The sequence below is a fragment of the Scleropages formosus genome, chromosome 14 (genome assembly GCF_900964775.1).
Source record: "Scleropages formosus chromosome 14, fSclFor1.1, whole genome shotgun sequence".
In the NCBI taxonomy this organism is placed as follows: domain Eukaryota; kingdom Metazoa; phylum Chordata; class Actinopteri; order Osteoglossiformes; family Osteoglossidae; genus Scleropages; species Scleropages formosus.
The window spans coordinates 11,657,114-11,778,354 of record NC_041819.1 but is presented as its reverse complement, the minus strand read 5'-3'; the positions used below and the strand labels follow the sequence as shown (position 1 = coordinate 11,778,354).

At 44.1% G+C, this 121,241-nt stretch overlaps 4 protein-coding genes across 7 annotated transcripts; 1 reads left to right on the top strand and 3 right to left on the bottom strand.

Moving 5' to 3' along the window:
- Window positions 1–17,187: 17,187 nt before the first annotated feature.
- LOC108920482 (augurin-A-like) lies at window positions 17,188–20,245 on the bottom strand. Its single transcript, XM_018729242.1, has 4 exons — window positions 20,176–20,245; window positions 19,173–19,220; window positions 18,602–18,762; window positions 17,188–17,337 (listed from the first exon to the last, which is right to left on the bottom strand). Exons 1-4 carry the CDS (start codon window positions 20,243–20,245, stop codon window positions 17,188–17,190), a joined length of 429 nt encoding a protein of 142 aa, XP_018584758.1.
- Window positions 20,246–27,461: 7,216 nt separating this feature from the next.
- On the bottom strand, window positions 27,462–82,250 carry LOC108920600 (cytoplasmic protein NCK2). 2 transcript variants are annotated; one of them, XM_018729485.2, is made up of 4 exons: window positions 82,082–82,250; window positions 43,125–43,366; window positions 29,611–30,347; window positions 27,462–29,030 (listed from the first exon to the last, which is right to left on the bottom strand). In XM_018729485.2, exons 2-4 carry the CDS (start codon window positions 43,348–43,350, stop codon window positions 28,836–28,838), a joined length of 1,158 nt encoding a protein of 385 aa, XP_018585001.1. In that variant the 5' UTR covers window positions 43,351–43,366; window positions 82,082–82,250; the 3' UTR covers window positions 27,462–28,835. The 2 variants fall into 2 exon arrangements, with proteins under 2 accessions (XP_018585001.1, XP_018585000.1); XM_018729484.2 differs by lacking the exon at window positions 82,082–82,250 and adding an exon at window positions 81,880–82,046.
- Window positions 82,251–89,553: 7,303 nt separating this feature from the next.
- dph3 (diphthamide biosynthesis 3) lies at window positions 89,554–91,647 on the bottom strand. Its single transcript, XM_018729299.1, has 3 exons — window positions 91,513–91,647; window positions 91,029–91,103; window positions 89,554–90,201 (listed from the first exon to the last, which is right to left on the bottom strand). The coding sequence occupies exons 1-3, from the start codon at window positions 91,618–91,620 to the stop codon at window positions 90,130–90,132; spliced, it is 255 nt and encodes an 84-aa protein (XP_018584815.1). The 5' UTR covers window positions 91,621–91,647; the 3' UTR covers window positions 89,554–90,129.
- A 17,359-nt stretch (window positions 91,648–109,006) lies between these two features.
- Window positions 109,007–119,628, top strand: LOC108920487 (four and a half LIM domains protein 2). 3 transcript variants are annotated; one of them, XM_018729258.1, is made up of 6 exons: window positions 109,007–109,159; window positions 115,229–115,415; window positions 117,185–117,359; window positions 117,947–118,116; window positions 118,513–118,699; window positions 119,247–119,628. In XM_018729258.1, the coding sequence occupies exons 2-6, from the start codon at window positions 115,260–115,262 to the stop codon at window positions 119,396–119,398; spliced, it is 840 nt and encodes a 279-aa protein (XP_018584774.1). In that variant the 5' UTR covers window positions 109,007–109,159; window positions 115,229–115,259; the 3' UTR covers window positions 119,399–119,628. The 3 variants fall into 3 exon arrangements, with proteins under 3 accessions (XP_018584774.1, XP_018584773.1, XP_018584775.1); XM_018729257.1 differs by lacking the exon at window positions 109,007–109,159 and adding an exon at window positions 112,254–112,498; XM_018729259.1 differs by lacking the exon at window positions 109,007–109,159 and adding an exon at window positions 112,723–112,917.
- Window positions 119,629–121,241: the final 1,613 nt, after the last annotated feature.

Below are 121,241 nucleotides of genomic sequence, written 5' to 3'. Positions count from 1 at the left end.
AGTAGTTCACTTGTATGAGCTTGGAGGCAAAAACCATTGGAAATACAATGCATTTTTGTTTGATGTCACATTCATCTAAATGCAGAAGATGCATGAATATAGTATTCATCCAGCCTTTTAGGCACAGGGTCACACTTTCAGTGTAAATGACAATGAGAGATTGCAGCAATTTCCTCATGAGTTGTATTCATGAGATATGTTTATTTTTTAGGTATATGTAAATTCAGATGTTGTCACAGTGGAGAATGATTGAAAGTTCGACCTGATGTAAGCTGATTTACTGATGTTTCTCTAATGTGTTCTTGACATTTTGAGTTTTCGCAGTCAGTTTCCGCAATACAGACAAGAAGCATGCATGGTAAGCTTGCATGACAAGAGAGGACTGGAGAGGTCATATTATTATTATACTATACTGTCCAGTTGGGCAATACTTTTTTGTAGGACAACCCAGTTTGGCCATTTCTGTGACCTCCAAGTGCTACAGCATTTGAAGGTCTGATTGGAGCAGAGGTCTTCCTGACATTGACCCTTTCTACTTACCCAAGTTTGGGACTGGCACTGACTAACCAGCGAGTGGTTCAGTTTAGTATCACCGATTCTCCAAAACTGCATCTCTTTGAACTGTGAGAGAAAACCTATGCAGACACAAGGAAAACATGCAAACTCTATAGAGACTGAGCAATCAAACGTACATTCTCTTGCACCATCCAGGCACCGTGCAACAACAGTACTACTCACTGTGCCACTATGCTGCCTGTGCACAAACTACTGTACTGCTGAAGAAAAGAAGTGTGATCATGAGGAGCTAGAGGAGCTTATTTCAAAATCAACATTTAATACCATTGTGATTTTCAAAAGCATTTTAAGAGATTACACATGATTAGACTCAAGGCGGATGCAAGTCAAAATAAAGAAGAGAACAGTTATTAGGAATGGGTCCTATAAGATAATGGTATGGCTAGGAAATGTGATTGCTTAACCTAAATGTAGCGTTCACTCTTGCAATTTTTGTAGTATAAATGTTGTGTGGTCACCATGGTTAGGATAGCAGGATAACAGGACTGCAAACGAAGCACAAAGTGTGATGGTCTCACTAAAGTAGAAAAAACAAAAAACAAAAGTCTGAAAGAAACTGCCAAACTAAATGCTGCCAAAGTAAATTCCATTAGAGAATTGCAAGCATGAGATGTAGAGCTCTCCTCCTGGCCAATACTTCCAGTGCTCTCTCTTCCCTTTTCAGGTCAGCTGTGTTATGCTCAACTGTTAGCTGTCCACTCAAGTAGAAGCAGTCAGCCTGTATTATTTAAGAGAATCAACAGTAGATGACTACTGGGGAGATTTCTATCAAATTCAGTAAAGTTCATTTTTTTGCCTCACAAGCTTACTCTACCATTTACATAATTCTAGTACATTCCAACAGTACGCAGTCTTATGAATAAAAAAAAAAAAATGCCTATCGCTGAATTTGGCCTTGAGTATTACCAAATACGTGAAGTAAATGAATATGCACAAATGTGTAAACACATAATTTTTTCTTGTTTACTTACCTGAAACTGTATTTTGGTAAATATATCTGTAAAACTCTCTACTGAAATCTGAAATTCAGAATCTCCCTGGATTTCTAAAGGGCTATGATTGTGCCTGTACATGTACACACAAGACAACCTTCTTGGTGTAACATTCTTCTACCTGGGTTAATCAATAAAAAGAGCAGCTAGAGAGAGCCCATGAACTCAGAGGAATACAGAGGATAGCACTGCCTCTCTCAGAAAATCTAGCTAAGCTCAAATACCCTGGTGACGTAAATTACTGATGATACTTATGTGTCATTATTTAAAATGCCACCCATTTTGAGTTTACTGTGTCCACATTAGCAAATTTTCATCTTGTTGTTTATTTGGGGACAGTATGGAAAATCTTTAGCAAGAAATTGATGCCTTTTTCCTGCATTGTTGTGAGAAGAGAGGCTGCAGAGTTTTCCTTAAAGCAAATTTCTTCCTGACAACCCTTGAGATGCAAAGGCTCATGACCACACCTTGTTAGGACAGTGGATGGGGGTGTAAGGCACATCAATAATCCTTCAAGTGTCTCATTCACCGCCTACTGCAGGGGAGCCCTGTCATATCTCCTTACCTTCACTTCATCATTTCTCTTTAGAGACAGTCTGCCTGGTCATACCATAGTGAGCCAACTGTTATTTTTACCAACAGCATTAAAGGGTTTCCTTCAATGGCAAGAGCTTTGCTCAGTCAAATGTCCAACTTTGACTTTGCTGGAGAGAACAAGGGACAGACAGACAATATCCAGCCAATATCCAGACAATGCCACTGTTCCATTGGTCCTGAAATCTTATATAACTCAATGTGTGCAATTTCAAGACCAAACCATATGTTAACTAGGCAGTTTGTGACAACATCAGCAGTGTTAGGACCTGCAGGTGGACATGAGGAGGGTCTTAATGACACAGGATGTCAAAAAGTGCTGCCATTGTTTGAGCTGCACAGGGATGCCCAAACAAAGAACACACCCTTGAGCTGTCAACCCCTAGGAACAGCACTGGATATGTCGTCATCTGATTTGCAATGATCTCTAGTTTGACAAGTTCTTATGTCATTATTTTGACAACACCGGCAGTGGCCCAGCTGGTGAGTTAACCAAGGTGGAAGGACTGGTCAGGAGGTGTCGGGTGGTGGTGAGTGTGCACTGGTGAGCTCATTGTGCTTGGCAGTGGGCATTTCATCTTAGAGTACAAGTTTCAACATCAGCCCTGTGCATTTCATTTCATGTCTGAAATCAATAGCTTCATGCTGCCTTACTATTTTTTTAATTTAGTTAAGAACACTAGTAGGCAGAAGAGCAAGTAAACTTCTGTGGCATGGATAGTTTCAATTATGTTTTTCACAAGTTGTGAAAATTAACAAAAATTATAAGAATGTAAAACAAGTCATCAGCATTTCAGGAAATAAATGGTAACAAAACTGAAATCATACGCACTCAAAAATCAAAATCAGCAATTAAAATATGAAAGTACAGCACTCTTGGTGCATGTTTATATAGATGCAATATGTTTATATACAGAAGTATTTCAGCATGAATAATGTATAGACATCAAATTTAAGATACATAATAAAGAATGCTTGTGTTTTTGATCTTCAAGGGTCTTTAGTAAGAAAATGTTTTTTACTGACACACAAAGCAATTTTGAATCCCCTTGGAGCTGGTGCTCTACAAATGTATTAATTGAATTTCTCTTCTTTTCCACAAAAATAAATGCTCAGATCGGAGAATACGGTATGCCAACAGTGCTGGAGCCTTTAACGTTTTGTTGTGAGGGCCACTGTGTCTCTTCAGTGGGACTGAAGTAATTAAAGCCAGGAGGCAAGAGGAGAAAGCTCAGCTTATCCTTTTTCTGGTCTTCAATATCCAAGTTAAATCCTATTACGATTAAACACTGGCTGCACATACTGCTCCAGCTCAAGGTCATTACTGTCAATTGGATGTTAATTAATTAGATAGTATTTGTGCTGTTGTAGTAAATCTCAGAAAAAAAAGACTGTGAAGGCTATGGTCTTCATTCGGAAAGTTTTTTTTTTTTTGCTTAACAAAAAGAAAAAAAGCTCTTTAATCAGTATATACGGAAAAAATTGAAGAGGCAGTAAGGAAAATGGAGCTTAAAACTGGGCATGCCTTGGCATCTCATGGCAACACAGCTGACGCTTTGCACTTTCAAAATTTGTTGAATTACATCAAGGTTGCACTTGTAGACACCCTGAAATGAAGCTTCAGTCTGCCCTCTTTCAAATGCTGAGGACACTGTAAACAGTTTATATTATATGCCCTATAATATCAGACTTCATGCATCTGCCTGACTGCTTGGGTGCTTGGCAGATTTAAGCTATTTTATGTGAATGAGTTTTTAGACATGACTTTGGTTAATTTGATTTTCCATGTTCTTATTTTTTATTTTTGATCAACAAATCTTGTTTTTGAAACCAGCAAACAAGTCTAGTGTCAACACCAAAAGCTTGAAATAGGCTGTGTTCTTCAAAATGTTGGACTGTTCTGTTTCTCAGTAATTATTCTTTAAAATCAAGATGTCAAATAGTGAAATCAAACCGTGTCTCTTTCTAAAATATTTGCTGTTCATAAGAGACAAAGAACCTTTTACATTACCCTTTGTACCTTCTTGAAGAATTTAGTATTGAATAATACTAAAGGTCATTCATGCAGTAAATCTATGAAATACAACAGGTACAAAATATAAGCAACTGCATTTCAGTTATAAAGCATGCATATCAGTAATGGAAATAAACTTGTAAATTTCCACTGAATTTTGAACAAAATTGTGGTGTCCTCAGGAAAAATACTTTTGATACAGGAAGATGCTAATTGGGCTTCAGTATGACAAGATGTTATATTTTATGAAATGTGATGACAGCATATTTCAGTCCTTGAGAATACTTTACAAATATCTATTATGACAGTTATAGAAGCAAATTAGCTTCACAAATTTAGTTCAGGGGAAAAAAAAAAATCTGACAAACTAATTACATTTCACAGCCTCCTGATTAGCTAATTATGTTTTTAAGTGGTGACTATGATCAACACCAAATGTCATACACATATCCGTTCTGTATATAGAATATTGCCTACTATTTTATAGGAAACTGATTTCTATAACAAAATGAGGATAGTAAAATGTAGACACCTGTGTTGTTCATGTCTCTCTGCACTGTTCATTTATCCAATTTCAACAACTTCTTGTCCTGAGTTCAGCGTTGTTATTCAGCTCAATGGTGTTTTGAACATTGTTAGATGAAACTGTTAGAAATTGATGATTTACTCGTAGACATGCCGCAAAGAAAGGAGTCTGAACACTTGGAGCAAGGGGATAATGTAGCTTGGTATCAGCAGACTACTGCTTGGGTTGGCTGGTAGTGTACTGATTAGTACTGCTACCTCTGTACCTAGAGGTCCCAGGTTCAAATCCCACTTCCAGCTGTAGTATTCCTGAGCAAGGTGCTTTATGTGAAACTGGGGTTGGCCCTGGGCAGGAGAATGACTTATGTCACTTTTATACTCATTACAGCAAAGATTGTGTCCTTTCCCACCACTTCTCTTCTCTGCCCTCCCACAAACAAAAAAAGTAGAACAGGATCACCTCAGTTATCCTGCCACATCTGCATGAAAGTATGTTATTACCTACCCAGATTTCAATATTTGAAAATCTTCTGATTATTGAAATGTAAAATTACCCTGACCATCATAGTGCTCACAGCAGTAAAAGTTATGTCATTCCCTTCACTTTTAATATAAACAAATCATGCCCGAGTTTGGATTTGTGAGTCTGACTTTTGCATGAATAAATTCTATTAAATGAATGATTTTCTTTTTTTATTTATTTCTTACCTTTTATGCAATCTTTAACTTCAGTTGTGCATGGAATTGTTTTATTTGGTTTACTGAATTCAGAATACACACACACACACACACACACACATTTTCAGAACCGCTTGTCCCTTACGGGGTCACGGGGAACCGGAGCCTACCCGGCAACACAGGGCGTAAGGCCGGAGGGGGAAGGGGACACACCCAGGACGGGACGCCAGTCCGCCGCAAGGCACCCCAAGCGGGACTTGAACCCCAGACCCACCAGAGAGGAGGACTGTGGTCCAACCCACTGCGCCACCGCACCCCCCATTATCTGAATTCAGAATAGACCTTTGATATTACTAATACACTAAAATGGGGAATTACAGGCTCTACAATTAAGCCTTTATTGCAAAATTACCACCCAAATTATTATCACTTCTGCAGTGTTTCATATTCAAATCTATTTGCAGAAACTTTGTAAACTCAAATTACTGGGATATGTTCCAAGTAGGAGGTAATCAGAAGAGTATTCACTATATTTGTGAGATAGGTGGCATTTTCTTTAGAAGACTGAACACTGATCAAAGCTCGTGTTTTGGAGTCCAGCCTCAAGGGTAAGGATAGCTCTTATCCTTTCAGTTGGATCTATTTATTTCACTTCACACTGGTAAAGTAATATACAGAGACTTGTTCTTCAAGCCTTTCAGTGTATGTATCTATGCAGCTGAATACAGAAACGGTGCTCAAATAGAAACTGGTTAAAGGTAAAGCCCTTGGCACTCAGTATCGGGGAACCCAACAAGCGGTGTTTGGAATCACCTGGTGACTGGCAAACATGCATTTTTTTTATTTTCTGAAGCCTATGGAGTATATTTGGAAATATTTCCAAAGTACATCCGATATTTTACAATGTTCATGAGGTGTTTCCAAACAGCAGCAGAACTCAGTATGAGGATTTCAAGTGGACTTTTACAGCCTGGAGTGGTGAAAGAAATTACACAATTAATGAATTACACGGTGTATATAGATGTGTTACAGAGACAAGCTTGCCTGTCTTGTCATTCTGAAGCGCTGACTGTTTAGAAATGCTCTGTGGCCCTAGAATTGGTGTCTTTCAACCCTGGTCATGTCCATATTCTGTGACACAATAAGGAGCATGCATGATATGAGAAGAAGCATGACTGGATGGAGCACCTCACAAGACTGGGATTTGCTGAGTCATGATACCTCTAATAAAGTGATGGTTACACCAGATTCGTGTCTTGCATCATTGTGTCCAGTCCCTTTTTTGAAAAACACAAAGAAAATATCTCAGACAGACTAAAATAGAAGGTGGCTGAAGAAATAAAGCCAAAGACCTAAGCGTAACACTGTCAAAAGCAGTATGCATGATGGTTTTCACTGAACTGAATTGTAATGAAATTAGGTGTTGATGAAGTAATGTGCACATGGGCTCAGTAGGGTACATACTGGATGGGACACCAGGATGCCAATCATTGAAATACTGAGTACAACTTCTCAATGGGCAAAAAAGTAAAAAAAAAAACCTTTTTTTTAAATTTTATTTGATATTCTACAGTATAATTTTTGACAAAGATCTTCAGTTTCACAGAATTGTGATCATGCAATTTGTCCACTCTGTAGGCCATTTAAGTGCTGTTAAAACCTTTGGAGAATCAAGAATTAGACCGCACAGGGTGGCCCCTGGACCAGGGTCCGCTAACCACCAGACAGGACTTGAAACTAAATTGTTCCTGTTCATAACACAGGAATTATGAATCCTTCTTGGTTCTCCACAGCTGCAGACACTCTTCTTGTTGCCCACAAATCATTTCTCCTCTTTCTTCTTAACCCCCCCATACCGTTTTATGAGCTGATCTGGGAATCAGTTTCTGTTCTTATTACTCTCCAACTTATTATGCTTTTCCAGTTTCTCTGTCCTGCCATGCCATCTGGACTTGCTAAACAGTCTGTTTCTTTTGAAGGAGAAGGACTCTACTTGAATACGGCCTTATCACTGTGCTCATGTTGTGTCACAGTGATTTATGTGCCCATCCTATCCGTGCAGACAAACAACTTGTACCGACATGAAAATTCCTGTAAAAGAAGCACTTCGAGGCCAGTGCAAGGTAGGAAAATTCTGAGAAGTTTCTGTAACACCAAACTAAATTCCACGCAGTGCTTTCCGCACATTGAAAAGATGTATTTATCCTAGTCTGTATCAAAGCTGCCTTAAGAGATACATGAAAGAATGTAAGAAACTGAATGCAGCACAACATATATATACACAGACTATGCAAATTTTTGAAAGAGACACTTATCACAGTTTATTTCCTTAGAACACACACACACACACACACACACACACTGTCTGAACCGCTTGTCCCATACAGGGTTGCGGGGAGCCGGAGTCTAACCAGGCAACACAGGGCGTAAGGCTGGTGGGGGAAGGGACGCACCCAGGACGGGACGCCAGTCCGTCGCAAGACACCCCAAGCGGGACTCGCACTGGCTCTGCAGGTAGCACTGCTGTCTCACAGTGTCTCCACTTTGGGTTTGGACATTGATTTGAATCCAGCTACGCTATGTCTGTAAGAACTTTGGATGTTAACACTGCCTTTGTGTCGGTTGTCTCCAAGCGCTCTGGTTTCTTCCCACAGTCAAGAAACAGGTTTCAGGTAAACTGGTGGCTTTAAGTAGCCTTTAATTTGTGACTGAATGACTGTCCTATGATGGACTGCTGTTCCATCCGGGGTGTGCACTGCTGTGCAATTTTGTTTCCAGGCTAGGCTCCAGACCACTGCAACCCTGCATTGTTCATGCAGTCACTGGTAATGGAAGGAGAAAAAAATGCTCTCTGTTACATTCACAGCACTATAATCTTGAGTTTTACCTCTCATGTATCTGGATTGCATTTTCATTGCTTTTTTGCCTTTTTTATTGTTATTTTTCCATACTACATGGAGGCATTGAGACCAGGAGGGAACTCAACAATAGAAAACATCAAGGACAGCTCCAGTGGCACCAGGGAGGGACACCAGAAGCAGGAGCCATCCCTGTTGTTCACAGTTGCAGGTACTCACCTTTTGAGAGACAGCATGATCACTAAAAAGGAGAAAGTAAGCAGTGTGAGTGTCATTGCCCCTGCTTTTCACCTCCTTCAGACAGCAGCAACACCAGCAGCTTTGGTAGCACAGAAGAAGCATCACCTTCTGGTGATTTCAGACCAATGTAGGACTCAAAGCAAAACCCTTCAGAATTGAAATTAATTTTGACTGGCTTTAAAGTTAGTGTTCCGTGCAGAGTTAAATGTAAAAAAAAAATGTATTTTTTGCGTTCGTAATGAAATTATGACTAAATTTTTTACCTTCACTGGAAATTGAAAATCTTCACCTTAACAGCTGGGGTACCAGGTGTAAAAGTAATCCTGCTGTTGATTGGATTATAGTTCTGCTCACTAGTAATTGGGTTCAAGACATTTCAGAGCCTTAAATCACTGGTTTGATAAAAAGGATTGGCGCAGGAATGCATAATGCCCCGAAAAACAGGCAGATAAGTGTCTTTCAATATCGTAAAATAATAAATCTATTTTTAACAGGATACTGGTGTCCCACAGGTCCTGGGTTGTGGGTTCAGATGTGGGTCTGAATCCAGTCCCGTGTGTGTGGTGTTTGCATGTTCTCTGCATGTCTTTGTTCCTTTTTCCAAGTTCTCTGGTTTCCTCCTACCGTGCTAATATGTGTGTTTTAGCTGAACTGCTGACTCTGAATTGCCCTATGTGTGTGTGTGTGTGTGTGTGAGTGAGTGAATGAGTGTATGTCATTTCCCTGCAATGTACAGTCGGCTGTATCTTGCCTAGGCCCTCCCTATGATTCTGGGACAAGCTTCAGACCAGGGCAACCCTGCAGAGGACAGGAGGTTATTGGTGACGGATGGATGGATATATAAATATTTATTTATTAAATATTTTGGATGACTTTGGATGTCTGGATGCTAATACAGTGAAGTCTACAGTCTTCTAAAAAGTTTTTTTTTTTCTTTTTACTGTAAGAGTGACTTTCTTGCAGTTCACCTTCAGTGAAAAGATGACCATAGGATATGTGAAAGAGCACTGAGGCATAATTTAATCTTTTCTATTTAATCCTTTTGCTTTGCATTCCACTGAGCATTTTAAATAGTTTGACTTGGGCTTGTGGATCAAAGCATTGATGGGGTATTTGAAGCTTAGTATCTTGGAACACAAATATGTATCTCACCAGGGATGTGAAATTAACTAATAAACGTCTGCAAGCCAAGCACCCAGCGATAAGCTTTCTGAGAAGCTCTCTGAATTCACTGAGAATCTTTTTTTTCCTTCAAATAGAACCAGACATTTCTGATGTCATCAATTGGATTAGACATAGGTGATGAGCTCTAAACTTTCTGTCTTGGGGGTTTCTCAAGATCCTTTTCAACGTTAGTTGCTTGACTTCTCGTAGAACGCAACTGAATCATTACCAGTAGACTCTGTGAAGGTGACTCCAGTGATGAACCTTTCAAGGTGACAATCTTAGGATGATTTGGCAAACAATTTTTAAGAGAATATGAATATTACTGACTTTTTTCTCTGTCACTGTCCAAGTATTATTTTGGAAGGCCAGCTGTTGAATGCTGAAAGGGATTCAGCAGTTCTGAATGAGGGAGGGCACTCATTCTAACACGCTGGCAAGCTGTGTGGTTTATGACCCGTGAGTGACTGAACATGACTGGTTTCACACTATTTGAGTTATCTTACCAGCAGCTACATCTAAATACAATGAATAAATTATTTCATCATTATATACTCTTTTTTTAATTTAATTATATTTTCATAAGTTTTTTAATTAAAAGGTTTGTTTGTAAGAATTAGCCTCCCTGCCTTTGCCCACCTGCATTCTATCTACTTAGGCCTCAGTTTCTTGGGTGTACTCTACATCACCACATCATCCATGCTACTCAATCCTTAAACTTTTTCTTTAACAGTTCGACTCTTTTAGATGTTTGTGTTTTGCTGTTTTGGCCATGCTCCAAGCTCTCAGGTGATGGAGAGATTAATTTCCATCAAGGCCATGGTTTCTTGTGCAACAGTGAAAGGCTGTAATTTGGAGTATTTCAGCTTTTTGAGAGTCAAGGGCTAACTGGCTATCTGAACTGCAGGCCTCTACTGTAAAAGCAGGACTGCTCCTGCACTTTAGGATGTGTCCGTTGGCCATGTACATCAAAGCACTAATGCAGGAACATTTTGGGATTCATTTGTGCTACAAACTGTGCCATAATTTCAGGCAATGAGACCTGAGGGAAAAGGGTTTGGCAGTCAACAGAAAGCCAGTGGTTTGTCGAATCACAGGGTTCTCGCAGCAGGGTGTGAGCGGCGCTCATACACACTGATCCACGCTGCCATACTTTAATCAGTTTTAAATTGTGCAATTGCCTTGTTACTGACTTTTTCTACCTTACTGCTGGTAAAACAGTTTCAAATCTGTCTGTTTAATTCTTCATTCACACACAGTTTGTGGGTTTCACTTTCATCTCATAATATCAGTAATGTCATGTGTACTTTTTACCCTCTTGTCCCAGGCATAACATTAATATGGAGCTCAGAATCTGCTTTACTCCCTCTTCTTTTTTTCCTTCCTATTTACTGATTTTCTCTAAGTTTTTATTATCATTTTTCTCATTATTTATTTTGTTGATACCTTTTGAAACAATTTACATAAAATGTCTTTTATAATGACTTACAACGAAATTAGAGATGTAATGTCTGACCAGGAAAAGTTTCTTCCTCTTTTTGCGGAATGACTCTTTGAAAACCACAGAAAATTTGAATACTCACTATTACACATGCACACACTGACTGAAACCAGTTGTTCCAAGTGGGGTCACAGCCCACAGCCTAACTTGGCAACGCAGAGCGCTAGGCTGGAGGGGGAGAGGACACACCCACGACGGGACACCAGTCCATCACATTGCACACCAAGAAGGACTCGAACCCTAGACCCACCAGAGAGCAGGCACAGGCCAAACCCACTGTGCCACGGCATCCCCCCCTACTCACTGTTAATAACTGCAAAATGAATACCGTTGCCGGGTTAGGTTCCGGTTCACTGCAACCCCACTCAGGACAAGCGGTTTCGGACAGTGTGAGTGTGTGTGAATTCTGAAGGACATTTTATAGTAAAGCAAATGTAGAAATCCAAAACAGTAACAAAAAAGAATAATTTGTAGCAGAAGTGTGATAAATTGGATTTTTAAATCAGGCAATATTTCAGGGCTAGATTTTTTTTTTGTGCAACAAAATAACATACATACATGTATACATACTTTCTGAACCGCTTGTCCTATAGAGGGTCGCGGGGAACCGGAGCCAACCCAGCAACACAGGGTGTAAGGCCGGAGGGGGAGGGGACACACCCGGGACGGGACGCCAGTCCGCCACAAGCGGGACTCGAACCCCAGACCCACCAGAGAGCAGGACCTGGTCCAACCCACTGCGCCACCGCGCTCCCCGCAAAATAATACACATAATAATAATACATTCTTAAGAGGGAAAAACATGAAATTCACTTTGGCACTGCCTCTCTTTAATTTTTTTTCTTTCATAAAGTTAAAATACACCTCATTTTCCAGACATAAAGTTAGATGAAGACCTGAAGTGAGGGCTGAGATCAGATATTCTAGGAAATTCTTATCTGTTGATGAGGCTGAAAATCTATTGGATTTAATACAGATTTTTTTCATAACATCACTGAAAATCCATATTCCGTTGTGTTGAACTTAACAGCCTGAGCAGTGAATGAAGAAAAAGTGTGAATCTTGGGCTTTTTTTACTTTGGTCAAGTAAGGAGAGTTTCTAACCAAATCTGGCAAATGTCATATTTCATTACTCACACCTGTGGCAAGGCACAAAATATTAACCTTTTACTGACCTGGGACATGTCTACTGGAAAATTACAGTCTCATCTCTTCTTCAAAAAGAGAACTTCATCAAATAGGACAGCGGTGTGGCAGCATCTGTCCCCAGGAACACTTTCATGAAAGGGATTATCCAGCCAGGGAGGTGTGGTGGCGCAGTGGGTTGGACCACAGTCCCGCTCTCCAGTAGGTCTGGGGTTCGAATCCCGCTTGGGGTGCCTTGTGGCGGACTGGCATCCCGTCCTGGGTATGTTCCCTTCCCTCTCCGGCCTTATGCCCTGTATTACCGGGTAGGCTCCGGTTCCCCGTGACCCCGTCTGGGATAAGTGGTTCTGAAAGTGGCTGGCTGGCTGGATTGTCCAGCCATGGAGTCTTGTTTGGACTGTTGGACAACAAGGTTAACGGGCACCAACATGTTCAAGTCCCTCTGGTCCCTGCTAGACTACTGCTGGCAGCATCAGGAGTACAGAATTTCTGATTTTGCTTGGTTGTCATAGAAAAAACTCTTAAGATATGTTTAATTCTAAATATCGCATAATTTTAATGTAAAAATATAACAGTGAGTGCGTCAAATTTATCTCTTCTGAGCGGTGTTAGATTTTTGCATGGGAAAAACGAAAATGCACTGAATATCTTCTTACTTGATCAAAGTAGAATTAGACTGCAGAGTCAGCTCTTGATAATATCCAGTGGGGGTAACTGAAAAATGTTCTTTTGTTACAGTTATAACAAATACATTCTAACTGCATAGTAATGGTACGCTCAATTTTTGTCCTTCTATCACGATGTTGAATTCTTTTAAATGTGTACTTTCACAAATCTCACCATAATTTGCTTATTATTGATTCTGGTAGCTTAACTCTTACCACTATAGTGCAGTGCTGTACTTAAAGTGCTTGAACAGTGTATGCATTGAACATACACTATATTTACCTGATGCTTTTCTCTAAAGCAGCTTACAGCGTAAATCTATCTACTAGTGTTTATGCATTTATGTAGCTTGGAAATTTTTACTGGGGTAACTTAGGGTAGGTACCTCGTTTAAGGGTACTATAGCTGGCATTCAGACCTGCAACCTCCAGGTCCAAAGGCTGCAGCTCTAACTACTGCACTACTAGCTACACTTGAAATAGCAAAACCTTGCATTGGATGGGTAGTGTACAGGTTTTACTGTAGTGTATATTTTACTGACAAATAAGTGATATCTACTGGATTTAGAAATGAAAAATTTTTTGCTTAATATCTATTTTAAGAAAATAATGTAGGTACACTAATAGAAATGTTATGATACTAGTCTTAAAGCACTGTAATTTTTAGGATGATTCAATACCCCTCGCCCCACTTTCCTTATATTTACTGGTTGTGAATGGATTATTTACTGTGGTAAGAGTAGCAGAAATTATACAGTACTCTGAAGCAAAAGATGTCACCGGGGCTTTTGGAAGATACTTATGTGCACTGTTTAAGTCAGACTGTTGACAGCAACTTTGCTTATCATGACACTAAATATGTTGAACGCTCCATCCTGGGAGGATGAGAGGACCATAAGCACCTCTCCCGGGACCCTGGAGCTGTTTGAAACTGCTTGTAATGAAGACCAGGTAGGACACAGCTGGACCAAATGCCTGGGAGAACTTCCTGAAGTGAAGATGGAAAAACAGCGGCTTTGATCACTGCGGTGGTCTGCAGAGAAACTTTGAGTCACGTATTTTGAATTTACCCTCCCGCTTTCTCTTCTCAAGAAAGTTGTTGAAGGATAGCCCATCTCCTCCTGCCTCCCTTGTTGTTGAGTCACCACAGCTTGCTCCTCTATGATGGCCTGATGTCAAAAGATGTGGCTGTGAGCATCTGTTTCTCCATGACCCAGCAGCTCATATTTGTGAGATGTGTTCTTTGTCATTCATAGTTTGCAGCCCTTCAGCTTGCACTGCTTCAGGGTCTTTGAACATAATTTCATTCCCAGCCCGTGTAATTCCTTGAGCACATATGTACCGTATGTGGAACATTTTAAAAGCATGCTTGTTTAAAATGTATGATTTTTTTTTCGCTACATGATCATACCTGTCACATAATGTCACCTTTTGACCTTGAGCCCTCACTGTATGTATGTGAACATATTGTTCAGAGTGCTGTCTATACCTGTATGTTGCTGTCACCCTGTACTGTTCATAAAAGCTTTTCTTAAAAAGTATAATTTTTACTTTCAAAACACTCAGTTTTGCCTTTATGGCCTCACATTGCTCTCAAGTCTCACACTGAGAGTAAGTCTCACACAACAAGATCATGTCTCATGCTCATGTTTCTGTGCTCAACTCAAATGCAACGGTTGTACGCTGAAGAAAAGCCAACGGTCAGAAAACAGTAATTTAATTCCCACTCGAGACAGACATTTAATGCACTTTCCAAATTAACCAGTATCAAGAAATTCTGAGAATGACGGGAACAATAGTGCAAGAGCATATTAAAAGTTATTAAATGTTATTCTTCATTCTCTCCTGTGGTACCCTTTCTGGAAAGGGATGAAAGCAAAAACAAATTGAATTAGAGACCTGAATATTACATTAATTAATTTTACAATAATTATTTTTGGGATCTAATAAAATTGGGTTATTTTTGAGTTTGTTCACATTAATGTTCTAAAGGGCATACAAAACAACTGCAACAACAAAAGCATTTTTGTTTATCCAGCAGATATGTGATGAACAAAAAGTGCATTTTTACAACATTTAACAACGGTTTCTTTAACAAAGGAAGGCTAACATGGACACGGTGACTGTGACATTGTGCCATTATTACTGGAAGCGTGCTGTTCTTCTCTGGGGAGGGACATGACTGTATAACTTGTGCAGATCTGTGACACACTAGTGCTAGATCGCAACCTTATAACATCTGCGAAAACCAGGAAGGTCAGCATGTCCACATGTCTTTCTGTGACTCTTTCACTTAGATGTCCTTATTTATTTCTGTTCAAGCTTACATTCACAGTTCCCTGCTGAAATATGATGTTATGATAATGCAAAGACGCCCATTTTAAGTCGCTCTCTCAGTTGACCCGTCGAGCTCTAATGTGCATAAAAATCTTTCTCTTTTTATAGAATCAGAGTGAGCAATAATTGTTTAAGAACAAAAAAGGAGGTACATTAAAAGACATTAACACATGGCGCAAATTACAGAGCAAGAAAAATTTCACACAGTTGTACCTAAAAATCATTATTTGATTTAGGAATCAGCTCTCTTACCCACTGTCTTTTCATGCAAATAAACATCGAAAAATAAGTGACTCCAGCACTTATATTACAAAGGGACCCACTAAACACCTGAGAGACGGTTTATTTCACATATCCTTCTCTCTGAATTTTTTTTCTGTCTGTCTGGGTACTGGTACTGGTACTGTTACTGGTACTGGCAGAACGCTGCATTTTTTTCAGTCAGACTGATTTCATTCTCTTACTCACTCCTGTTTCAACTGGATGGTGCCGTGGCTTGTTGACCAGCAGGCCGATAAAATCACATTTCTCAACGGAGTTTCATCCTTTTATTGCCTGCGATCCAGCGTGTTCATAGCCCTGGAACAATATTAGCAGCTCACGCTGAAATAAGTGCCACACTTGGCAAAATGTCAGTGGGAACAGCAGTTCCTGTGAGGGAGGTGGCAAGAGGCTTCCGTCAGTGGCTGCGTGAGCTGCATTCAGGGCATTTCAAACCCAGCCGCTGGGGCGATGTCCTTGAAGAAGGCATTGAAACATAATGCAGGGGGAGGGGTGATCCAACACAGACCATTTCTCACACACACACACACACACACACACCCACACGAGTGGTGACTCTGAAGGGGGGAAGGAGGAAAATGGTAGTGGTACACCCCCAGAGAGCTCAAACAGTAGGCCAGCAGGGCTTCCAACTCACTGTGGCCCTCACAGTGGCAGCAAGTCCATAAGATATTAAAGAAGTGAGTCAAGGAGGAAGAGAACCAGTCCAAAACAGGATGCTAGGGCTGTAATACCTTCACAGGATTATGTCATGTCTGATGGAAACAAAGTTGAACGGGGGGGGGGGGTTGTTTAAGGGATGACTTGTAGCATAGTGGTTAGGGCTGCTGCATTTAGACCCAAAGATCGCAGGTTTGATTGCCACCTGAAGCTATAGGACCTGTGACTAAGGTAATTACTGTGCTGTATATTTAACTAATTGTAGGAAGAAAAACATAGTAAATTGGTTTGGAGCAAAGTGTTGGGTAAATTAATGTAAATTCATTCATGTCACTTGAGTGGATCTTTTTACATTCAATCCATACTTTAAAAAGTTTTTTTTTTTTTTCCCTAATGCTTTTCATATTAAAAGCAGTTACAAAATAAGCTCCTTTTCCTTAAAAGAGTAAGTCTGAGTTTTCCCGAGTTTACTATTTGTTAATATTTTTCACAACTCTGGACCGCTTTGTTATGCAAATGCAAAACATATATTATTCTGATCCATCCATCCACCTAAGCCATCTGCTAAACTCCGAAAAGGAGCTTAATTACTGCTATACAAATATTGACAAAATATTCTTAAATTGCAGAGTCTTGTAGAACATTGCTACACCATTTGTTGCCACTAATTATTTCTACAGTTTGACAGGATCTGACTGTTAGGATCATTTGGCAAAAACACAAAGAAACACCGAAATCCCTCAAACTTTATTCAGATATGACAGGTATGGCGCACACAACGCAGTTTCTTATAATATAATTTGTGTAGCCCTGCACCACAAATAGAAAGGAAGACAAGGCACATGATGGACAGGCAGTTAAAAACTCCATCAAGCTGGAGTACATTATCATTGCTCTTATCAAAGGTTTTGGAGTTGAAATTTATTGCCAGTTAGTGCCACGCACCGCTATGGTGTTAGTAGTCGTCATAGTTCACATTAGCTCCATGCCTGTAAGAACTTGTGTCTCTCGGTCCAATGGGAGCATTCTCGTCATAGTGGTGCTGGCGATCTTGGTTTCTGGCATGGGACTGGTCCATCCAGTAGGACAGGTCTGTCTCCAGTTTCTGTGGGTGCAGTGAGAAATCACAGCACTAGGTGTCACAGACATTGTTAGCTTATAATCACAGAACATTTTACTGCTTTTACTTAAAAAGATGGACTGCTCTGTATACCTGGACATGACCAAAAACACTCCAATAATAATGTTTTCTGCATGCTTACATCTTACTTTAAAACTACCCACAAGAAATCTTATCATGCCTTATCGTGCTTATCAGACCTAACATCAGTAAGTACTCAAAAATAATAAAAGTATTAATGATAAAAATATTGTACAATAGTAAAAGTATTTTGGTTACTCTTGAGAATTGTCAAAATAACACATTTATGGAAAATCAGGATAACATAATGTCCTGAATCTGCTGCAAAATGTACCTTTTTAAATATTGGGCTTGATCTCATTAAAATACCTAACACTAACAGGAAATAAGTGATATGATGAGTTGTCGGCAAGTGATTCAAAGAAATATGATATAGATATAGTATCATTTTGTATATAATTTTTAAATTTTATGTTTCAATAAACACAACATATACGTTATATATGAAATTTTATTGATAATTTGTAGTTATATAATATGTCCATATTTTATATAAATAAATATCAGGGAAACGAGAAAACACGGAGCACCAACATATTTTGATTAACAACAACTTGATTGGCAAAGAAATACTGAAAGAGGTCTTGTTGGCCCACAGCCCATTTACTGCCACAGATGTGCCAAAAATGTTGCACTGCATTGAGCAGCTGGACCAAGTGTGTGTGTGTGTGTGTGTGTGTGTGTGTGTGTGTGTGTGTGCGGAGAGTGTTCATAAATTCATCCCCCTGTTGCTTAGCTGTTCTGCAGGCTACAAAAAGAACAACCTTCTCTACAACCCCAAAAGTTCTTCTATTACTAGTATTGCTTCTCTCCTACATACAATATATCAGCAGTTTGTATTAAGTGATACAAGAAGCGACACAACAGCCAAGGATCTTATTGGTGTTGGTCCTTTGCTTGACTTGACTTCTAAAAATGCTGCTTCCAAGACTGCATCAACAGGTCTAGAGTCTACAATATACAAAGAAGTGTTATTCTGGGTTATTCTTTCAATGAAGCATGGGAGTCCAGTTCCTCTGGTAGCAAAAAAAAAAGTCAACTTTGAAACAATGTCATTGCTTGGTGTGGCAGAAAGCTTCCTTCACTGTAATCCCCTTACAGTGTGTCATTGTGAAGACTGGACTGAGAGCTAAGAGTAAGTTTTCCTGATGACGTTCCTCAGCCTCACCGCCTCATCGTAGCCCATATACATGAACTGCATGATCCACTGTTGCACATCAGGTCTACTGCGGTCCCAGATGTTCCTCCTGGGTCTTCGTGCGAGGGTCAGGAACTCCTGGGCCTCAGATGGCGTGATGGCCACTCCAGCAGGCTCAGACTTGCTAGGCACTGGTAAAGAGGAAACCATGTGGATGGATAGGGGGGTCCAAGCCAAGAATAGACCCCAATGCCAGCCTGTGCGTCTGTCTATGACCTTAAAGCTACAGGAGGTGTCACCTTCTCCCTTCTTGGCATCACAATAATGATGAATTTAAGCAACACTGACTGGCTGTCCCTTCACAACCCCAAGCCACATCAATGACGTTCCATCAGTATCAGCAGTTTCCATTTAATGGTACCACTGGAGTTGTCACTGTTGATGAACCAGCAGCAACCAGGTTCACTATTGACACCTGAGACTGTGGCATCAAACTGATACCACACGAGGAGTATAATTATAGATCACTCCATCATTTGTACTCATGAAATGCCTAAAGTCAGTGTTAAAAGACCCATGAGCCAGTTTGAATGTGTCTTACCTTCTCTTTTCATGAGGATTTTATGCAGCTTAGTCTCAGCAGAAAGAGCTGAAACGGATGTAAGAAACACAAACAAAATAATCTGTTTTTCAAAAAAAAAAAAAAAAAAATCCAAATATTCCACTGTTGCTCATGTTAAAATATGGAAATTTAAAAAATTTTGATGCCTACTGCACATATATTTTGTTTTAAATTTGCAGCAATAATATGTCATATTCTTTTGTTATTTAAATTCACCTTAACCAAACTATCAAAACAGAACTTTAGAATATTCAAAGTATTCAAACATCAGATTAGTAAAGACCGAACCATGATCAAGACTGAAAAATGTAGATTTTGATCAACTATCTAAATAAACTAAATACCCAAAGGTCTTACATAATATGACAGGGAGAAAACTGGCAACTTTTTAATTAAATTTTTATCGCTGACATTACATCACGCCTGAAATATGAATGGCTTTTGTCATTTTCGGTGCAATTAAAACTCATCTGAAAACTCATTCACGAGAAGTCCAAATTTTGAAGAAGACATTCCTCACACATACATTCACAAGGAAATGGGACCCTGACCCTGCAGTCACAGAGCTGGTGGAAACACGCACCACAGACGAACAGTGGAATCCCTCAGCGCAGGCAGACAGGGTCGCTCAGCCATCACCTCTATTACCCTCTTTTATTTAAAAATGTAAACCTTTTGTTCCTTTCCATTGCTGCCATTCTCCCCAGCCTTCCTTGCATAAAGATGTCAGGGGCTTAGCTGCCCACATGCCAATGCCCGCTAGCAGTGTGTAAGGGAGACAAGAACGGATCCGGGTCCTTGCCCTACACTCATTGTCTCAAAATACCAAGCACCTCCCTTTGTCTCTCTTAGCCAGTTCATTTAGCTTTTACCTTTTTCAGTTTCTTCTCATTAAGAACCAACATGGTTAATTCACCCTCCTCTTTATCATCCCATGTGCTTTTAAGCTCAGCAAAGCATGTCATTAGTGCAGCACGATTACCTGCAAATGCCAGGAAAGAGAGGAGGATGATGAAGATGAGCAGATGCATGCAGCGCTGTGGAGAAGTCATGGTGTCCCTTTGGCCCGACTCGACGGCAGCGGCTCAGGAAAGAGGAATGGAGGATGCCCTGGGGAGAACCCGACAAGCGCAGTCCTGTGTGGAACGTGCCGGAGCCGACAGGAGTCTGTAAATTCAGAGCAAACCAATAGAGACTCCCATTTGTGTCTGTGTGCTGCTTGATGAATTTTATTTTTATATCTGATGAAATACAATTCATTCCTTTCTTCAGATTATAACTTTCTTTTATATTGCATATTGAATTGTATAATTACTACTGTATGGCAACACATCACATAAAAAAAAGGGGAGGTCAGGAGGCTAAGGAGAAATACATAATTTTGTTGCCAAAACTAATTTCCTCTACTGTTCCCAGTCCTACATAATAATAATAGTAATAATAATAATAGAGTTTAGTTTATACATTATATTCTAAAACACCTCCAATTATCTTGTGCAGATAATCCAGTTTGACTAATTAACTTTACAAAAGAAATTCTTATAATTTCATATAATTAGCTTTGTATCTAATTTGTCAAGGAAATTAATTTCCTTCCTTCTGCACATTACACTTGTGGAACTGTCCGGAAATCAAATTAAAGGCACCGCAAAATTGAGAAGAAATCGTCCTTTCTGCGAACAGAACATGCCTCTAGTTATTTGTTGACAGCACACATCAAGCAAGCTAACAAGACGTGCGTTCCTATGACGACAGAACGTAACGATGTGCGGAGAGACCACGTGTTCTAAGTGAATATTTTGAAACTCTTGAACTCATCTGGACTTATTCAAAGATTTTTTTGCAACAAAAGTCAAAGAACGCTTTTACTTCGTGTTATTACTGTAATTATTTCTTTGCTTACTTCATACGCCTTTCCAAATCGATGTCTACCTCTTCATGCAATAGGGCATTTGAGAACCAGTTCGCAGTGTCTTTCTCAGATTTTCAACAGCAGAGCCTTTCCTGGGACCTTCAGATTATTGATTTGGGATACTCCTGTACTAACCCGTGTCATACTTCAGTCTGCAGAAATTTTTAATGGGCAATTATTGAATTTATTTATTTTTGTTTTATTGTGCTTTCATTAAGTTAGAAATAGGGGCACATTTGCAAAGAGCCTTGAAAGGAACTGCTCACCCCTTTGGGCCCTAGGGAGATTCCATGATGACAGATGATACCTGTCATCTCCAGCTAACTCTTCTACAGGCTTGCCTGGCTCATTCGGTGCCTGTCCACACAATTTGGTAAAAGTAAGGAGCTCAGCACTGTGTTCAGTGGATGCTCCACAGAGCCAGCGCTCCCACAGCAGGTGAGCGCTCATCGAAAGCGACACTATTCAATTTCATCTGCAGCACGCACTTACCTCGGAGGGACCACAGGAATTTCTAAATGATTTGTAGCTCTACTAAACAAGAAGTTTCCGGATGGACATGATTCAGTTTTTTTGTGTGAATACTGAGGCTTATTACTGACACCCCTTCCAGAAGCCCTTCGACTCCTATGGCCATCCTCCTTGCTGTTAGGCTGCATTCCTCTCGCTCACAATAACAGCTGCAGCCACACCTGGATCTAGCGTGGGAGGAAGAATGAGAGAATTATGCCTCACCACTTCGCATAAGGAGGAACAAGGACACTGGTTACTGTCAGTGGCTTGGGCTATGATTAATGCCTCACAAAGGTAACGTTCCATCCAAACAGGTTGACTGTAAATATTCTGGTTAGTCTGCCCTTCCCATGTGCATCACAATATATTACAAGCAATAAGCTTCAACGGTTCAGTCCAACCCGCTTGCATTTTTCACATAGAATTCTGTAAAGTGAGACACAAAGTAACCGAATAGTGAATTGCAAAAACAAGAAAGCTTTTTGTGTATTTTTCACAAGGTCAATGTTGCTTCTTATCAGAAACTATAAATTGCATGACAGCTGAAAGTCTTGCACTGCCAGAGAAAATAGGAAGTTGTTGTGTTGTCACATCCAGCCGGAAAGGTCAATTTAGTCCGTAAAATACTGTGTTTTTTTGCAGGTAGGTACGTTTACTGACTCACCAGATACAAATTTTTATTCTTTATTTAAGACAACGCTCATTCTTGAGATGTCTGGTAAGAACTAGAAGAAGCAAGTAAATCATAGAGCTTAGGGTTAGGCTTCGATGACCAAGGACTGAATCCCACCTCTATAATTTATAATAATTGTGTATCATTTTAAGCCAGTGTAGAGCACCATGTACGGTAAAGTGATAAATAATAAAAACATGCATATCAAGCCTGGATTTCCCTTTAGTGAGTTTCTTTTTTTTTTTAGTTACGTGATTAGAGTGAACAGTTTGGAAGGCAAGTATAGAACAGACATCTGAGGATGAGCTCATTTGCTAGTCTTTAACATCAATACACCCTTGCAGATGTTCTCTTCTAAAAGACACTTCATAAAGTTGCCCACCTGAAACCTAAACTAATGAAACTGTGCACAGGTGAACACATGTATATGAATCGCCATCTGTGCACTCTCCTTTTTTAAATGTCATTTTTAAAAGTGGCAGCTGGTACTGTAGTGGTTAGAGATACTGCCTTTAGACCCAGTAGTCCCAGGTTCAAGCTTCCCCTCCAGCTGTAGGACCCTGGAGCAAGGTACTTACCTTAAACTACTCCAGTAAAATCAGTCTGACTGTATAAACAGGTAAATAACTGTAGGTACCTTACCAGAGTAAGTTGCTTTGGAGAGAAGCATTGGCTAAATATAAATGTGGAAACTCTCTGAAGCAGGACTCCTGCTATGAGAAGACCTTCTCTGGGTTTGTGAGATGTGTTACAAAGGTTGTTTAAAGCTTTTTTGAGTACACAGCCCACAGCCTTCTCACTTCTCAGAGGAGGCTCCGCTGAGACAGTGCAGTTACACCTTTCCTTACTTCTCACCAGCGTGGCAGTACCTGACCAGAGGGACATCCACAATCGCTGCAGCACAGTCTCTTCAGGCCACAGAAGCTGACCGTACCTTTATAGCCCTTCTTGCAGCAATAATATCTGATATTTCATTGCACAAATTCGCACACACACAGTGTCTGAAACCACTTATCCCAAGCGGGGTGACGGCAAACCGGAGCTCAACCCAGCAACACAGGGCGCAAGGTTGGAGGGGACACACCCTGGATGGACACCAGTCTGTCACAAGGTACCCCAGGCAGGACTCGAACCCCAAACCCGCTGCGCCATCGCACCCCCTTTCTTTGAACAAATTCCCTTTGTAAAATTAATTACTCGACCCAGGCTGCTCAATCACATCTTCGTGCCAGCAGCAGTGTGAATCACAGGGCAGCTGGCTGTTAGGGTTCCGCTCTCACACCCCTCCCATACTGGACCCCAACATCCCTGAATAGTGCAGTGCAAACCAGAGCAGGCATTCGTGTGGGTTTCCTCCTCCAGACTAAAGGCACGTGCTCCCGGTGAATTCAGAAATCTGAACTGCCCTTAGTGTGCATGGGTGAGTGAGTGAGTGAGTGAGTGTGTGCGTGTTTGTTACACTGCTGTGCTGTATAAATGTGTGAATGGCTGTAGGGAGCCGTGTCATGAGTTATATTGCACAAAGGTATCAGCTAAATACTAGTTAAAAATCACTATATGTCACGTTGGAGAAACACACACACATCATCTGAAACTGCTTTTCCCATACGGAGTTGAGGGGAGCTGGAGCCTAACCCAGCAACACAGGGTGAAAGGCTGGAGGAGGAGGGGACACACCCAGGACAGGACACCAGTCCATCACAAGGCACCCCAAGCAGGACTCGAACCCCAGACCGGAGAGCAGGACCCAGTCCAATCCACTGTGCCACCGCACCCCCCCACATTGGAAAAACACATCCTCAAAATGGATAAATATAAGCATACATGTGTTTTGTCAGTATGCTCTGCTTGCATTTGTGTTAAAAGAATAAACAGGCTATAACAGACACCAGTCCTTCTGAGAGCACTGAATCAGTGCACCTCACAATCTCTGTATCCGGTAACTGTACAGTAGGGCTGTGTTTGTGTTGCGTGCATCAGTGAGATTGATGATGTTCCCACTCTCTAGGGGATATTAGGTGTTTTACAACATTGTAGCAGCATCCAGTACATTGCTAGCGCAGCCGCACTGGCTCTAAATCAGTCATTAACCACTGAGATCAATGGCGCAGCTACGCTTGTTCCATCTCTCTTCATTGCTTGGATTGAAATTTATAGCCATTAAAATTCTAAAGAATGATGACATCAGTGTGCCTGTGTGAAACAAAGGAATATTTTTTAAACTTGCAGTGTCAAACTTTCATCAGACAAAGGGGATAACTTTCCCAAAGCCAGTAAAATTAAATTGCTTTCAGATTCTTAGAAACATTTTTCCGTGTTCTGTTTCTTCTCTGTTTATTTTTCTGCAACAGTTTGCCCTTCAATCGTTTGTTCAGTTTCACGCACCTTCATTCTGCAGGAGAAAAGAATTAACAGAACATATTTGATTGAGTTTGGCTGGAATTGCAGTATTCTGTTTTCAGGGGTACTTTTATTACATTATTGTATGCCTCCGTTCTTGATGAAATGACTCGTCGTTTATGAACCCCCCGCCCCCGTGCACGCAGTTCATACACTTTACTGACCAGCACATTTTTCCCAGAATTAGACGTGATTCGACCAGTTAGCAATTCGGCAGACTGCTGGTCGAACAAAATAATTGCACCATTTGTCCTTGTTGTCAACAAGCGTCTCTCTGAGATGCATCCGAGTGCTGTGTTTTGCGGAGGTCACGGGGGTCACAGCTGAACATACTGTACAAACAAGCTGCGCTCAGCTGGGCCCCAACAAAAGCCCGTCATTTTCCATCAGCGAGGGATAGGCAACGGAGCTGAGTGTGAGGGCAGGACAGCAGGAGACGTGAAGGATGTCAGCAGAGTGACCGAACACCAAACAAGAAGAAGATGACCCTTTGTTTAGCACAGTTCTCAGAGTTTTGATTGGGGGGGGCAGTAGGTGGTGTAGTACTTAATGCCATTGCCTTATGCCAATGCCAAGGACCCAGGTTTGAATGCCACCTCTTGCTGCAGTATGATCAATCAGGGTATTTAGCTGAATCGCACCAGTAAAAATTACCATGCTGGAAAATGGGTAAGTCATTGTAGGTACCTTGGTATACAAACTTAAGACTCTAAGTTACTTTGGAGAAAAGTGTTCGGTAAACCACTTGAAAAAACTATGTGTTCTGCTGTTCATGGCGAAGGACTATGAGCAATTTTTTTTTTATTGTCGAAACTATGTGTGCTATATAAATGTTCTCATGCAGCATTCAGTGTGTTGTCTGATACGTTGCAGAATAAAGAACATCTAGCTGATGCTTCTCTCCAAAATAATTTAGAACATTAAGCTATTTACAGTTATTTACCCATTTATACAGCTTGGTAATTTTACTGGAGCAATCTGGGGTAAGTACCCTGCTCAAGGATAGTAGAGCTGGAGAACGGATTTAAACCTGCAACCTTTGGGTCCAAAGGTACCACTACGCTATCAGTTGGCCCAAAACCAGCCCACAGCAGACACTGGGACAGTTTATCAGTTTTTTCTTACACTTCTCAATGAGCTATTTACGGAAATGCATTTTAATTTTGCAATGCCTGAAGAATATGCATCCTGCATAACAGTTTAATTAATGAACAGGACCATTCTGTTGGAGGACTTGGGTAACGGAGAAGAAGGATTTCAAACAAGTAAGAGTTCCATGATGTAATGCACATTAAGTGGGGTGGCACCATAGTACCTGGGCTGTCGGTGTACGGTAGGTCCAAATCTGTCTGCCTGCGTGGAGTTTGCATGTTCTCCCCATGTTTGCATGTCTTCCCACAGCTGTTTCAGGTGAATTGGGGAATCTAAATTGCTCATAGTGTGAGACTAATATGTATTTATTCAGCAAATGTTTTTGTCCAAAGCAATTTACTGTTTTAGGCTTGTATACTAAACTATTTATAATTATTTACTTAGGATTACTTTACTTATAACTATTATTTACATAGAGTTGGGTCATTTTTACTGTGTCAGTTCAGGGTAAATACCATTAATAAAGGTATTATAGCAAGAGCTGGGATGCAAACCAGGGTCTTTTGACTGCAAGGTAGTTTCTCCTGCTGGTCGACTGCAAAGCATGCAAAATAAGAAGGGTGACCAGGGTGGAGAGACGCAAGGGTAATAAAAGACAGGCACTCTGGAGCACCTGCCCAGCCCAGTTGGCAGAGAGGAGGACACACCACTGGCCATCCCCAGTTCAGCACCCCCATAATTGAAGGTGACAGTTTCTGACAGCGGTTACAGAGCCTCCAGCCACATTAAAAACTTTAAAAAACTTTGCAAACAACTCATATTTTGCCACGATGTGCCAAGGTCACGACCCCAGAACCCATATGTCCTGAAAAAGATTTTCCACAGACCTTCAACATTATCCCACCCCCCCCCCGAACCTCTTTGAAAGACCACTGTTGTGCACTTGTGACATTTATTTCAGGTTTATTTCTTTTCGGAAAAAGATGCATGTGTTCACCGTAAAAGCAACGACACCAATTCCAGAATACATTAGAGCAACATATGAAATTTGGACTGGTAGACAGACGTTACTTCGAGAACTGTTCTACATGACATATTGAATGGTTTGTTTGCTCAGAAACAGCACTGTAGTCACCAATGAGACCTTATCGTGTTTCACACATATCAGCTACTTTATTGCCACAAATACAAAACATTTCAAGAAAAATCATTGCCATCTGTTTACCCGTCTGTTGTCATGGTAACTTGGAAAGAGCTCACTGTTAAGAGTCTCAGGATAGGACACACAAAAAAAAGTTGCTGCTATCATGCGTTTGTGGAAGTGTAGCCAGTTAGTGTTTGCAGTGATTGCTTCACGGATTAGACACATATGACAACGCTGCACTCAGAACCTGCACGTATTATTGAACAGTGAAACTGTCACATGGAACCCAAGGAGGAACTCGGATGGAGACACAACAGAAGAACCATTGTGATTGTCAGAGCTGCAGCAGGAGCGCCACCTTCAGGGGTATCCATGGTAAGGCATGGGATTCACTTATTGCACATGAGAGCCCCCGTGCGTATTAGTCCCTGTGCTAGCAGCCTCAAACTTTGCTTCTGTTTTCTTGAAAAATGAGCATAATCGTTGAAACTCTTCGTGTGTGTGTCACCCTGGCAAGAAGCAGTAAGTCACAAATATTTTGCAAAATTTTTAATTGAACAAAAGTATTCCAATTCTCACACGGTCAAAGGTACAGTACCTTACACTGCTGGATCTAAATGATTTATATTTGCACCTTATGATTTAAATATACATACAGTGCAAACAAAAATTAAATAATGATGCTCAATAACATAACACTTTAAAAAGTCTGGGAAATCAAATTATCGGCAGACTTCTCATTGGTAAACAGACATTGCAAATGTAAATAACAGTAATAATAATAATAATAATAAAAATAAAAAAAAAACTCTCTATTATATTGAATTAGTGTAGATAAGTCAGCTATATGTTGACATAACCGAAACAGAAAAAGAACAACGGTGGAACGTAAATGAGCAGCAGGGCACGAAAAACAAACAGATTTACGTGTGGCACATTTGGTTGTACATCAACAGACATTCAGCTCACCGTACCCCGATAATCCTCTGCTGTACTTAACCCTGAAGTAACACCGCTGCCCTCCCCTCCCCCGAGCCATACAATCTTTCAAGCGCTGTGCCTCACAGCCGCTTCACAATGCGTCCGGACTCAAACGCCTGTGTGTTGTAGCGCCAGGCCACGCCGCAGCCTAAGTTCTGTGAAACCCTGAAGAGATGAAACTGCAACAAGTAGTATGTGGCACTTAAAACTGCCTGCAGTGTTAGGCACCTTCAGCGGCGGCATGTTTGCTGAGATCTACAGGACTCCCCCATTTCCACGATTCCATGCGTGGCGTGTGTAACAATCATAAGACAGGAGTGAACTGCTGCGCGGTCGTGATGCCGGCAAACGCAGCAGCAGCACCATTGGTTTTGGCTTCAGTGCAGTTGGCGCCAAAGGACTGTGAGTAAAGGTAAGCTGCTTCGGGTGGGAGACGCGCTGTGTATTAACACCGCCGGACTAAATCTGACTCCATCCCTACCGGCCCTCTCATCATTTCCTCACAGGGCAAACAAAGAGAAAAAGAACGGGGTGCGGGGGCAACTACGTAAATGAGGTGGCATTGCCAGCCAAGGCAACGAGCATCTGCTTACAACGGTCACTTAGTGAGGATGCTGCTCTTAATTGGGTTTCGCTGTACGCAACCTTTAGGGAAGGTTATACGGGTACAGACAGACCCAGAAGGACAAACAGCCATATAAACACAAAAAACGAAGCTAACAGAAGAGAGCCACCGACAGGGTTACGTGGGCCACGACGACCCTGCGATTGTTCCACCGCTTGTTCAGTTGACTCGTGTCGCCGTCACGGTCCATTCGCTCAAACCACAGTCAAGGACAGGAAGGAAGGCGCCTCAGAGACACTCTGCTCCGTCAAAGTGTGCGGTCTGCATCTAAGGCTGGGCGTCGGGCTTGGCCCGGCCCTCCGTCACTGCAGAGGCTTCACCAGGTACAGCTTGTCACCGTGCTCGCTGGTGAAGATGGGCGCCTTCTTGTAGTGCTCCACCAGCTCATCCATGGTGGCAAACCGTCGCTGGCCGATGCAGTAGACCTCCTCCAGCAGCTGCACCTTGAAGTGCTTGTTCTTCCCCGGGGCCCTCAAGGACACGGAGAAGTCACTGGGCTGCAGGAGAACAGCGGACCGGGATGGCGGGGAGAGAGAAGGGGGGCACTCGGTCAGAGGGGAAACGTACCACAAGTTCAGTATTCGTAAGGAAAGTACTCATCCTTTCTGACATTTCATGATGGGGGGGGCAGTGAGAAACACTTGAACAGCTCACTTACCCTGTGAAAGTGTATAGTATGCGCTGCCTTACCGTGTTCATGTTTAAACTGGTGACCACAGCAACCAAATCACATGCAATAAAACGTTGTGTGCACCAGGAGAGGTAGGAAAAGGTGCCCAAAACACACACATCAACTATGATAGTCATGTATGGCCAGAAGGGGGCACCATATACCCATAGAACTGAACACTCAGCGGTTTACTGAACAAAGTTATATGGCATAATGTCATTTCACATCTAGCAAGTTTTATACAGTTTAAACAGCAGCAAAATTCCTTTTAAAACAGTATATTGTTTGAAGAATATAGTATGACATTAAGACTTAATCCTTGTTTTCCTCCACTCCACGGAGAAACTCGAACGTCTTGAAGAGGCGGCCAGAACGCTCATACACCCAAGCACAGTGAGCGTACTTACCGAAGACTCGCTGTCCCGCACCAGGAAATCTCCCTCGACCCCTCGCTCGTTGAGGATGCACTCCGCCTGGTGTCGCGTCACACTGCCGTAGTACCAATCCTTTCCTGCAAACCTGCCTGTGTGCGAAGGCCCCGTGCGTCTCATCTGTGGGGAGTGCGGCCCGGTACCTGGACCCCGGCCGTCACTCACGATGGCCACGTAGTTCTTGGGCACCAGGCCCACCTGGCCGCGGGAGTTCCTACACCTCCACCACTCGGGGTCGTTTTGCGGCTTCTCCACAACCTCCATGACCTCACCCTTCTCGAAGTTGAGCTCCTCCTCCGTCACCGAGTTGAAGGGGTACAGAGTCTGGACCACATGCAGCACCCGGAGGCCCTGGCCATTGCTGACAGCGGCGCTGGGGCGAGGGGACGGGTGGCCGAGAGGGTCTGCCGACGCCTCCTCGCATTCCTCCTGCACGTAGTTGGAGGGAAACCAGCCGACTTGACCTCCGCAGTGGCCGCGCCACCAGCCGTCGCTGCACTTCTCCATGACGGTGACGCGCGCCCCCTTCACCAGCGTCAGCTCGTCTTCCCGCTCCGCCGTGTACGAGAACTTCACGATCGCCGACACGTTGAGGTCGTAGATTCGCTCGGCGCCGCTGCTCCCACCGCTCCCATTGGCGGGGAACTCTGCCTCGGTGCTGGGTGTGGGCGAGGCATCGCGGCCACTCGTCTTCCTCTTGGTCCTGCCCAGACCTGGCACACAACACACAGCGGGGGTTGGGGGTGGGATTAGAATCCCGCGCCAAAACACAAGACACGGCACCGGGGTTTGACACACGCAAATCCTTTATGGTTCTTTGCCATTCCAAGGGGCTGGCTCAAGTCTTTCTGGACGCCACGCAGAAAGAAACGTATGTGAGAACGAATGAATGACCAACAGCCGAAACACTCTGGAAGGCAGGCTAAAAGGCTGCAACCAACACAGAAAAGCGAGCATAACCGAAAAGGAGCCGAAGTAAACAGTTTGTTTTGGCAGAATCAGACCAGGCACCAGTTAGAGAAGACGCAGGGTTACGGTAAGACACTTCTGTAGAAGTTTTCTGTCCAAGATGCCAATCAGCAGGAGTGGCGGCGTCCAGCCCTGTAACGTGGGCAGGGCAAGAAGGCCAAGGAGAGACTGCGAACGCTCCGCATCGATCGGGAACACGGCGCACCTTCCTCCCGGCGCCCACAGAACCGGACAGAGCGATTACGGTGCTTGGGCCCTCGACTCCGCTGCGTGTCCCTCTGCAAGTCAGATCCGTGTGTCCTCCCCATGTCCACTGTTCTGTTTCAGCGGTCACCTAATGAACCGAGCCTGTCGAATAATGTGCTATAGTATCCCGCCACGGCCCCTAATAAATGGTGACAGGTGACAGGAGCGAGGCCGTGCCCATCGCCACATTATCGGTCGCAGTATCTGAACGGACCGCCGGAGGACAGGAGGCCTTGCGCTGCCGAGCTCCCGTTTTACATTTTGCGCGTGTGTTTGCTGCACTCAAGTCCCACCCCGTACCGCTTTACACCTCGCCGCTCCAACTGGGCACACTCACCGTTCCACATTAACCTTTTCATACCCAACATCTGCATCATCTGCACATTAATGCAACGGCACAACAGAAAAGGGTTAAAAACATGCTGCTTTAATTGAGTAAGTGCTGAAGAAGGTCGCTCAGAAGACAGAGGCGCTGTTCTCCGGACCCACCCGAATATGTAGGAGGAGCCGCGTGCTGCGTCCAGCACGGCGCCACGTTCAGGCAGCGCCAGTAAAGGTCACGCAGACCGTCCCAGGCAACTCGGCCTTCGTTTCAAAGCCAGCGGGAACGAACACACACGCATGCAGACATGGGGTTGCACACATGCACGCGAGAGATAATCACACCAGACTACATTCAAAGAGCACAAAAGAATATGCAAATCTAAGGAGTGTTTCAATGCCACTTATGCATTTACCCACAATCCTCAGCAGCAGGAATAAGAGAAGAGTGCCTGGGTGATGGAAGCAGAGATGCACACTGCTCATATGATGGTACAGATGCTACCTCCATACATAACACACATTCATTTTTCATACATTGGCTTGAGGCAAGTCCCTTCACAGAGGGGAAAAATTAAATAAATCACAATGCAAAATGCTGATGGAATTTACTAGGAAGGTGGGTGTCGAAAAGAAGGTAAAGGGTGTACAGGCAGTCAATCCCAGGCTGTGGCAAAGACTCATTTCCACAATTTGGTCTAGACTAATAATAAGCACACGTTTTCTTCGGTGTGCTCCGTCGTCTTTTGAATTATGGGAAAAGGGCTCCGGCGGCACAACACCAATGTGAGAGAGGCGGCGTGACTGGACGCCACCAAGGGGAGAGGCTGTACCGTGTGACCAAAGAGCACAGATCCATTCGGAAGGCGCTGACCCGGAGAACGACAGAGCGTGGCGGAATGGAGCGCGGAGCCAACGTCAGCATCAAGATCCTTCATCCACAGAAAAAATGGGGGGGGGACCACAAGCATCTGCAGATGGCTCCCCTCCCCCAACATGCAGAGAACTCAAACCCAGTGTGACAGCTTGATGGGGGTTTTCACACCATCTGAGGACCAAAGGGAATGACATGCTGCCGTCAGCAGAGGGATTGCGGCGCGGTCCGTCTCCGGCGGGCGCCATGACAGCTAATTCATGTCCTGCATAGATAATGCAGACAAACACCTTTGATGTGTGTTTACCTGCAGCTGGCTCCTCCAACCCCATGCCGTCGGTGACAGTACCTTTCAGGGGCTCCCGAAATAGAACACAGTGCAGCTCACGAAAAGGCACCTGTGCGGGAAAACGAGTGCAGCTAAACCAAGTACCCGCCGCGTCACGGCAGGTTCACATTGGGCCCCTCCTGCGTGGAGCGCAAACATTCACTGGGAGTGGCTCAACTGGGCCAGAGAATATTTCCCATTCTTTCTCTTTCTACCTCTCTCTCTCTCTCACACACACACACACACCATGTAATACACTCAGCCACCTGATACACCACCTTCCAATCAAAGGACCCAGGTTCAACCCCCTGCTACCGCTTCAGTACCCTTACGTGTACATTTACTTATTTAGCCAGTGTTTTTCCTCCAAAGTGCCTTATAATGTTCAGCCACTTACAGTTATTTACCCATTTATACAGCAGGGTCATTTTTATTCCATCACTAAGTACCTTTCTCAAGGGTACTACAGCAGGAAGTGTGACTTGAACCTTGCTCTTTTCAATAAGGGGACTGCCCATTAACACTAGACTACCCTTCACGAAGGTACGTACCCTGACTCGATGCAGTAAGGATCACCTTGCTGTACAAATGGGTACATCAGTGTAAGTTTGTTCAGTATACAAACCTAATACTGTGAGCCACTCTGGAAATGACCATGAGCACAGTGGTAGTCGATAACACTACATACAGGGCAGCTGGAAGGAATGAGAATGCCCAAATGGTCATAGTAGAAATTGAGAGTGACAGAGGATGGTGTGCAAGAACAGGAACGCCATCCATTCTTGGACTAACAGCGCGGAAATTACGTGGAAAACAAAGCGACCCTCCAACCTGTCACTCAAACATCCGGACCAATGGAAGCACGAGCTGAGAGACAGCAGGCTTCTTGCATCGAACCCAGGCCTACTCTCGGTGCTCTTTGCCAAGGAGACACCAGCGATCCGAGACGCCGCCGCTTCTCATTCCCGGCAAAGAACCAATTTGCCCCCTGGCCGACCTCCATCTTTCCACCCGCGAGACAGAAGCGCGAGAGCTCTGCTGGGCCGATAATGCAAAAGTGGCAGCAGGCAGCAAAGATCCCCTTCCCACAGGTCACTGCTCGCTGGGCCAGCAAAGGAAGCTGTTAACAAGTCACTTAAAGGCCTCCCAAGGGGGTGCTGGCCAAGCGACGCTGGCCATATGGAGTCTCCGTAAAACCGTACTGACGTGAGTTGTGTGGAAGCCCGAGGCACGCAGAACTATCCCATGTTACCATGGGTGGGCAAGATGGATGGAGTCTCAGCCCCCGTGTTCGTCACAGCAACACCGACTCAGTCAAACGCTTCTACGGGGAGAACCGAGCGACGGTGCCCACGGCGCAAAGAGAAAAGGCTGCTGCTCGGTGCACACGCTCGACGTAGGGTCCGCGCGGTCGTCTCCCTGGAATCGATGGCACGGCACAGGAACTGGACATTTTCCTCCAACCTGAGCTGGGAGGCATAACTACAAGCGGCAAAAAGCCTAAAAACCTTAATACGAGTCGTATTATAATTTCGCATACTTGACAATCTTTCTTTCGCAGGGTTAATAAAACCAGGCAGCCTGGAGGCACAACGGGTAGCGGCCGGTGCCTTACAGTCCCTGAGCTGTGGGTTCAAATCCGGCTAAACCTGTACGGAGTCACTCATCACTCTAAAGTTCCCGTAGAGTGCGTGTGTGTGTGTGAAGGAGTGTGTGCGACTGGCCAGCGAAGCGCTTCGCGCACCGTTTCCGAGACAGGCCCAAACCACCAGGAGCCCACACCGAACAGCTAGTCACCGATAACGGACAGACGACTAATAAAACCTGTAGGCTGACTTTGAAAAATCCAACACTCTGTGCAATAGAGGATGACATATGATGACCAGATCTAGATGACTAGGACTGTCAGTCCCATCTGCAGTTGACAGTCATCCTGCCAGAGTTTCCTGGGAGGACTGACACACACACTTGTACTTAGGCAGTGAGGACAGAGAGGCCAAGTGTGTTTAATTCTCACAGGGGGCCCTAATCAGAGGATCTATACATCCCTCTCTCTGTACTCTTTACAAGTTCTAAATGATCTCGATCCAGGGCCAATTACTCAGCCCATTTCCCCCCTCGCGGGAGCCGAGTACATGTTCCCACCAACGCGAGACTCCGACCTCCAGCGCTCGTCGGCAAGCTGATGGGAAAACGAGCCACGAGGCCGCCCGCATTATTTTGCATGAGCAGAAAGGATCTTGAGATTACCACACTAATTGCGCCGCACTCGTTTTCCATCCTACTATCCCCTCTTCATCTTATCGGGACCTCTGTCGGCAATCATTACGGAACGGCTGAAAGCATTTCCACGTTTCCAAAGGATCCAGACACAATCATGCAAACACACTGTCTACAACGGCGTTAAATATCAGGGGATTCTGCCATTCACATATTAGAAACTAATTAAGTGCCTTAAAGGCACAATTTAATGGACAGATGAACCGGCAAGGGATAATATTAACTAAAAATGAAAAGAACACACAATATGGAATTAATGTTTATTCCCTCCCTTTAAAGGGAAACATGACAGAAAAGTCATTATTGAACAAAGGCCTACAGTAAACAAGGCTAATAAGGTGATATTCAGGACTTACCATTATTATACACATTTTAGCCATTAAATACACACACACACACACACACACACACACACACACACACACACATTTTCAGAACCGCTTGTCCCGTACGGGGTCACGGGGAACCGGAGCCTACCCGGCAACACAGGGCGTAAGGCCTGAGGGGGAAGGGGACACACCCAGGACGGGACGCCAGTCCGTCGCAAGGTACCCCAAGCGGGACTCGAACCCCAGACCCACCGGACAGCAGGACTGCGGTCCAACCCACTGCGCCACCGCACCCCCACCATTATTATAATTAACAATAATTTTGCATTTCTCCAACATGGTTTACAACGCAAGCTCAGTACTCTAAGCTTATAGTGATCTACTCATTGATACAGCTAGGTGATGCTTTTACAGTAGCAATTCAGGGTATAAACTGTGCTCAAGGATATTACAGCAGGAGTAGGTATTCGAACCCGAGTCCTTCAAGTGGAAGGTGACTGCTCTAGCCACGACACTGCCAGCTGGAATAGCCCTACTATACAATGATTTACCACATGTAAATGAATAAGTGTACTAGTTTACACAGGTGGGAAAGTCTCATATTATCAATTCAGGGCAAGTACCTTACTCAGGGGTACGAGAGCAGCAGCAGGATTTGAAACTTAGTCCTTGGAGTCCAACAGCAGATGACGCCGCCTTCGTCGAGACAAACCTGACCGCAGGCACAATGTTTGAGGAAACCGCTGAACACACCTATGAAAGCAGCGCAGCAGAGCGGTGTGGAGCGTGTGAGGTGTGACCCGGTGTGATCGGAGGTTGCAGAAGTACAAAGGCAGGGCGGGAGGTGGGTTGGCTGCCAATCTTCCAAAGTTCTCCACAGAGCTCCGATGAATAAATTCATACACGAGCACACAAAGCTTTGCAGAAGGGTGCCTTGATCCCGCTCTCTGATTTGCACTTCAGAGGGTGCGGCATTTGGAGAGGGCAGCGTTGGCGAGCCGACACTCCACCCGCTCGCTGACAGAGTTGAATGGGTCAGGTGGACGCGCCCCACCCCCCTCCTCTCTCGCACCTCCGGGTCAGCAGGATGCCACGTCGCTGCAAACCCACAGGGAAAGCTGCCGAAGTTTGAAGCTGGACAAACACCTGCGTTGCTTCAAATGTTATTTAACAAACTCATCCCATTCAAACACCAAACCTATACCTGTTTTTTTTCTTTTATTTTTAAAAAAATTTAAATTTGAAAATACTGGTAGCAGACTGGTTGCTGCCTTTGGACCCAAAGATCCCAGGTTTGAACCGCACCTCCAGCTGTAGTACCCTTGAGCAAAGTACTTACCCTAAATTGGGCGGCACGGTGGCACAGTGCGCAGCGCTGCTGTTTCACAGCGCCTGGGTGGTGCGAGAGAACGTGGGTTTGTTCCCCGCTCCCACCCTGTGTGGAGTTTGCATGTTCTGCCTGTGTCTGTCTGGGTTTCCTCCGGGTGCTCCGGTTTCCTCCCACAGTCCAAAGAAATGCTGTTCAGGTTTACCCATAATGTGTGAGTGAGACAGAGAGATTGTGTTCCACTGACGTATGGATAAGTGACCAATTGTAAGTAGTGTATCTAGCAGTGTAAGTCACCGCGGTGAATAAGGCATGTGGGCTGGTGACACTACATAGCGTTTGTTGTAAGTCGCTTTGGAGAAAAGCGTTCGCTGTGCGAATAAATGTAAGTTGCTCCAGTGAAAATACCCAGCTGTATAAATAATTGTAGGTAGATTAACAATGTAAGTCGCTTTGGAGAAAAGGGTCAGCCGCTCCTATGTCCACAGGGTAGTTAAGCGCTGTCCCCATACAAAGTGGGAGGGACATGGTCTTTAATAAAAGCCCCTGCAAATCTTTACTAACAGACACAGGGTGCCAAGGAGCAGAGCAAATGAACTTGGGAAGTCTTATCTCCCCAGCATCCCTCCAAGGGATTTCCATCAGCATCGCTAATTACACAGACACTGAGCTCCTTAAAAAAAGTGCCGTTTACACACGGCGATCCGTCGCTGCTGCTGATTGGAGTGTTACGGAACCGAGCAAAGACTTCCATGTCCACAAGCCAGGCTCATTAGCGGCAGGATGGAAAGACGGAGGAAGCGTCTTGACTGGAATCACTTCGGGCAGAATCTTCGACCCATTTAATTCGCTTGGTTGTCTCCCATCTGCTCATAGCTTTCCTGTGCATTTTAAAGTACGATTTTGTTTTTTTGTTTCCTAATGCAGCAAATATCACTATGTATCCATTCATTAGCAGTAACAGCTTGCCCAGCGCAGGGTCACACTGGTCTGGAGCTTATCCTGGAATCATACTACACCGTGAGGAAGGGTACTCATGCATTCATGCAATACAGGTCCTCCCACAGTCCAAAGAAATGCTGTTCAGGTGGATTAGTCACTCTAAGCCACCCATAGTGTGTGAGTGACAGAGAGAGTGTGTTCCACTGATGTACGGATGAGTGACCCAATGCGAGTAGTGTGTCTAGCAGTGTAAGTCACCATGGTGAATAAAGTAATGATAATGCTACATAGAGTCCGTTGGAAGTTGCTCTGGAGAAAAGTGTCTGCTAGATAAAGAAATGCTATAATTATTCAAGAGCCCAAGTCAGACGCATATTCCACTGTAACGGAGTCCCGCCCATGGTGGCGGGGCAACAGGGAGAGTCTTGTGCACCGTCAGCCGCAAGTCAAAACGCAGAACGTGCTTATTTCTCCCATTACTATCAGAGTACACAATTTCTCACGATGGCCGACACCCACACCTCTCTACAAGGGGAGCACATCCCTGACTTTTTTTGTTGTGTGTGTGTTTTAAATGTAAGAAATTAGCATGTAACAGTATTTATGCGACAGTTTATCAGCAAACGATGCACAGGCCTGCAAAGAAAGACCACTGTGTTACCGGCTTAGTTCTACGTTACTTTCAAACTGACAGTGAATTTAACGACTGTCAGACAAACGGCTATCGTCCGAGAAGCAGGCTAGCGGGCCGGGCAACCCTGACAGCCAAGTACCAGGTAGCGGTCTCGAAGGGACAGCTGAGACAGAGAACAGACGAGGGCAGCCTTTCGAGAAGGAAGGGCCCGCTATGTAGCGGCGGTATCCTTGACGACGGCCAGTCGGAGGCTGCGAACGAGACAACGGCTAGCGCTCGGGCGCCCCGGTCGCATTGACCCTTCTTCAATTGCTCGGTGGACGCTGCAGCCGGGAGTTAACGAGAGACCTCCGAAGCACAGCTCTTGCACCGCTGCGCTTGCGGCCGCGGCCATTCTTCCCCACGTGAAAACCGCCTCTGGGGGACAGGTTGCAGCCAGTTCCCTCAACATAGGTAATAGTAGCACAGTTCACCAAAGCAACAAGAGAAAGAAGCAGGGAAAACACAGCGCGAAACACGACGCCGCAGTGGAAACGGAAGGTAGCACCGTGACTTGCCGCAGCCGTTAATCTCGAACCCGATCTTCAGCACGGTGCCTGGCAGGAAACGTGTCGGAACTAGGGCCCCCGATGCCACGGCGACACAAAGGCAGCGTGCTGCAGGACGCCTCTCTGTCGAGGAACTTGACCCGGCGGAACCCATAGACCGGACACCGAGCACCATCTGGCCGCGGCGGTCACTTGAGAGCAATACCTCCGTCGGTAGGGAAAAGAGCGCCCGTATGGAGCACCGAGCCCCAGGTCACTAATTATTTAGTGCTACGCGGGCGAGCCGCAGAAGATAATCCCGGACGAGCGAGGGAACAGATCGCGGCGTTATTGGCGTTAAGCGCGTTTTCCAAGGCAGGATTTGTTTTGTTCTGAACGTCTGCCAAGCAGAAGTAGGTTATCGTGCCTATAAAATAAATGGATTACCCCTGGAAATAAGCAGTGCCCCGCAGCTCCACTGCCCTCGGCCAACTTCGGGCTCTCGGCGCCAGGGTTGCTGCGGGAAAGGGCTGCCGCTGCGCGCAAATAATCCCAACGCAGCCCCTCCTTGCTTCGATACAGGACATCATTTCCTTGTTTCTCTCTATATTTGCGTGTTTTCAGTTCCTGCACCACGGGGGGAAAGAGATGAAAACACAGAAACCGGAGAAGGAGCGCGAGCTGGCATTCCAGCGAGTGCCTCCTGCATGGAGATCTGTTTTCTTCTGCTTATGCTGTGCACTTTTTCCACTATGCACTCCTCCGCCGCGTTTAAAATCAGACTTGCGAGATGTACGAACGTGCACGTCGCTGCAGCGTCCTTACTCATTGCGGCGAAAACGCGAGCGCTTAACACACCAGCCGTTCACACGGAGGGCCCTCGCTGCGGGGACACTAATGGACATCGAGAGAAATGGAGCAGATGATCACAGGCGTAAGCGAGGTTCGCTTTACTCACCAGTCACACGCTGCTGTTGCGAGCTCTTGCGCTTCTTAAGAATTCATGCCCTCTTCTTTACGAGGAGTTCTGGCTGATACCTCTACTTCATCTTGTGAGGCATTTCGTGGCATTCGCGAAGACTGAATTTGGATTTTGCGAGCCTTTCAACGGCTGAGTATTTATGTTACTTACAACAATTACTAACTACAGTAGTATTTAACTGACACCTTTATCTGCGGTAACTTACAGTGCTGGATACTGAAATTGATAAAAACTTAGTGTAAGTCCAAGGCTACTGTAGCAAATTCAATATTTATTTGGGACATCTGGTAGCGTAGCGGTTAGCGCTACTGCCCTTAGATCCAAAGGTTGCAGGTTCAAACCCCACCTCGTGTGTAGTACCCTTGAGCAAAGTACTTACCCTGAATTGCTCCAGTAAAATTACCCAGCTGTATAAATGGGTAAAATAATTGTTACCTTAATACTGTCAGTGGCTTTGGAGAGAAGCGTCAGCTAAACGAATAAATGTATTCCGCGACAGGGTCAGGCACAGTTTTTGGCTTTCTTGCCGTGTCAGCAATAGAGCAACGTAACGCACACAAAGATATTCACGCACTACGCACAACGGAGTTACCAGTTCACCTTAAACGCATCTTTGGATTGTGGGAGTAAAGTGGGGCAGCCGGGGGGGGAAAAAAAAAAAAAAAAAAAACAGCTTTGTTAAGCGCTCAGTACGTAATAGTGACAGAAAGAGCTGGATGGGCACAGACAGTGTGTCATACAGTATTTTAGAGTAGTTAATGATGGCAAAGCGCCTTCTTATAACTAATCATAAGGGTGTCCATTTTAACTGGTTTTTGGCGATATTTGGTGTCACTTTTCAGAGTCAGCAGCACAACATTTTTTTATAATTAAAAGTAATTATTTCTTCAAATTATGAGCATTCAGCTTACAAAAGGTTTTCAGGACATTACTTTCATAAGGTGAGAGAACACTACACCATTATAAAAAAAAAAAAAAAGCAAGTCACAGCACCAATTTACGGATTTAAAACATCGATTTCTAGAATATACTGTTCACAATTTTTAAAAAAAAAAAAAAAAAAAAAGTTTAGCAATTAGTTTACCACAGGTGACCAAATCATATCAGCTCATTGTCGCAAAAAAAGGAATCCAAACGTTTGCTCGGCACGAATGATGCAAGGCCGAGTCATATAATACGCAACAGCCGCAATAAACCGCAACAACTGGTCATACTGGAACAACCAGCACTGGCCTTCCAAGTGATCTAGAGATCAATTCTAGGCAAAGCAATGAGCCTCCTCAGGTCAGCATATCAGCAAACTGGAACCCAGCAGAGCGCGACACGGGTGTTTTGTCATAGGAAGCACACCGTCTTGCCACGTGAACAAGGCCCGGTGGTTCCTAAGGCTTTGGGTTCGCTTCCAGACCATCAGGTTCTGCAGAGTTTCAAAGGCCCAACAACCCCAGCTGTACCTTTGTGACCGAAAAAGGGCAGGACTCCACACACACCGCGGAAGACTTGACGCTCATTTCAACCGATGTCGGGAAACGCGCAGTAAGAATCCGTCTGATATAAATTCATGCTGCGACCAACGTCTGGATTCCAGCGCTTGCATTTTTCTTAAACAAAGACATCACCACCTGGTCCCCTCATGGTAAATGTCTGCCTCGATGTGTTTTTGTAAAAGATTTTATATTTTACTGTATTGTGTGGTGTTATTGTCTGAAGACAATGGCAAGTAGCTGTGTGATTAGAGTATTTGTATAGCAAAAGGTGCCTCTGCCAGTGAGTACAAAACGAATCTGGATCCGGTGGTTCCAGACAAAAAGAAAGAAAAATCAATTTGAATTTAGGGCCCTGCTGTTCAGCAGTCAGCGGCATTGCCCCTTGCATTAACACAAAGACAGTGGCAAGCCCAGTCTGCTCAGACTGTAACAGTTGTCCAACAAATAGCAGCAGCGCATACAGAAAGACAGATGCACCCACACGTAATGTGTAATTTCTGGATCATGCTGGATGTGCATCGCTGCTCAGCTCTACTTTGCATATGTTTCTGAAAAGAAAAAATGAAAAAAGGCAAAATACACAACACTTTGAAAGGTTTAACAAGGCCAGTAGAGTATACTGTCATAAACCTGCTTGCTGCGCAAGTAAAGTGCAGCCAATGAATATTCAAAGAGGCCTGCGTTGTCTTTCACCGAGAATCAGCCAGTGCGCCTGGACAGGGATGAATTGGGGGTTCCATGGAGAACTCCTGTCATGGCATCCCCTCATACGGAGAAGACTGACGGACACTCTGCCTGGTCATATCAGGAGAGAATGTCTACAGTACGGCTGGCCCTCAAAAAGCGGGACATGGTCACTGGGAGAAGGGCGGATTGTCTTTTGAACCGGGAAGGTGAAGGAGGCCCAACTGGAAGTGATGGAAACCCAGAGGAGAAACGGCAGCTGGGAGCAACTGCTGCAATAACCTGATAACCACCTAATCCATCACAGCAATCTCAGCGCTTCTCCAGCAGCAGCTTTCCTGATCCGGCTGGAGAGGCAAATCAAAAGGTTTACAATAAGTAACGGCTGCGCAGGGACAAGGCGGTGGTGTTCCGATGTGGTCGCACCCACCATACAAGGTCACCTGAACAGCACTTCTGCAGGCACAAAGACGCACACGAAAAGTGGACAAAATGTGTGTACGCTACTGCTGTCCTTCGCTCAGATTGAACCGTGTGTGAAGGAATGCGCTTCGCAGCACAAAGGTTCCCTCAGCTTCAACCTGGTTTTAGTGCATCGAAACACTTGGGCTCCCCTCCGATTTTCAAGGACACCTTGCGCCCTTTTCGGCAGCTGAAATCACCTTTAGGACAAATTTCCATAAGATTGTTACATTCACTCCGGGGGACGCGGTGTTGCAGTGGGTTGGACCCGGTCCTGCTCTCCAGGGGGTCTAGGGTTCGAGTCCTACTTGGGGTGCCTTGCGGCGGACTGGCATCCCGTCCTGGGTGTGTCCCCTCCCCCCTCGGCCTTACGCCCTGTGTTGCCGGGTAGGCTCCGGTTCCCCGTGACCCTGTATGGGACAAGCGGTTCTGGAAATGTGTGTGTGTGTGTGTGTGTGTGTTACATTCACACATGTAGCAGATGCTTTTCTCTAAAGCAACATACAAGTAACAGAAAACAAACTGAATTTCATGGCAAACAGTCATAGATACACACCGGCAATTCTGAAAGCACAGTCACTTTGATAGTACCGTTTTACCGGCGCACATTACATAAGTAGCTGCATACAGAATTGTTTCAGAGAGGAAATGTAAAGCCGATTGTGACACACCGCGTGATGCAAATTTAGGGAGCAGCTGGGAGATAAGTGGGTCAAACAGAGATGGGTTCTGAGATCCTTCTTGAATTCTGAAAGGTACTCGGTAGTTCCGAGAGAGAGAGGGAGCTCATTCCACCACACCGGAGGCAAAAGCGACTTCCGAAGCCTTCAGCATCGAACTGTCTTACTCAAATCCTGCACTCTAGAATTTCAGCTGCAGCAGAGATAAGGTTCAGCCAACCTTCATATGTATGATGAAAGGGCTGGAAGGACGCGTATTTTTTTGAAGCTAGTCTTGCAAATGACAACCCCATACTTTGCGTATATTCTTTTTCTGCTTTTTTTAGTTTACAATCCCATGGATAAACAACACACACACACGCGCGCACATGCAAAACTTCAACAACAAGCGAAAGACATCAATACGAGCAGCGCTTACCCAGCGTGTCCTTGATGTTCTTCACCAACGAGCCCTTTTTAAGACTGTTCTTGCGCTCCACATAGTTGGAAGGCACGTATCCCGTCTTGTTGGCGGCGTTCCGCACCCTCCACCACGTCTTCGAGTCGTCCAGGAGCCACAGGCGCTCATTCTTCCGGATGTCAAGTTCCTGGTCCTGCTGCGCTGTGTAGTCCCACTTGGCTATAACTATGACCTCTTCCGTCATCTTTCATGGAGTCTTTCTGCAACAGAAAGAAAACAGGTGAGATGACAATGACGGCACAAGCAACGCAAAGGAAAGCAGGACGTTCAGCCATAAAGCTATGCAGGGTTTATATCAGCTAACGTTTTCCTAAGTCTAACTGAGTTCCAAGGGCAACGGCAGGTAGTGCAGGTGCCTCACAGTGCCAGGGCTGTGGGGTCGAGCGCGGTATGGAGGTTGCGTGGATTTCACCCAGGTGCTCTGGTTTCCTACCACAGCTCAAAAACATATGAGGGGAATCTAAACTGGCCAGTGTGTCTGTGTGAGTGAGTGTAGCTGCCTTTCGATGGACTGGCACCCCATCCAGCATGTACCCTGCCTGGCCAGTACTGGATAAGTGGATATGCAAAATGGGACAGCTGGTAGCGTAGTGGTTAGAGCCGCTGCCTTTGACACAAAGGTTGCAGGTTTGAGCTTCACCTCCTGCTGTTTCATATCCATATCGTTTCATATCCTTGAGCAAAGTACAGTAAAATGACCCAGCTCTACAACTGGGAAAACAATTGTAACCTTCACACTGAGCTGTTTTGAAGAAAAGCATCAACTAAGTGAATAAATGTAAAAATAATCAATGTACTGTATGTCCCATTCACTTGACATTGTGCTACATTTTCAAGGCAGCAAAGCAATCAGATCAAAATGTTAATTGGGGGGAGGGGAGGAAAAAATAAAAAGTTTATCATCATCTTCTTACTCAGTACTCTTCCAAACTCTCCAGAAGCAGTCTGCCATCTTTGGCAGACATCCCTGCAGAACAAAATGTTGGCAGAAACGAAGACCAGAAAGAAGCATGGAGGGGGATACAGACCATTTTCTCTCATTAAAATTCTCAAATATATAGCCTATTTAAATATTTATAGGAAGCCCATACACAGATAAAAACCCATTAAAAACTGAACTGGGAAAAAACTATCCATGTATTTGGAGAAGCAACAAATGGGCTCTTTATATCATGCTATTTAGTAACACAATGAAAAGAAGAGGAGCATATATTGCGACTAATCTCCCTGTACGGACAGCCTAACCACCAAACGGTCTGCGTGTCAAATTTTATATGCTTAGCAGCTGCACAGAATTACCCAGCCGGCCTAATAATACAAGGGTATCAGCCAGTGAAGACACAGAAGAAAAGGCATACAGTATAATGTATTCTTCAGCTGAACAGAGAGAGAGAAGAGACAGGAGTCGGCGACAAGTAGAATCCTGGAATCAGAAAACGATGTCCGATACATGTAGCATCTGAAACTGCGCAAGTTTATCTTCGATATAAATAACAGTTGCATCATAATAGCAAATGTAAATGTGTACAATTGAAGCCTTAGATACAGTAAAAAAGGCATTGAATAAAATACAGAGGTCGTGGTCTTTTCAGAAAGAGGACCATTACACACACACACACACACACACACACACACACACACACACACACACACACACACACACACACACACACACACACACACACACACACACAGTGGCTGAAACCGCTTGTCCCAAGCAGGGTCGCAGAGAACCAGAGCCTAACCCCTAACACAGGGTGCCAGGCTGGAGGGGAAGGGGACACACCCAGGACGGAATGCCAGTCCATCGCAAGGCACCTCAAGCAGGACTCGAACCCCAGACCCACCGGAGAGCAGGCCCTGGCCAAACCCGCTGCGACTCCACGCCCCCCTCCATTAAAAACAGCAATATAAATGTCTTAAAGCTCACAAAAGCCTTCATAATAATAATTATAATAGCCAAGTATGAGAGTTTTGTTTACATTGTTCAGTGTAACACCACATGAAAACACAAATTTCGTTTGTTCCAATGAACATTTTGTATTCACCACCCTACTTATTCCAGGAGTAACCGAGTTGTGTTCTGCGACCATCTTTCATTAATCAACCGCCGTATAAGGAAATTACAAAAGTGACTCGTTTTGCTGAGATTGTCACTGGCAACAGGAGGCACTTCTTCCGAGGGAACTATTGTGCGTGCGGTGGAATCCCAGTTGTCTGGGGGTTCATGTGAGCCCACAACATACTGTACTTACAACAACCTATTCACACAATTATCCCATCGTGATTAAGTTATGATTTTTTTCAGTTCATATTTCATGTTTCAGAATGATTTCTAGTTAACCCCCTCTCCCCTCAATACTTGATTATAAAGTTGACAAAAATGCAAATCAAACTCACTTCCGGGGGGGAGGGGGGGGGGGTCTCATGTCTCCACCCCCCCGTACCTTCCCCCCACTTTCCCCAACCAGAAAGAGATGCACATCAGCCCTCTGCACCAGTCAGCATCGCAGTGTTTCATCTCCTTCCAGTAAGAGGAACATTGAAACAGTTGATTACGTTTAATTTATTTGTTTCGGCTCCCGGGGCTGATGGAGGGAGTGTCACAGGAGGGCCCTCGCTCTCTGTAAATAATCCAGTCTGCAGCACTGAGCGCGATCCGCTCCGCAACTGTGACGTAAGGGGATGCCATTGGGGAGACGGACCACAGGGCTCAATGGATCGAGCATCCCCCACCCCAACAGCACGACAGAAGGCGCGTAACGGAACAGCCGAGGGACGCTGGTACGGCACACACTTCCACGTAATTGCACAGGACACGCCGCATAACGTTTTGTGCAAAGTACATCTTGGACACGGGCAATTCGCTTACCAATTCCCATGTGGGTGCGCAAAACGAAAATAATCTTAGGTTTTATTTCACAACCGAGTTTCAATATTTTCGGAGCACAGCAGCAGAGTGGGAGAACCATTACCGCGCTTATCATTTATTACTGCAATCCTCTGAATAAACAGACCTCAACGTTTCATCGCATCCTTTACGCAGAATATCAAACACACACAGACACACACCCCTACTGAGCTTCATTGGCATGAAAAAGCAAACAAGCTAAACGATACACTGTAGATGAGTTCCTCAGACCTCTATGTTCATAAATCTAACCACTATATATACACACACGTATTCATGTTATTTAACGAACAACATTATAAAAATGCTTGCGATGAGCTTTAAGGCTGAAATATAAGCTTTTAACAAGCTAATGGATCAATACTCTGAGCCAGTGCTGCAACAATGCATACGCTTTTTTGTTCCGTCAGATTTACTATGCGTTTTCAGACTGGAGCATTGCTAGAAGCAACTTATGAATGGGCCCCATTAATATTTCAGTAAGCATGTTGCAGTGCGCAGGGGAGGAAGCGCAGTCAGGGTAGTCCCCTTCGGAGGGAGCGGCTCACGCAAGGGGTCCTTTTAGGCCGGGGGCCTGTGGTTCAGACGCCCGCAGCATCCCTGCAAACCCGTAGCGGCGTGTTGTGCTCATCGCTGCGGGTTCTTCACTGTGCCATCTCCCCTGGCACCTTAATGGAGATTTGGCAAACCAGGGCCGACGGTGCGGACGAACGGCAGGAGCTCTGCTCGGAGGAAGGAAGGGGCTGCAACGGGCAACTGAAACTCACAGATCGTGGTATCACTGTGAGGAATATAAAGGACAAGTCACTGTTCACCGACCTTATGAGATCTAGGCGCGTGCAAATGCACACGAACCCACACGCAGAGGTCCGGGGCACTTAGGGAGTTCCTGTCTGGGACCTGAGGGTTCTGACCCAGTAAATGATGTTGGGATTTGAGTTTTTGAACCTCCAGCTGTCTCCCACCACAAAAGCTCTGGGGGAAATAAGAACTTGGCTCAAAGCTCTTTTTTGGTCATTGGGAAATAAGAGATTACACCGAATTATGGTTCAGCATCAGACCTCCAGGGAAATCAAGTGCCACTGCCATTGCTCTTATGCATGTAGTATTAAAATCCTCATGTGCTCTCATCAGAAGAAGAGCAGTCACACAGAGGAGGACTAATACACCATCCATCAGAAACTAAAAGAGCAACTGCCGAGTGCCAGCGAAAGCCTGACGCGACCCAGGGTTTCCCAGCTGCAGGACAAATCTCCATTATGGATTGAGTGATAACGGCAAGACGCATTAAAAAAAATGTATGGGTGCCCTGCCCTGTGCTGCCTAGAAACATGTCATGTGTTGCGGCACTTCTGATGCGCGTGTGCATCCACGTAGCTGACGCGAGATCATCTTTAGATTGCTTGCTATGGAGCATTACAAACTGAAGCAAAAGCATTACATAACCTCAGTAAGAACATAATAATCCATGTAAGTGACAGCGCAGCACTGTATTTCAAAGACGTTTCGGCAGAGCAGAATGAAGTTGAGCAGCAGTATCATGCATTAACTTTGCTCGGGAGATGTATTACTTCGCCTGTCTGCTCCTCTAACCTTCTCCTTCAAGCTGCTGTCATGGATCGGGGGGGAGGGGGGGCTTTCGCACCGTACTCCCGTCTTCAAAAGCCACATGGGATCCGACACCGATTTGGAGGCGTCGCAGTGACAGCTCCACGCTCGACAGAGCTCCGCAAACACAGCCGCTTTCCGCTGACGGTAAACACTCGCGCTGATCTGAAACACGCGAGAGTTCGGTGCACGAAGGAGTGATTTCGTGACCTTAAACACAAAGCGGAGTCCTTTCGCTGTCGCGCTTGCGCTGCCGTCTCCTGCATGTTTTGTCCACCTCGTTCGCAGACGGGTGGCACGAAGCAGATCAAAAGTGGGACTCGTCTTAAAGTCAAACATGGAGCTTGAGCCTGCGCGCGTGCTGTGTCAGTGTGCGCTGAGCTAGAAAGAGTGTGTGAGGCCACAGCTGGTGACAGCTGTGCACCCAGACGCTCGCAGTTTCAATTTCAGACAGCAGCATGTGAGAGACCCCCCTGCCCCCCCCCCCACCTTGGGACATACTGGTGTAATTTTAAGAGCGACGCTGGGGCACAATCTGCGTTTACGAGCATGTGGCGTCGGTCTGCGGTGCGCCCCGGGCCGCGGCTGGCCTCACGACCCCCAGCCGCCGCAACCCAGATGGCGGAACACCTCGGGTGGGCAGACGGAGGGAACCCGAGACACGATTCCGCACAGGGATCAGGAATGCGCGAAGCCATCTGAGCGCCAATATCAGATAGGTGAGTAGGGACTCGTCACGCCGAAACTACCAAGGCGAAGCAAACAAGCTTTGGGGAACCTGTACGGCAGCTGAAAGTCAGCGAATGCAAGTGCTGCGCAGCAGCAGTGAGTCAAAAGTGCTACGGGCACACCGATGGAAAGTCAGGATTAGTCTCTGCTATTACCCTCTGAAAACAAGTAGAGAGAAAAATTAATACGAAATGGCAGAAACTCGAGGAAGTAGGAGGAAATACATAATCTTAATGAAAAGGGAGTCTTTTGATGTTTTTTGATCTCATTTAATGAGTCAGAAAATGAACAATGCAGCGCCTATGGAGAGTACCTCAAATGTCGTCATCGAACCACACAGAGCGATACCTAAAAGGATTTAATTATGGCTGCTGTGGTTTACATCTCACAGAGAAAATGTTTAGACTTGCAAATCTGTAAGCTCCAAGGCGTCTTTAAAAAAGCCGAGCACTGAGCGCTGGTACGAAAGGAAAAGGCAGCTTTAGCTGCAGCCTGTCCGTTGCGTTGGGCTGTAAAGTCACCAAACCGGACGGGGCACCGTATGCGCTCTCCACACATAGGTGAGGGGCGCTGAGGCTGGGACAGGCCCAGCCATGCACACGGACCATTGCGCAGGCTTGCGGGAATGCAGAATTTCAAGAGTGGGACACGCCTCTTTGGCTGGTTACAGCACATGGGAGAAGCTCATCTGAGCTGCCCGTCTCCAGAGGTGGCACGAGGAGGCACAGCAGACGAGATGCAACCCAGAAGAGGGCGAAAACGTTCGCCGTCCTCTTCGACAAGCAGGCCAGGGAAAGACAGGTTGGTGGGCTGCTGCTATCATACATCCCTGCTGTATCACTTCCTGCCATTATATGCCTGCCTTCAGCCCAGCCCAGCCATCAGTAACGTCAAAATGCCCGAGATCCAAACCCAGACGGGGTTCTCGACAGGTTAAGAGCAGAGACCTGGGTTTTCCACGGGTTCGCGATGTGCAGCCTCTCCCTTGAGACACAAACATTTGCAACGCCGCAACCCATTGTGGCAGCTTCAGACCCCTCCGGTTTGGAGAAACTCTGCAAAGAGAAACTGAAAGTGGAAGGAGGAGAGGGGAGGAAAAAAGAAGGGCACATCATTGCCGTTAGTCATTCAGGCTAAATCCTGCAGCGTCGCCCTTTTTCTTTTCTTCTTAAAGTGTCTCCACCAGCTCCTTGGTTTCGTGGTTATTTATAGGAGAGAGCAGCAATTATGTATGTCCAGCACAGAGCTCCATAGGCTCCCCACGCCCCTGCTCCGCTCAAGCCGCTGCTTTTCCTACAGTTCCTGTGAGTTACTAATCCAGGGCTGTATCGTGCACTTTAATGTTTCCCTCTCTCCTGCTCATGAATCTTAATGACCCTTTTAAACTGTTCTCGCTATTACACGAAACTGCAAAATGTGTGCTTTGGAAGTAAACACTTCTTGTTCTGTACCCATTAGTTTACTTCACACTGAAATACACAAAAACGCTTCTGAAAGATCGAAGTCGCCACAGTGAAGTGGGATTTTTTTTGGACAGTACATTAATGCATTCTATCAATGGAAAAGAAAAAGAGGGGGAGCCAGTCCATTTGGCACCCCTGAGGACATGCGGGACTGCAGGGCAGGCTGCTGACTCAACCCGGCCTGTCATAAACAGTATTATGAAGAAACAGGGATCAAGGTTCCTCTGTTGCCTGAAGTACATTTTCCATGAGTGAGTATGGGGTTGAGTCCATGACAACCACTGCAGAGTGTTGTTCTGTTTTTATGAACAGCGCTGGGTCACGGCGGCATAGAGACCGATGTGGTACGCTGGGAAACTGTGAATATGTTCCCATACATAAAACAAGGGCAGAAGGACAAAGGTTGCAGTGATTCACGGGTGTGATCAAGTGGCTCCATCTAATACGATCCAGAAGGGTGTCCTCACGTTGCAGAAGTCCTTTGAAATGTCACGCAGACCAAATGCTCCTCCTTCAAGTGGAACAAAATGTAATACTGCGGTCATTCACGTATTGGAAACTTCAGGTGTACGCCGTAATATTAAACACATATCCTTTCTATGTATAAAACAGTAATGAGTCTACATTCAGCGACTTTCTTCAAAAAAAAAAAAGAAAAAAAAAGAATTTAGGCTGTGGTTTAATAAGAAATTAGATGGTGACAAATGAAAATGTCTTTTTTTTTTTTTTAATGGTTCAGCAAAGCCTACTGCAGTAAGTTTGTATCCCATCACATTCCCAGAAGAAATGTATGAACGTGCCAGGAACGGCCTTACATTAAACACACAGCTGGGACATCTCTGGGAACATTGTTTGAAGGTGCACAAGACTGAGGCAAGTTCTCTGAATGAGCTTCCAGTTTCATTCCTGGGTGTTGATGGAGGTGCAGGCAGTGAAGACTTCAGAGCATAGAGAAGACCAAACGACAGCACCCCATAAGCAATTTGAAGAGGACAGAGAGGCCATGAGCAAGCGCTCCGTGTCCATTTTCCAAAGTCTATGCCATCAACAGAGTGTGCCAGCCAGATGTCTCCAAGAAGGTGAAAGCTCAGAGAAGCAATCGGATGGTTGCGGCCAGCTCTGCTCAAGGGCAGGAGTATAAAGCGCAGGACGTTCGTTGTAGAGCGTGCCCCGGGACCCCGCGGCCTCAAATCAGCCGCTGCACTCACATCACACACACAGGTGGAGCTACACAAAATGACAATTGCACCTCTTTTCAGCAGGACGAGCCCTGAACCTCTAGCCCTCTTGAAGGCTCGAGGTCCATCATCACTTTGAAGCACCGAAAGAAGCCTGTGAAACGCTAAAACTGGCTTTCTTACCTGTGAAAGGCAGCAAACGCAATGAGCTCACCTTTAACCAACTACCTTGCTTCTTTCTCGCGACTGGACAAAAAGTGTCTGAACCCTGAAGAGTAGAGCTTTCCCTCAGAGGGGAACGGACAGCGGACTTTGGATCTACAGCGGACAGGTGTGGTGCACCAATCTGTTTCCACAACTTCAGCAGGAAAGTGCAGCAGATCAAAACCAGGTGACTGCAGTGGGCCCCCCCAGCGAAGACAGAATGCAGGCATGGCCCGGGACTTCCGGCTCCCAGGTCAGGGCTGGCCGATGTCGCCAACTGTTTGGCCCACTTTTGGCACTCGAAAGCAGAGCACGAGACAATCCCATCCTTGTTCTCAGACACATCTCTTCCTATTGTACCACAAGCTAAGAATCTCAGTGACCTCTGTCCCACCGTGCCATGAATCACCTTAAAATTCTAAGTATTTTACCTAGCCAGGTCTTCAGGGAAAGGTTTTTCTTTTAACAAAAAATATATACATAAATATATCCTCTAAAATTTCCAGTAGAATTAGATTGTTGGATTTGGCAGGAGTATTGCTTCATTCATTTAGGTTCACTCCCTCCTCTCCATACGCTCGGCTTAACCGGTGCCAGCGTTAGTCTGCATCACTGATTTCTAATGAGAAATGCAGCCTTTGAAAACCAATTTTAGCCTCGCGCTCCAGACAAAGGGCCCACAAGGTGCCCTTTAATCAGGAACTGTCTGGTACATCACTTCCGCTTTACTTCCATGCTTGTAGTGTCATGTGGGGTTTCCATGGAAACACCAAGTGGCCCAGGGGATATGTCGTCAAGGGACAGGAAGTTGACCAAACCCATGTGGGTCCAAACGTCAGACACCGTTCACATAAAAAAAAAAAAAAAAAAAAGAAAAAAAGGCTCTGGGGGGGTGAACATCCATGGGGGTGTCATGTGCCTGCTGAGCACATTATCCAGGGCAAACTGCAGGGGACAGAGCTTAGAAATCCCTGCTGTCTGTACCTGTACAACAATATGACCAGCAGGTGGCATAGTGGTTAGAGCTGCCACCTTTGGAGTCAAAGGTCTCAGGTTCAATTCCCACCTTCTGCCGTGGTACCCTTGAGCAAGGTACTTACCGCGGATTCCTCCAAAAAAAATAAAATACTGAAAGTAGCATCACACTGTAAATCACTTTGGAGAAAAGCATTGCCTAAATGAACGAATGTAAATGTGAACTGCTACATATTCAGCTGCGCAGCTGTGTACCTCTCCTGGACCTTGAACCACAGCTGTTCTTCCCAGTGCAGGAACCATGTTTACATAAAACTGCTGTCACCGATCGCAGCGTGTTCGGAAGCGTGTGCGGTAGAATCGTCAGACGCTTTTAACTCCCTCAAGAGACTAAGCCACCAGTCGACGGAAAAAAGATGCTCCTGCAGCCCCGAGGGACATATGTCATCCCTTTGCAGAGCCCCCTTCCCCGCTACCCCCTGCTCATTTATTTCAGTGCTCATCCTCATATCCACTGAAGTTAAAATCAACTGAGGCTAAAATCAAAGTGATTTTATTTCTAAATTAAAACAGAAATGGCCCAAAGCGCAAGGGAAGAAAGCAAAGGCATAGAGTAACAACAGAAGGGAGGTGAAGGGGAAAGAAAGAGCAGCTTAAAATGTCGCTCTGCTCAGCCGGCCTGTTTACTCTGAGCAATGAGGTGCGAAGCAGGATGACCACGGTGTAAAGAGGTAGGGATGATCTCTCTCTATATATCTCTCTCTCACACACACACACACACACACACACACGTTACAGACGTGATGTTTCAGCCATCGCCACAACCTTACGAAACATTTGTATATTCAGGAGATGTGATACCCGATACTGCGCTGCAACTTTCCCTACATGCAAGACCTCCAAACCGATCTGTTCATACCAAACATAATGCTGGCAGCTCTTACAGCTGAGGGAATCACAGCGGTCCACTGGAGTATACACTAGACCTTCAGTACAGTCCAGTACCACGCTGTTCCCCGCTGCCTGCTCCTATGAAAACCCTTTCATTCTCGCTCACACACGGCCGTTTCCCCAGACCCCAGCAGACTTCCTGCAGACTCCATTCTGACCGAGATGGTCGCAGGGCCTCAGGAGCTCGCTCCGTGCAACACGGCTTACCCACAATGCTCTCCTGACTACCCTCAATGCCACCGAGTCATGGCATACTGAGAAAGCATTAACACAAACTAGACACCGTTTCAGACTTTGTATCATTAATGAGGTTTCTCTTCCAGTGCTCCTTTACCACACTGTACACCATTCAATCTGACAACTGAAGGTAATGAACGGCAATAAACAAACCAGCACTGGCAGGTGAGCCAATCATAATGAAATTGATTACGGGCAATCCATAAAAGTACAAAGTTCTACAATTCTCGCTTCCGGTAAACTAAGATTTTTTTCAGATACTATTATCAATTCAGATCAACTCTAGACTTCCTCTGGGTTAACTCTACATTAATATGCATAAATTAATTATCCCACTGCCATTTTGCGGTGATTAAAAAGGCAGGCTGACTCATAGCAAGCCCTGCTATGCCTTTATAATTCAACCCCTGCCTGAATGGAAGGCACACAAAAAAAAAAAAAAAAAAAAAAGAAAACAGAAACCGGAGCAAATTGACAATCTCTTTCCATTTCCCTCACAGCAATTGGGAACGCAGCGTCTCCCCGCTCACGAGCACAATACACAAAAACAAAAGGACAGACTGTAGAGAGGAGAAAGTTTCCACCAAACCAGGTCAGAATTAAACTGCAATCTTTTAGACAGTCCACGCACAGAACAGATTCCATATAAACACACGCACAGAAAACCACACTGCTCATAGCAGAACAAATAATAAGAAAAGTCACAATTACACAGCCCACTGGGAGGTGGTGGGGAGGGGGTCAGCTTAAAATTAAATTTTCCCTTCCCAGTTTGGCCTAATTAAAAAAAAGAAAATCAGGCATTTGCACTGTCCAGGTTTCCCGGAGATACGAATAGCCTCTTACGGTCCAGAGCTACGGCTCCAAAGTGCTGTGCTCCACACCCAGTAAAGGGTCGCTGCCCACATGCACATATAAATAAAATGCGAAACACAGGCACCGATCCAATGATTTCAGCTGGTACTGTAGTGTATAGCGCTGCTGCCTTTGGACTCAAAGGTCACAGGTTTGGACACCACCTCCAGCTGTAGTACCCTTGAGCAAGGGACTTACCTTAAATCGCTCAAGTAAAACTGCTCAGCTGTATAAAATGGGTAAATGATTTTTGGAGAAAAGCATCAGCTAAACAAATAAATGTAAGCAATGACAACGTAACCAATGTCCAATAAACAAATGGCGCTCCATCTCACCCATCTGCCACGTGATTTCTTTTTAAAAAAAAAAAAAAAAAAAAAAAAAAAAAAAAAAAAAAGTACTCGCGTCACTGCTGATGTATCCCGTCTCAGGGGAAATGGCATTTCTCAAAAGCCTCAGAACGATTCTTCTACAGTGTTCCCACGACACCTGGCGTATTGTGCAAAACCAAAATCGGAAAGGCTTATCCTACTGGATTACAAAGGGGGGAAAATGCAAAATCCCTGAGCCAGTCCTGAATTTCTTCATCATCATCATCTACATATCTCCACTTTGAAGCGATCAGGTTGCATGGGCCGACAGGGGACGAGGGACGCAGACACACCACAAAGCAGAAGCACCGTGTACCAAAAACTGCTGGCAGCTCATGGTAGCACCATAGTTGGTAGTAGTGCAGCTCAAGGTCCGTGTGGTTTTATGGTATGAACCCTACAGAACCAGTGAAAAGATCACTTGCTGGAAACAAGTACTTTTTCCAAGAGGCATTTCGTTAACAAATATGAGCTGGAAATGAGCCACCACATTTCCCCAGCTCTTCCGTAAGCAATTCCACAACTGTAGCCGACCTGGTTGGCGGGGGGGGGGGACTGGCTGCTTTGCCTTGACTCTCCCGTCCTGTTCCTCCCACACAAGTATTGCCCAGGTCTTGTGATGAACTCAAACTTTAACCGAGAAATTTCCATAAACACTCTAAGACGCGCAGACGTTCCAACATGAAGATGATGGATATCTTTCTAAATATGCATCTGCCTCAGTTCTCCGAGGACTTTCACGCGGCCCAATTTTGGCCCAAATTTAGGCCCGCGTTTGGCCTCGGAGGCCCAGTATGCAGACACTGTGGCACGGCAAGGCGCGGCACAGCAATACCACCCTGAACCACCACCTTAGGCACTACTACACAGATTAACACCTTGAGTAATTGGTCTTTAAGTATGCCGACTGTGACCCTAAAGTAGCAAGTACAGCTATGCCGTCTATCCATCACAGCACTTAAAAAGCTCACAAGGTCACGAGCATGCAGTAAAAGCGCAGTGTGGAGCAGGGCAGGAAAAAGCCAAGAGCCCACACTGCATCTTCAGGCCTCCTGTGACACACGTGCTAATTACAAACTACTCATTGATTTCTCCAGGCAAACGAGCTATTTACAGAGCTCATACACATGACGGGGTGCACGGGCTACATCGACGCCAATTAACGTACATCTCAATGAGGAATAACTGGTTACTCAACCAACCCGAATTAAGGAGAAACTCCAAAGAAAATGATATTTTGCAGGTAATTGTAGCCGTTTCCAGTCATTTAACTAAAAACATATCAAACATAATTTCAGGTCAGCCATGCTCGTAGGTGCTTCAGTCAAGGTCTTCAATGGTGTGGGGGAGATAGAGCAGTAATTGCTACCATAACTGCTAACTACATCAGCCTGAATTCACTCTTCCACATGAAACTGCTCATCCTCAAGGCAAAGCAATAGGCTGCTTTCCTGAAAATACCCTACCTCCTTTCCTCTCCTGTGTTTCTTCAGGGTGTGCTCACCAACATTTACATTTATTTAGCAGACGCTTTTCTCCAAAGCGACTTCTGATGGATCCGATGGATACTACGTAATGTTACCAGCCCACACACCTTATTCAACACGGTGACTTACCCTGCTAGATACACTATTTACAATGGGTCATTCATCCATACATACATCAGTGGAACACCCTCCCTGCCACCCACCACTCACACACCATGGGGGAACCTGAACAGCATGTCTTTGGACTGCGGAAGGAAACCCACACAGACATGGGCAGAACATGCAAACTCCACACAGACCGAGCTGGGATCGAACCCACGTCCTCTCACGCTACCCAGGTGCTGTGAGACAGCAGCGCTACCCACGCGAACGCAACAGAGATGCTGGAGAGAGAGAGCCGGGACTGCTGGAACGCTGGCAGCGAACGCTCTCTTCAAACTCCACCGTACTCTCTCGGGCGACGCAATCTGGCTGAGGGATAAGCTGCAATACACACAGCTCCACGCCCACCACTGGATGCTCAGGAACAGCACAACCATTGCGCTTGCAGGAGAAGAGAGACGCCATATCTCAGAGCATCTGCCACGTGAGGCCGAAGCGCTAAACTCAACGCCGTGGTACCCAGAGGACCGGCTAGGGTTCCTCCACCACCCCCTGGCCAGTAATCCACTCGAACATCTGCTCTCCACAGTGTATTATTTACATGAATAAATAAGAGGCCTTCACAGAGCACAAGAGACTATGCAGTTTTAAGGGCAAAATGACTGGGGGGCGTGTGTCCGCTGTTCTGAGACATATGCCTCTGTGTTTCAGCACCAGATTGCGAGAGTCCACGCAACAGGATGTATACAAATGAGCTTCGCCGTGTTCTTATTCTGCAACATTACACTTCTGATCACCATTCATGCAGACTAACATGAGCGAAAGGAGCCATGGTACACACGCTTGGCAACATGGACCTGTGCGGAACGCCAGCAGCGGACCAGCAACACCGGCGGACCTTCTCATGAAGTCGGAAAGTGATCCTTGAGCAAAGGAAGGATGGGCGGCCACCACGTCGCGCTGGGTTTCGGTTGGGACATTAAAACACGGACGTGAGCCTCAGGACGGCAGGTTGAGGGCAGATCTGCCGCCTAACTCCATTCGCAGTTCAATAAAGAACCATTTTTTCCATTTCCTCCCTTCCGGCACTGTGAGCAGACGGGCAACCTGGCACCAAGCAGCACGGAAACGGCTCTCTGTTTTTACCCATCCGACTGACAACCCTCAGCAGGGAGCTGCAGGTTCCAGGACAACCAACAACTGCTTGTGTCTGAGAATGAAGAAAGGGTTCAGCAAGACTTGCAACATCCTCTCACCGTCAATACTTAAAAATACATTAAACAAAAAAAATCAAGTTATGCTCTTCATAGGCTACTAGCAGATGCTACAACACTTCAATTGTTCAAAAAGTCAACACAGTGGATCTGAAAAATTATTTTATTTCGCCATAAAAATGGCAAAACCGGTAGACTTGTGCTTGCTGATGCAAGCCCAAAGCATGTTGTAACACACAGTTAAAACACACTGAGGAAGATGCACAAAGGCAATTTAGAAGATAAAACTCAGAAGGCTCTTTCCTACGAAAGCCCTCACTTCTCCCAATGCGACGTGATCTCCGACATGCTGCCAGCAACAAAGCTGAGACCTCTGTCTCCGTGTGCCCGCACGCAGGCAGGGTTGGCAAACACAGCCAAAACATTGCGGAAGCGTGCACCGTGCCATCGAGTCTTACAACCCCACACACACGCGCGCACACACATTAAGGAATATAATCATCACTTGTCTCGGATATATGCAAAAACCAAAAACAATGCCAAGGTAACAAAACTAGAGCAGGATACAAAAATCTACCAGTCTCATTAAATCGCTGGAACCCTTCGGGGATCTTCTCAAGAAGGCCTGGCCTCCAGTTCAATTTTAGCAGGGCCCTCCTTCTCCTCTCTTCAATTACTTCACTTATTTCCCAGGAGGAGTTTATCCTGAAAATGCCTGGCAATCGAAAGACATGCCTCTAATTTCTTTAATAGGCAGGTTTGGGCAAGGCGGCCTTGAACTCTACTCAGCCGTACTGCAGAAACGGCAGGCCCGCAGACTGGCCGTACCCCTGGGTAATTCTACTCCCGAGGAGGCGCTCGGCGTGGGTGGGGTGGGGGTAAGCTCCTTTTATTTAGGCCCTTTACTCTGTCAGGCTCCACGGCGTCTCAGCTAGCTGGACCTGGCATCTGGGTCATGTCTACATACAGTGCTGCGAGTTTCAGGGAGTCATTACGAACGATGGACAGCTATTTCCAGAAGGGAGGGGGAGGGGGTATTGCACAGATGAATGACGTACCGCCGCTGACAGAGGACGCAGTGTGGATCTCTGAAGCGTGTTCCTGGTGATGGACTGGAGAGCTTGTGTATATAAAAGCTACCACTGTAAACTCCACCATTAGCATGGGAAACACCGCAGTGTAATCCTCAACAGCACCCAGAAACCTTAAACTTATCCAACGCATAGCTTCGGTCATGGGACCCTGCAGGTTTCTCCATTTGGAGGACCTGCCCCTACCTAAGCACACTGTCCAGCCAAGAGCTGATCCAGGTTACACAAATCACCCACTTGGACTGCCGCACCCCTACAGCACGTACCATCTAACAAGTAGTTCATCCACACCGTCTCAGCAAAATTTTCTTTTTAGCTGCCAAGAAAATACCATGTTTCTCCTCTCCTGGTATCCTTTAATTGAGCAGCAGTCAAAGGGCAGATTAAGTTTAAAACCCTCACACTGGCTTGTCTGCTGCCATGGACACGGTGCCACCCAAACGTATGCATTCCTATGAAACCACACGCAGAAACTGACTGAGTGGACAGTGCCGCAATCTTGCCATTGCTACATCCTGAGATCAGCCCTCCAATCCTGCTGTACAACCATTAATTCAGTAAAATTTATCCAGCTCTAAACATGGGTAAACCATTGTTAGTAGCTTATAATTCAAGCATGACACTGTATGTCAATTTGGAGAAGGTGTCAGCTAATTATATGAAAATGAATAAATAGATAATTACTCCATGATTCTATTTTTGGTTCGACTGTTCCGCGACTGAAGATTCATAAAATCCCAATCACATACAGCATACGCATTTCCGATGCTCCCTCAAGAGGGTCTGTATCCTTGACACTCAGGAAAGTGCAGTTTTAAGGGTGAATATGGAACTGTTGACTTACTTCCCACATCTAAACAGGAAAAACATTAATATTGGGACTGCTGCAATATTTATTGCCTGAGCCTCTCTAAACCTGGCAGAGCTGTCTGAAGCTACCTTAGGCAGTTAATTAGGGAGAAGTCACTTTGGAGAAACACGGGTTCAAACAGTTCAGCTTGCGAAATAACTCGTCACAATAGTTGGTTTAAAAAAAAAAAAAAAAAAAAAAAAAAATTTTGTAAATTACATTGGAAGCAGTTTTCTACGCTTGCATGAATATCAAGCCGTCTAAATACATTTAACAGAGCAAATTATTGGAGAGAGAAATAAAAGCATCGCTGTCATTTCTGGCCAGGTATTTGGGCTGATGACCCAGAATTTCCAGAAGAGTAGGTTGCAGGGGATGTAATGTCAGTGCTCTTGCCATCAGTGAGATCACTGGCAGACAAGGCACAGCCTCAGATTTCTTCTGAGGAAACTACAGCTCTATATAGATCATATGCTATGATGAACTGAATGATGCAACTGGTTGAAAGCCAAAAGCTGTGGTGACAGCTGACTTTTGCGTCTTTACCGTCATGATTTAGAGGTGTATGCTTAAAGTGAAAGATACATTGCAGCACAGGTATCAGAACCCAGGAAGACGTGAGCACGTCTGCCCTTCCCTGAGCTGGAGCCTTACTTTCGAGAAAGAGAGTACAGAATGAGAACGGCTCCGAAACCAACACTGTTTTGCTCGTGATGTCAGTACGGGCACAGTGCGGGGACTGTAATAAAGAGAGACACAAGCTGTTCCTCTCTCTGTAGGTCACACTCTGCTGCACAAGTACCCGAGACAAGCTGGCTGGAGTCCAACCTGCTCTGCCGGCACGTTAAGGGACAAGGCGAGGGGACTCGGCTCAGCCGGAGACTTGTTTCCGCAACGGCGCGCGTCACCGGTGTCGTGCAGACTTTCCTGAAAAAAGGGGGAAGGTTACCATTTGCCCATGGAAGCTTCTTCAATCTGTTTTTTTGTTAGCCAGACAGAAAAGCAGCGCTTCGGTTTTCATTACCACATCTTGGCAAGTTATTTTTAGACAAGGACAGTTTGACCACCCAAAACACAATGGAGAGCATGACTAATTCCGCACATGGCACCGTTTCAGCATCGTCTTCACAGCTCCCCGTGCTCTCAGGAGCTCAAGCTGTTGGCCTAACTCCACCGACCGCCGCCACATTTTCAAAGCGAGCAAGTAATGAAGGAACTAGGGGCTGTCAGAGCGGTGGTGAGATTTTAAGTTCTTCTTATCACATAAACCTAAATCTCGATCCAATTATCTGGACCCCATCATCCTCTTCTCCCGCTGCTGATCCAAAGAGCAGCGTCGAGACTCAGAGGTTGGCTAATCAGCTCCATGTGTTCTGGCAGACTGCAGGCGGCTCCGCTCCAGGGCCAACTTCTTACGCCGTCTTCGGGAAGAAGGCCTCCGCAGTGTTGTGAAAACACACCGGTTTTACACACTTAATTACAGCGCAAACAAATGGGGAAGTGACTGTGGCTTGTCCCCTCTATCTACCCCTTCCCCACTGAGCATCCATGTGTAAGCATTCCAGAAGACAGACAGAAAAAAGGAAAGAAAAAAAATAATAAATTATGCAGCTGCATCAGAAAGATGATCAACCTAATGAGGTGAGCAATGAGCGCAGTTACCATGTTATAATGCCTGGCGCTAATTAAAGCACTGCCCCACACATCAAAAACATGGCCAAAAATGTGTACAGTTTGATGTCCAAAGACTGAGAGAACTGCCTTCAGCGAGAGGCTCAAAGAAGCAAGGCTCTTCATACTTCACTCCTAACTTTCTCATCCTCGGGTCCGCCTACAAGGACAACTTAGCCAGTTATAAATAAGAACAGCTTACGTATTCCGATAAAGGCCATTCGGACCTAAGGGATTTAAAAAATACATATTACACATTTGCAGCAAGTGTTCTGATATAGTGCACGTCCCTTAGTCCAAAGTAGATTTAAGAATACATCCCCTGTATTTTTTATTTTTTTTTTTTAAAATACTCATTCCTTGGGCTTATAAATGTCCAATCACACAGAGTGGTGTCAGTAGAGCCCATTTGTGCTGAGAGAGAGATGACAGAGGAGACGTGAAGAGCGCGGTGCACGGGGACCTGCTGGTACAACGACCCTCAGCACACACAGCCAGTTGAAGGCAGTGTAAAACCCTCAGATTGTCTGAAAAAGGGAAGCCACAACAATCAATGGATGTGCACTCCTAAAGAGGTTGCACAGTGGCCCAACAGAGAGTTAAAAACACCGCAGCGAGGTTTCATTATCAAGTATAGAGGAAGGCATCTGAATTCTTTACCATTTTAAAATCCTGCATATAAACATGAGGAACAAGGCATCTGCGTGTTCGTTGCATGAAAAGGCAAACATCCTTGACATTTTTAACAAAATGTGGGGGCATATGTTGTTCGTAACCTAACAATGACTTTAGATACAAAGTCCCGCCACTGACCCATTGCTGTGAAATGCCTCAAGCACAGAACTTGGTGTTGGTAAGAAAACCAAGAAATGTGTTAATCATCATTAATCTGTACAAACTCTACCCTAATGGCCTAGTCAAAATACATACAATGAAAAGCAGTAAAATAGCAGGCCAAATGAGAGAAAAGGATTCTTTTGTGTTCCCCAACCCCCCTAACAAAGCCTTTGGTCTTCAAGACAGAAGAAACAGGGACACCATATACAGTATATTCTACTGATAACACAACGCAACAATTTTTCAGAGCTCTTAGTTATGTTGACTTTTGCATCGATTACGATTATTTAGAGTTTACTGGTTACAAAAATACCACTAGTTCTTCTGGAATGTCAGTTTTAGTTTGGTACTTTACAGCCATTGAAAGATTCTACAAGGCTCCACAACATTCTAGGAAGTACCAAAACATAGGAGAAAACTCCTGATCCTAAACGGTACTGCAGTATTCGGTGCTTGGAACCTGGGGGCAAAATTCAACTAAATTTGCTCATTTGAAGAATGCAGAATATTTTTCTAAAAACTTACATATAGCACAAACTAATGCCAAAAGTATGTTTAATCTTCAATTAAACAAAACCAAATGGAAAATGCAAAAGACATCATAAATTTTGTCACACTGTGTAATTCATATAGCAAGTAGCAAAAAACTAAGCAAAATTTGTACAGACCACATCAACGGATTCAAAATACAAAAAGCAGCCCTGGTACTTTGAAGGAATTGAGAGGTCCTATTAAATATTTACAGCTCAACATCAAGCATTCATTGCTATCAACAGTGTCCTGAAACAGGACTAACCAAAACTACAGTGACCTAGCATGCGCTGGGTCAGCAGGTTGGGCAGGTCACAGAAATTACTTGCAAGGTTTCTGTAGCCTGAACAGCTGTACATTTATTTATTTAGCAGACATTTTTCTCCAAAGCAACTTCCAATGAACTCTATGTAGTGTTATGAGCCCACATACCTTATTCACCGCGGTGACTTACACTGCTAGATACACTACTTACACTGGGTCACTCATCCATACATCAGTGGAACACACTCTTTCCGTCACACACGCACCATGCGGAACCTGAAGAGCATGTCTTTGAAGTGTGGGAGGAAACCAGAGCACCCAGAGGAAACCCACGCAGACACGGGGAGAACATGCAAACTCCACAGACAGAGCGAGAATAAAACCCATGTCCTCTCGCACCACCCAGGTGCTGTGCTCCCCACATTTCTGCCCACAGTTGCAAGAAAGCAATGTATTCTGAAGAACCTCTCACTAACCACATTTTTCAATATCAGAGTATTTGTGTTAAAAATTTAAAATTACATACTCGTACATTCTTATTTTTTACCCTAATAATAAACTGGCTACATCAAACAAGGGCAAATTTGCCTCGTTGCTTAACGGTGGTTATCCCAACTTAAGACACGTACCTTACTGTAAGTATGAGGGAAGGATTACAAGCTGTCTGTCTGTATTGACCTTCTTCACAGGAATAGTGTGGTGCACCAAAAAGAAGGTAGATGCAAGGTGGGCAGGTGAGAAAGAATTAACCTGAGGTTTGTTACACAGCAAAATAAACAGAAAAAAAATGTCTCCCAAAGAGTAGAAACAATCACAGAAAATAAACAAAAGCAGGACTAGAATTATCACTGTCTGGGGCTCATCCTCTCTCCGTCTCACACTGTGAGAAAAATATATATTGATTAAAAAACTGCGGTGAAAACAATGGAACAGTTTGGCTGATTATTACCTGGTGTTTTCATGGGCATGGTCTCCCCCCCCCCATTCTGCCCTGGGCAGCATTTGTCATATATGATTTGCAAGAAATCAATGACAATAACTAGAAATTTTAATTACAGGCATAATATGCTATTCAATGTTTTTTTAAAAAAAAAAAAAAAACGAATAAAATCACACCATGTGGGAATTTGAGGTCGTGCGGCAGCTCTGACGTGGCCCACGTTCTATGTGAATTTCATCATGAAGGGATGACTAGAACAGCTCTGTAAATCTGATTTAAATCTACTTTTTTCAGTTGTGAGATATGCCTCACAGGGAAAAAATTTCAAGACAAGTTCATATTTCATTTGCTGGTAAAAGTGGGTGTATATACTGTGGACAAAGCTAGACATGATTCATAAGAAAAAATTTAAATCTTAAATGCACATACACATACGTGTCTTGGGCATAATTTTTTTTTGCAAGTAGCTGTAGATTGTGTTACTTAATCTACAGTTATCACATCATGCCCAGGTCTTTCAATCGCAGATGGCCCTTGGGGGCTACTTTTAGATAACTGACCAGCATGCCGTACATCACCTTTTACATAACTGTTTACTCGACATCACCACAGCACTGTGTGCAAAAGACGGAGACGGTGAGATCCGTTTGTCAGTTACCGCAAGAGGGGAGCTGAGTCGGAGAGCAGCACCAGAAGAGCGCACGTGATTATATTTTGTAAACTATTTCTGTACATGAGCAGAAAAGAAAAGCAAGCTTAACGGGGAAAGAGAAGACTGCCAAGATAAAGCCAGTAGCTTTCAGAGTCATTTGCGCACATGGATTAAGTATTCCTGCTTAAGTAGGAAAGTTTACGGACTTTATTTAATGAATTTCCAAAAGTAGTAAATGTAATTCCCAGTGTGCACTTGTTTTTCGGTGCAAAACTGCACAACACAATAGTATTCACGCTGGAAGAAAACGCGACTTACAGCTGTACGTTTACACACCCCACTTTGTACATTTATATACCCCGTACCTGGTTATTTTAATAGTACTGACAAACTGAGCAAATTAAGAACACATGCACATAAAAATGAGCAGAAATATGCCGTGTACCCTACGAAAGACATGACTGCTTTTCACAAACGTGCCTGGGAGAGTCCAAACTACATACAGTAGAGTCGGTCTCATCAGGGTCCACTTATGCCACAGAGCCAGCAGTGCTGTGAACTTTGATACCAGTCCCAGTCAAGGGTGTGGCCGAAACAGCAACCAAGCCTCACTGTACACACATCCATTAAGGATGATTCTGGCTCCGCCCATCACGGGCTGTGCGAACGTATGTTCGAGAGATTGAGTCACTCTTACGTAATAGCGCCTCGATGCTTTCCCATGCCACCAAGGATACAGTACACTCCCAACCAAGACAGAGAGGTAGTTAACGCTGAACATCCACCAGCAGCTGGCCCTGGGCAGGAAATGCAGCACCATCCGCCAGTTCTTTGACCGTCACCTGTTCGTAGCGAGAAGGAGGCTCATGACAATGTTGGTCAGGTGACCGTGAGAATCTTGCTCGGGTTTTTACTAAGCACCACAACAAGACAATACCCTAAGCAACTCACAAAATACTTACTCACACACAGATTACACGCAGCAGAACACAATAGGATGTCGACAGGCTTTACCACAGAGCCCTAAGCAAGTCCAGAAACGTCAGCCGTACAAGTACGCACCTCATTAAATGTCCATGGCTTTCTCACCACACACACACACACACACAGATCAGGTAGGATGCGACTACTTCTACGGTACAGTGAGAAAGCCTCCGAGTTCAGAGCAGGCAGTGTGCAGAATCATGTTATCCAGACTGACGGACGGGAATTCAGGAGCCCGCAGGCCAAGGAGCTTCTACAACTGCTTTGGTGAGACAGATACAAAGCAGTTGAAATGAACCAAGAGAGGCCTGTCATCAGCATCACTGTGTTACAGTCTCCAGCAGACCAGCATCATCAGGACAGAAACTTCCTTCGCTACACACTACGACTGACGGTAAAACACAATGAATCAGTGGTAAAAGAAAAGGGTACAAAGCAATTGATCCAGAGAGGTGCCATTACCATTTATGAAGTAAGGGATAAAAGTACTTAAAAATAAAAAACACACATACACAGACCTAATTCATTTATGTTGTGCTCTAGCGGCAGTGGTGTCACCCCCCCCACATGGACCACTTCCTACGATTGAATAAATGTAAAATTTTAACTTCCAGCAGACTTTTCTCCAAAGGAACATACAACTCAGAGTAAATAAAAGTGCATTTCACCAACGGAGAGACAGATGCAGATGTGCGATTCATGAAGTACAGTCAATTAGTCCAATTGCATGGCATTACAAACACCTGTATTTAGAATCGACAGAAAGAATCTGACACCGAAAATCAAACTGAAAGGAGCAGACAGGAGATCGGCTTTTAGAGAAAAGCATCTATTAAATGAATAAATGAAAAATGTACGAGTGATGTCAAAAGGTTTCAGACCACTAAATAACGAGTGCCGCACTCAGAACAATACAGGGGTAAATGCGAAGGAAGACGGTGGAGCCCTGAAACAACAGTGAAATAAAACCCTGGGGAGAGAGACCAAGGAGAGCCGGGGAGGAGAGGAGCTACTGACCACAGAGGAGGGTAAAGCACCGCCGTGGATTTGCACTGGGGGTCGGCCGGACTATTACTCCGCGGGCTGGAGTGACCCAGGTCTCTCGCCATGAATCAGCAAGTGGGACTGGTATGAAAAGGTATTTGTTCTGCCACTATGTGCTTTGGCTGAGAGTGAACAAACAGTGCAGCCGGCACATTTAGCGACGTCCTCTACAGCAGAGCACAAGCTGCTCTATTTTTGGCTCTCTCCTGCTTTATTTTATAACAAACATAATGAAAAGCTGTTAACGCTCCATCGTCGGTGCGCCCTACACGTTGAAGGGGCGCTGCTATGCGAAATGCAGCAAAGTCCGTTCGATCGAAGTCCAACGATGAAACACGGACAATGGTAACCGAGAGCTTCATCAAAACAGCCCTCCAAGCCCCCCGTGGAACGGTGCTACGGGAAGCGACAGGAAGGCCAGATGAAAAGGTTACCCAAACAGCCAGGGAGCAGCTTGCAGGGGGGTCAAGAGCTGTCCTGAGTTTCACATAACCGTGACGCAGGGGCCTGCCAGGGCCACGACTCTGGGGCATCACGCCACGGACCGGAGGTCCAGCCGGAGGGGGGCACGCCCCGCCCCGTGACAGGCCTGCGTCAAAGGAGAGGTAACTTCTGCCAGGGGCCATGGCGACTACGGTAGCTGCTGAACAAACCCTTTGTCCACAGACCTCGACAAAGAGGCAGAGATAAGCGAAGCATCAAAGCCGCTCGTCCAGTTCTGCAAATGTCTCTGTTCCTCTGCATGGACACACTGTTCCACTAAACTGCCTTCCCTTGTTGTCTGTGTTGGGTAACAGTATGGCCATTCATAGCACAATGAATGTGACATTGCTGCAGCAGCGGGGACAGGCACTAAGGCATCAGCGTTGCCTCACTGCACCAGACTCCTACTCCTAACCCCTGGATTCAACTTTATATCACGGCGAATCTGCTAGAAGCTCATACTTCCTTGATGTGCAACCAACCAGACACACTATAAATGTGACAGAATGCGCACCGCAAACAGAATGACCGAGGTCTTTTCAAGACACCAGGTCTACTTTTGCTCTGCCTCTTTTCCCCACTATCACCTTTGCATCCTCGGCCTAAGTTTATTCAGTTTGAGAGTGTCTGAAGACTGTGTTTGCCGGACCGTGCGCTACAGCCTTCCATCCCCCAAGAGAAGCAGCCCAGGAAGTTGTCCCTGCCATTAGACGCAGCAGGCAATGACACGGAGGACAACGGGACAAGCTCTGTGGACCATCTGCCCCAGGAAGCTCTAAGGCAGTGGTCAGCAGCAGACTCTCAGGCTCCTCTCATAGCAGGATAAACAAACGTTGCTCCTGGCATAACCCAGAAAACCCCTTTCCCACCAAACACATCCAGTCTGCTGTAATTTTCTACACTGCCTCCAACAGGAGAACAGCCACGCAATGCCTCTCTACGTCTTCTCAAATGTGGGACACGGCTCCTAAGTTACTGGCACGGAAAAGAGGGGAAAACTGTATGAAAACATGAAACAAAGAGCAGGACACAGAAAGAGCTGAAAAGAAAAAAAAAAGGCCAATTTAGACTTCAGCAGCGCATGAGTTAATGAGATAAATTTATTAATAAACAAAACCAATACATTCTAACTATAGCTCTTGGGGACCAGATCTGGGACCCTGGCAGGTATATAACAATATTCTAACAGACACACGTATATCTGGCAAAACAGAGACAGGGAAATAAATCCGAATCAGTCTGCAACCACGCAATCCCCTGCTGTTTTGTATTTAATGAGAAAAAAAAAGCAGCATCCACGCTACCACTGGGAAGGGGGGGGACTAAAATGCTAAAGGACTGTCATCTGAAATAATCGCTCACAGTCTAAAGCAAACATTATTTTTACTGTTTATTAGAAGAGCCTCCACTTGGGTTTCTAAGAAATATATTTAGAAAAGCGTTTATTTGCTTAATGGATTAGTGTAATTTTCAGATGAGCGGCTCCAGCTAGCGAAGCACATGGCGCCTGCTTGCTCATTTCATTCGGCGCATCCCGAGTTCTCAGCAGCAAAAGTAGGCCAGGAAGCCGACAAGGACAGCAGGGCTCCCTTCATCATTTACCGAGCAGCTTTCTGCTTGACAAACTGAAGCATATTCTGTTTCATTGAACCCCCGTGCATCCTCTCCCGGGCCCAGCATGGACTGCAGACCTCCACACTGCAGACCACATCCCGTGGCTCTGCGTGACCTCCCTGGATGTGTGGGAACGGGGTACGCGAGTCAACTGTGCACAGGCGGAGATCTCCCAATAAATCGCCTCCCACACAAAGCAGTATGGAAGCAACCCAATTCTGGGGGTGCGCTTGTGCAAAAACAGGCAAAATCTGAGAGAGAGACGTAAATCAAGATCCAAAATGGGATCACAGACTTCTTCCAGAAGCTCAGGCAGCATCAGCAGCACAGCCATCGTGACCTCTTAGCCCAGCGCCGCACGGAAAACCACCTCGTTTCGGGTCACCGCTCCATTCAAGTGTTACAGAGCGGTCATTAGGGTACCACCAGCTGCCCTTCACTTCAAACTCAACTAGAACACGAGCAAATTGGACCGGTCCGAACAGGACTCCTTGGGGTGTCGCAGGTCAAACGTCACAACCGCTTGTGCCGTTCCACACGAGGGGACAGAAAAGCAGTCCAAGGTGTGGGAGCAACATCACCATCGAGCGTGCCCTCAGCTGAAACAGTAGCCAAACTGCAAACACACACACACACACACACACACACACACACACACACACACACACACACACACACAGAAGTAGCTGTATTAAAAGAAACACCTCGGTGCCACCTCAGAGCCTGCAGACGGGCGCCGTCGTCGGTAGCACATCCCGAAACGGCTGCTGTAGGCAGTAAGGTGGAGTCAGCAGCCCGGAAGGTCCGTCACAGAAGCGCGAGTAAGAGCCGTCTCCAGGCGACGCCGCATGACGCGCTGTCAAATTAGACAAGGGGTGAGCTTAGAATGGACGTTCGGTGAAACGCTCGAGTCGTTTTCTCGCCATTTCTCGGCACGCGTCCCGTCCGTCTTTCGCGGAAACATCTTTTGCAAAACGGTATATATTCAGAGGTTTCAATTACAAGTCGACAAGATACTATACATCAAAAGCACCAACTTGAGAAGTCAATGTCTCCGCGGCAATAACCACCTACTTGTTTCCATTTCTAGGCGTATTTTGTACAGTTTTGATTACTAACAAACAAAACATATTTCAAGCACTTCAAACACGTCAGTTACACTTCCGCCCATGTCACCATATGGATTCAGCCATTTCATCTGCTGACCCTGGTAAGGCCAGAGTACTATAACCAGGCAGGAAATGGTTCCAGGGAGGCGAGAGGAGGCCCCCGGGGGCAAACGCTGCTCAAGTGACATTTGCAAGCGCTAGCAGAATCACTAATGACACTCCAAACAGCTACAAGTGCCTGCATGATTTGTAGCATTCTCTAAATATCTTGCAGAGCGCGATGTGACATTATGAAGAGAATACCTCCCGGAAAGTCATTACTGCAACATGGTTCTGTCATATCCAACATTTTTTTTTTTTTTTTAAAGCAGCAATGAAATCTGCCACTGTGAGTCACAAAACAGAACTGAGTGATACTATAAAAAGTGTCACATGAAAAAGTACAAAAGCAGAATACAATACGAAGGTAATACACCGTAAGATGTGAGACACATATGACGATCCGGCAAAGCAAACTCACCGACACGGTCCGCAACGTCAGGTTGGACCAGTCTCCCACCCCGCAGCGGAGGGCCAGAGAAAGGTCTCCGAGGACAGCGCTGGCTCTCTGCGTTCCATCAGACAAAGCCTCATAACTCAGCAGTCTGACGAACAGGCCATCGAAACAAATTATTAAAAAGCCTTTCATTTTTGCAAGTTTCACAGTTGAACGCATTTTCAAAAATGGCACAAAAGGCCATAAGGGGACAAATTCCAGACATTTAATCTTTTAAGAACCTCAGTCTGATTGCGCAGGCTCACCGAAGGCCTATATTTCCTACAAACTCATGCTATCTAGGGAGAGAGGGAAGGGAAAGGGGGGAGGGGAGAAAAAAAAAAAAAAAAAAAAAACTTCATACAAAGACCCAAAGCCCTTGTAATGGCCATTACAGCCAGGCAGGCCAAGCCTAGTAAGGGTCATGCAATCATTCATATTCTACAAATGACTACATTCCATGCAGTCATTAGAGGCAGTGCAGCAAGAAAAAGAAAGGCTGTCACAGAGAAGGAGCAGAGCTGTGTCTCCCTCATAGGGAGGCAGTATCGCTTACTTATGCCCTACTAATGTCCTTCATGCTTAAGGATCTCTGACTCACCCCTACAGACTGGCGACCCATAGCGAAAGGCAGGACACCGAAACAGACGCACAACTAGCGCAGTGATATCCCACAAGAGGATCGGCTATTTCTCTGCCACTCCTATCCCTGAAACCTTTGTGTGGGCAAAATCTGGTTTGCAGTGACATTTAGTCATTTATCTGACACTTTTCTTTAAAGCACCCTACAATGTTAAGCTACTTACCACTATTTACATATTTTTACAGCTGGGTAATTTTACTGGCACAATTTAGGGTAAGTACCTCAGGCATACTATAGCTAGAAGCAGGTCTTGAACCTGTGACTTGCGAGTCCAAAGGCAACGGCTCTAACCACTATGCTACCAATTACACGCTTACACACGCTTGCTTGCTTACACGCACACACACACGCACACACACACACACGAGTAGAACTGCAGTTCTACCATGTCTTGGATTTCATGGTTGAATATAACAAGAACAACAGCTTCTCCATTTACCCTTTAATAGAAATAAATAAAAAGATGAATAAATAAGGATGTGGATGCTTTGTCTCCTTATGTACTCTCTCTTTTTGGTCACTTTATGCAATAAAATGTGTATGTGTGTAAATGTATACAGGCAGTCCCCAGATTACGAATGTCTGACTTAGGTACAACCCGTGGTTATGAACCATCCCCGCTTTATAAAAAGAAAAAAAGAAAAAAAAAAAAAAAAGATAGGAAGGTGATCAGGACTCATGGATATTCTGATAAAAGTTTTATGCAGCTACTCATGTGATAAACATTGGTTCATATGGTGGAAAGAAAAATGGCACTTAAGAATCACGTGTCTGCATCTATGTCTCTCTGCTAATGTAATGCACACATTGTATTTTCTACAAGATGTAAGTCAATTTGGAGAACAGCATCTGCTAAATGAATAAATGTAAAGGCTATTAAAAATTTAAATTACACACTATGGTTCCAATAACAAACGGGCGCTACTTCGCAACAAAACATTGCGCATTTACAGAGGTTAACATAAAAAAAATGTGTTTGATAGCTTTATTTCTACTGTCAACACATATGCGTATAATGCATTGGCATGCTTAACGTTCTCCCTTTTAAACAGAGGTAATAATGTGTTTACCTCTCTCTAATGTGTTACAGAGCCCTCTTTGCCATGCCAATCTGAGCATTATCAGCAAGCTGCTTGGCAACGGTCCTTTCCTCTGCATCAATCAAAAGGGAGCTTTTCTGAAGCCTCCTGATAGAAAAGACAGTACATCCACGGCCTTCAAACACACCCAGCCAAAGCCTGAAAGGCAGCGGCTCACAGGCCACCGCGATCCCTACAAAGCACAGATCTGTGCCGAGCGTCTCTTCTCCGAGCGGAAACGGGCACTTGCAGTGCAGAGCCAGGTTGCTGTTGGCTGGGAGAGCACAACGCATCAGACCGTCAAGTGTAATGAAAGTTTAAAGGGCCTTTCGGCAGCCGGAATGGCCGTTTCCGCGGGACGCACGCTTGCCGAGAAACGTTGAGAAAACAATACGGCGACAGAAGCCACGTTATACCCATGGGTGGCTGAAGAGAGACTAACCAGAGACGGTTCTCAAAAGGGTTGTGTATCAGAGATGATGCATCATGCATACAGCATGTTTCTTCTAACACAAACTCCTAAACATCAGTTACTGCAGAGTCCATGAAAAGGGAGCAAACAGTAGCAGCAGCAGCAGCATTACCTGTTTCAACAGCAGCGCTACTGGGACCGTAGCAATTGCAGTGAAGATACTGCGTCACCAATGTACTTAACAAAAGGAGTAACGCCATCTGCGGGGGAGGGGAAAAAAGTTTTGGAGAAAGTGCTAGAAACGCCAAGGTGAGTCTATTGCCAACAGTTTTCATAGAGACAGCAGTGGCGCCAGTTAAAAAGATTAAGTCCCTATTCAAGGGAAGAAAAGCTCAGCTCAAAGTGCAGCTGCTTTGTTGCAAACTCCACCTCCCTCCCCACGAGCAAACATCACTTATGCTGAATAAACGTTCTCCGGCCAGGTCTGGTTGGAGCGAGCTCGTATCGAGAGCGGTAGAAGAGAGTGTCTGATACAGCGCTGACGCACACTGGAACCGGGAAAGCGCTACAGCACCGCAGAGGTGATCCACAGTGCGAGACTCCTGCGGACCTTTGTCTTCTGCACGCAGAGGCATCACAAATGCACATGAGAAAGGTGGAGGAACCCTGGAAAGATGGGTGCTCCCCTAAACACTCAAAAGAAGTGTAAGGGTGAACTCATCTCCAGGTTTTACAACACACTGATCCCTAACAATACACATTTTTGCTTACTCTGAACTGTACGTCGCTTTGAAAAGCATGTCAAATGTGGAACCGTAAAAATTTTGAAAAAAGTGAAAATCTGCCTTTACAAAACCATTCTGACCAGGTCTTCTGTCTCATCAACTTAGTTTTGATTGACCTGTTGATGAAAAGAAAGAATCCACCACTTTCCAGGAGAGAGGAGGTGGTGCGCATCGCGAGGACCTCCGAGGGCAGCCCTTTCAGTAAGGGCAACTAGAGGGAGGACACCCAGCTGAACCGAAGCGAAGGAGCTAACGGCACGCTGCTGAGCACAGCAAATTGGCCATACCTCTCCCTGGGGGACTTTGAGGTGTAAGCAGCAACAACTCTTCCCAGATAATGAGGCGAGCTCTGCAGCTTTCCCTTGAACCGATGGATGTACACCTCTCCCGTCTCTCCATGAGCCTGCAGGTCACAGCTATGAATCCACAAATCTCAACTTTCCGAGGACCGGTTCAGAGAAAGCCTCCCGCTACTGCGTGCTGCTGGCCGCTGGGCTGCAGCCACGTCACTGGAGGTGCTTCCCAGATGTTAAAGTGACTAACATGGCATGCAACACAACACTAACCCATTAAAGGAACTGCACATGGTGCACGTGGCACACATGGCATCACAGGCACAAAAAGAGCCCCCCCCCCAGTTCAAAAGGATGAATGCAACACAAGTACTGCCTGTCCATCAGCTTAGTCTGTTTCAGATTAATGCACTCTGTCATATAAACTCTCGGATTCTGAGTAGAATAACGCAAAGGGCTTTCCTATATGAGGATAACCTCTGAATGCCAGCTGGGAACTATATTTAGTACATGGAGGATTTAAGGTACGTTCCATGTTTTTTTTGTCTGAGAGGAACGTCGTACTTTGTGCTTTCTCCAAATGACATTTCAGACAGATACTCAGCTTGGTTGAACACTTAATTCTGACTGAAGACGGTAGGTCCTGTGTGTGTCTGCATAACAACTTGCTTCACATCTAATCCTCAAGTCCATACAACTGCTCTTCAGTATAGCCAAAACACACTTCTGGAAACTTGAGATAATAGCTACACATCAATGACTGTTCTAGTATGTCCTCTTAGCATTAAGGATTTGTAAAAAAAAGAAGAAAAAAAACAAACTCATCTTACAAATAAAAATATTCATGGAACATTACTTCTCTGGCAAGGAGGCCAGCCATAAACAAGATAAAGTGCAGCAAGCAGATCTGTTTCAAAATAAAACACTGTAGAGGTATTAATACTTGGAAGCATCAAGCTTTTATAAATAGACTTTTGCATGTGCCTTTAACAGCCCATAATTAAAAGCCAGCTAGCATGCATGTGGTTGCTACATTTGCTATAAGCTGTTAGAATTTAAACAAATATATTAAAAAACATTAGGGTTTGGGTTACGGGCAGGTTGAAGTAACCAGATATATATTTTTATTGCTACAGTGAGAAAAATTTAAAAATCATGAATCAAATGTCTGTTCCACAAAACACGTTTAAGAAGCATTATCTACAGTGAGCAGGAAGTATTTCTTGCACACAAGACCCTTGACATTGATTAAGATGATGCTGTTAAGCCCTTCTTACTGCTGTATGTTACCCCAGCTGATCCTTCCTCCAAAGCATATCAGACACATAATGTCTTCAATTCCTCTGTATTGTGATTCCTTTAATGCTCCCATGTTTTACCCCCCTCCTTAACAGCGGACCGGCTTTAAACTTGGTAGTACGTTGTGTCATGGCATTTTAAATTACATTCTTAATAGTTATTGCAATTAAGCATTTTGAAGCAAATGAAACATTAGTGACCCCAAGGACATGGCTCAGATGTGTTCAGAGAGCAAGTAATCGTGCTCACCCACCCGTGCCGTTCACAGTTTGCGTTTGGCTGAGGATCCGTCAGGCTTCTTCTGGCCGTGACTCACCCATCATCAGCACTGCCTACTATAAAGGAGGATGTGTTCTCCACCTGCTGACGGGGCCCAAAGCTGATAGACAGTCTCAATGACCGTTTACCGATGCATTTGTGTTCTTACGTTCAAGTTCCTCAAGCTGGATTTAGCCAATAAAGCTCAAAGCTAAAGTCAATTCTTCCTTGTGCTTTCCTTATTAATGAACTGCAAGCTAACTCCAAGGCCACACACTGAGCCAGGGTGGTGCACTCTTCTTGTCATGTGGCATTTCTCCTCAAAAGCAGTAGCCTTTCTTCAAAGCACACAAGACACCCCGCACCATTCGTCTGTCGAAACAAGCGGTGCTAGCAGCACCATGCGATTTTTATACTGGGGCATAATAATTAAGTCATGTCTAAGTAGCAGAGAAAAGGGGGCTGACAGGACAGGGCAGAAATGAATGAAATGAGACTCTTCGGAGCCCCCATAACATGCCACAATGCATTAAATGTTTACAACTTCATAAACATTGGTAGTACTCCAAGTGCACCAACACAGTCCCTCATTTGTGAAAAATGCTCGTCTCCGTTCCCATAGTTTTTCCATTTTAAACCTGTACTATCAACAGTTATGACAATCCAAAATCCACAGCTCATCACGTCAGACACGAAACAGTATATCGTGTTGAGATATGCTCGTGTTATAAGTGTGGTTGTGCTGCCTTGGATCACGAGAAAATCTAGTCTTAGCTGTAGAGCGCTTAAGGTGTGCTGGCATTGAGCAACTGAATAATCAGCTCAGAAAAATTAATAAAAAGAAATGGAAATGTTTTCTCTGAACTCTACACCATTTTTTTTTTTTTTCCCCCAACATTCAGAGCACATCCACATAAACCAGGCGAGGTCAAGCGTGAAGAAAAGAACCTGCGATAAATCACTGCTCTCAGACGTGGGGTCCTGCTTATTCGGCTGAATGACTGAAGGCCAAGGTGCAAGTAGAGGTCGTAGCAACCAGAGAATCTGAAATTTTTTAACGCCGCTTGACTTCATTCAGGCTGACTGCAAATACACATCTCACGCATGTTCAAGCTACTTCTCTCCTGAAGGAAGCTGCCCTCATCAACTCACCATGTGAAGGGGTGACTGAAGGCATAATGGCCAGCGGTATAGTCAGGGGCAGGTCAACTGGAGCTCAAAGCAGAGTGCCGCGACAGATCATTAAACACTGTTCCCCAAATCATCCTCCAACACCACAGCTTTCACGCACGCAGTCAAGGGCTAAACCAAAAAGAAGAGAGCGGCATGCTCTATAAAAAGGCTACAGAGCTGTGAGTATGGAAACAAGTGAGGACGAGAACGGGGCTTGTTGGATGTGTGATGGAAAGACAGATGCACCTCATGGAGAGGCTGGGAACACAGTATGGTACCGAAGAATGCTTGTGGTCTCTGTAGAGGAGAAGGTAGGCCGTCTTCTCCCCTGACCACTCAGGGAACTCAAAGTTATTAAAAATTCAAATGACACAGTTGGGCTCTGAATGGCAGTCTCTCCTTTTTCACATTCTTCTCCATAATTTTGTAACATCTCCACTGGAAAGGCAGTAGCTTCATCATCTAAAAATTTAGTTACACAATTTGCAAAACTTGAGCATGAACTACTTTTGATTTTTGTCCACAAAGACAAATGTCTGTTGCACACCCATTAGACCTTCAGTGGTGGACAAACTGTAAACCGGGGGGGGGGGGGGGGGTCAGGAGCATTTTGGGCTACTTCCTTGAATCAGCATCCCTTTTTTGACAAGGAAATCTTGCAGGTAATGTTTCAAAAGTAAAAGAAAGAGTTTGCCTTGTTCCTAGAAAACTGACCTTTTCTTCATATAGTTTGGGATGCAGAACCAGATCTTTAAGGTTTAAGAGAACAAGGTTTCCACAAATAACACAGGGGAATCATAAGGCTCCTGGTGCAGAACATTCAGCTGCCAGGGACAGTCTTGTAAAACTCCTGTTAAATGGCAGGAGCCCCACACGGGCACAGCAGTGTGAGTATAATTACTCCTACTGGGTGGCAGTGTGAGGAGTAAATAGTCAAGGCTCTGGCCTGTGGGCTGAAAGCAGCAATGAGTGAATCGACCGAGTAACAGAAAAATAAACAGGGCCCTGCTCTCTGAAACTGAACATCTTAACATTAGTCCACAAGCAACACTTTTCAACATGGTATTTTCTAAAACTTAATACAGCCACTAACATCTCAACTCTTCTGCCATTTTTCTTTCACTTTCTACATGCCAACGATACCACGTGGATTAGTAATGAGACCCTCACACCAAAAATGCCAAGCTAGGTTATAAACATCTTAACTCCCAACTGTCTCCAACAGGCTTGATTCAGATGAGGCAATAGCACAGCACCCTGAGGCAGGTCAGTCATCCCTCTTAGATGACAGGCTTGGGGTGAGAAGTTAGGGAATCTACACTGCATACACTGAGATCATCTCCTCATGGTGGCAGGAGGTAAACAACCCAAAGAGAAATAAGAAGCTACTACTATAAACCCATTCTTGTCCAAGCCACTCTTCCATCTGTAAGCAGGCCAGTGCCAACTGTAGGCACATAAAGGCTTTATGTCTTACAACCATGTCAGATTACAAACCATTACAATAAAATAACTATGGCCTGAGCTTTGCACCATTTTAGACAGTATCAGAAATTCAAGGAGCTAGCCATATGGTTTTTCCATCGTGTGTAATGCAGCACATCAAAACCCTGGGATAACTCATGGAAAGTTCCAAAGCACAAAATCTATTTTCACAGGAAGCTTCCTCATCTGCAGCAGGACAGAGCAAAATGTTAATGATTAAACAGAAATGCTGGAGAGGTGGAAATAGTTATGGGTCATAAGAGTTCTTAAACACCTATTGTAATTTAAGAAAAACTGCAGATTTCGGCATGGAAGTGCATGTGTTAAGTGATCTCTAAAGCATTTAATATATTTACAGTCCTCAAAATCACTGAGTGAATAAATGTCTTTTATTAAATGTAGAGAATAAATAGAGATGAAATTAACATTCATACATTTTCAAGAACCTCCACACCCTTCCCAGACCTACCAACCATTGCCTTAAATCATTTATTCTCCCTAGATGCACATTCTAAAATATTTTATGTACTTGCTTATAAAGGCACCCATGTGACATAAGAAAGTTACTAGAGGCAAGTTTTACACCTTACAGTGTAAAACAAAGCCTATTTTCTGACATTTTACTCCTTTTGTGGCAGAGATAGTAGGAAAATGAAAAAAAATACTGACTGGACTTTATTGGATTTTAAGAAAATAACTGGTTGTGAAATTCTTCATCATCAGTATGCCACCTCTATTTCCAAATTGAGAATGTGTTTTTTAAAACACACAAGTCATTAATGGTTCCTCAAATGACTCAGTGGAACTTCTTGTCACCACAGTATTACCAGTATGTGTTGCACTCCTATAACCAGTCTTGCAAGCACTGTATCTTTCTGAAGATTCTGTTTCCTTGGAGAACGCACCTTCTTATCAGAAAATGGTGTGCTGTTTGAGATTAAGGTCCAAGCATAAATGGAAAGTTATAGCCCACAATAGTAATAATACCACCTGGGCTTTAGACTGTACTATCTAGGACAGTTGCCTCTGAGCCGTGTCTCTGCTGCTGTCTACAAGCAGAGCAACCTATATCTCGCAGAAAACAATCCATCTGATGTAGACGTACTGCACCTAAGGTTGTCTGTAAAGAAAGTAATACCAGCCAACTGCAAAACTTCCAGTTCTGCTGCTCTTGGTCCACTTGTCTAGCAAGTGGTAGAGGATTCCTTTTTTTTTCCCCCCCCCCCCTTCAAATGAAGACCTCACTTTCACAAGCAACTGATCTGAACTTTCCCTGTCACATCCCCTACAGAAAATGGTTATAAAAATAAAAATCACATTTATTGCAAGTCATGCCATAGTTTCTGGAGCTTTCTGTGCAAAAAAATAAACACGTGCATGCACCCCAAGCAAAACATAACAGTAGTGCTTTATTTAATGCAACAGGCCATGTGAACAAAAATCACAGGGATGAACATAATGTGATGTCTCAATGACCACCCCATGTCATGAAAATTACATTTTGCACAGAACCTTCATCAAATGGAAAACACTGCAAGAAAGGTGAGGAGGGTGGATTTCTTAATCAGAAGCTGGAGAACACACTTTGCTAGATTACTTCTATCACAAAGCAGTCAAGATGACTCCCATAACTGCATCACAGGAGTCAGGGGAGACAGCCTGCTGGCACACAACACATGGACTCAATTACTTATTACAGATTAGAAATTTATTACAATTTTAGGCTCTTTCTGGCAATTGGTTTAAAACCCCTATGTTTCATTAATTCCACTTTGGAAAAAGTGGAAACAATCATGAAAAGTACATCAGCTAGACAGTGAAATGCTGGAATCCAATAAACAATACCTCACAACGCCCTCATTTTGCACCTCAGCAGCATTTAATGCACAGTTTATTGGATTATTATTGGATTTTGTTTTTGTGGAAGACAGATGGAAAAAACAAGTGAAATCTTCCATTCTGCTCCCACCCCAGAAAAAAGATGAGCAAAGTTCAAGGTCTTCCAACTGCTGAAACCCCCATAGATAGAGCTCATGGGAGAAAACCGCATTCTTCACATCCTCCCTTTCTGCTACAGAAAGGATGCCAAGGATGCCTCACAGAGAAATTATATTTAGTTTATTGTCTGGCAATTAAACTCATTTCTAACCCCCTATTAAGGGGGGTTTTAATGTAGAAATGAATTTCTCCATCTTCATTCTTTGCTGGATGATTAATTTTGCCTCCATGTGTCAGCATTTCTCGTTGTCATTCTCAGTAAAACCAAGCACCTCTCTGTCATCAACATCATCACCACAATCATGACAAAAGAGTGAATGTGATTCAATGAGCAAAGCCTGCAGTCGAAACAAAAAGGAATAAAGGAAAACAGCTTTACAACTAAGAGCACATTTTCAGCAATGGGAATGTTGCGGTTAGACAATGTCAGCAAACCCTTACTTTCTGCATGCATGCCTGTCATTGCAATGTCAACACCGTTCCACAACCAGCCTTACCGCAGTGAGGTAAGTCCTGGGTGCGGTACTTCCTCCAGAGGCCAGGGAGATAAGGAACTCAGGACTTTTGAACTCACCTTGCTGGCTTCAGATCATCTTAGGTGGACTTGGGTCAAAATAAGAGGCAGCTATAACCCCTTTTTCGCAGCTGAAATCCTAGTCATGATTAGGCTGCAAGTGACTCTTTTGTACAGTAACCCAAGGAACTAATTTGCCTGCTGGATTCTACATCTACCACTGCTGTGGCATTAAGCATTTCTGTAGAAACAGGATTTTGCAGAGTGAAATGAAGCCTATAGTATCATCAGGGATTTACACTGAATGTCAGTCCACTCAGCGATAAAAGACAAGTAGGAAACGGATGAGAGAAGTGAAGTCGCGCTAGCCATGCGACAAAATACACTGTTCATGGCAGCATACAGCGCCAGGTGACACTCCGAGCCCACTTGCTGTAAACAAGGTATTCAGCAAACAAGTTTGATCAGGAAACGAGACGCCATGTACCGTATCTTCTGCAGTCAATCGCAGCGATTTAGGAAACTTGCGGGTTCGTTCGCCTTCAGTCTCCTGCCCATTTCCTCCCACACAAGCGGTACCCAGGTTGCCCATGTGTACTCAAAATTTTGACTGAGACAGCACAGAAAGACAAGAAAACCAAATGATACAGGTTGAGTGAAAATGCTTTAGAGGTGAACGCTGTGTAAGGTTATTCGGTGTGCTCTGAAATCGGAGTGTTAAATGCACCTGGTGAAAGGACAGCCCCTGAAGCACTGGGGATCATAGTGGGTTGGGGTCCACAAGCCAGTCACAGTGTCTGTACCGGATGTACGGATTCCCTGCAAGTGCAGTGCTGAGCTTTCAAGTCAATAACCGTTTGTAAGTTCGTTCTGGTGCCAAGCTGAAAGAGTCGGCGTTTCCCGTGAAAACAAAGAAAGAGCGACGAACGCGTGGATGGTGAGGATCAGGATGCAGCCGAGGCACCGCGACGTGTCAAGTAAAGTGAATGAATGCCGACACCTCAGCGCCGGCCGGGACTGAGGACGATTTCGTGGAAATTAACCACTTCAGTCAACACGTGTGTGCATGTGTGTCAATAATATACGCGTTACAGTGAGTACTGTCGACATTCGTGTTACTCTTTATTTATTCAGGCTTTCGCTGACGGTACCGAGACGAGCGCCTTAGTGAGAACACGGAAACACTCTGGAATGGATGATAGGGAGAGACGTGGAGCTGGACTCGCAATACTTAATACTTATACTACATATTCTTGCGTGTTATTACTAGTTGTACTGGACGTTAAAAGATACACATTTCCTTTAAAAAGCAGCGGAATGAAGAGAATTTCGACGTGTCGTGAACAATGAACCGCCGACACGGGTGGACGTGGAGCGCGTGTGTGTATGTATGTATGTCCGCGCGCTCGACGCGCTGCCACACCGTCTCGCTCATTGTTGCAGCTGCAGCGCAGCCAGTCGGCCGCCCGGCGCCCGTCCGCACGAGCCTGCGCAGCGACTCATTTCCCAGCGCGCCTCGCGGACGAAAGTGCTCGCGTTCGGACTGTGATGCTGGGCGGTTATTCGCCACAATAGCCGTCCTGCTAGGCGAGCCCCCAGAGTCTATTGTACTCTCTGTGTCCCGCTCATACACACACGCCACGGCTGAGCTCATCCACGCCAGAGCCCTGAATCTGGGTTGTGTGTGTGTTATTTACTTACGAAAGTGTGTGTTGTGTCCCTGTGGCTGTGGGCACGCGGTGACATGTGAGGCACCCCAGAGCGGTTACCTCCCCCCATCCTCCAGCAGTTCAGCTCAGCTCAGCTCTGCTCAGCTCAGCCCAGTTCAACAACCACCCCCCGACACACCAAGTTCGCGTCCCGTTCACCGCACTGCCACCTTACCTTGGAGTAACTCCCGCCGGGTCAAAACACGGGGAGAGGGGGACGCGAACGCACGAGGCACTGCGCGAGCGAATGCGTTACAGGGAAGAATCCGCTCGCACTGTCTTCCCCAGGACGGCGCTCCCTCCAGGCCCAGTAACTCCACTCACACACACTCTCTCACTCACTCTCTCTCTCTCTCTCTCTCTCTCTCTCTACCCACCAATTTGCCGGGTGACGTCAGCGCTTCCATAGCGCGAGCGCAGGACGAGTCCCACCGTCATAACAAGTAGTTGTGCGAATGGGCCGCAGCGTCTTTGTATCTTGGCCCGAGGAGGGGCCGCGATTAGGAAAGAAAAAGGCAAAACAGCGTGGCGCTGAAGCGCTTTTCTCCGCTATGTGGGCGAGAACCTAAGGAGCGGAGGGATCGAATTGCCCCAAAGATGCGTCACAGCACATGATCAGTCGTGGCTAACTTTACACTGGCTACTCTGCGAACATTGCAGAGTTACGATTTGGCAAATTTTGCGTATCTAGTTGTTCTCATCATGTTACTTCTTATTATGTATTTCCTTCACTGATCACATAAGGTCCGTTTCTGCTGGCACTGATGTTTGCCCCCTCAACCCCTTGGCAGTGAAGCGCACACAGGCCTGTGGGACCTCCTTAATCCACCTCACTTCCACATTGTTTACACCTGGGCTGGGGCTTAAGTTGTGAGCATCAGGGAACTGTGACAACCTTGCACAGGTTATGACATGAATCTGTCAACAACTAGGCGACTGGAAGCAAGGAATGAATTTTCTTTTGCTGGGATAATTAATAATTAATAAATCAGCACCATACTTTATACGAACGCTCCTTGGATGGGGCAGTTCTTTTCCTTGTGTTATGTGCGCGGATGTACTCATAAAATATGTTTTTACGCAACTGTTACTGGAAAAAAAAAAAAAAAAAACAGCAGTTAATAGGAGTTTTTGGAGACAACATGTTTTTATCTTCACTGACTTTCACTTTGTGTTTCCATTTTAATATAGCAAAGTTAATATAAGTATTTAAATAAACTTTGAAATTGGCCAAAAGCTGAGGAAAGTTGCACATGATTATATGGTGAATCAGCCAACAGTCAAGGTTCATTAGGAGGTTATGGAGAGTACTTTTTTTTAACTAATTTTAAAAGTTTTAATTTGTGAAGTTAATAGCAAAGCCTTAAGTTATTATTATTATTATTTCTTATAAGTTTTTTTATTATTATTATTTTAACTACACTATATAACCCATGAATAAAACAAGGGACATCTGTACAGTATTATTAAACTTTCGTTGATTGTGCCTTGGAGAGCAGGATGTTGCTGTGCATAGTGCCTGGGCTGTATGACTGGACATAGGTTTGTGTCCCAGTTCAGTCTTAGCGGAGCGTGGATGTACGGTCCGTGTTCATGTGGGTTTCCTCTCACGGTCCAGGGATATGTTTCAGGTTAACTGGAGACTGAATCATGTTTATGTGTGATCACATCAGTGTGTTTCTGTCTACCGTGCAATGGACTGGCATCCCATTCAGACTGTACCCTGTCTAACCTCGGTCTGAGTAGGTGCCAGACAGCTACAGTTCTGATGTACGAAAACCGGTTATCCATAGTCAGTGAGGGTAGGCACACTATGGTAACACAGTGAATTGACTGCAGTAGCAACAGGTCACAACAACAAGCACATCTTCTAATTGCTATAGAAAATACAAACCTGTTACATAAAATGTATGCGCTTATAACTGCCCCAAATTTTTCTGATTTTGGAATGTAAGCGCAGTGTTTTGAGGGGTTCTTGTTTTTTTTTTTCTTAATTTCATATTAAAGGTGTGCTGTCACTTTAAACAGTGCACACTGTCCCTCAGCTACTGGGTGGAAAATATAGCTGTTGGTTTGTGCTTTAAGCACTGTTTAAATAATAAAATTCAAATTTTAAAATTCAAATGTGAAAACACACTTTTTGTTTGAGTTAAATGCTTCCCTCTGCTGGTGTAGCAATGGAATCAGATGTTTTGCAGGGAGACACAGTTACAGAGTTGGCGCCCGAGGTTTGGGTCGGCCGGGCACTCGGCCCCGACCACCGCCCAAATCACAACGCACCGGCCCCTTATGGTTTCTCCGGCAGGTGGTGAGCCCACCGAAGAGCGGCTCCACGTTGTGGCTTCGGGCTGAGCCCGGCCAGGCCCCGTGGGCATAGACCTGGCCACCAGGCGCTCGCATGCGAGCCCCCCCCCCAGGCCTGGCTCCAGGGTGGGGCCCCGGTGACCCCATACCGGGCGGGGTAAACGGACGCCTTGATTTTTTTGTCATAAGGGGTTTTTGAACCGCGCTTTGTCTCGTCTGTCATCCAGGACCTGTCTGCCATGGGAGACCCTACCAGGGGCATGTAGCCCCAGACAACATAGCTCCTGGACTCATTCACAAATGCGGAGAAACATACCAGTAAAATAATAATAATAAATAATGTATTGGGGCAATGTGCGATGGGACCGTCTGTTTATTCCATTTAAAAACAGAGCAATTTTCCTTTTGACAAAAGTGCTTCTTTTACTTCAAGCTAACCCTAACAGGGTTATTTTCTTGCCCTTAGAGTAGTAATACTATAAAATCCAGTAAAGAGATGGCATTAATCTAGAATTGAAGTTCAACACAAATTATTACATTATGCAACAGTGTAATTATTTGTGGAAAAAATTGTCTAATATTTTACTGTCAAAATGATGACTAAAATGCAGTTGCCCACATATGAGTCACATAACTGTGACTTAGTGTACAAAGCATACATGTAAAGCTATACACACACACACACACACACACACACACACACACACACACACACACACACATCCCAAGAAGGGTTGCAGCAAGCTGGAGCCTAACCTGGCAATGCAGGGCGGAAGGGGACACACCCTGGACAGGATGCCAGTCCATCACAGGCCACCCCAAGCAGGACTCAAACCCCAGACCCACCAGAGAGCAGGACCCAGCCAAGCCCGCTGTGCCACCACGCCCCCCCTTATAAAGAACACACACATACTTGTACATTGTCTGAAACCGCTTGTCCCAAGCAGGGTTGGGGCGGGCTGGTGCCTAACCCGGCAACACAGGGCACAAGGGTGGAGGAGGAGGGGACACACCCCGGATGGGATGCCAGTCCATCGCAAAGCACCTCAAGCAGGACTCGAACCACAGACTCACCGGAGAGCAGGCCCCAGCCAAACCCATGGTGCCACTGCACCCCCTCCTTATAAAGCTATAGTTTGAATTAATGTTAAAACTGACTAGACGTGATCTAAGTGATTTTGAATGAGGTATTTTTGTTGATGAGGAAGGACCTGGCAATCCACCTCTGTTCCTCCCTTGACTTACCTTGAAAACCACGTGAGTGGTTGCTATGGATCAGGGTTGACTCGGCACCTTGCGTGCATGTTTGTTGGTATTAAATCTGATGTTTTCAGCATCTCAGAAACAGTCAGCCCCTTTAATTTTTGCACACTACAGAGTCAAGGGTTTATAAAGAATGATGTGACAAGTTAAAATCCAGTCTTTGGCAGTACTGTAAAGTGAATAAGTTTTCCTGATGAGAGGTCAGAGGAGCATGGTAACACTCCTGCAAACTAACATGCAAGTAAGCACACAGGTAAGCAAATTGTTCAGTACAACAATGGTGTGCAGGAGGGTACTGGAGTGCTCAACTTATCAGACCTTGAAGCAGTTTGGCAACAGTAGGTGAAGACCATGCCAGTTTAATCTCTTGCGAGGTCAAAATAAAAAGACAAGGTTCCAGTAGACATGTAGTCACAAAAAGTGGACGACTAAAGAGCAGAAAACATTGTCTCTCAAGTTTATTCAAGTTTATTCAAGAGTTTATTGTCATGTCTATAGTAAACAGTTCATTACACCATACAATGAAATTCTTACTCTGAATCCTCTCAGCAGCCTATGACATAAATTATAAGTACATAAGGAAAGAAAAACACAGGGCATAAATTACAAATTTACAAAAATTACTATCAAATGCCAGTTATTGTTGCAATATACTGACTGCAGGATTAGAAATCGGGATGAAAAGAACCCCTGGACCTGTGTGCCTGGAGTCAAGGATATAGACTGGCGGTGGTAGTGTAATGGTATAGGAAATGTTTTCTTGGCACACATTAGTTTTACTTGTACCAACTGAGCATTGTTTTTTTGAGTGTCACAAAGTGCCAGAGCATTATTGCTGATACGGTGCATCATTTCATCCCAAAACTACCTTTGTTTCAGACTGATACTTCCAAGTCCTCAGTTCACAGGCTAATAGAGCATCTATGAGATCAGGGGGAACACAATTAAAGCAGAATGAATGTGCTATCAAATATCTGCAGAAACTGTGTGAAGTTGTCAAACCCTCATGGACCAAAAACAATGTGAGATGTGTCCAGCACATTGTTGCTGAATTCAAGATGTTCTGAAGCTAAAAGAGGGTCACAGCTGTTATTAACTAGGTGTAGCTAAAAAAAGTGGCCAGTGAATATATTTCTAGGACGTTTTCCTCTAAACATCCAATATCATTCACAGGCATAGAATGTCCTGTGTAATGTACATTAGGATTCAGTGCCGTTGCATGTATACTTTTCGAAACGTCCTCCAGAGTGGACAAAACTGAATGGTTGGGTTTCAGGAGGATATTTTGCAATCATGTAAATGACACTTTTGTATTTCTGATACCATCTTACAGGGTCACACAGAGTATTGTTTTTTCTTATAAACTAAAATGTTGCCATAAAAATGACAATATGTCCTCAATAGTTCATGTAGAATTAGTAATTACTAAAAAATAACATTCAAATGAGTCCAACAGACAAAACTTATAGAACAAGTTTACTTTATAGACAGGAAACCATGAGAATACAAGCAGAGATAGCCACAGTAATGTATTACTTCAGTATGAGTTTTTAGTCAAATATGCATTCTGACTCATACCCATCCATCCAGATTTCCACAAAACACTGAACGAAAAGTGAAAAGATTAAATGTGTTAGATGAACTGTATTATGCTTGTCTGGCAGACGAGGGTAAAAGGCACTCTGATATAAATAGCCTCAGTCCCCCCCACCATGCACACTGGGGTGACGTGTGTGTCCTCTCGCCAGCATCCTCTGTAGGAATCCACTCAGTGCTGTGCAGAGTGCTGTGGGCAGCCCACTCTTGTGCCCTCACTGGCAGCAGTGCAGCCAAATGCATCGACTGCACGCGGCACATCTGCTGCACGCGGATTAAAGCTGCTTCGGTAAATAAGCAGGACCTTCAGTATTAACCGAAGGACACCGAGTCTTGGCCAGACTCAACTGTGCCACTGTGGACTCGCATCATTCAGTGCGCATTACTGCCAGGGTGTAAGAATGGTTACTTTCCCCAGGTCAAGACATTTTCACTATTACACTATTTTTTTTTTTAATTATTATTTTAAATTCCAGGGATGGCAAAGATTGTTTTACTTGGCAGAAGAACTTGATTTCAGTTTCACTATTTTCACCATGTCACCTTGTCCATTGGGAGCCTTAGTACCACACATAAATGTCAGCACTCAAAGGGGGTACATGATGATGTTTTCAAACATTGCACTTTCGTAATTAGCCATCATAATAGCAGAGACTCCGAAACACAGCCTGTTACAGACGGGACGTCATAAAAGTTAAATAATAAGCAAATTTATCAACTGGAAAGCAGGCCAGAATACAATTTGATGTGTCTAACATGAAAATATTGACGACTTTGACAGAAATGATTGGTGTCTTTGTTTCTTTTGCAAATTTATATTTTCCAGTTGCCATATTTAATATTATTAATTTATCTGATGCCTTTCTATAAAGGGACTTACAATCTTAAGGTTACAATTATTTACCCATTTATATAGCTGGATAATTTTACTGAAGCAATTTATGGTAAGTACTGTGCTTATGGGTACTACAGCCAGAAGTGAGATTCGAACGTGCAATCTTGGGGTCCAAAGGCATAGCATTCATTGCATTATTGTATCATTGTAAAGCAAAATCAAAGTACAGGTAAGCTCCAGCGTAACCTACTTATTTCATTTGTTGAGTGGTCACAGCAAGAACCACACACACACACACACACACACACACTTACTTACTTACTTACTTACTTACTTACTTACTTTCCGAACCACTTGTCCCAAGCGGGGTTGCAGGAAACTGGAGCCTAACCCAGCAACTCAGGGCGTAAGGCCGGAGGGGGAGGGGACACACCCAGGACGGGACGCCAGTCCGTCACAAGGCACCCCAAGCAGGACTCGAACCCCAAACCCATCGGAGAGCAGGACCCGGTCCAACCAACTGCACCACAGCGCCCCCGCAGCAAGAACTAAGACCTGATAAAATTTTAAAAATAAAAAATTGAAATTATTATAAAAGTAATAAATTATTAATAAGTATAAATAAATAAATCAGCTTTTCTTACATAATACATTCTCTCAGTAAAATGGCAACCCTCTAAGTTTTGTAAAAGCACAGTAACCAGTAAGTGCCAAAAGTAATTGATTTAAGAGAGCATTAGTGAATATGAACAGTGTACATTTTTCTGAATTATGCCAAGCCTAATGGTATCCTTGTTAATGATAATTAATCGACTGTTCACATATGTAGAGGAAACCATTAGTCTTGTGGTCTGGTCGGTCAGGTAAAATGCATGACTTCTAAGACTCTCTGTGACATATTAATTCGGTAACAGAATGTGAATCTCCTAGCGGAGCTGTATGACAAATCCAGGGCAGTGGATGTATACAAGGAGCAGGAGGTGTGACTGGTGTCACTGTTTTTTGCTGTGTGGTCAGTGATGACTTGTAGGTCGAATGGTTTGTACACATACATGTATATTGCTTTTGGAGCTTAGTTGATGACAGATTTAGACTTCTGTCTAAAACACCATAATAACAGTGTAAACAAAATGGATCTGCCAAAAGAAGGGGTAATAGAAAAGAAACAGAAATTCTAAAATATGTTTCTCCTCTTTAAGACATTAGAGGTCAAACTGTAAACTGGTCTGACTGCAGGGTGAGGGAGGTTTTGTTCTGCTTGGCTGCATTAAGCGATTCTGTAATCCTCATATTTTGCGGTTCCTTCCAGCTCTGCCCATTACTCCTGAGCGAGGCTTCACTCTGCTTTGCAAGCAGCTGCAATTTTAATGAGGCAATGTGTATGAAGGCCATTACAAAGCTAGATATGGACAAGCCAATTTAAAACCTTGTCATGCCTATTCTAAATCTGAAACAAGTCTCAGAAAAATATATATTTCAAATGTAGAAAAAATTCATACAGACATGCACTTCAGGGTCAGTGCTACATGCATTAGGTAAAAACACAGAAGGGTAAGACAAGAGAAATGAAATTTTGTAGTTTTCTACACATGGAGTATGGAGTGTATGGAGTCTATGTAGCACATAGGCCCCCTCTGCTGTTCAAATAAAGAACAGTGAAACATTAGTTTCTCATCCTGTCTTAGTCACCTGAAGCTGTACACGATGAAGGAAATTGTTTAAATTCTTTAACCTAGGTCACCACCTCCTGTATGAATGCTCTTCAGAAAAATATACAGGTCTGTCTGAATGGGAACCACTCCTTATGCTCACCTAGTCTTCACAGACAGACACAATTTCAAAATCAGGTGATTAAACTTGATTTTTTTCCCCCCAAATTTGTGTAACTGCCATAGCTTCTTTAGCACATAGAAGTCTGTCACTTGCATTGCTGCACCTAATTTTTTTGTTCTGTATAGCCTGTTGGGTGTCATTTTTGTGACGTGCACACAATTTTCTGCCTGTGGACCATTTAAAAATGACCAGTAACACTCAAGACAATTATTTATAATCCTTTTGGCCTTTAATTCTTTTACCTTTTTCAAAAAAAGAGGCAACAAACTTCAACAAAAGTTTGATCTTATATTTAATATGTAGGAATTTTTAAAAAAATAATTTAAGTAAGAAATGTTTGCATAAATGACATTTGATAAATAGAACAAAACTCAAGTATTTTCCGAAGCTGCACTTTCTGCATTGTGCCCAGCTCCACGATGTACAGGGGTCCAGACTCTCTTAGGGGACTATATGTGTTGTGCGTGTAGTTACTATGAGTATGAAGTGTCTTTCCTCGCTGCTGCGATCGAGGTGAGGGCTCATACACCTAGGCTATCAACACTAGGTAAAGCACCATGGTCAGGGGAGGTCACAGAAGAAGGAGCTCCAAGGTCATGTCTTGGCCAGTTCCACTTTGTTTTCCACTGCTGGTGCTGGAATTATCTCTCCGGACATGAAATCCTCCTGTTGCCAAGTGACAGAATCAGCTTCACTTCTGTTATGTTACACATACCGCTAGAACATTGTGTCGTGAAATAAATTTTTTACTGTATTAACAAAGCAATCTTAGTTATGGTATTTACTCACCAACAAATTTAGCAATATAGACTGATTTAACTGATACATTTGAAACCAAATCTATTACATGGGATGCTAATGTACAGAAGGGCCCAGTACATACATACATACATATAACCCTGAGTTCCACTTACACTGACTTTTTTTTTTTTTTTTTTTTTTAAACAAAGCAGCTTATGACATTAAGGTACCTACAATTACACACACACACACACACACACACACACACACACACACACACATTTTCAGAACCGCTTGTCCCATACGGGGTCGCGGGGAACCGGAGCCTACCCGGCAACACAGGGCGTAAGGCCGGAGGGGGAGGGGACACACCCAGGACGGGACGCCAGTCCGTCACAAGGCACCCCAAGCGGGACTCGAACCCCAGACCCACCGGAGAGCAAGACCGTGGTCCAACCCACTGCGCCACCGCACCCCCGGTACCTACAATTAATTACATATTTATATAGCTTGTTTCTTTTTCTTTTTCACTGGAGCAATTTAGATTAAGTATGTCAATCAGAAATGCTGCAGCTGGAGAGGGGATTGAGACCTGTGTGACCTCTGAATCCAAAGGCAGCAGGTGATCCCACAACACTACCTGCTGGGCATACGTTTGCCCTTACAACCAAACTAGATGTCCTCACGCCACCCCTCCTTGCTACAAGACTCCATGTTTTCTCAGTGAAGGTAAATCTACTGGTGACACTCACTTTGTCATAGATCACTCTGACTATGAGTGAGCAACTGGGACACGTTGCCACTTCTTCTCCGTTTTCCAGGTCCTCCTGCAACACAAGGTACAGTGAGGTGCAGTATAGAGTACATAAAGCCTAAACTACAGTACGTTACAGTAAAGTGCATTACATTAAGGTAAGTAGAGGTACAGTAAACTTAAGTTAAGAGGCTGTCTGTGTAGTGTAGAGCAACTTTCCCCCCCTACTAGCCCTAGTACCAGACCGAGGAACTAACAGACAACCACCCGATGAGTGCGAAATTATACCATCACAGCGAGTTTATCTCGCGACAGAAGACAGAGAGTTTACTTTAAATTAAATAAGTCTTGTATCAAAGCAGACTTCTTCTTCCGCCGGGTGTGACCGGACCGGCGTCTGCAGTCGGGACCGGCTTACGTAAGTTACGGACAGGAAAAATTGCCACCGAGGCGACACAAAAAGCCATTAAAACCCGACCTACTTTAGTAATAGCAAATCTGTCTCCGCATGGGCAGGGGAAATAATATGTTTCCGTTTCTTCGTCATATTCAAAGTCTTCGATTTCTACCTCGTCATGAAACACTGACATGGTGTCGACGTAAAGATGTGCGTTTTAAAAGGCAATCACGTGGCCACGGCTGCTGTCGCCGAAATTGTGCGTGAGGAAGTGCGTTCCCTGTGCATTGTGGGAAATGAAGTCCATAGTTATTGCAGGTGAACGCAAGGTCAGTAAGCGCAGTGGGAGCGCGTCATCGTAAATCTTTTACGTTTTACAGTTTTCATATGTCACGCGAGACGTGAAATGAGCCCAGTAGATATTTAGATTTACTTAACGAATTGTTTGTAAAAGGCAGAAAGCATCAAGACTGATAGTTACTGTTTAAGTTCGGTATTAGCTTGCAAACAGAAGGCAGGAATTTCAGCATTCCAGGTTTCAGTATCCCCTCCGTGAACCGCCACCTTACCGTGGTGGAGGGGTTTCAGTGCCTGAATGAGTCCAGGAGCTATGTTGTCTGGGGCTATATGCTCCTGGTAGGGTCTCCCATGGCAGACAGGTCCTGGATGACATACGAGACAAAGCGCGGTTCAGAAACCCCTTATGAAGAAAAAATCAAGGCTTTCATTTACCCCGCCCGGTATGGGGTCACCGGGGCCCCACCCTGGAGCCAGGCCTGGGGGGGGGGCTCGCATGTGAGCGCCTGGTGGCCAGGTCTATGCCCACGGGGCCTGGCCGGGCTCAGCCCGAAGCCATGACGTGGAGCCGCTCTTCGGTGGGCTCACCACCTGCCGGAGAAACCGTAAGGGGCCGATGCATTGTGATTTGGGCGGTGGTCGGGGCCGAGTGCCCGGCCGACCCAAACTTCGGGCGCCAACTCTGGTTTTTGGGACTTGGAATGTCACCTCACTGGCGGGGAAGGAGCCTGAGCTGGTGCGGGAAGTTGAGAGATACCGTCTAGATATAGTCGGGCTCACTTCCACTCACAGCTTGGGTTTCTGGAACCACTCTTCTCGATCAAGGGTGGACTCTCCACTATTCTGGCGTTGCCCAAGGTGAGAGGCGGCGGGCGGGTGTGGGCTTATTAATAGCCCCCCAGTTCAGCCGTCATGTGTTGGAGTCTACCCCAGTGAATGAGAGGGTCGTCTCCCTACGCCTTCGGGTCAGGGAACGGTCTCTCACTGTCGTTTGTGCTTATGCGCCTAGCGGCAGTGTAGAGTACCCGGCCTTTTTAGAGTCCCTGGGGGGCGTGCTGGAAAGCGCTCCCACTGGGGACTCTGTCGTTCTACTGGGGGACTTTAACGCCCACGTGGGCAGCGACAGTGATACCTGGAGGGGCGTGATTGGGAGGAACGGCCTCCCTGATCTGAACCCAAGCGGTGAGTTGTAATTGGATTTCTGTGCTAGTCGCGGTTTGTCCATAACAAACACCATGTTCATGCATAATGGTGTCCATCAGTGCACTTGGCACCAGGACACCCTAGGTCGGAGGTCGATGATTGACTTTGTAGTCGTTTCTTCTGACCTTCGGCCATATGTCTTGGACACTCGGGTGAAGAGAGGGGCTGAGCTGTCAACTGATCACCACCTGGTGGTGAGTTGGATTCGATGGCGGGGGGAAAAAGCTGGACAGACCTGGCAGGCCCAAACGCATAGTGAGGGTCTGTTGGGAACATTTGGCGGAGGCCCGTGTCAGAGAGGTCTTCAACTCCCACCTCCGACAGAGCTTCAACCAGGTCCCAAGGGAGGTGGGGGACATCGAGTCTGAATGGACTATGTTCCGCGCCTCCATTGTCGGAGCGGCGGTTCGGAGCTGCGGCCATAAGGTCTCCGGCGCCTGTCGCGGCGGCAATCCCCGAACACGGTGGTGGACACCGGAAGTAAGGGATGCCGTCAAGCTGAAGAAGGAGTTCTATCGGGCCTGGCTGGCTCATGGGACTCCTGAAGCAGCTGACAGGTACCGACGGGCTAAACGGAGCGTGGCTCTGGCAGTCGCCGCTGCAAAAACTCGGGCTTGGGAGGAGTTCGGTGAGGCCATGGAGGAAGACTTTCGGTCGGCCTCAAAGAGATTCTGGCAAACCGTCTGGCGACTCAGAGGGGGGAAGCGGTGTTCCACGAACACTGTTTACAGTGGAAGTGGTGCGCTGCTGACCTCAGCTGAGGATGTCCTCGGGCGGTGGAAGGAGTACTTTGAGGATCTCCTCAATCCCTCCGACACGCCTTCCGTAGAGGAAGCTGAGGCTGGGGACTCGGAGGGGGACTCGTCCATTACCCTGGCTGAAGTTGCTGAGGTAGTCAAAAAACTCCTCGGTGGCAAGGCTCCGGGGGTGGATGAGATCCGCCCTGAGTTTCTCAAGTCTGTGGATGTTGTGCGGCTGTCTTGGCTGACACGCCTCTGCAGCATCGCGTGGAGGTCGGGAACGGTGCCTTTGGACTGGCAGACCGGGGTGGTGGTCCCTCTTTTTAAGAAGGGGGACCGGAGATTGTGTTCCAACTACAGGGAGATCACACTCCTTAGCCTCCCTGGGAAAGTCTATGCCAGGGTACTGGAAAGGAGAATCTGACCGATAGTCGAACCTCGGATTCAGGAGGAGCAATGCGGTTTTCGCCCTGGCCGTGGAACACTGGACCAGCTCTATACCCTCACTAGGGTGCTGGAGGGTTCGTGGGAGTTTGCCCAACCAGTCCATATGTGTTTTGTGGACCTGGAGAAGGCATTCGACCGTGTCCCTCGTGGCATCCTATGGGGGGGTACTTCGGGATTATGGGGTTTGGGGCTCGTTGCTACGGGCTGTTCGTTCCCTGTATGACCGGAGCAGGAGCTTGGTTCGCATTGCCGGCAGTAAGTCAGACCTGTTCCCGGTGCATGTTGGACTCCGCCAGGGCTGCCCTTTGTCACCGATTCTGTTCATTATCTTCATGGACAGAATTTCTAGGCGCAGCCAGGGAACAGAGGGTGTCTGTTTTGGTGGCCGCGAGATCTCGTCTCTGCTTTTTGCGGACGATGTGGTCCTGGTGGCTTCATCAGGTCAAGACTTGCAGCGTGCACTGGGGAGGCTTGCAGCTGAGTGCGACGCGGCAGGGATGAGAATCAGCACCTCCAAATCCGAGGCCATGGTTCTCAGTCGGAAAAAGGTGGATTGCCCCCTCCGGGTTATGGGGGAGTTGCTCCCTCAAGTGGAGGAGTTTAAGTATCTCGGGGTCTTGTTCACAAGTGAGGGAAAAATGGAGCGGCAGGTTGACAGACGGATTGGTGCGGCATCCGCAGTAATGCGGTCATTGTACCGGTCTGTTGTGGTGAAGAGGGAGCTGAGTCGTAAGGCGAAGCTCTCAATTTACCGGTCGATCTACGTTCCTACCCTCACCTATGGTCATGAACTCTGGATCATGACCGAGAGAATGAGATCGCGGATACAAGCAGCAGAAATAAGTTTCCTCCGCAGAGTTGCTGGGCGCACCCTTAGGGATAGGGTGAGGAGCTCAGTCACCCGGGAGGAGCTCGGAGTAGAGCCGCTGCTCCTCCGCATCGAGAGGAGCCAGTTGAGGTGGCTCGGGCATCTGTTCCGGATGCCTCCTGGACGCCTCCCTGGGGAGGTGTTCCGGGCATGTCCCACTGGGAGGAGGCCTCGGGGCAGACCCAGGACACGTTGGAGAGACTATGTCTCCCGGCTGGCCTGGGAACGCCTTGGGGTTCCCCAGAGGAACTGGAGGAAGTGTGCGGGGAGAGGGAAGTCTGGAGGAGGTGTGCGGGGAGAGGGAAGTCTGGAGGACTGCTCGGACTGCTGCCCCCGCGACCCGGCCCCGGATAAAAGCGGAGGAAGATGGATGGATGGATGGAGGTTTCAGTATTTTAAATCATCTGTAACGTTTGGATTTTGCATACGTGCCATCAGGGTGCGCTGTTTTATAGTGGGAAGAGAGAGAGAGAGCAAAGGAGAGAATTTAAGTTGCAGAAATTTACCACTATCATCATATTGCCTTGGTCAAGTGAAAACATTTTGAAGATAACTACCATACCGAAGTTGTGCAATCAGACATGCGTCGCTTAACGATACGTTGGGTGTTGACTGTTGTACAAACAGAGTATATTTACACAAACCTAGCTTTAGAGTCAAGAGACGTGGCATGTATGGTAAACCCGAGATTATGACGCTGCCGGGGGTAATACTCACAGTCAACTTTTTTTTTAGAAAGAGTACACTAAAATAACGATTAAGAAGTACAGTAGTAAATACATAAACGAGTAGTAGGTTCTCTAATCTGATATCATTATATTATGTTCTTAAATTGTATGTGCTAAACTTTCATAGTACGATGACTGGCAGCGCAGTCGGTTTGTTTACATTTACACGCAGCAGCACCACGAACACGTGAGTAACACGTGACGTTGCGCTATGACGTGGCTGGTGAATAAGAATTCTCCAGTTATGGGACCACCGTCGTATATGCGCTCAGTTGTTAAGCGGCGCACGAATCTATTATTAAGTTTCGTCCTCCATCACATAAGCCTGTGTGTTGCAGATGCCTAAAGACCCCATGTGATATTTGACAGTTAATTAGCTACTGCTGGGTAATTAAGTGTCCGTGTCATCACTTGAGTCTCTTGACGCATTTAATCAGTAATTCCTTCTGAGAAAACCTTGGCCTACACACACAGAGTCTATCTCTTTTACCTGGCAATTTAACATCAGATTCTGGCAACAAATCCTGTTTACTACATTTCTGGTCCCTTCTGTTCTCAGTCAATATACGTTGCATGGACCTAGTACTTTTTATTGTGAACTGTTTTCGGGAAAAAAAAAAAATATATATATATATATATATATATATATATATACACACATTTACTCATTTAGCTGATGCTTTTCTCCAAAGTGACTTACAATGTTAACGTTACAATTATTTACCCATTTATACAGCTGGGTGATTTTACTGGAGCAATTCAGGGTAAAGTACCTTGCTCAAGGGCACTACAGCCAGAGGTGGGGATCAAGCCTGCAACCTTTGGATCCTACATATATACGGTATATTTATTTTAAATCTTGCAATCACCTAAAAAGTCTTATCGGTTTTAAATATCTGAGAGTAAAATTAAGTATAATTAAATATGACAGAAAGGAAAGTAAACCAGCGAAACTGGTGTACTTGTGTGGATCTTTTCAAGCGTTTCATATGCAAAACTTCTTGTTTGTTTCTATTTCCACTTGGGTATTTAAAATTCTTAACATCATCCACCTTGAAAAATAATGCCTTTATCAGTCATGCAATTTCACATGAAAGCCTTCATCTACAAGAAGAAACTAGGACAATGATATAACTTGTATGTATGGACTGATGTCTTTTGTGGAAAATTCCTGTGTGGTGAAGTCTGTGTCTGCTTAATTAACCTTATAGCATCCTTATTTTTACTGATGCCTTTCTTGGTAGTGTGTTGATTAGATCTGTTGTCTTTTTGGACCCAGGGGTTCCAGATTTGAATCCCACTTCTGAACTCCTGAGCACGGTGCTTACCCTGAGATTGCTCTGTAAAATTGCCCCGTTGTATAAATGGCTAAGTAACTCTCCGTAGCTTAACGTTGTAAGTCACTTTGGTGAGAAGTGTCAGCTAAATGAGTAAATGTCTATGCCGGAACACCCTGCCCATGTCTCGTACTGTGAAGGTCTTTTACTATCAAATATAATTTCGAAATGCCATTTGCACAAACTCTTTCCTCTTTTATTGTTAAGTAGCCCTAACAGGTTTCAGAGTGGCATTTCTTTGTGATTCTGGACCACATCTGCAAATCCTTGTTAACCTTTAGTTCTGTGAATTGTTTGTGAGCAAGTAAAATTAAATTTGTCTTGAAATTGGATAGTCTGACTTGGGAATTTGCTGCAGATTGCGACAACTCCTGGCAGTAGAACTGATTCCTCAGAGAAAGTATCTCCTGCATTTTGACAGCGTAGTTTAAGATATCCCATGAGACGTTCACAAATATGCACAACGTGCATTAACACAATAGTTCAGAGACACAGACATCAAGGGAGACTAAATTAATCTTTTTAATCATTTAGGTTATTGCTGATCCATTATTCACTGCTCATTATGAATACAAACTGGTGTGGAAAGTGCAATAAGGGCAGGAGAATGTTGCTAAATGCTCCCATAAGGAGCTTTCCCCTTTGCCAGGACCCAAGGTCTTTCTCTGCACCTGCCAGGTCCAGCTATCAGCACATCTCCAGCCCACTGCATGGTGTCCTGTTTGGGTCTCCTGTCAGGGATTCCCTGCCCCATCTTGGGACCTTCTACTGTCAGCATGGCGTCCCTGGAAGTTTTGGCAGGACACTGGCAGCAAAGGCTTATCCGGTGCTTGGTTCAGGCCCTGCGAGGAATAGGGGAAGAGGGGTAACCCGGCTTATTCCCTTCAGCTCCTGTTATAGACTGACTGGAGCAGCAGCTCAAGGGAAGGGTTGTGTTTCTTTGGCTTCTTTCTGCATTGCTGAGGTAATTAGGAGTCCCAACACTAACACAAATGGAATACACCTTACTTCTGAGAACATTCCGCTTGTACTTTCAGCATTCAAATGGGAAGACTTCAAATTAAACTTCGTCTGTTAAGCTGATCTGTGGTCAGCTGAAGAACCTCAAGTTGTCTGTGTAATATAAAATATTACCAAAAGCATGGGAAGCCATTTATTCAGTTAGGGTTTTTTATATAAATTTGTTAGTCATACAATTTTTTTTTTTTTATTTTTAATAGACTAGTGGGATGTAATGGAAAGAAGGAAGAGTGAAAGAAAACCATTAAAACAAAGGTTGAAAACAGTTTGGTGGTCTTAGCAGGGCTTAGTATTTGTGAGAAACTGTGATAAGCCTTTAATGCCATGTTTGTGGAGAGTGGGCAGGGCAGGGTCTCAACAGGAAGGATTGTTTCTCATGCCCTCTGATGGAGTCAGTCTTGGTTTATTTGGTAATTAGGAATCTCTAAACACCAAAGCGTGCTTAAGAAAATATGCTGTGAATGACCTTATTCAGCATAACAGGCCTGAATTAGATTGTATCCCTTTCTCAATTCACTTGTGCATTTTGGCAGATTGGACATAATTGTAGAATTTAATATAAGACATTAAAGCTGTTTTTCCTGAATGGTCAATAGTACCCTACAGTACATTCACCTTGACCAACTCTTTGAATTATGGGATCAGTCTTACTGATCATTGAGATAGTAAGTATAAGAATGGTTTGTTTGATGCTGCTAGATGTGCAATACAGTGGAAAATACCGCAATAATTTTTTACCCGTTTTTTGAAACGCATACCCCATAGTGCAATCTGGAAACCCCTGATTTGCATGTCTGCTGCTTTCCATTACGTAAAGCATATTGATTATTTTCAGACCTAGCCATAAAGATTTTATCCATATTAAGGGGCTATTGAGTTTTTGAATGGTGTAATGCAGAAAACTTAAAACAAAAAAAGCACCTTTTTTTATTTATTTTTTTTTTTAATCTTGGGTCTTGGGCCTCTGCTGATATAGCAAAGCCAAAAAAGTGGTGGTAGATTTTGTGATTTCAAGTTTGCAGCAAAAGCAGGGATATTTCTGTAAGCTGTTAATTAAGAGCATATGTTCCTCCAGCGTTTCTGAAATGATAGACTCTGAAAAGGTCAAATATGCCGACACCTGATAAAACAGGGTTTTGTTTCTGTATTTTCTCAACTGAAGCTCATTTGATTACGCTGTAAAAGTTCCTGTATAATTGCTTTGAAGTCAAGAAGTCGAAGTACGCACATCCACCGTCAAGGGCCTTTCATTGCTGACCATATTTGTTTGCAAAGTTTGATAATTCTTCATAAGATACAAGTCATCGTGTACCAAATCAGACTCAGGGCCAATTTACTTGATCTCCTTAAAACAGCATATTAATGTATGATGGGGTATCGTGTGACTTTAATGCAATATACATCAAAGTTGTGTGATGCCCTTCTTCATAGAAAGAATATAGCTAACCCTAATTATCGTGATCGTGTAATGCCTCTTCAGCCAGAAGCAAACAGTTTAGTCCAGTGTTCCCACAGAAAGGTGTTACTGTTTGCTCAGAGCAGCAGCTCTGCATGATCAGTCCTCCCATGAAAACATGCTTGGAAAATTTACATTGCCTTAGGTGTTTTTGGGTGTGCTGTTGATACCCACAGTGTGACTCTTGTTTTAATCTCTTAGACTTGTTTGTTAGCACAAAGACCCCTTAATGTAGAGATTTACTCTGAAACAGTGTGGAAAAGAAGACCAGCCAGGTATATAAGAAGTGCTTTCTACCTTTTTCTTGAAAGCTTTTTTTTTAATACTTGTACAGCCTTAAGTCAAAATAAAAAACATTCTGTCCATTACCTCCTTCTTTTTTTGACTTAAGGCCAGTAATAAATTGGTACCTGCTTATGTGGTGTGTCCCTGCATTAGCCATTGTGCAGCCATGTGTCGTGTCTTCTGGTATTGGCAGGCTAATGAACACAGCAAAATTAATAAAATTGTAAAAAATGAGAAGAACCGTGTTTCATGTGCATTTAATGAGATTCCTCTGGTCAGAGGGATGATTATGGTTTTTTTTGCATATTTTGTATGCAGCATATTAAATCTTGTTTTATATTATCTCTAGGAATTTATATCATGTTTCATGTAATGTGGCATACAAAGTGAATGTTATGGTTTGTCCACGTAGCACGCCGAGGCGGCCGGGGAAGGAGGCAGAGATGGGGATGAAATGATCACAGCTGGGGTTGATTGCACTCCCTATTTTTTCCCCTGCGCCCAGCAGTGAGGGAGAGAGACGGAGGAGGAGAGCGAATCCACGCAGACACGAATTCGAACCCAAACTCGAACCCGAGCCCCGAGACGACTCCGCCTGGACCGACCCGAGGCTCCTAGCCCCCCTGAGCCGCACGAAGCCCCATTCTACCAGTTCCCTGTCCCCCCCTTTTCCATCCCCTTCCTTCTCCCTGATCTGAGACTAAATAAAACCCCTTCACAGACGGGCACCGCATTTGTTGTCTCCTGCCTCGTCTGTTGCAGTCCAACATACGAATATAAGGCTAAAGAGGAATATTCATAGGCAATTATTACGATACAGAATCCTGCTTTTCTAAAGGCATAATCTCTGCACACCTTGTTTATATACCTTGCATAACTGTAAACAGTTTGTCTGGTGTTTGTGTACCTTGCATAGTCATAAACAGTACCTTTTTTTCCGGAACATTATGAAAACAACATACAGAAGTACAATTGCAGTAATACAAAAAAGCCTCATGTATTAAAATAGAAACGTGTTTGTATCTACACAGGTAAGGTATTTGGCCTAAAAGAGATTATGCAGTCACATCCCCTGTTTTAAGTGTTTATCTGCTTTGAGTTTGAAATTATATGACTGTTTTAAGTGACAGAGTTCGCCATGATCCTTCAGGAAATAGCATTAAAGTCTGCACCGACTCACTAATAATGGTCAGCACTGAAGTTCTTTTGTGCACATCAAATGCATGCCAGGCTGAGAAACACAAGTGAGTAAACCTTTTGGGACTCAGCCATCCTGCCTCCAGAAAATGAGTACTTTAAGTTCCTCCTGCAAAGGCAAACACCCAAGAATGTATTCAGAAGCAAACATCTGCAAAAGTCTGATGATCAAACTGCCAGTTCGTTCGTTAAGTCCTTATAAGAACCTCATTATCCAAGACACATTAGAAAAATGAAAAATCTTCTGTTCTCATTCGAGAAGAACAACTTCTCATGCAGAAGTCATTTTAGTCCAAATTTCCTTGCATACAGTTAAAATTATTAGAATACTCTTATTATCAGTTGACATCCAATGCTGCATCTGAAAACATAGATCATAAAGCATATGACATGATATCATGTTTTGGTGATGTACTGTAGCATCTCTTGTGTACTCATACTTGCACTAAAAGCCCCTGATAAATTTGCTTTTCAAAGTTTATGTCTGCTTTTGTTTTTTTTTTTGTCATTTTTTCCACTGGCTGTAAACTTCATACCTTTGTCCATATGTGTAGCACACACTACCCAAGTATGCCTTGTTCACTTGTTTTAAAAGATGCCCCAAATAACATGTCTGCAGTTTTTACAGACGTCCCCAGAGGGAGGTGCAGTCAAATACCAAATTAAAATTTGCCAGCACTTACAGAAATTCCCAAAAGAAAGAAAAACCATCAAATTAAACATAAAAATGTTGATAATAATGTTGATTCCTTCTGATGAGACCATGGCAAAATCTAACCAACTCTCTAGGATTCTGATGCAATTGGCCAATAAAAGTAAAACTTTTTCAGATCCAGGATATAATATATGATCAAAATTTATATTTTATACAAGCTCAGATTTGTATGTTGTATAAGATCAAGCAAGGGTCCATTGAATAGTTGCTTCGCCATTATTATTTTATTGCTCAGCTGATACTTAATCTAAGGTTTTTGACTCATTTATACAGACAAACATTTTTATTCTATAAATTCAGGGTAAATATTCAGCTCAAGGGTACTAAACTAATTGTGTCACAACTAATGGCAAGTGCAGCACCTTGCGATGTTACTGATGAGTTCCACTGATTAATAGTCCAAGTAATAATTTTATATACAGGGCTGCGTGTATGTGAACCCTATAGGGATGGTCATCGTTCTTGTATAAAAAATTTAAATAAATTAAAAAAATGTAAATCTTAAACTTAAAAAAAAAATAACTCTGATTTACACAACTGATTCTACTTACCTACTCAGTTTAACCAGTGTAGCTTGGGCTTCCCTTATTATTGCACCAGCACTAATTCCATGTTTCTACTACACGCACGATTTCCTCTAAAGCAACATACTGTATGTAACTGGTCATTACACACCTAGTATGTCAGATGAGAAAGACTGCTTCTCATTAAATAACCATTTTGTGGTCAAACTAAAGGGTTTACAAACGTTCAAGCAGCACTGTGTGCTACACACAGAGGTGTGTGTGTATACAGTACATATTTAAATTTGTTTTAATGCGCTTTTTATAGTCAGTTATTAGAAGAAATACATTTAACTCTTTACTGCTAAAATGAGCTCCACTTAAATCAGAAGTTGTTTTAGGTTTAAAACAGAATCATTATGCTATCTTGGCACATAGAAGGTCTACACTGTCCCAGTGATGGACAACAGCACACACCTAAGCTGAACAGCTGCTAAGAGAATCCACTGGGCTATCTGGCCAATACTCAGAGGGATTTAGAGTTTAGGGACACAGGGAGGATATATTATTACAGGTGATTTTGACTGATGACCTTTTTCCCTGTCTCTAAAAAAGATCTCGCTGCTAACGATTGGGAACAATTTGAGCCATCCATCAAATCCTTTCTTCATCCCAACACGGACATCCTCTGCAAGCCTTAATAATACTACAGACACATACTTGGAGAAAGAGAGAGAGATGCATTTAAAAGTGTGCATTTTTAAGTTTTATTCAAAATCATGTATATGAAGGTCTAAATCATGATTATGGCAACTTCAGCTAAGTGCTTAGATCTGGAGTGTACAGCATGTTTTATGTTCATGTAAAACATGATACACATAGGTTACCTGCAGTATGCCGTCATTCAAGAAACTTTGCAAGTAATACTACATGATACATCATATGCCATATGAGAAGGCGAGTAATATTTAAGCAATAGGAGTGGTTATTTTTGATCAGAATATAATCCACTACTTTGAGCATATCATACATAAAAAAATAGATTGACAATGTGTATAGTGTCTACATTCAAGGTTACCATATAATTGTCCTTAATCATTTTCTGATAATCTCCTTCCTTACATAACATTTGATAGATCTAACGAAGTGTTGTGCTGTGGAAGCTATTTGTTTTGAAAACATATGAATGCAAGTGAAACAAACATAAAAACCGTGTGTGGGCAACATGCTATTTACACAAAATATGTAAGACCAGTTTTTTTAAAGTGGTACAGAAGTTCATAGGGTGATGCAGTTGAACTATTTGTTTCATGTCTGGAGTGGTCAGGATCTTGGCGGTTTGGCGTATCCCAGCTTGGCCCTGGAACCTGGCTGGGGTTAGTAATTTACTGACTGATGACGGGGAGGAGGATCTGGCCTGACCTTATGCTGTGCCTGATTTTTTTTATGGGTGCTACCAGTAGTGGGGTTTTAGTAGGGACTCTATTACAGTGAGCTTGACAGCTGCTCCTGTTAGCCAGCAGCCAGAATCAGGGGGAAGTCCTGTCAGAGAGTTCTTTGGAACCACAGGCTGGAGAGTAATTCATCACCGCTGGCCGACAGCAGGCCCATGTGAGATCTGAGCCCCAGCATTACCCTTTCCACCAGAAGGGAAAAGGTCCACAGAAAGAAGTCAGCAAAATCTACAAATGAGCTTGAATGTATTCTAAATAAACTTCACTTTGCTAAGCACTGTCCCCACACACATTTCTATATGTATGGACTGTGCACAGTTCATGTACAGTAATATATATGCTTTCATTAGGCCTTTTTCCTTCCATGCAGTAGCACCTAAATTCAGAGGCCAACTTTGGAGTGCTTGTCATTACCCTGCAGTACTTGCAGAACCATCAGTAATGGTGGTTGTGGAGATGGGGCTGATCACAGCAGAAAAGCCAGGTCCTGACCTTTATGTCATGAGAAGCGTGCAGAACGGCAAAGTCCCTGAAACAGAGAAATGCATCTCATCTGACTTAGATTTCCTTATCCAACATAACTCAGTAATGTTTGTAAAAACAACGCTTGTTCCACGGTAGACTTCTAAACCACATACTGCATGAAAACAAGAATGCAATTTTTTCATCTTCAGTATGTTAATGATCGTGTAATTATACAACTTTACCATTGCTGCAGAAAGCACATTTTTTAAAAGTATTATTAAAATTATTTAAATTAAGGCTTGCATCTTCCCACTCAAAGCAGAAAAATATGCACCCAAATGAAACTGGATCAGTAGTATGTCAATATTTCAAAGTCTTAGAAATGGAGGGCAAAAAGAGCTTTTATTGTTTAATTCCACGTTTTATCTGGGTGAGTTTAGTGTATTGCTTGTCAGTCGCCTGTGCAGCCTCTGTGCACGGAGAATGTTTGCACTCCCGCCTGGTCAGTGAAAGCCCAATTTTAATTCATATGGGATTCAAGGCCCTTCTTCCCCTTTGTCGCCCTGCACAGAAAATCCTTCCATCTCTAAGTATGGCCCAGTCTTGATATAAAAAGACAGTAGTCAACAGGTGCTGGAAATGTGAGCGTCTCTGTTTCAGTTTCCCATATGTCATTATTATGTCTGGTGATGGCTGTTATGAATTCCCCGAAAATGTGCTGGATCATCTCCCTTTAGGACATCTTTGTGTTTTTTGGCTTTTAAGTCCACTGTTCAATTGTTATTAGACAAAAAAATAATATTGAACATCTGTGGGGCATGAGTGAGAAATGGAGGTTTTAAAGATGAAAGCAAACTGTAAATCTGCCTTAATGAAAAATCTTTATTTACTCACATGCCCATTTATTACCAGATCCTTTCATACTCCATAGAAACACCATCTTATACGAGTTATTACCAGTCATTACATATAACGGCACCTATTCAAAACATAATGAATTCACTTAGACACACATAAACCTATTCCTCAGCTATCCAACATAAGCTGTCCAATACACACACTCACACACACGCATTGAGTTCTAAACCTAATGTCCTCGCACCTGTCACACAAAAATTTGTACACCTACATTTAACTCGATAAAAGTTTGAAGGCTGACACAGAGACCAAATTCCCATCAGAGAGTGAGTTACAAAACATAGTTCATTTCAGTGTTTAAACAATGCATTTGAAAACACTGCACTGATGTATTACAGCAGTTTTAATATCTGTTCTGGAAACCCAGTCGTGGTGCCGGCAAGCAGAGTGGTAAACTGAGAGTGCGGGTGCGGAGCCGAGAGATAAACGTAGACACTGGTGCCAGGCGGTTCCGAGAAAAGATTGGATGGCACATCTCTCTTCGCTCGGCCTGGACAGCGTCTCTTATGCTTCTCTGCAGAGAGACGTCAGCAAGCATGCGACATATTCTACCAAGCTGACATTTGACCTGCAGCATAGTTTCCAGGCCATAGTCCTGGAAGGCTAACACTAGGTTTGTGTCAGGTAAAATAAAATTTAGTCCTACTCTAGGAGTCTCCAGAGGTAAGGTTATATAATACAACTAGAGCACATTCCTGCAGAAACATGAATGGGAACAAGTTAACAGAAGGCTAGAGCAAAAAATGTCATATTAAAATATAGTACTATTTCAAATTATGTATAACTGACAAACCAATGACAAACTTAATTTTTTTTTCCTTTCTTTCTATCTCAGAGTGGTTTACGTGATGAATGGTAATCAGTTCTGTGAGAAGAAAAATGAATTAAAAACAAACTCCTTATTGCTGGACGGGTCTCAGGAAAAAATAACAGGAAATAAGCAGTTGCTGGACATAAATTCCATGTTTCTCCTAGTGTGCGTCACCTTTGCCTTGTGACCCTTAGCACTCTAAACAAACAGTGAGAACACGCTATCAAAGATATGAGTTATGTGTTGGGGAGATGAGACAGTTCATACAGGAAGAGCAATATGGGGACAGGGGTTTCATGCTATTCCACATAGTCACTTCCACTACTTATTTTACAAATAATTCCCCCTTTCCTCTTTCCAGTTGGGTATATTCGGGTATAATTTTATTCAGGTCTTTCCATTACTGTCCGTCTTTTTGTTTAGGCTGGCTCTACACCTGTGGAAAAGCTGCTGAGTCATTAGCTCTTTGGAACAAAGCTTTTGTTGGTTCAGAATTCAGAAGGTTCAGAATTATACAAATACCGAAGACCACACAACACAGGCAGGTTTGGGTGCATACATGTGTTTTTCCTCCTGCTTTGCATTTGATTTTAATTTAATGCAATTTCAATGCCTCTGAAGTCTTGGGTTTCAGTGGCTGTGAAGAGGGAGTTTAAGATTCATCGCCACCACCCCATATACCAAACCACATTATCTGTTTTTTTCCTAATTACCGTTGATTCACTCCGATCAAGTGGCATGAGGAAAGGCAACCAGGGATTGTGCTACTTGACTTCCATTACTCATGGCAAAGAGAATTTTTTATTTTTTTTTCCACACAACAACAATAGAAACAATGAGAAAGTACTGTTTATGGTACAAGTCAAAAGTATACCATGTTAACCTGGGCGATACTCATATATGGAACAAACTGGACAGATGTAAAGGACAGCCACCCACAAGTGTCTCAGTCTCTGGGAATTGCTGCGAAACACTTGGGAAGACATGCAAGCTCAAACCTGTTAACCAATCCTTTGTGACAAAACTAGTTTCCAGCAAGTGGGCTCAGACTTTTGACTTTGAACATCCTTTGGCTTCACACAGAGTGGCACATAAGACCTCACAATGTTTGTTTCTTCCCAACATGAGAAATGATGCATCATTTCCTACTGTACTCCTCCAAAATATGTCTATGCACGAGTTCTGCGACTGCACAGTGTTCTTTTACTACTCCCAGTCCCTTTTGATTGTTCATTCCAGGGATGTTGATGTTGGGTTCCACCTCCAGCTGCTTCAACTGCTTTGTTTGATTTTTTGATTTATATTTAGCCTGCATGTCTCAATATCTGACTTTCTTCATTTTCTTTCACCCTACGATTTATTTCAGTCTGGGTTTGGCTCTCAGATGCCATTCTGTTGCTTCAGTGTGGGCTGATATTGGATTTTTCTTGTAAAGGTTTCTGTAACAGTGAGGTTACACAGGGTGATGTTCATACCAAATCCCTAAACCTGTTAGACCTGTTTGCTGAAATCAGTTCGGTATAACTGAACCTACTGGGCTTTTCAGCCCACCCTGGCACAGCTCATCACTGCCTTTGAGACACACAAGCATACCCCCTACAGCAAGGGCAGAGCAAAGGAGAACTATTTCCATGCTAGTAATTAACTATAGCAACTTATACAGGTAGTCCTTGACTTATGACATATGCCGCTTACAATGACCCGCACTTAGGATAGCTATCCCATCCATCAACCTTCTAATACTATTTTTGAGTGTGATATTTGTTCGTAATGTCTAACAAGTATCACTCCATGTGTCATAAGATAACTCTGGCTGGTTGCGCTGCTGCAAGGCACTATGTTTCTTATTGTATGGATCTCTGTAAGTGTCTGGGTGCATAACAGAAACTTTTCCTTAGTACTTCTGTTGAAGTTGCTTTTTATTTAAAATGGCCAGCAAGTGAAAAAGTGAGTATTCTGGTGGTGCAGAAAAGAAAAGTGAAAAGAGTAGCTCAAAATGAAAATATTACACTGACCATACTATTATTATTATTATTATTATTATTTTAACATGAATTATGTGTGAAATTAGTGGAAAAATTTAACAAATCCATTCTATACAATGTAGCATTCATGCATTTTCATTGTTTGTATATCCTGAGGTTTTATATAATATGGTATAAGGGAGTCTGCAGCTAGATCATCAGAACAGAACCCTGCTGTAAGTTGAGGACTATTCAGCAAGATACTGCACTGGAGATAATGAGGTAACTTGTTCAAGGGTGCGATGGAAAGGTTCATCCTGGAACTGAATGGACAACCTTCATTTTAAAATGATCATCTCTTGAAACAATTCCTGCCCCTGCTGTTTTACTGTGTGAGGTAGGATGAGGAAACATTGCAAGCTTAAAACACAAAATCCCTTGAGATAATTCACAGCACAGCAAAGGCTCGCAGTCTTTCACACTGCCCTTTTTCAAAGATATGTGAATCTACAGATAATTAGTACAGAGAGGTTGTGCTGAGCTTAGTGCGAATGAAACTGCCTGAAATTGCAGCTGTTTGCCTGAATGTTCAAGATATCCTGCAATTACTGACATACAACATGATGATGATGCATTTTGGGCAGCAAAGCCCCTGATCAACCCCCCTTTACAAGCAGGATGGTAACCCCGCAAGATTACTTGCCCCAGCAAGAGCATTGTGCTCAGATCTGATCCTCACACCTCCAATGCAGTGAAGTGTAAGCTACTGGGAATGGCTGATATCACATGTTCCATAGCCCTGTTTAAAGGAACAGCCGATAGTGTCTTTCATGCGAGGTGTGATGGATATCATTTCTGGTCCCTCTTACTCTACCTCGCTCTGTTTCAAGCTAAAATGACCAGATTGCATTGCATTACCAGATCATTGCTTAATGCCACGGATTCACTTTAATGAAATAAAGTGAGGTTTCTTTGTGAAATTGTTTGTCATTGACTTCAGGGTGGTAATGCTGGAGAAGCCTGGCGGTAGAGAACTGTGATACCCCTGTATTGGGTGTGTGTGTGAGTATGTGTACGGTACGTGTGTGGACAACAATGCGAAGCCTTAAAAGGGAACTGGCCATCTGGTGAAAGCAGACTTTATCTCCAGTGGCTCTCTGAAAAGGTTATATTTATAGCTGCACTTGATAAAAAGCACGGTTCTGTCTAGGCAGCCCCCAATTAGCCCATCCATAGGTGGAGTAATCCGATAAAGAGGCCCTCTCTACCCCCTGGGCTCACTCTCACCAAGCTGCTCCCAAGGACACATTGGCTGCACAGCAGGGTAAGCACCAGCCACTTCTGTTCCACTGCACTCTGTCTTACCTCTGTCCTCCCGCTTGCTCAGCCCTGCTCCACCTTGACCGCTCCTGTAGCCTCCTCTGCCTTTGCTCTCTTTACCTTTGTTTCCTCCAGCTCTCTTCCAACTCCCATGCTCTTCTTGCCTCCCAGCTCTGTGCACAGGTGTGGAAACTGAGTACTTGCTTACCGCAAACATTTCGCTTTGTGACCGATGTCCAAAATGTTCACGTCATCTGAGAACTTTGAGAATTGTGTAACAATGTAGGATTTGTTTAAGTATATAGTCCAAAAGGAGCAAAACTGCTCAGATTTGAATACATTGCTTCCAAGAATTCCAGTACAAAGTAGTGTAGCAGGTTTGGCCAGGTCCTGCTCTCTGGTGGGTCTGGGGTTCGAGTCCTGCTTGGGGTGCCTTGCGACAGACTGGTGTCCCATCCTGGGTGTGTCCCCTCCTCCTCCAGCCTTATGCCCTGTGTTTCGGGGTTAAGCTCCGGTTTGCCGCGACCCCGCTCGGGACAAGTGGCTTCAACCAACGTATGTGTGTGAAGTACTGAGCAAGTAAAAGTCATAAGAATGCGATAAATTATTATTTGTCATTTTGTCTTACTTGGTAGATTTTTTTAAAGATTCAAAATAAAGTCTCCAAAAATAGCTGAGGTTAAAACTCTTGTGGAATACTCCCACATGCACATTTCCCTTCTGTGGTTTATGCAGAGAACACATTTTAATGAAGAGAGTGGCGTTATTCCAGGGCACTACCGTCCAGCTTCTTTCCTCAGATCGGCTGGGCTGCTGTGAAAGCTGACAGCTGATGGCGCCACAGGTTCTGTCACCCCACCCAGCCATGGCAGCAGTCCCTCTTTCCAGGGTCCTGAGTGAAACTTTCATTGTCTTTAATTAGCTTTGTGTGTCATGGCAGCCTGCAGGTTGACCGCAAAGCATTTGCCTCAATGCCGAAAGAATGCCAGAATGCCGAGCCAGCTGGCACGACTGGGACCATGGTGAGATCAGGAGATTTCTCATAACACCTGCTCGGTTGGACTTGTGGCCGTGGCCAGTGCCACATATCCAGCCCTGAAGGCTCTGCTGAAGTTGGGCATAGTTAGGGAGACTTTCCCCTGGTCGGCTCCATGCTCTCAGAAGACAGAGAAATTCTCAGTGTGATCCTTCAAATGTGTAATTACTTTCTTAGTGCTTTGCCACATAGCTTTGGAACTCAATAACCTGAGCATCCGTTTTGTAATGAGGAAGCTGGTCTTGAACTCTGAGATATGGATGCAGAGATGTAAACTATAAATGTGCTTCTGGTGCTGTCTAGTACTGAAGGCATATTTGACCGAAAAAGGGGAGCAACAGCCAGTTTACTATTGAAGCAACAGTGTGTATTATTTGTACCCTGCTGGTCAGTGTCCTAACCACTAACTCAGAGATATACACATACACACACACACACACAGTGTCTGAAACCACTTGTCCCAAGCGAATTCGCGTCTAGAGGGGGAGGGGACACACCCAGGACAGGACGCCAGTCTGTCGCAAGGCGCCCAAAGCAGAACTCGAACCCCAGACCCACCAGAGGGTGGGACCCGGCCAAACCTGCTGTGCCGCTGTGCCACCGTTCCCCCCCGACCACTAACCGTGCTGCTAAAATCACCCTATGTTCTTGCTCCCCCTGACTCTTCACTTGCTTTCCATTTCTAAAACCTGATCAATTTCTAAAATGATTTCATTAAGTTTTTTAGACATTTATTTTTCACCAAAACATCTGTTCTACAAAATGCATAAAATTCCTAACCCACTTTTAATGTGTATAATTTAGCAGCATAGTTCAATATTAGTACTGATTAAACTTTGTAAATGATGTTATGGACATTGCGAAATTGGAGATAACATTCCATTTTCTTTAATTTCCCTTTGATTCAAAGCAAGGCTTTCAATGGGGCGTTAAATCTTCAGTTTTCACTGACTCGTACATTTGTATGAAGGCACATGACTGGTTGAAACATTCTCTTTGAGGCACAAATCTGTCTCTTTCATTTTTCTCTTAATAGTATTTGGATTGATGGAGAGGCACATTATCTGAAACATGGCATATTGGAGTTCTGGAAACACTTGTTTTACAAAATCAGTTTAACTAAAGTCAGCTGCTTCTCTTTTTAACATGAACTTGCCAGTAAACTGTAGTCCAAAATAATAAAAAAATGCTAGATGTAAGGGAAACAGATTCAGGATTGTATGCAATACCACACCAATTTAAGTCCTAGCAGTTCCTGCAAAATTTGCAATTCTCACCATGTTTTTTTACTGTCATTATGTCAGGGAAACTTAATAACAACGCTTAACTTTAATGCTTTTATGCTGTGGTGTGTGGGGAGTTTGTTGCTATTGCCTCTTCCCATGAGTTCAATATCCCATGTGATTTGCTTCTAATATGAATTAGAAAGACAAGGCTTGTTTTCAAGGTTTTTTTTTTTTTTTAAATTGCCAAATTTGTCACGATGAATTAGTGGTGGGACAGCCAGTGCAGTCCTCCAGTGCTTAATGTTAGGGAAGAAGTGAACCTTTGAGTAATTTCAATAAATTAGCATTGAGCATTATTGAGTTTGCTGATTCAATTGACTCTCGAACTGTGAAATCATAAATCCTCTCATACTTCGTAACTCCGTTAAAGTATTTGCATTACTGTGCACTGATCATGTAAAATGCCAGTGTTATCCAGTATCATGAGATTCCTCTGTGTTCCAAAAGCCACCGTGTGGAAGACAGGGTTACCCCATGAAGCTCTGATGGAGGCTGAGAAATGGAACCCCTACTCTCCTGTAGTCTCATATGCTGACTAACAGGGTTTGGTTTAAGATGAAGCACACTTTCTCAGTAGAAAAACCACCAAGGCAGGACTGTGAAATACAGGGCTTGTGGGGGAGTGGAGCAGGAGGCGGGGGAAATGCAGGAAATATCCAAAAAAAATGTAAAAGACAGCTGTTTGATTTTATTGTGGGGAGGAAAATAACACAGTAAGAGACTGATAAATACACCACTGGGGGAAAGAACTGGATTCAGTGCCAGTCAGGGTTGGAAAAGGCAGAGGGAGAAGCTCCTCGGCTTTCACCTCCTTATATGGTCAACCATGGAGGGAATTCTGACGGCAGCACAGCCCCTCACTATGCTGTGCTCGTGCGGAGAGGTCCGCAGAGCTGATGGATCGAGAGGGAAGCTGAGAGGAGGTATGGAACTCCCAGGGGCTCTGGGCAGCAGCATCTAGCTGGGACAGACATAGGAGAGGGACTACAAGCGATGCATGGAGACTCTAAGGCAGCATCATGTGAGTAAGGACTGGTAGGGTACACTGCTGTTTTCTCCTGGCTTTGGAAACTGTCCTCTTCCTCTCCTCTTGAACAAAGTTAATGCAGCCTCTGCCGTAAGCCCTTTGGTATTTTAATTCCATTACTAAACATCAGAGTCGCTTATGTCGGAAGTTATGCAATGAAAAACATACATGTGAAGCTGGATCGGCAGTTACCTCCAACTTGTATTTCAGCATCCCTACTAGGATAACAGATGAACAAGAGACAACTAAGGGAGCTACTGTGAAGTGCAGCTGGTGTGGGATTCTGGCCCAGTTTCATAAGAAGGGAGATGGTCTTGAGAAGCATTGAAGGGAGAATGCACTGAAACCCCTGGCAGTGGAAACTCTAATTCAATACTAGCGATTGCACAATCTCGACAAAAAACACTGCAGAGGTCCGCAGTAGGTTTGATTATTTCAGTGTATACTGTTTGTACGTGTGTGTGTTTGTGCACGGTGTTCCCCTACCATACAAGAATAATGTGTTAACCGTGTGAATTTTCATAACTCAGGTTTAGTTGCCATCACTTTTAATGGCAAAATTTCTTATGAGTTCCTCAGCCACCCAAAATGACACCCATTTATAATGTTAAAATGGGCACAATAGTTCAGTAGTTGACATTTATTATTATAACATAACATAACAAAGCAGATTCTGTTCCTTAGTTTATAGTACTGTATGACTGTCTACCTGCACTTGTTTAGCTGTTTGGTATCTGTTAAGTACTGTACACTTACAGTTCACTCTAGGTGCCATGATTTAGGGTTTCAAGTGGATTCGTGAATGTAAGTTGTTTACGGTGTGTGAATGTTTGTGTTACGTTGTTCTGATGCTGGCACTATTACTTTTTTTGTAAAAGCCAAAAACAGTGTCTAAACCTATGACCACATAAACCTTGTGGGATACGCTATAATAAACTTGCGTTTACAAAAAAATTACACATTATATAAAAACATATATTGCTGGACAATTAATTATGAATACAAATTTTAAAAACTTTAAAAAACACTGCAATATGTGCGGAATAAATATGCCCAGACCTTACGTGAATAAATCCCTTTTTGTGTGGCTCTTCTCCCCAGCTGAAAATATGTGTTTCAGGTGAACTGGTGAATCCTCTAAATCTCCTATAGTGTATATGTGTGTATACATATGTGTGTACAGTATGTATGAGCTGTATTACTCTGCTGTATAAATTGGTTAATGACTGTAGGGAGTTTAGTGCTGAATATCCAGCACTTAATATTCTTGAAAAAAGAAGTCCGCTAAATAATAGTACATGGTCACTGCATGTGACTTTGGAGAAAAAAATCTACTAAATTAATAAATATAAATATAAATATAAATGTAAATGTCTTGCTCTGCTCAACTGTTGGGAGGTGCACATAATCTAAATCTGGACCTCATAAATGCAAAGAAGCATCTTGGAAGATGAAGTAGGGGTATTAAAATAAGCTCCTTGTAAACTCAAATTTTCATTGAGGGATGACTGTACCTACAATATATATATACACACACACACACACACACACACACACACACACCATCTGAACTGCTTGTCCCATATGGGGTCATGGGGAGCCAGAGCCTAACCCAGCAACACAGGGTGTAAGGCTGGAGGGGGAGGGGACACGCCCAGGACAGGGTGCCAGTCCGCCGCAAGGCACCCAAAGCGGGACTCGAACCCCAGACCCACCAGAGAGCAGGACCCAGTCCAACCCACTGCACCACCGCGCCCCCCTATATACATATATATATAAACATATATTCTTATTCCTTGAAAAACATACAAACTTTTAAATTCATACTTATCCATTTCTAAAATTTGTTTGTAATGCATCAAACACAACTTGTGTTAGCCTGCCAAGCCAATAAATAATAGGCACTAAAATACATTCAAACAAAATTGGAGTATGGGATTGCAATGATTCAGTTTGCCTGCATGGTGTTTACAGCTAGTGTCTGTTCCTGACTGTTTGTATGTTTAATTGCTGCAGTAAGAATAGGCCTACTGGCACCAAGGAGACCAAAAGAGAAACAATAAAGAAAGTGGAAGTAGCCAAATATTAGAAATGTAGCATATGAATCATTCAGATGGCATTTAATAGAACTTTTTGGATGTGGTATGTTTTTATTTTTGTTGATTTTTAATTATTTTTTAATTTAATGCAGATCAAAGTTAATGGAAGACACATGTAGATTTTTAAAAATTATTTCATGTAACTATATTCAAGGTTTTTACAGAATCCACCAAATAAAAAAGGGATGTCTTTATTAATATGGTTTGATTAGCTGTAATTTAAGGTTAAACATGGCCTTAAAGTATCAATTGTGTCTGTAAGTTGGGGAGCTAGTTCAGGGATATATAAATATTATTAATTTGTTTTTTTTCCTCTAAAATTTTTACACAATGCTGATTATTTCTGCTGCTTAATAAAATTAGATATACAACAAAAAACACCAGTTGAAAACATGTTCATAATTTTATTGCAACTGTTCTTAGACTTTATATCTTTTACTGTTCTTACATTTAAACATCCTCCCTTATTTTAAACTTTAAAAAAACTTCCAAAGATCATATTTGATAATGTACATATGATATTGCTTGGTACGGTAAACTGTTTAGAATTAATGTTTTTCTATTCATATTCAAAGTAATACTAAAGTTGCTAATTTGAAGACTTACGTCCCTCCTAAACACACAGGCACGAGCAGACCAAACGTCCCTGAGCCAAAATGACAGACCGTTATGACTGCCACTACTGCAAAGAGTCCCTGTTTGGAAAGAAATATGTTCTTCGTGAAGAGAATCCATACTGCGTGAAGTGCTACGAGAGTCTTTACTCAAACACCTGTGAGGAATGCAAGAAACCCATTGGCTGTGACAGCAGGGTAAGTTTGCCTTAGCTATTACTGACAGAGGAGTCAAACTTTGCATTTTACTAACGTTTTATTCAGAAGCAAGCGTTTATATTCTAGTTTATTTCTTCATTCATTCATATGATAGAATCCATATCATAAGCATATGTATATGCATAATCAGAAAATAGTGAAATACTGTCACAGAATTTTTACCACATAGTTTCCAGTTTAAATCCCAGGAAAGACCCTGCTGTAATGCCCTGCAGAAAAGTAATTAACCTAAACTGCATCAGTAAAAAATGTTTAGCTTTATGAATGCTTGCAATTGATTAAAAAATCAGCTATTGTAAGCAACAGAACAATAATGAGTTTGCAATGCTCATACAGTGATCAAAAAACTTTTATGGATCATGGAGAGAACTTGCTCTCCATAGGAGGAAATCAAGCAGATGAAATTAAATGTACTAGAAATAAAATCAGACCACAGGAGTATAGAACAATGTGCAGACTATGTTGCTATTTCTGAAGTAGCAACTCTGGTGTGGAATGTGAAGGCCTACTTCTGCATGGCGTGGTTCATCCCAGCTGGTGCTGGCACCATCACAAGCTCCCAGACAGGCCAGTCTTCTCCAGGCCTTGTTTATCCCTTTAATTCAGCTCTCAAGAGTCACAAAGCAACAGCACTAGCTGAAATCCCCATGGGGCTGCTTCAAAGGCAAAAACTACCCACTGCAGCAAGAAACTATCTGTAGATTAATTAATATGTCATAAAAGTCATTAGTTGAAGGCTGAACTTCACCCTGGGTGACTGCAGCAATAAAGAGAGCCATTTTTAAATTCACTAAGCCCTCTTTGGCTTCAACATATGCTGATGAAACAGATGTATGATATTGGTTTACATTAAGATTAAAGACTAAAACTGTATGGAAAAGAAGATCAATGCTGAAGGAGACATGGCTGGTGCTTTCGTTTAGTATATGCGTTCCAAATGGTTACATTTAGCAGACTTAGAACAGACATTTAGAGTGTAGGATCTTGACCACATTGCAGAGATTAGCACCCTCTTTCTTATTAGCCCCAGGGTAAAATTACATTACAACGGTTAGTGTTGCATTACATGGTTGTTATACCTTGTGAAGAAGCTCAGTACTTCTGCCAGCGTATGTTGCAAATGGAGTGGGACCCATCAGTCCCCTGTGTACTTGGCACAATTTGAGCCCTCACGTTCCCTTTTTGTCCTTGCAGATCATCTGATCAGTTACCAGTAAGGGCCCAAATAATCCAGGGCTCACTCATAGATTGTACGTTTACGTTTGACATATTTACGTTATCTTAAGTGTAAGGTGTTATGGAAATTCTTCTAACCACAGTAAACATGCTTTCTGACAGGAATTTCATCAAAGAAGTGTAGTAAAAGTAAGGGTAGTACATGGGATCCCTTTGTTTGCCAGTTCTGAGAAGTCCCTGTGAAATAGCACATGCCAACAGACAAGAAGCTGTCTCCAGGAGAAATGATCTTATTAAGCAAGAAAACTGCAGAAGAACAACGTTGCCTGACTGAGTCTTCAGAACCAACAGTCATTGACTTCTGTCATGGCTCATCAATCATTTAATGAGCTGCCAAATAATTGTGGACTTCACTTTTAGTCCTAGGGTTGAACCATCAACAGTCAAACACTTCTTTTTCTCTCATTTGATAATGTATGTCTAATAATGGCTTTTTGTGCAATAGTGAGTTATAAAAATGAATTAAAGCTTTCATGAGCCTCGGTAACAGAGCACCTTACTCTTCCCTGTAGGACCTATCCTACAAGGATCGTCACTGGCATGAAAACTGCTTCCACTGCTTCATGTGCCAACGCTCTCTAGTGGACAAGCCCTTCTCCACCAAGGATGAGCAGCTGCTGTGCACTGAGTGTTACTCAAATGAATACTCTTCCAAGTGCCATGAGTGCAAAAAGACCATCATGCCTGGTTCGTAAGCATTGAGTTTAGTTATGTATTCTCCATCGATTTGCACCAAGTTTTACATGCACATTTCCATAAATTTAATTTCTTTGAGTTGATTAAAATCAAGGCTTTTTCACATTTACATATGAGTGATGACACAAAGCCTTCATGTTGAATCTGTCTTTCAGCAATAAAAGTGACTCAGGTACTGGCAAAAGATCCTGTAATCCTGAAAAAGTACTGTATAAACCACATAGTATTTAATTCTAAAGATGGAAAGCAGAGGTATTTTTAGTTACTGTACATCTAACAAGAAACACAGACCATTGTATCAGAGGAAAAGATTTGTGTTAGGAAGTAGCCAGATTTATATATATGGGTGTGCTTCTTACTTAAATCTAACAACACTGCTCTCTACACTTAACACCTACTACACAGTGAATCACTAATAAAATAAAGGCTTGCACTCAATGACTGAATGAAATGTGTACATGTTGCAAGGATATCTCTCTGTTCTTCTCATCATCTTTCTCGCTGTTGTTCCCCATCTCTACATCTTCCCAATTTTCTCAACCCCCCAAACACCTCCACTGTGCCCTTCCTTCTATCAGGCTCTAGGAAGATGGAGCATAAAGGGAACAGTTGGCATGAGACCTGCTTCACCTGCCAGCGCTGCCAGCAGCCTATTGGCACCAAGAGCTTTATTCCCAAAGACAACTACAACTACTGCGTGCCCTGCTACGAGAAGCAGTTTGCCTTGCAGTGTGTGCATTGCAAGAAGGTGAGCCCCAAATGTAGACTCCACTGCATTTGATTTTTTTTTAAACTGCACTCAAGCTAAAGAACAGATGTAGCACATCATTAGTTTTTACAACTCACATCATTTTTAAAATTTTTATAGGTGTTTCTATTAAGTACTTTGCCCCTGAAATGACCACAGGTGACTTCAGCTAGAGGGACAGATCACAGAAAGCATCTTGTCAGTCTCTTAAGGATTCTGGCAAATTAAACAGTCCTAAGCATTCATCTTTTGAAATTTTCTAGTTCCTATAACAATTTCTCTGTCCTCAGGGTTAAAATGTCGCAGCGATCATTAGAACTATCAAGCAAAGCCTTTTCCAGGACAACAGATTTTGTTCAGTAGCATGCAAAGACCCCCGATGCTCTCTCCCTACAGCCCATCACTACTGGTGGAGTGACCTACCATGATCAACCCTGGCATAAGGACTGCTTCCTGTGTACAGGCTGCAAACAGCAGCTTTCTGGCCAGCGGTTCACCTCCCGTGATGAATTTGCCTACTGTCTAAACTGCTTCTGCAACCTTTATGCCAAGAAGTGTGCCTCTTGCACCACCCCAATCAGTGGTATGGACACAAGGCACCCTTTGTGCTGTGCTTACATACCTGTCACATTTGGTCCACATTGCTATCTCACCTACCTGCTTCAAGCATGTGGTGTTATAGATCATGTACATGTGACAGAAATGTCCACTTTCTGTATATTCACACCCACAATGGGAAAAAAATACTCATGCATTGTGAGTAACAATTAGTTTTAATATATTTTCAAAAATATGACAAGATTACCATATAAAATTTTGCTTATCTGCTCAGAAAACATCCTTTTCCATGAGAAGTTCCTTTCATGCCATTTGATTTCTTACACAGTTTCTGAAAACTCCTATAGTGGGCTTGTTCAAAAGGAATTCAGCTGAGTTAGTCAAGAGGTATAACTGTCTACTTGTCTACTATGACCCTAAGATCACGATCAATGAGTCTTATTAAAGCAAGTCACAGAGTTAAAACTTAAGGTGTGGGTCAGACCCTAACTTGGTCAAATGCTGTCATAATATTGGCTGTGTATCCCAATGGGTCAGTTTTTATGGCTCAACACTGTTTGTGGTCCTTGTAGGGTTGGGAGGATGCAAATATATCTCCTTTGAGGAGCGGCAGTGGCACAATGACTGCTTCAACTGCAAGAAGTGCTCTGTCTCCTTGGTTGGCCGGGGATTCCTGACTGAAAGAGATGACATCCTGTGTCCCGAATGCGGCAAGGACATCTGATGGACATTAATGAATGAGAGCAAAATTTCAGTCAAGATATATGGCCACACAACACAAATGTGGTAAAAGCAATGAACAATACTATTGTCAGCACTGCATATTATCAACAGTACTGCTAAAAACACCAAAGACTACCATTACTAACCCGGTATGTCATTGGACTATAGAATATGCCATAATAACAATAATCATAATCAACACTAATCATTTAAAATTAAGGGGTGGCTGGCTGTGTAATGGTTAGAGCTGCTGCCTTTAACTCAAAGGTTGCAGGTTTAAATCTTACCTACTGCTGTAGTACCCCTGAACATGGTATTTACCCTAAATTGCTCCAGTAAAAGTACCCAGCTGTATAATGGGTAAATAATCATAAGTAACTTAACATTGTAAATCGCTTTGGAGAAAAATCATCAGCTAAGTAAGTAAATGTAACCATCAGCTGTTTGAGAAAAATCTTTATGGAGAGATTTCTGCATGCACTGACCTGATGTTTAAAGTGTTAAGCATGATGAAAAGATTAACACATTATGAAATGTCCATGATTGAAAGAAAACTATTTTTTGATTTTTCTTTTTGATGTAATTTAAAATCACTATATCAAACTTTATTTTGCTCCATTTAAGACATTGCTCCACAAAAATGCATTATTACAATGGAAACTAACAATGTGACTAACAGTATACCAGATACAGTCGCTATATTTAATCTGGATATGTAGGATGTACGTTGAGTGCAATTGTAAAAATAAAAAGTTCAAAATGTATTCTTGTTGGTTTGCTTTTTCTTGTTTGCATCTTTGCATCTGGATCCATATGGAAATATATTTTAATTTTTGTGCAATCCATTTGCTCCCCATCTGACAGACATTTAAATAAACTTCTTGGTATTATGAAGTTTTTTGAGAAGTATTTAGTATTCAGTTCAATTTCAGAGAAGGTAGCATGCATACAAATTCAAATTGCATTCAAAAGCTTCACCTGATGAGCCCTCAGATACTGACCAGGAGCAATAAAGCTGCACTAGTCTGTTGCTGAAGGTGTCAAGTTGGCATACAGAGGGTAAGAGTTATTGTTCCTGATGGATAAGAGTTTCTTTAAATTCCTTCTCTGTACCACTTCCACCAGACAGTTCAGCCCAAGTCCCAGGAGCAGGCCAGTATCCCTGATTCAGTCTGCTTTCATCACCAGCATCAATGCCTTTGGCTGAGAACATAAATGCACAGAAGACTGCACCCACTTTCAGAGACTGGTAGAACATCTGCAGCAATGACCTTTCCTGTACAGAGCCTCAGATGTTACTAAACCACACCAGCTTTTTCTCCAAGAGGGCTCCCATGTACTTGAATATTCTCACCAACTCCACTTCTTCTCCACCACTGGCCACAGAGCACAATGGACCTTTGGATCTCCGGATGTCTGGCACCATCTCATTTGTGTTTTCAGTGTCGTGCTGCATTTGGACTGCGTTTCCACTATGAACCAAATCCTTCACAAAGCCTCTGTACTCATCTGTGACATGCTGCGTCCATTTGGGGGTAGGGGGGACACTAACTTCTAACTAATTGGGGAATATGGTGTATGGATGTGTGTCTGCTCCATGCTGCCAAACTATTTTACTGTCCATTCCTGATACAAGAAACTATCACTGTATTATCTGAGAAGTACAGATTACATGACTCTGTTTTGCTCCTCAAGGCTGAGGTGTACAGGGTGGACAGGAAGGAACAGCAAAGAATATTCCTTGAGGAGCCCTCGTGCTGCTTACAGCCAAGTCTGACACATAGCCCTGCAACTGTGCAAACTGTGGCCAAGTCTTCCAGTAGTAGGGTTCACCTGAAACACAT

What these genes read in the sequence shown, in the direction of transcription:
- LOC108920600 (XM_018729485.2), bottom strand. Translation starts at nt 43,350, where the DNA reads ATGACGGAAGAGGTCATAGTTATAGCCAAGTGGGACTACACAGCGCAG. An exon ending in GAACATCAAGGACACGCTGG is followed by an intron (nt 30,348 to 43,124) that starts GTAAGCGCTGCT and finishes GTTGTGTGCCAG; the next exon opens with GTCTGGGCAGGACCAAGAGG. An exon ending in TGCGGGACAGCGAGTCTTCG is followed by an intron (nt 29,031 to 29,610) that starts GTAAGTACGCTC and finishes GTTCTCCTGCAG; the next exon opens with CCCAGTGACTTCTCCGTGTC.
- LOC108920482 (XM_018729242.1), bottom strand. Translation starts at nt 20,245, where the DNA reads ATGACTTCTCCACAGCGCTGCATGCATCTGCTCATCTTCATCATCCTC. An exon ending in CTCTTTCCTGGCATTTGCAG is followed by an intron (nt 19,221 to 20,175) that starts GTAATCGTGCTG and finishes CATCCGTTTCAG; the next exon opens with CTCTTTCTGCTGAGACTAAG. An exon ending in ATATGGGCTACGATGAGGCG is followed by an intron (nt 17,338 to 18,601) that starts GTGAGGCTGAGG and finishes CTGCACCCACAG; the next exon opens with AAACTGGAGACAGACCTGTC.
- LOC108920487 (XM_018729258.1), top strand. Translation starts at nt 115,260, where the DNA reads ATGACAGACCGTTATGACTGCCACTACTGCAAAGAGTCCCTGTTTGGA. An exon ending in CAAAAAGACCATCATGCCTG is followed by an intron (nt 117,360 to 117,946) that starts GTTCGTAAGCAT and finishes TCCTTCTATCAG; the next exon opens with GCTCTAGGAAGATGGAGCAT. An exon ending in TTGCACCACCCCAATCAGTG is followed by an intron (nt 118,700 to 119,246) that starts GTATGGACACAA and finishes TGGTCCTTGTAG; the next exon opens with GGTTGGGAGGATGCAAATAT.
- dph3 (XM_018729299.1), bottom strand. Translation starts at nt 91,620, where the DNA reads ATGTCAGTGTTTCATGACGAGGTAGAAATCGAAGACTTTGAATATGAC. An exon ending in ACAGATTTGCTATTACTAAA is followed by an intron (nt 91,104 to 91,512) that starts GTAGGTCGGGTT and finishes CTTGTGTTGCAG; the next exon opens with GAGGACCTGGAAAACGGAGA. An exon ending in TCAGAGTGATCTATGACAAA is followed by an intron (nt 90,202 to 91,028) that starts GTGAGTGTCACC and finishes ACTTGGCAACAG; the next exon opens with GAGGATTTCATGTCCGGAGA.